This window comes from Aphelocoma coerulescens, chromosome 2 (assembly GCF_041296385.1).
Source record: "Aphelocoma coerulescens isolate FSJ_1873_10779 chromosome 2, UR_Acoe_1.0, whole genome shotgun sequence".
In the NCBI taxonomy this organism is placed as follows: Eukaryota; Metazoa; Chordata; class Aves; order Passeriformes; family Corvidae; genus Aphelocoma; species Aphelocoma coerulescens.
The window spans coordinates 104,312,322-104,422,597 of NC_091015.1; the positions used below are offsets into that span (position 1 = coordinate 104,312,322).

General features: G+C 39.9%; 3 protein-coding genes across 3 annotated transcripts; 1 reads left to right on the forward strand and 2 right to left on the reverse strand.

The window, feature by feature from the left end:
• Window positions 1-24,613: 24,613 nt before the first annotated feature.
• CTNNAL1 (catenin alpha like 1) lies at window positions 24,614-83,184 on the forward strand. The gene is made up of 19 exons (XM_069004232.1): window positions 24,614-24,821; window positions 45,968-46,157; window positions 52,271-52,458; window positions 58,044-58,163; window positions 60,328-60,417; window positions 60,722-60,892; window positions 61,924-62,124; window positions 63,992-64,078; window positions 67,083-67,241; window positions 68,692-68,784; window positions 69,098-69,248; window positions 75,313-75,350; window positions 78,565-78,615; window positions 78,709-78,863; window positions 79,647-79,695; window positions 80,539-80,595; window positions 80,715-80,834; window positions 82,005-82,088; window positions 82,186-83,184. Exons 1-19 carry the CDS (start codon window positions 24,696-24,698, stop codon window positions 82,345-82,347), a joined length of 2,292 nt encoding a protein of 763 aa, XP_068860333.1. The 5' UTR covers window positions 24,614-24,695; the 3' UTR covers window positions 82,348-83,184.
• Window positions 83,185-83,286: 102 nt separating this feature from the next.
• Window positions 83,287-87,384, reverse strand: ABITRAM (actin binding transcription modulator). The gene is made up of 6 exons (XM_069004233.1): window positions 87,284-87,384; window positions 87,156-87,207; window positions 84,734-84,863; window positions 83,951-84,027; window positions 83,810-83,879; window positions 83,287-83,740 (listed from the first exon to the last, which is right to left on the reverse strand). Exons 1-6 carry the CDS (start codon window positions 87,345-87,347, stop codon window positions 83,612-83,614), a joined length of 522 nt encoding a protein of 173 aa, XP_068860334.1. The 5' UTR covers window positions 87,348-87,384; the 3' UTR covers window positions 83,287-83,611.
• A 192-nt stretch (window positions 87,385-87,576) lies between these two features.
• On the reverse strand, window positions 87,577-107,810 carry SLC39A6 (solute carrier family 39 member 6). The gene is made up of 10 exons (XM_069004234.1): window positions 107,626-107,810; window positions 105,518-106,305; window positions 104,142-104,322; window positions 103,700-103,869; window positions 102,204-102,413; window positions 100,484-100,553; window positions 98,859-99,236; window positions 93,439-93,519; window positions 90,847-91,037; window positions 87,577-90,742 (listed from the first exon to the last, which is right to left on the reverse strand). Exons 2-10 carry the CDS (start codon window positions 106,274-106,276, stop codon window positions 90,590-90,592), a joined length of 2,193 nt encoding a protein of 730 aa, XP_068860335.1. The 5' UTR covers window positions 106,277-106,305; window positions 107,626-107,810; the 3' UTR covers window positions 87,577-90,589.
• Between the last annotated feature and the right edge of the window lie 2,466 nt (window positions 107,811-110,276).

Here is a 110,276-nt window from a genome sequence, read left to right on the forward strand (position 1 = left end):
TGGGAGATTCAGTGTGGCCTGCTTTGTTTTCTGAGTGCTGAGAGAAATCTGTTTTGATTGCTCAGACTTCAGAGCAGCTGCTGTAAACATGATGTGTCTGAATGTTTCTTCTGGGCAAATGCTGGCGACAATGCAGCTCACAAATTCTGCTAAAACAGATTATCCTCCATCTTCCTGCTCATCCTTTTTAGGGCTAACTGACAAGTCATTAATCCTCGAAAATTTAAGGCAGCTATGGGTCTCTTTAATTTGCACCTCACTTCCTCTAATCTAAACTGATTTTTCCAGAAGCCAAAAATAACTGCTGCACATATCCAGCTGTTCCTTTATTCTACCAGGGGTGGCCTAAATACCAGTGAGAACAACAGCATGATTTTCTGCTAAATACCTGTGTCCCATCCCATTCCTGCCCCACTGATAAGATTTTCTTGGGGCCCATGACTGGCTTTGAAGCTCCTTGTGGCAAAGGAGAAGCAAAGCCAAATCACAGCAGAAGGGAAAATCAAAATCTCAAGGACACAAGATTGACACTGAACTCAGCTATTTGCATAAAACTTTGCCAAGAAGGGAAATGCAAAGCTGTTAATGATGGTAACATTGCAACCCAGAAGGCAGGTTTTTATCTCATTTCTGGAAGGTCAGCTGTGCTCTAGTTTCCAAGTGAAGACAATGTTTCACAGCAAAATTGAGCAGGTGCAAATATACACCAGCAGTGACCCATTTTATAAAACAAAATTTCAATTTGCAGGTCTTTTATGAGGGCCCAGCATCCAGTCTGAAAGCATGTGCCTGTAGACATCATGACTTAATCACAGCCTCATTAAAGACAAAATCAAGCAGCTTTGGTCTTTTGTCCACCTCAAGGCTGTAGGACTGTCCTCCCAGTTTACTGTGTCCAAAATCCCCTTCTGATTTTCAAAACCTATTATGCAAACGCAGGAAGCATGATAACTAGAACAATGAGCTCTGAACTTAGGGCTTTGCCACCCAAAAGACATTTTCCTGTGACCTCTAAAAAATAAAAGTCTTCCCAGTTCTTTTCTGCCAAGGCAATGTCTGCATTAACAAGTTGTGCAATGCCAGTGGAGCGAATCCAACTTTGCAGCCTGCAATCTGAGGCTGTGGTGATGATCTAGTGTTGACATTCAGTGTGCTTCAGCTTCTCTCTGGTCACCTGGACTGACAGCCCAGTAGTGGCTGGCACACATGGAGAGCAGTCCTGAAGTATGCTGTCTGATGGAGCCAAATGTTTGGTGTACTTCCATGCTAAAGGAAGAGTTTTTCTAGGGACCTTAGGAAGACCTCATCCACCCATGTCAAACACCTCTCTGTGATGCAAATAAAAATGTGGAAGGTGAACATAATCAGAAAAATCACTTAAAAAGCATAATTTTGATCTGAACTACATCATTAATGACAACACATTCTGACTGAGCCAGCATCTGTCTGGGCTTAGCTAACCAGAGGCAGGTTTTAAGGACAATGTCAAAAGAGGGGCAGTTTCTGATGTGCTCAAGTCTGTGAAGGCTGATGAGACCCCCACTAGGGTCAGTACTCCCTGCTGGCAGAAGAATCTTTTTCACCATGGGTGCAATCCATCCTTAATTGTAAGGGACATAGTTTTTTTCATTCACTTCTCCAAAGGATATAGGAAAGGTTGAACCATGCAGTCAAATGCTACAAGCAGGAGTTTTGCCAGGGATCACCAACAGGTCCAATCACTGACTAAAACGTTTTTCAGGCTGTAGTTCAGCCTGAGGAAATTAAATATTTTTTAAAAAAAAATCTAAACACAAAGCCTAAGAAAAATATGATTTTCTGTTATTCTGTGGCTATCCTGAATTACAAACTTGATATATAAAGTCATGGGTGTGGAATTGTATTTGAGCCATTGGGTATTGAAATCTGATGTTTATGCATTTGTAACCCAGTTTGGGAAATGGCGTGCAAAAAAAGGAACCTTTCAAAAGCTTCATGTAGGGCTATGTGAACAGAAAATACTTCATGTTATTTGAGGTCTAGCATGTTTTATTGCACATGTTCAGTGAGTACTGTGGGAAGGGCAGAAACATGAAACAAACCAGCCCATATGGATTCCATAATTTCTTTTTTTTTCTTTTTAAGTAGAAGCTTTGCTAGTGCTTTATGGGAGTTTCATAACAATCTCAGCATCCTGTAAATAAAGGAGACCTTCAGCAACTGGGGGTTTTACTATGTCACTGATGTTTTCATTCCCACAGACTACCACACTGAACAAATAAAAGTTACAACCTTTTGAGGGAACTGGAAGCGAGCTGGGACCCTTCTGATTTTAGGAGAAAGACCATGTGAGCATTCCAGAGACCAGACATCCTCAAAAAACAAACTGACATGGACATTCCTTCTGTTTTCTGAAGACTAGGAACAGTTGAAAGAAGTATGATGAGTGCTCACTCCTAGAAAGACTTCTAAGTAATTGAATTAAATCCTGAACCCCAAACTTCATATCGTCCTTCATAAACTTCATATAGAAAGGATTTCAGCTGCTCCCAAAGTGTAAGATGTTATCATATGAGTCTTCCAGAAAAGCTCTAGCTGATTCCCAAAATCTCTAGCTACAATTACTTTCTATAAAGATTGTGCTGTCCTACCCGTTTAAAATGTCAAACACAGTCAAACATGATGCTTGACTCTGGTCAGGCACTGAAGATGTGAGTAATTGATTGTGGGTTAGGATTGGCTATGGCCCCAGTGAATTACTAATTTATTGAAGTATCTACCTATATACATGATGGCCATGACTTTAAAGATTAAAGTCTAAAATAGACTAATATAAATAGACTAATATAAGACTAAAACAACTCATCTGCAAAACAAGAGGTATGCCTTCACTCTAGAAGAATTCTGCACATATCAAAAAAGCTAAGAGCTTTCCAATTTTTCATGATGGATTGTCAGACATGGGACAGAATGTTGAAAGAGAAAACATAAAAGCAAATTCCAGCATTTCTGCTAAGTAACAACTTATTTTGTTGGTTAGAAAAAGGCTGAAGTGACTGTACCACAAATAATAAAAAGTCTGCCAAGCAAACAAATCATGATTGTGGCAGTAGATTATTTAAACTGAAATGGGTGACTCATCCTCCAATACTTGAAAGGAAAAAAAGTTTAAAGTAGTTTAAAAACTATGATAGCTACTTCTTTTAAAGGAGAAAATAAAGACTGATGAAAAGGACAAATTTTTGTCAGTGGCCCCTGATAAATCTTGATAACTGGAATTAATAGCTACCATAGTATTATTAATATCAGTTTACCAGGGTGATATTCTACTATGAATACAAGAATATTTGCTTCTATCTAACTGCTCAGATCATATGCTGCATATAACAACATGCATAACATAACTCTTGATTTTAAAGGTATATAACAAAACTTTCTTGTGACTCTCATATGTCATTAAAAAGTCTAGGAATTTCAGGAGATGTTAAATTTTGTCAGCAAAATATACAAGTATTCTGAGGTTTATTCACCAACAATACATGTTATCACTAAAAGGCATTTAAAAGTTTTCCAGCTTCTATATGTTGCCTCTGTATGTTAGGTGAAGATTTATCAAATGCAGTCTCTACATTGGTTCAAGATGGTGAAGGTATGGATGACAGCAAACCACTTTTCGTAACTGAAATGCTACTTATATTCTGTTATAGTGAGCTAAAAGTCTTTTAATGGTATAATCTTTGAGAAGTTTCATTTTATATGCTGAGGTTTCTGAAATGATGGGTTCTCTGCAGAGTAATGACAAAGAACCAATGACAAATTCTTTTGTCATAGCAGTAACTTTCATCTAAGAAACACATCAAAACAAAGCACAAGGTGTGAGAAGGGATTAATTCAGTAGCATACCCTGGCTCTCAGAAACCTGACTTACCAGTTTTGTACACATAAACAAATTTTCAGCCACCTCCTATAGAAAAATATCACTTTTCAGCATAAGTCGGACTGAAGGGCTTATGACAAAAGGCTGGAATTGGACTGTTTAATAATAATATGTATGAAGAATAATATGTGTTGAGAGATTCAGTAGAGAATTATTTATCTGAGGGAACTGTGAATGTACACCTAAAGCTTACAGAATTCCTACTTAAAACATTTCCTGATACTTTTACAGTTACCCCCTTTCCTTCCATCTCAAGGTGATCACATAATTTCAGTTGCTCATGTTAAGTCCAGAGTTTTCAACTTTTAACTTTAGCCTGACAGTTCTAACTACACCATCAAATACAGAATCATCAAAGTTGGAAGAGACCTTCAAGGTTATCCAACCATCAACCCAGCACCAGCATAATCACCCTAAAACCATAGCCTCAAGTGCCACATCCAGAAGCCTCTTGAACACTTCCAGAGACCGTGACTCCACCACCTCCCTGGACAACTTACTCCAGTACCTGACTAGTCTTTCAGTGAAAAATTTCTTTTTCTAATATCCAATCTAAACCTCCCCTGGTGCAATTTAAGGTCTTTCCTCAAATACCCATCACAACGAGTTACTGTTGCATTCCTATTACTTTGAGAAGAGATTAGAGGTGGCACACAGAATGGTCATATGGGCTCCATCAGTGTCTCCCTGCAGTCTTCATCAGCATCATCACCTACCAAAGGGCTCTTCAGAAAGTTTAATGACTATTTCTTCCATGTCTTTTCCACAGAAAATGTGTTGTCAGTGGAAGTGCTCTCCAGGCAGGTCATTACAACAAAGCAGGAAATCTTCCTGTCACTCAGGGATGCTCACCCCACCCCCAGATCCGTAAAATTATGTTTGTATTAAGAAACTGTTCTCAAATACCACAAAACCAAAACATGCCTATCCAAGGAAAAGAGCATGAGACAGCTGTAAAAAATAATTCTGCAGCTGTTGGTCTCAGTTACCAGCGCTCTATCATTCCCCCTTCTTCACAACAGCTGTTGCATAGACCTTGTGGGCGATTTCCAAAATCTTTAACAGAAGCTGTTTTGCCCTGTGAGAAAATCACAATTTCATTCCTATTTCCAATTTTAGAAGAAAACCAGCACCGTGTTCTAGGGGATTTAACCCACAGTCTCCTAAATCCTGAGAAAGCTTTCTAAAATCACTTGGAATTTGCCGAGGAGGAGGCTGTGTGTTAAGTTCAGCTCAGCCTCAGTGGGGTAACACAGCAGTGAGGACACAAAAGATAATGCAGCTAAAACTGCTCAGTTGCATAAATACTGCACTTCCCATATTCTCATGGATGGCAGACCTTCAGACTACTCAAGTTGGAGGCAAAATCTGAATACAAGTCAGCAGCAATGAACACGGAGTGGAGGACCATTGGAGTTCTCTCAGCTGAGCACTTCCTGCAGGCATCCTGGTTAACATGCCTCAGGTTTATCAGGATGGGACAAGAGCAGTAGCACTCTCACCAATGATGAGTGATTTCACACTTATTTTTCCTGGTACTTCGAATAGTTCTGTCATCCATTTAACTCTCAGCCGTATAAGTCATCAGGGGAAGGGATTACTTAACTGAATCCATAAATCAGTGAGTGCTTGAAAAACAGCTTCTCCTAAGTGTCCCAGCAACCTATGCCCAGAGACTTGTGTTTGTGTCCTCTCTCTGAATATATTGTCTTTGGATAGTTTATTTACTCTTTAATTCCCCAAGTATAAATTGTTCAAGATGTTTGTGTTTAATGTAAATGAAAACTAGGATTAGGTATTCAGTGTAATAAAACCTCTGGCCCCTTTACATGATGAGTCTTGGCCATCTGACCAGCCAGAGCTATTTTAAAAATAAATATGGACTCATTCTCTGGAAATTTGAAAGATCCAGTGTCATCTCCAGCATATTAATACCAAAAAATATTTTTGGAAAAAAAAAAAGATAGTACCCAACTACCTGCTGTAAGTTCTAATTAATTCATATTCTGTCCCCCCATGCTCTGTTATCCTTTGTTCTGACGGTCTCTTCAAATCCACATAAATATTTACATGGTAAAAATAGAGGGGAATGAAAGCACAGAGAGTGAGTGGAATTTGTTTTGTGGGCTTGGGAAAAATAATCTGCCAGTAGCAAATTATGCTCAGATAAAACACCAGTAAATTTCAAATAATGAAGTGACCAGGTCCAAAATGCCTGGAAAATAAAATGCTACTGAACACTAACAAACAGAAAAATGGCAAAAATAGCCAATGTAAAATTAAACCAATCAACCAATAACCTCCCCAAGCATGCAAATGAAGGCAGATTCTCTGCCCTAACACTGTGCCAGTTCCTAACGTCATGGTTCATTTTAACCTCTCAAATTTTCAGAACAACATACCTGATGAATTGAACTTGGGTTCAGGAGCTCACTAGGTAGTATCACACAGCATAGACATAAAATTCTTCAGAATAGGATTTTACCCATATCTATTAAAGATTTTCTTATTTCATATTGTGAGCTGTGCTCTGTTTTACTGTGAAAAGAAGTGTGCACTATCCCCACACCAAAATGCAAATGCTCGGGACTAACACAGACTCTTGACTATGCCAGAACAGGAAAATGTATAAACTGGGAAGCCTTTGGAGAAAATGACGAAAGAGAAGAAAGCTATATTGCAAAGAAAAGTCCTCTGAACAGAAAAATTATTGTGATGGGATTCTTCTGCTTGTAGCAATGAGAGCACTGCTTTGCCAAGGCACCGATCCTAGATGTTCTGGGCCCCTTGGGGAACTGCTTTATACGGAGCACCGCTAGCTCGTTCCAGCAGACAAGGCATACTGGCTGTCACAGTCACAGATATGAAATTTATCTTTCTGTAAATGAATTACGGGCTAAGGAAGCCAGAAAGCAGCCAAGCCTCGGAAGACAAAACTGGGATTCAGATTGCTTAAATCTTAGTGGACCACTTTGCACAGTGACCTGCCCTTTTATCTCAGACTAAGTTCCTACAACATCCCAGCCCAGCTGCTCAGGACCCAGAACTTTCACAAATCTGAAATAAATCTTCTGAAACAGCACTAGCAATTGAGCGATTCAGAAAGCTATTACTGTTGTGCCCCTGTGACCTGTAAAGCTGAAGTTTCAACGATAGGAAGGTCTTAGGTAGCCATTCCTGGGAGAGGTATTTAAGAGACCCACCATGTATTTTAGTTTCCAGTAGTATTTCTTAAAACTGATAATTTGTAGTTCCTGGGAACTCTACTGTTGAAAAATGGGTGATAACCAAAAACCAAAATATTGATTTATTAATTTTCAATTAGCAAATTTCAGTTGAGAAATGTAAAACCCCTTAATTCTGTCTTGGTTTGAAACTAACTTGTCCCTTTTCCTTCCTTTGGTACCTAATGGTAATCCCATTGTTCTCAGTGGTCTGGGCTTGCCATACAGGTTGTTTGTGCCATTGCCCATGGCCCCCAACTGCACTGCATCCATTTAATGATGGGGCACACTGCCTGACTTAGAGTAATTGGAACTGAAAAAAAAAGGGGCTTCAAACTAAGCTCCTTCAATTCAAGTCAGACACCCTTGAAATCTCCTAATGAAATAATGTTGTTGTTTTTTTTTTTTTTTTTTTGCCTATGTATCTTTTATTAAGAAAAGAAATCGTGTACAATTTTACTATCCTGGCCTACATTGAGAAAGAAATGCATTTCTAGATAGGTGTTTCATTACTGGAGCTTAACGGGAAAGTAAATCTGATAATTTTCCCTTACTCTACTTCCTTTTTTTTCAAAATATATTCAAAGAAATTATAATTTTTATTAAGTGATGGAAATCCAATAATTTAAATGTTATCTTTGGAGAATGAATCTCTTGTTAAACATTAGTGATTTAGAACAACTGTGACATATTTCATATTCATATCCACTGCCTATTAATTTTTCTTTTTCCATTTTTCTGTCATGTATATTACCCAGTGCAGCTGCCAAGTTCAGCTTAGAGTGTGCTCAACTTTCATGAATTTTTCCTTTTATATTCATGCTGAATTTATAAAGCAGTTTATAATGAAAATTCATCATAAGAGAAAAACTTAAAAGATATTTTTATGGAGCAGTCATAAGTTTTACAATTTAAACTGGGAAGCAGTAACTGTGAAGCCATTGCTATACCCATGGTATATTTTAATCATCTGTCTACAATATGCATAAGCTGGAAAAAATTTTTAAAAACTGAAGGAGATTTTCCCCTCCTTGAGGAACAACAGAAACAGGAATAGAATTCTGAGATTTGGAGACCGTCATTGATACCAACACTCTGTAAAGATAACAGCAATGGAATGTTACTGAAAGAATTGATTCACTGTTTGTTGACTCTTTTCGTATGTACACATAGAAAGGAACCATAATCCAAGGATGGAACTAATGACAGTTTCCCCCATGCTTAGAAATTCCCTTCCGAACAGATAACAAAGGCACAGAGAGCACTGCCTTGAGATCCTTCAGCTAAAGTCTCTGACTTGAACATGACAGTAGAGAGGGAGCACAGTACAGGAGAAATAACAGTCTCATGAAATAAGTTATGGGCCAGCTAGAAATTTACATACCTAAAGCAACACTTCTGAATTCCCAAACATAATCCTCAACTAGCTATTGCAAAGCAGAAAGCACTAGTACACTGGTTCACAGGAGAACATCCCAATTAATGAAGCCATCCATCTTGTAACAGCTTTAGTCTGTCAGTGGCTTGGACCCAGTCACAACTGGATTTTGCTGTACTCTAGCTCTGAGGTGCATAGGCAATGTGTAGATATTTGCTGGAGGGGATCACCATCAGCATTTGATCTGTCCCTTGTTTTACTCAGTACCTAAACCAGCAGATAGGTGAGTGGAAATCTCAATCTCACTTGGGAGGACACCTAAAGGAGCAGAGCAGTAGAAGGAGGGAGAAGGGGTAGCCTTTCTTCTGGGTAAGAAGCTGCAGGACAGTTATGTTGTAAGGAGAGTAGTATTCCAGAGAAACACGGGATCTGGATGTACCTGCAGGATTTTTTCCAGTGCTTCACGTTTGAGGAAAACAAGAAGAGAGGGATGCAATTTGCAGAGGTAGAGGTCCAACTTAGAATCGTAGAGTATCTTGAGTTGGAAGGGCCCCATAAAGATCATTGAGTCCAAGTGCCAAAACTTACCAAATGAGGACCAAAGGAAGAGGTCTGCTACAGACCTGAATACAGTTTGTGTGACCTGCAAGGAGGGCTGACAGCAGAGCCTGTGCTGCAAAGGACCAGTACACATCAGTAGCTGAACTCGTGCTTTTCCTGGAACTTAATTGCAGCAGAACTGAGAGTGTGCCCCTCAATTTAACTTCTTCTGTGAGTGGGCAGGAGACCAGTAAGCCAGAACGGAAGGTCTGGTTTGGGAAGGCTAACACGGAACCTTGTCCGCACTCTCGGACTCCACAGCCATATTTAATGCATTTAATCAGTAGTTACACCTTTTTTGGAACCCTTAACAGAGTGTATTTGTGATAAACTAAACAACAGAAGTGCTCACCATGCTGAAATTGCTGGTAATGTGCCAAAAAGTAATAGCAGATTCACTGAAGTATTAGTCATATTAGTAACATTTTATTTTATGAAGTTAAGAATTTATCACCCAAAATGTCAACACTTACAAAAATATTTGAAGCCTTGTGAGCCCTTTTGAATGCCTGTGCAGAACAACAAGTAGCTGCTGTCCTGTACGAGATGTCAAGGAGCTGTTGGTGGATTGACTTATCCTTTTTCTTGGGTGGGCAGAGTACATAAAGCACCGTGGGCTCATGGGTCAGCGGGCTGGGCTGCATCCCGCAGCAGGAGAGGAGGAAATGGGCTGTGCCAGGAAAAAGGGTGGTGCAAACCACTTCCCCTATTCAACAAGGAGGACGCTTGACCCCATGAGTCAGAGTTCCCAGGTCGGTTTAGCTGTGCTTCTCCTTTACATGGCTTGAATTGCTTGGTGGAAAGCCAATGTTCTGGGTTTGTTTTAGAGAGAAACAGTTAAATCCTTTTGTTAAAAGTATCTGCCCTGGGTTTCCTTTGGTTTAGGGTGGTAAAACTTCTTCATTGTCTTATACAAGGATTGGAGTTGTTCCCCATGAGATTCAACAATACCACTGTTTGAAAGATGGTTTTCCATTTAGCACTGTGTTACAAAAAAAGTGTAACTCGTATACGAGTCAACTTTCCAATTTGCCTGACAAATTAAAAACCCTGCCAGAACTCAGCCCCTAAGCTTCTTTCCTTGTTGTTATATGACTCGTCAGAGATCCTCATGTTTTGTAGTTGTGAAACTTTATTAAATGTCTTGGAACTGGTAACTTCTCAAATTTTATGGCTGGTATATTTTCTCACTGCATTAATAGTAACAATAGTAACAAAAATAGTCTGTGTGAAAGTAAACCTGAAGCACATTCAGACTTTATTATAAAAAATACACGTTAAGGAGACATCTGCTATCTTTGTGTGTATGTAGTGTTTGGCATATTTTGCCTCTATAATCGGAATTACACTCTAGATATAAACAAAGTCTAACTGCTTCTCATGTAGCACTCGGGTTCCTAGGTTCACATAAGCAGTAGATTATAATATCTTAAGGGACTTGTGTAAGTAGCAGGGTATACTGCAGAGCAGCTTAGAAATGCTTTCTGGCAGGACTGGAGTAACAGCAAATAGATAGTCTGCAAGAAGTATACAGCCAAACTGATGCTGGGTAGAATGGATGGTGAGATGATGACACCAGTTAAAAATATAATCCACCAATGAGTCAGCTTCTACTTGAGCAGCTTCCTAACTATCCAGAATGCTATCGGTTCAAAACCCATGAGCTATCACATATGTATTGGCAAAAACACACAGTGAGTCTCATGGTTAGAGCAGAGGACAGAAGAACCCATGCATCTGTTTATGACTTAGCTGCAGATTTGCTGTGGAAGTCCAAGTAAATTTTAACTCTATATTCCCCTAACTCAGTCTGCAAACTAGAGAAAGAAAAAAACCAGCTAGTTATGGTGTAAAAAAAAAAGTCTTGTCTTTAAGGAGTTAAAGGAGAAGCAAATATGTCAAAGTTAATCCTAAATCACAAACTCTTTTTGCTGTAGCTACTAGTAAATTCCTCCCAGTAAGAAATGCCAAAACGAATTTAAAGTTCAGTCTCTCCTGGAAGTCTCTTGCTTTTGAGAAAGAGGAGAAAGGAAAGGCACCAGCCACATAAAGGCATTCACTGTAGAACTGCAAATGAGCCTGCACAATGTTCTATCCTTCACCAGTCCTCTTTGTCTCCTCTCTTCTGACTGCATTATTGGAACATCTTGAACAAGACTGACTGCATTATTGGAACATCTTGAACATGAATTTATAAGACTATTTGTTTTATTGTCACATTTTTAACTGCATAGACCACATTGCAGTTTGAGAAATACATTTGAAAAGAATGTAAAACTGTGTTATTTCAGTAAACAACAGTTCTTGCTAAAACCAAAAGCCGTATTTTTCTCACATTAGAATTTAAAAAAAAATACTTTGGCAGAATTAGGACATGAAAGGTACCTGAAAAGTTGAGCTGTGTAAATGCTGAAATGCTATCAAGTAGAGTTTAATTAGAAAGTATGGGATGCAGCATATAAGTATTTATAAGTACTCATGAGTTTTACATATTTAAAATATACAAAAGCCACCTCAGTTTTCTGGCATTAGCAGCTTTTCTAACTTGGTAATAATAACTGAACATAGTGTACCTGTTGATAAACAGAATTAAAATCAGTCATAAGTATTTAGAATTTGAATACTGTTTTTATTAAAACCAAGCTGGAAGCCATAAGCTGTGCCTGGAAGAGTGCATATGGGAATCAGCCCTACACCATGGGTGCAAAAAGCCCTTTGCAGGTAAGATCCCTTCAGGTATCACACTTCAGAAGGCAGCAGGACTGCTCATCTGCTGAAAGTGATGGATGTGCTGCTTTCCTGATTATCAGAGCAGCGGCAGGGGATGGAAGCGCCGCAGACGCTGCTCCTCCAGCCATCTTTTTGCACCAGTTAATCTTTCAGATACCACGGGCAAATTTCATTCCATGGAAAAAGTGACAAATGTCAGCAAACTAATCTGAGAACAGAGGTTTCATATGCAGGCTTTTGGTTACTGCAGAGTGCATTATTGGATGACTGGATCCATGAAGTAAATAACAAAGAGATTACCAAAATTATACATTAAAATGATGACAAAATAGAGTCTGCTTGTTTCGATCATTCAAATTCCCTTGAGATAAATGACACAGACAATGATTACAGAGGAAAATATAGAAAATAATTACAGGGAAGTAATACAGGTTAGATACATTAGCTGATGAAAGAAAACAAGAGGTTTTAAAAAATACATTTAAAAATTAATAGGGAAGGCAAACTTAGAGGCTGCAGGCTTACACTTCATGATGCAAAGACATATTTCTTTAACAACGTCACTCCTAATCCGTAAATTAAAAAATCTGTGGGAATGGCATTTTTTAATGAGAGGATACAAAATCTGATTAAAATAGTATTGGATACAATTTTTTCCCCATAAGTATTTAAAATAATTTGATGAATCAATTTTATGCATTACTTTCTACACTCATTCATTTGAATGGTACCATCTGTGATATGTTTGCATAAAATGAATTTCAGTCTCACTACAAAACATTTGTTGAAAATAATTCTGAATTTACTTTGGAAAATATTCAGTGTAGAAATCTGATGAAAGCTGTGTATTCAGCCAAGTAAAAGAAATTACTAGGGAATCTATAACCAACTATATTAGCCTCATTTTTGGCTTTCAAATAACAAATAAAACAATATAAGAAATTAAAGAATACTTTGGTTTACATTTTCCAGTAAAGCCTACACTGTAAAAGAAATTGAAAGAAATTCTATTCATTGCATCAGGCTGTTACAAATTATATGATGGACTGTCAGAAAATGAGACTAGTGTTCTTTATAGCCTTCTCCAAGAGACCACAGCTGCCTGGAACATATTACTGGTGCACAAGTAGATGCTGCTGCACAAGGACCCTTCCAGTTTTATGTAATTGCTCATTCAGGTTTTCCTTACTATGACTAATATATGGTTCCTGAGCCTTTCAAATGCAAAGGCATTTCCAGGAACTACCAGTTTTATAATAGATATAGTAACTTAATCGAGTATCCCTTTATTTTGTTGAACTAAGATGTGTTACATATCCTTGAATATTAGGGATCCATATTCATAGAGTATCTTCAAGCTTAGTTTTTTATAGGGTTCCAGAGCCCTGTTCTAATCTCAGTTTTGGTGATCAATAGCTTTCTCCAAGTATTTAAGTGTTAGTCAGCAATGGTGATAGCTGAAGGTTCCTAGCTCTGCATTATAGTAGAGCAACAGGTTCCACCTATATTCGACTTAGAGCTTAGCAAAATGTGTTAGAGAAATTATCCTAAAAAGAAAACCATGTCTACTAAGCCTGCTTAGCCTGCCAGCCTTGCCTGCCCTCTGTGCTTTAGTGCTGTGGAACACAGGGGGCTCAATCATCTCCGTTTGCCAACAGGCTTTGACTTTAAAAGTCCCTCTGAAAACATGGAATTCCTCCACGAAGTCATATTAAAGTTGGCTGAAGAATTCCTTCTCTGATCGCATGGTTATGAATGAACTGGTTAGTGCTTAACAGCTGCATGGTTGAAAAGTATGAATTGAAATGTCCATGTTGGATTGTACTGGTATTTTTTTATATGGGGCCTGAACTTCATGACTTAGCACAAAGAGAGGCAGCTATTAACAATAAGAGTTTGACCTCAGATAAAAAATTGAAAAGAGTGGCCTAAACTTAGCCTTTTTGTCCTTGATCATAGTTCCTGGCATTGTCTTCTTCTAATACAGTCCTACTTTCCCACCTAAAAAACTCTTCTAAGTTGCCCTTCAATTAACAGTTTCAAAATTTTTTCTGTCATGCACTGGAAAGGGATAAAAGTATACACAGCAACATGTTTCAACTCATTCATTAGAATCATTAAAACACCTACTCAGCTAAACCACGCAAACCCTATTTTTTTTTCTTAGACTAGTATGAGGTCCTGTGGAACAATAAGACCACTTGTTACTTTTTCTGACTCTCCAAGATGCTCTCCAATATCTATAGAAAGTAAAAGCCAGAGCATTGAATACACCAATTCTCCCAGCAGCTGCACATAAATAATCCAGAAAAGAGAAGACTAACTAAGGCTGGATCAGCTTTCAGTACATTCTTAGGATCAAAGGAAAATCTCTTAAAAAAAAAATCCCCAGTAAATCAGTGACTGATTCTTCTGAAGGAAAATTGCCAAGGAAGGAAAAGAAGAAGGTAGTACCCTCTTACTGGGAACAAATCTAGTTCTGCTCTGTCTGAGTTTGTCATTGATCTTTGACTAGAGAAGTCTGAAAAAGCAGAGGAATAACTAATAATATACATCATTAGAAGTCGAATTCATCATTAGAAGGTGAATTCAACTACTGGGATACTTGATGATCAGTACTGTTCAGGGTCACATAATCAAAGAGCAGGGAAGGGATTCATCTTCCTCCCTCCCTCTCTCCCTCCCTTTCCCCTCCCTTCCCCCTCTCAATTTGCATCCATCACATTAGACAGGAAAAATATGTAAAAAGAGATGAGTAAATAGGGATAAACTGTCTCTCACTATTAACTCTAGGACAGGACAAAAATAGGGTCACAACAACTATAAATATTTTAAGGTTCAATAGGTGCATGTTCCCTGCGCCTAATTCCTTCTAGCAATCTTTCCACATTAGTCTGCCAAAAACTTAGAGCATCCATAGTGCTGAACAGAGGATAAGTAAGAAAAGTTATCAGGTGGTAGGAAGCCAGAACACAGCCTTTTCTGATGACCAGAGCTTGGGCTATGGAAGTGGGAATTCACAAATGTCCTCTGCCTGACCCAGAGGACTCAGGAGATGACAGCTGACTTCCATGGGAACAATTTTAGGCCAGTGTCTGAAGGGTTTTGACTCTCACCAAAGGATTTACTTCAATGAAATCCTAATGGAAGAAGTATAAGGTAACAAAACAATTTGCAGTGGTTTATTCTTCATTGCTAGAGAATTGTGACCAAGTATAACAGAGCCAGCTATAAGCAGGTTTTCTGTATTCAAATGAGGAATATGACAAAATACTGATTCTAATCTTATGAATATTTTGATCTGTAAAAATTGGGAAAAAAATATCCTAAGGGATTACAAACTCAGGATTTTAATGAGCAGAATGTTAACTGGAAAGGAGTTGTGATAAGAGATATAAAAGTAACAGTCTAATTCAAATTGCATGGCTATAGTACATTTTCATCATGCATATTAAGTCTATTGGGATCAGAGTGTATATACAAAATCCCTGTCTGAGGACAGCTGCTCATGCCTTTTATAAAGTGCCCTTGGAACACTAAACTTTCTCTGAAACTTATATTTAATATGTGACTTCTTTTTAAGAAAGTTTTAAGAGGAAGAATGAAAATCAGGCATGATTTAGGAGTCAAAAGTATTAATTCAGTTTCCATTATGAAGGTTTTGGAGGGAAGTGTCTTAAAGCACTTATCTTCAGATACTGAAAAGAATATTAGGAGGAATAAAAGAAAGTTATGTTTAAAACCTCAAGTGGACTCTACTGTTCTTTGTTTGGGATGAAGGGTAAACCTGCAGAAACATTGCTAAATGTGAGTTCCTCCAAGTCACACTTTTAAGTCCCAACTCTATTTTGAAATAAAAAGAACAGTAAATCATAAGTACATTAGTAAAATGTTAAGACTGAAAATATACTATTGAATCTATTTTTTCCCCTAATTTTAGGAAAGAACTAATTTTGGGGAGCACAGCCATTTCTGTTTTGTACCCAGATGAAGATAAAGCCTGACTGAGATTTCTCAAAAAAAAAAAAAAAAACACTCCACCTTGAAACATCCATAGCTAAACATGCAGATGGGAAGTGGGAATTTAGTTTCAAGACCATGATCTGAAGCTGGCTAAGCAGGGATTTAAATCAGGTTATGAAAGCTACATGTGTGACCTGTAGAGCACGCTACACTGATCTAGGTAGATTTTCACTTTATGTCTTGTCTCTGCTGTGCCCATTTTTAAAAAAAATGTGAAACTTAATCATCTGTCTTTCAAAGTCAAGGAGAAGCTCTGCTAGAGCTAAAAGAATATTATCATTTGCTGCATCCCCTCGGCACCCTGATTATAACTTTTGAGAAGGACACAGAGGTAGATAAAATACAGTTGTTGCAGTTTCTGCTGCAAGGGATGAGATTCCCTACCCAATGTGTACCAGTATTTGAGCATGACAGTTAGAGACCAATTCCATCAGGATGTAATAATCAATTGCATATCACTCTGTGATTTTTCAAGTTTCAAAAAATACACTTTTAATGTAGAGTGATATTTTTCTAATTATGCTGCTTGGTAAGATACACAGTATTGTAAGAAATCTAAATGGGTATATAGAGGTATAGACAGTAAATGAGGTCTGAAGAATCCTGAAGCAACTTGCAGGCTAAATAGCTGGCATGAATCCTGGAACTCTGAAAACACAAACTGTCTCCTATAGATTGGTTTCTCTTCAGAGAAGCAGGATTTTTGCCATCCTTTATGGCAGGATCAAAGAAACATCTGATTAAGGAACTATTTTCTCCTTATCCAAAGCCCACAATTACATTTCACATTCTGATTGCTAGAAGAGACCAATTGTGAAGGAAGAAAGCTCAGACTTTGAAGTGCTTTCCACCTGTGATCTGCAAACTTGTTCCTGTAGAATGCCCCAAGCATACCTGAGCATGCAGTCCTCATGTGGCACCACTCCGAAGTACAACAATGGCAGAGTCGCTGGGTCAGGACTACTGTTAGTGAGTACAGCAAAAAACCATTCTGTCAATGTTCTCCTTACACTGCAACACCTCATCTTGCTTTCAAAACTTTTGCCTATTAGAGCCAGTCTACATGATGATATTTTCCAAAAATGGCTGATATTGCAGTGGCAATTCAGTAAAAATAACAGGTTCTAAGAAATGCTTTTAGTACTTTGAGCATGACTGAAAAAGAAATTTTCAGTTATTTATATTTTGCTTTCTGGAACTTTTAATATTTAGTGTAAACTCACTGAATGTACTTATTTCAAAAATCCTTGTGCTCCCTTGGCAATAGCTTGCTGCTTCCCCTTCCATTTCAGCTGCACTTACAATTTTCTGCTCCAATTCTGATACTTCAGCATGTACTCTCCTGCTGCCAGAAACAGAATTGAATCCTACCAGCTGCCTGTAAGGTTTTAGCAACAATATCTTTTAGCATTGGCAGTATTTTGTTAGTAATGTGTACTAGTAAAGTCTTTGTAGGTCTTAAGTTGGTTTGTTAACTGAGAACTACAACGCATGTTTTAAAAAGAACATACACTGAAACAAAGTGGGGTTTAGTACCCTGTTAATAAGGAATTTTAAGTAATGCTATGAACATAAGTCTAGAAGCTGCTCATTTCATTTAGAACAGATCCAGGTTAATTTAACAATGTCACATGGGTGAAATTCCTTAACAAATGACAACGGCTTGGAGGTCAGGGAGGTCTGAAAGATGCGGTATCCTTAGATATCCCCAGGTTCTTTCCTTTAAAGAGATTTAAAAAAAAAAAAAAAAGGAGGAAAACACAGCAACTGGGATAACTGATAGTCAATAAGGTATATTCTTAGATGTTGTGAAGACTTACGCATGACAATCATCTAAATAGGACCCATGTGCATTAGCATCTGTGCAATTTTCCCCTACTATCTCATTAACATCACAAAATGCAGACCAATGGGATTTTGATAGCCAGCCAGCTCATGCATGTTGCAATTACCCTTACTCTCATATAACTCCCATACTTTCCTTGCATATCTGAGCAAACTAATAGAGTACCTGTGGTTTAAATCATTAACATATATAAACAATATCTGTATTATCACACTTTTCAAGGAGTGTGGTATTTATCGCACGACTAAGTTAGCAAATGCACATTTGAAAAGAAAATAGCTTCTAATCTAAGTATTCATTTGCTGATGAATTAAAATCACCAAGTTATTCAGCACAATTCAAAATGAAAAAGCTGACATATCATTTATTGCAAAGGCCACGGCTATAATAGGAACGTCATTGTTTCCCTTTCTGCTGGTCTCACACATTCTTTTTAATCTTGATTATTTGTCACCCTGTTAGGGACTTCTTATGGTAATGAAATCCTTTGTCAGTGATGTAACCAGAGCCTTTTGCTGCATTTTTCCTTCCTACATAAGTTACAATTGCAGTTATAAACACTGTGGAGGTTTTTTCTGAATCACACAATTGCAGATTGTTTGAAGGAAACACATGTTCCTGGCTGTTGCTAGGTGGCAAATGCTCTTAAAGATTTTGCAGGCTAGAGATTTCTTCAAACCTTTAATCCTTCATATTTATTTTATAACCCATAGGAACTGTTAAAAAAAAACCCAACAAAATACCACTAAGTGCTAGGATGATCACAGATTTGAAAGAGATAAAAGATTTGGCATCAAAAGCTTATTCCCAATCCTAGCTATAGGTCAGTTTAAGAATTTCATGAGGGTTGATTACCCTGTATCTGCATATTGCAAGGCTGCTCATGCCTTCTTGTAAAACTGGTGTTAGCTCCTGTTTAGAACAAGGTCCTTGATGTAATGAATAAGCCTCAGCCACAGACCTTTGAAAAATATGTGTGTACGAAAGAAGAACTTCACAGACTACAAGGAAAGGAGGCAAAACTTTTGCTTAACATCTAGGAACTGAACACCTAGGGGATTTTGCCTGGTATGTTACAGCAGCACTGAGTTTCAAAGAATATAGCAGTGCATTGATAAATCCATATACTGTTTGTCTGAAAATAGTCCTGCACTCTACCATTCCTAGGGTATGATTTTACAAAACTGCACATTAATTCCTACTTACAGTTCAAGTTGAAACTTTATTTTTCAGATGTCCTTTTGAAATAAGGCCAAATTCACAGCTGAAGCTAAACTAATGAGACTTTTCACCTCCAAAAGCTGTCACACCAATGTCAGTGTTAGACTCAAGTCTATATACCAGCAATATGTATTAAAAGGAAGCTCTAAATAAAGAAAAAAATACCAGGCTTTATTGCAGAGGAGCTTCAGCTTCTTTAAATCATACCTGTTTTAAAGCTCAGCATATTCATATTCAACCCCAAGCATGGGTCTTACAATGGAAAGTCTTAGTTAACTCCAGCAGTATCCATTATATATTATCCACTACACCTTTCCTTGCCAATAAAGTCTCATCATTAAAAAAGCAAATTTTTACAGGATTGAAAATTGTTCCCTTGCTCTCCCCTACCTCAGAGACACATCTTCTACAACGGCTTTTTCACATCAGTGAAAAAGTGGGATATAATTTTCAGACCCTGACTTTAATGATCTTTCTTTAATTTTGATTGGTTGATTAAAGCTTCTGTGCATTTTGTGTTCAGCACTACAGAGGAAACATTTGTTTTGTGCCTAGATGCATTCTCAAAAACTGCTACTCATTACGGAAGTCTCTTGATGGTGCTGGGATTGATGAAAAATACTTGGTCCTTAGACTTCCTGGAGAACCAGCACAGGTAACTGTATTCTTTTGAGCTCTGTAAAAGAGGCAGTGAAGTCATGATGGGCTATCTGCGTCTGACCATCCAAAGAAGGTTCTTCATTTTCCACAGTCACAGGGGACAGAAGTGTTTTGGAGGTGTATCACCTTTGGTAGCATGGCCCTATAGCTGTTACTTGCTGAAGATTTTGACAGCTACCACCTTGTAAACTCAAAGGGAGAGAGTGCTTGAAATCACCCTCTGGCTCCATGGGCACAGATATTATATATATTGAATATATATATTATTATTATTATTATATCATTGCTCTGGATAAACATTCAGATAAAAATAGACACTAGCTTGTAGTCTTCAGATATGTCTATCCATTACTTTTATAACACCTCTTCTTCATAGTTTCTGTAATAACTGTTGCAATCCCACTGTGAAACTAGTAAATTCACAAAATGACAAATATAGTCACTGTATAGTCACATAAAATGCTCTCTATGTAAAAAAAAAAAGTAATGTAATGTCTTTGTAAAGAGAAATATTTTACTATGGGGCATGAAGCAAACATAAAAGATTGATTGTTTTTATAAAGAAGTAATGTACCTTGGAGTTAATAACCACTAATAATTGGGATTAGACATTTCACGCAATGCTTGTCTCCCATCTTTTGACATTTCTCAAAAGCCTAAAATCTTTAGCTGTCTTTAAAATCACTGATTTCACAAGCTGCCTGCAAAACATCCCCACTGAAAAAAAAAAAGAAATATGACTTTGTCAAATTTTAGAGGAAACTAGAGGCAATTGAGGGAAAAGCTTAATCTTAAAGTGGATTTCTAAATTTCATCTGGAAAGATGATTGATGTGCTTTCCCCTCCCACACTGCTGTAACTTTAATCTCACCTGGAGGAAAGAGAAAAGGAGCAATCCAACACTTAGCCCACTCAGCTCTGCTTTCCAGACTGCAGCTGGGAGATAAGGAAGCAATGGAGGCACTGCTTACTCTCACCCCTGGATATTTGGGATGCTCTCTGTGGGAGGATAAAGACCAATTACCCCTTGGAATTCATCCTCAAAGTGTTATTAATTTAGATAATTCCTATGTTTTATTCATTATAAGCATGTGTGGAAAAGTGCTCATTATCAAAATTGACTAAAAAGCCCTCTGATCCCAGCAGCTGGCCTTTACTAGTATTTCCTTGTTCCCCCTGCAGTTTGTGCTTCCTAGACCAACTGCTCATTGTGGAGAGAAACTGCTAAGCTCCTCTTCACAGCTCACAAGTTCAAACCCGTTTTGACTGGTTAAATGGCATCTGCTTTGCTGCATGTGCCTCAACAGCACATATGGAACAACTATAACGTGCTTCCTAAGGAAGGTTTCTTCATGTGGAAAAGGCTTCTGTCTTCACTGCTGACCTTATGCTAGTCAAAATGACCAGATTACAAAAGCATAATTTAAACTGTTTAAGTGTTACCCATCTCATTTTGCTTTAAACAGACCAGGGAACGCACACATCTTAGCTAGAAGGTAAGAGCAGGTGTCAGCTGCTCCATCAAACTGAGGCTGACTGACAGCTTCTTCAAACAAGCCATGGCACAGGTAGCATAAGATATGTGTGTACGTTTCATATAATTGTCATCAAAGCTAAGAGGTCAGTATCCATGGTGAGGCCTAGCTACACATAAAGGCACAAAACAGCCATCCTTGTCAGAATGGCAGAGTGTGGAGAACAGCACTTTTGTTTGAGAACTTTGGCACAGCACCGTGCTGGGTAATAATGTTGTCTCCCACAAAAGCAACTTCAGATAGGAACAAAAAAAATTAAGAACTAGATGAGGGAAAAATGGCTTACATTCTGTGCAGGAACCTGTCACCAGTCACAGAATCCAAGCTCATGGGAGATCGTGGACAGAGGAGCAGGCATCACCTCTTTGAGTGAAGTCTGGAAACAATACAAGGAGGACCAGATTGACATGTTCATAATGCTATGAGGATATGAATCACTTCCTTCCCCTTGACCACTGACTAAGTTATGAAGTTAGAAATATAGTCCATTAGACATTACTCTTGTCCTCCATACCTCAAATGTTTTTCAGGTTCAATAGCAGAGTTGAGCAGTGGTAACTCAAGTGATAACTCAAGCGGTAACATGAGACTGCCGTGGTCAGTGGGTGGTCCTCACATCCTGCAGCCACGAGGGACGTTCTTTCTGGGGTGATGGGCTACTGCTTTCGTGGGCTGAAGATGATCATATGCAAAATATTCTGCTGCTGTGTATTGTACAGTGTGTTCCCTCAGAGGTATGTGTTGGCATGCCAAAGGTGTGGTTGCAATCTATCACACTGGCTCATTTAAATTGTCTTAACATAATTAAAAAGCACAATTAAGCTCCAGGCTATGATGTTTGAAGATCTCCTCAAGGTGCCTTCAAAGACATTAGTCTGCAGCATGCTAGAGCTTTTCAGCTCTGTTATATTAAAAACATCACAACATGCTTTCTGTTTGCCTAGCAAACAGATTCCAGGAGCAGAGCAGGGGTTCCATGCTTAAACTGGAAGCACCTGAGGAAGAGAATTGGGAGAACTAGACAGTGCTGTCACTAGCACCCCCCACTAATGTTGCTTCTTGAGTGAAAACAACATGCAAGCAGTAAAAGAAAGTGGTAGATTGGGAACAGCACTTCAGTCTGCAGAAAGGCATTGCAAAGTTCACACAATTTGTCCAATAACTGTAAGAAATTATTTTTAAACTATTTTTGCCGCTTTTAAACTCAATTTTTCTTCTTTTTCAAAAAAAAAAGTTACAATCTTCAAAATTAATCATTAACCTCTGTTAGTAACACTGCTTTGAATCAGAAAATGTCATTCCTGTTATGTCTGGTCCATTATTGTGTTGAAGACGACAGGCAGCTGTCTTTGAAATTAAGTAACACAAGTTGTCAAATTATAAACCACGTGTGCATCCAAGTGTTCATGTCCTTCTAGTGCATTTCTAACATGAATCACAGATTTGTATCTGTAGATGTTGATGACAGTTAATTTACATTATGGCAATATTCATAAAATAGCCAATAAGTGGGAATAACAGGGAAGATGGAAAAGGAATGCACTCCCCTCTGATATTACTGACACTTTGTCTGGTGAATGCTTCAGCTCATGATCCAGAAGTGTCCTGTACCAGTGTAGAGTCTTGGGGAGGCTGCAACCATACCTGCCCTCAGTATTCTATCAAGGTGTAAAAGAGAACAATTGTTGCCAAGGCTTAGAATATGATTATTAAAAAGTAAAATAAAAGAAAATTACCTGAAAAAGAACAAAAGATGTTGTAAGAAAATTAAAAGTTTGGGTGAAAAACAAAACAAGAAATCTCAAGTGTGCTCTAAACCACTTTGATCAAGCATGACTAGCATTTATTTCAAGTCTACACCATCATTCAGATGTTATTGTACCATGGCAGGTTTAAGCCTTCAGTTCTCTCCTGAAACACCTGATGTTATGTAAGATGTCATTTTAGAAAATATGAGACCATGTTGGAAACCAATTTCCGGAAGAGCTAGGAATAGGGTCATATTGTTATCTACTGTTATACTTGCAGCTCTGGCAATTTTCTTTTTTAATAAATATGGATAAGTCCATTGGACTCTAAAGGACAACAAATATCGTCCTTTATCTTATGTCTGTGTTTCAAAATTGTGGAAAAGATGCTTTGTGCAAAATGTGTCAGAAATCTTTTTGAAGACACAAAATGATACAAAGTCCCTGATCTAAAACATAAAAAAAGCCAAAGACACTATTACTGAGTTGTGTTGTGTGAGAGCTGAGCAGTCAAACACAACTCATCAGTTCTGACCAGGAAACTAAGCAGTTAAGTTGAAGTGATTTACTGTCCCAGACCCTACACAGGGTTTGCTGGCTCCCGCGCAGCACTGCACTGAGTGGCCCCAGTGCTGGGCTGGAGCTGCTTTGCACCTTGGTAGTTTGGGATCAAAGCCAGAAGCGCTCCGTTCCCTTTCCACAATTTTGGGCAGACAAGCCTGTAGAAGAATCAGCCGTACCAGTTACATATAGCCAAATCAGACCTGTAAGCATTCATGTACTGATACTTTTCAAATACAGGTTACTAAATAACGAGAAGGGAATTTCGCTCATTCCAAACCAGAACAACAAACCGCACAATACAAACCAAACCACTTTTATTTCTTTGAATTACTTTTGCCTTCTTTTGGCTAGATCGGTCACAAATGTTCTTGCTTTAACACCAGGGCTAGGCAAACCCGGATAAGCACGATAGCTGTCCTCCAAGAGCAGCCAGGTATGGAATACAAATCACCCAAAGCCAGAAGCCTTTTTTCCCCTTCGCCGTGAGGCTTCTAAGAGAGAAGCTGATGGCATTTAGTTTGAGACGCCTCATCAACCCCTTGGATGCTAAAAGCAGGCGAACATGACTGCAGCCCTTCCCAAGAAAAGAGCGGCTCCTCGGCTGCCTCTCCCTGGCCCCCACAGGGGCGCCCCACACTTCCCGACCGGGACCACCCTTCCCGGGGTCCGCGCCAGCCGGTGCCGCTGCAGCCCAAGGCCGGCCACCGGCCCGGACTCCCGCCTCCTTGGGGCCAGCCGAGCCCCTCAGCCACCGCCTGGTCCAGCCTCCCCCCTCGGGCAGGGACCTTTCGCCTACCCCCGCCCGAGCGAGACCGGCGGGGAAACTCCCGGTGGGAGCGGTGGTTGCGGGACCAGTCCCGGCTCCCTTCCTCCGCCAGCTGCGGGGTGGGGCGGGGGGCTGCGGGCACGGGAAAGAAGGGGCGCAGGAGAGCAGGCGGCACCCCCGGCGCCGGATCCGCGGCGGGGCGGGAAGCGCGCGAGCGGGAGCTGCCGCTTTAAATCCACCCCGTCCCGAGGGGCGGGGAAGGGGCCGCCAAGGGGGGGGCCGAGCGCGCGCGCGCGGCATCGCCCGGCGCGGCAGCGGAGCCCCGGCGGGCGGGGAGGGCGCGGGGCGGGGGCGGCGGCCCGGGGGCGGAGCGGCGCGAGGGGAGCGGCGTGAGGGGAGCGGCGGGGCACGGGCTGCCCGTGCGGGAGCGCGGCGGCGGCGGCGCGGCTGGAGGGGGGTCCCGGCCCGGCTCGGCTCCCCCGCTATGGCCACGTCCCCGTGCAGCAGCAGCGGCGTCTCCTCGTCGTCCTCGTCGGGGCTGGGCGCGGACGCGGGGCTGGAGATCCGCACGCGCTCCGTGGAGCAGACGCTGGTGCCGCTGGTGTCGCAGGTAGGAATACCGCCGCGGGAGAAGGATTTCCCACCCCCCTCCCCCCGCAGCCTCTGAGAGGCGGGCGGCAGCCCCGGCTCTTGCCGGGAGGCTCTGCCCGCCCGGGACGGAGCTCGGCCGCCGCCGAAGTTTGTTCGCTCGGGTCGCGGCGCTCCGTAGCCCCCTCTGTCCGGCCGCTCCGGCAGGGCCGGCTTTTCTGAGCCGCGCCCCCTCCCGCCCGTCCCGGGGTCCCGCCGGCCGCGGGCGGCTGCCGGAGCCGGCGCCGTGTGGGTGATGCTGCTCGCACGTCTCTCCCCGAGAGACTCCGAAGTTCCCCGCAAGGTCGCGGGGGAGCGTTGCGTAACGCCGGGCGCTGCGGTGCCGCCGGCGGTCCGAGCCCCAGGACGCCGCGGTGGGTGGGGGCCGGAGGGACTGCCCCGCCGCCCGAGCGCTCCCGGCTTCCCGAGCCTCCCGCCTGCTGGCTGTCCGCGTGGGAGCGCGCTCCTTCCCTCCTAGCTCGGCTCTGGAGAGAGCGCTCCTCTTCCAGGGGCTTTGGCGGAGCTTTGTGTTTTCGCGGTCTGGCCTGAGCGTTGCATTGGTTGGAGCTTCTACCGCACCCCAGGGTAGTGCCCGATTTTTAAGAGGTTCGGTAATAGGCGAACTGTCTTGGTGACCTTTTAGCATGTCCCGCACAGTGCTCAATGACCTTAAACCCCCCCAAACTGGGCTTTTTAATGGTCTGCTAAGTAATTATATGGCAGTCATTTTGGCGCTGGTTTTTTGTTGTTGGTGGTGTTGGGTGTTTTTTTCAGGCAGTTACAAAATTGGCGTTTGACATACTCATTAGAATTTTGTTCCTTGAAAAATAATGTCTGAAGATAGCACAGTGTTTGCTATAGAGGATTTTGTACTTTGAGCACTGATCAATAAAGTTAGCAAGTCAAAACCTATCTGCACAAAATTTTTAAACAATATGTAGCAGCTATACAAAAATAACTAGTCCTGGTGAGGTCAAATTGTGTTTCTACCATCATAACGCATCTGGAAACAAGCTGTGGTAAGCCTTGTTCTGCATTTATATGTCTGGGCTTCAGGAAGGGTTTGTGATGGGTAATTGTGCTTCTGTACTTAGCATGGTAATGTGTATTTATTTTTCTATTTGGAGAAATCACAGTTAGTACAGCAAAGCCCTTCAGAGGGATTGAACCACTTGTTCCAAGGCAAAGTAAAGTTAAATGAATTTTCTAGTCCTGAAACAACTGAGATAAAATAGGGAGAGCTCTTTTAGGAAGCTTAAGAGCAATCAAAAACACATCCATATGCAAAAGCTGAATTAAGTTGCATATATTAAATTCGTACTTTTAACAGATTTATATGAATATGTTCTTATTTCTCTGGAGTACTCTCTGATAGCAGTGATCTTATTACGCTTGCAACAAACCCACAGAGAAGTATGTCAAGTATGAGTTTTCATTGTCCACGAAGCCTATGACAGCATCTTCCAGAAGGTCTAAGCAGCTTTCATTTGCCTGTATACAGCGTGTCTGAGCATTTGTGAACACTCAGAGCTCACTGTTTTCCTGCTCAGGCGCTCCAGACTTGAGACAAGCGCATTCCCTTGGAGCATGAGCACTGAGCTCTGTTCAGATTCAGGCTGAAGTTGCTGATGGTGTCAGCAGTAGCTCCCTACACCTGCCTGGGAAAATGCCCCAGTTACTGTAGTGGTTTATTGATTCTGCCTGTGCCATTCTGTCTGGATTGCTCAGCTCAGATCTCACTGGCTGGCTTTGTTTGGAAAGTTATGCAAAATGGTGTTTATAGAGTACTTCTTAGTCTCAGAATTTGCTTTTAAGATTCTGTGTAAGCTGTGCATGCAGTAACCCTCAGGTTCATTTTTCTGCTTGTACAAAATACACTTGCAAAGGGCTTTGTTCCTGCTGTGAAGTTAACTTCACAGTTTTATCCTTTTGTTAAAATCTGAGAAGAGCTATGTGATACTTGTATACTACTGGAAAAAAATAGTCAGAATGTTCCTGCTGCTTTTCACTACTTATTTTAAGCAAAGAGGAAACAAAAGGTGCCTTGTCTGACAAACTCACTTTCAATCTCTCATGTGGGGCTAAATTTTTTCTTTAAGCAAAAAAATAAAAAGCTGCAGTGATTCTTATTTAAATTCATGTACTGTACCGTGCATTGTCCTGATTGTAATATTGTAAACATGTGTTTGCCTGCTTGTTCTTCCTCAGAAAATGTGAGCGTTGGTTTTGTTTGATTTTTTAAATTGCATTTTGCAGCTTGTGTTTTTTATAGACTGTGTTGTAACAGAGTAAATTTGCTATCAGCAGTGGTATAAGATTCCTATTTTTCCAGCAGGAGAAATTACCCTTAGAGCCATTACTGCGTGTACTTATTAAACCAATTAAAATTGGTTTTAAAACTTAGAGTATTTACAGAGTTAAACTAGATCTGTTCAGACCCTGACGTGGCCCATTTTTAAGAGTGCCACAAATGACAGTGACAACGGATTTAAGCCACAGTATTAAGCGTTTTTGCTAACACTCCTTTTTTACTCTCTACATAGCTATACTGTGAAAAGAATCATTGTACAGTATTTTGCAAAGCATGTGGCATGCAGTTCAGAAAATACGGCTTATGGGGTCAAGCACCACAGTTTTCTTTAAAATAAGTAGTATTTCCTTCTCCTGGATAGGTGTCATTAGTTCTGTTTTCCACGCATAATACTATGGCATTCTTTAAAAATCTAGACATCTCCTTCACTGCTGCTACCCATTTCCAGACTAATTATTTTGGGGTTGATTTTTTTAATGGAAAGTTTTTGGCAATACACGTCAGGAAGGGTGTTTGAAGTGGTCAGCGCTGACTCATTTAATAACAAGTCATTTAAACAGTTGAGGAAAAGCAAAGACAGGGAAAAAGCACTTTTCAGGATGTGGCTCCACCAGTGGCTTCCGCAGCTGCCATTCTGTACCTGTTTGCTAGTCTAGCAGCAGTTGGGTACCTTCACAGATGTAGGAGTTTGTCTGTCTAGATCTGTTCCAAGGAAGCATTCTGAGAAATAGCAGAATAGATATTTGTCAACCTTCACAGTTGGGTACTTGGGAAAAAGAGGGAAACTTTGAGATCTGTTTGCCTGGAGAAGAGAAGGCTCTGGAGAGACTAGCTGCAGCCTTCCAGTACCTAAAGAGGACCTAGAAGAAAGCTGGAGAGGGATTTTTTAAAAAGATGTGTAGTGATAGAGCAAGAGGGAATGGCTTTAAGCCGAAAGTAGATATGTTTAGATTAGATGTTAGGAAGAAATTCTTCTCTGTGAGGGTGAGACACTGGAATGGGTTATCCAGAGATGCTGTGGGTGCCCCATCAAGTGTTCAAGGCCAGGTTGGCTGGGGCTCTGAGCAATCTGATCTAGTGGAAGGTGTCCCAGGCCTTGGTAGTGCAGGAGACGAACCACATGACCTTTCCCTTCCATCCCAAATCATCCTATACTTCTATACTCCTGAAAGAACAAAGTCACTTTTCACAGTTGAAGGTGACCTATCCTCCAGCATCCAGAGTAAGACCAATGTGATTATAGCTGCTCAAGCTTCAGAAAGCCCATTTTGTCACAGGCACTTTGGAGAATGATTGTGTGCCGTATGTTACTCAACATGTTTTTCCATTTTTCTTGGTGTAGGAGATCCTGCCAGAGGTTTTGGAATTGACTTGACCTATAGGGTAAAAAATAAGAGCTTTTAAGCTTTTCTTTATTTTAGCTACAAAAAGCCCATGATACCAATGCTTCTGAATGTTGTTGTTGTCAGTCTTAGATTCTACATAAGTTAACAGTGGTACATGTCTTGAGGTGAATGAAACAAACCTGTTCTTTACTAGGGCATTGTTTCCTTGCTTTCTCTGAAGCTAGCTAAAATAATTCCCATTTCAGTAAATGTTATATAACATTACATAATGTTCTGCCAATATTCTGTTTTTCCAGAAGTTTCTGGAGTTGTATATTAGAGCCCAAAAAAGAAGCCACAGCTGACGTTTTCCTAATTATGTGAAAAGCTCACTGATGCAGTTTTCAGACTGAAGGTCTGACTTTAGGATAGCCATTGTGCATCAAGCTAGAGGTCTATACATAATCTATAAACTTTTCTCTGGGCTTTTTTCTGGTTAATCATCGGGGACTGATATGAGGGCCAGTATGGGCCAGTAGTGTTTTAACATCTTTATTAATGATCTGTATGTTGGGGCCAGCACATTCAACAGGCATGTGAACTCCCCTACAGCGAGCTGGGGAGCATCTGACACTGTGGAGGACAGGGCTGCTAGACAGAGGGACAGGCTGGAAAGATGATATGACAGGAAGTTTGTGAAGTCCAAATCGTGCATCTAAGCCAGGGTAACACCATGCAGCAATACAGGCTGGGGTGAGCTGTCTGCAGGAAAACTTTGCATGGGAGTCCCGGTGGCCAAGTTGAATGGGGGTCAGCAGTGATGGCCAGCTGCACCTGGGGTTGGTAGCAGGAATGTAACAATCAGACTGCAGAAGTGATTGTTGTTTGGCACCTGTGAGGCAGCATGGGGTACAGTACTGTGTTCAGTTCTGTGCTTTGCAGTACCAGGGAAAACGCTGACATAGTGGAGTATGTGACATAAAGGGAGAGGTTGAAGGAAGTGGGCTTGTTCCACCTCAAAAAGAGAGGGTTAATGGTCTGTTAGCTTCCGTGTCGAAAGCTAGGATGGTACTTTCCTGTCTGTGTCACTTGAATCTGCAGTGGGTTGTTTTTTTTTTTGTCTGGACAATGGCAGAATTTACCAAGGTCTACAGCTACCCACCTAATGGCAAGTATGGAGAAGACAGAGACAGACTGATCTCTGACATATAGGGTGACAGAACAAGAAGCAATGGACAGAAGTTGGAACATTAGGAAGTCTAATCAGAAACAAGAGAAGGCCTTTTTCAATGTAAGGGAGGCCAAATACTGGATGAGGTGTGCCGAGCTCCTATAGAGTCCGCAATTTTGAAGATGTTCAGAATGGGTAAGACTATAAACAGCACACTCTAAGTGGACTTGGTTTGAGCAGGGAACTGGAATAGATGACTGTGGAAATTGCTTTCATCATAAGCAAGTCAGATTTTTTTCATGGATGTCTGTTTTTTTATCAAAAGATCTTGCTGCCGAGGAGTAATGGTCAGCTCAGACCTAGCTTTCATAAGGAACGCTAGGATTGTACTTTCCTGTCTGTATCACTTTAATCTGCCGTGATTTTTTGGTCTGACATTTTGTTCCCTGGTCAGTGCTGCAATATGTTTCTGCAATTTTGTAGTCAGATTTTATCTTTACTGTCCCAAATAAATTGGGATCACCAACAAATTTTCATCATTTTATTACTTGCTTATCTCTCCTCCCTCTTTATGATTATATATAATAGTTCACGTTGCAGTACAGGTTTCTGTGTAACTCTATTAAAGTAAGTAATCATTTACTTTCTGATATCCTTTATTTTCCTACTCATCATTCTGTCTCTTGATGAGTTTAATATTCATACAAAGGGTCTGCTTCCCTTTCTCTCAGAGACTTGCTTGCTGTCCTTTGAAAACTGTGGTGTGAACTTTGTTTCATAGTTTTCTTTCAGCAGAGTGCCTTCTTACCCATGTAATTGGGCGATGTCTATAGAGAAATCTCGTTGTTTTGGGAGGCAGGAATTCCTTTAACGAACATCTTTGTTAAATCTTTGCCAATGTGTCATATTTATTTGGGTGTCCACTACTTCTTTCTAATGTTTTGTATTGATTTGCCATGTACAAGTGTCAGGGCAACATTCGTACCTTGACTGTTGATCTGGTTTTAAGGAGGAGAGTGCACGAGAAAGTTGACACAATCCATTGTATCTTTGAGCCCCTTGAAATCTTAGTGAATAACATCTAATGTTGGCAAGTTGTTCCAGTTCATTTTATCTAACATTTTCATAGTGTGTTCTGCAGTCACTTTGATTCCACACAGATTTTCCGGGTACCTCACATAGGTATATTCTGGAGTAGGGATTGCTTCACTTTCTTTTGCAGTGGAGCAGAATTATGAATAGCTGCTCTGCTCTGTTCTTATTTTCTGTCAAAAGAAGAGGGCAGAATTGTGGTAAGGAAGTAACTGAGTACATCAGTGTTATAACTCCTGAAGAAATGGACTGAAATAGCTGGTACATTATTGTGTCTTTAGTGGAACTTTTGTTATTCTCCGTGGAACTGAAAAAGCATGTACTGTCCAAGAGAGAGATTTAAGAGAAGTGTAAAACTGTGAACCTGGTGTTCACTATGCTACTGTCAGTTCTACTGACACTGGCCTTTGGATTTTGTCTGTAGGCTAGCAGTGTCTTTGGGGAAGCTGTTTTGTGGATTTGCTGACTTGGAAGTCCTCAGATGGCTTCTTCAAATACATCAATAACAAAAGAAAAACTAAGGGGGATGTGGACTGTTGCTAAATGGAGGGGGGACCCTGATAACAGAGGATGCAGACAAGGCAGAGTTACTGAATGCCTTCTTTGTATCAGTCTTCATTGACAAGACCATCCCTGAGGGATCTCTAACTTGGGAGACCAGAGTAGAGGAATGTTGGAAGGAAGAATTTTCCCTGATCAAGGAAGACTGGGTTAGAGAACACGTAGGCAAACTTCACAAGTCAATGGGCCCTGACAAGATGCATCCATGAGTGCTGAGAGACTGGCAGACACCACAGCGAGGCTGCTCATGGGCATCTTTGAAAGGTCAGGGCGTTTGGGAGAGGTGCCTGAGGACTGGAAGAAATCAAGTGTCACCCTGGCCTACAAAAAGGGTAAGAAAGGGGAGCCAGGGAACTACTGGCCAGTCATCCTCACCTTAATCCTTGGAAAAGTGATGGAGCGCCTCATTCTAGAAGCAGTCTCTATCCACATGGATGACAAGAAGGGGTTCAGGAGTAGTCAGCATGGATTCACTAAAAGTAAATCATGCTTGACCAACCTGATTGACTTCTATGATGAAGCAACTTCCTGAATGGATGAGGGGAGAGCATCAGATCTTTTCTACCTCGACTTCAGCAAGACTTTGGACACTGCTTCTTGCAATGTCCTCATAGGCCAACTCAGGAAGTGTGGGCTGGATGAGTGGACAGTGAGGTGGGTTGAGAACTGACTGAATGGCAGATCCCAGAGGGTCTGTAACCAGTGGCACAGGGTCTAGCTGGAGACCTGTCACAAGTGGTGTCCCCCAAGGTTCAGTACTGGGCCCAGTATTGTTTAACTGGTTCATCAGTGAGTTGCCTGAAAGGACAGGTGCCTCCTCAGTAAGTTCACTGATGACACAAAGCTGGGAGGAGTGGCTGATACCCCAGAGGGCTGTGCAGCCCTTCAGAAGGACCTCCACAGTTTGGAGAGATTGGAAGAGAGGAATCTTCTGAAATTCAATTGTTTTGTTTCTAACAGCTTTAAAGCAGAGTTCTATATTAAAAACACTGTTAGGCTTCTAATTTAGTATCACTAGCTCTTTTTTCTTGAAAGTCTACAAAAATGGGGGGGAAACAACCCACTACATTCTCCATGTCTTTTTTTCCTCTGCATTATGCATCAGTCTTGTATATAAGCTAATGTTTGAATGTCTGTAGTCATAGTATTGCATTGCAGTACAGGCTCATTACATACCAACTTTTGAACTCGTTAATCAAATGTGTTCTCTCTTTCTCATTTAGAGTCTTAAGTAGAAGTGTCTCATATACTCTCTGGACAATATTCAAAATCTTAAGGAATATGCGTAGTCTCGTTCCCTTCCTGCACTTCAGCACTCAGTCCAAACTCAGATCCATTTCAACTTATTTGCATTTCCCATGCAGCAGATGCACTGACAGATTTGTTCCAGCAAATCCCTTGGCTGCCTTGTTTCACTGGGCATTTTTTTGTTACCTCTAGGTCTTTCTCTTTCATATGTCAGAGGTGGTAAAGGGTTCTTACATTGTTGGCTGTTGTTGCTCCAGTATGATGCCAGAGTTTGTGCATCGCCCCTTATGTCTCTTTTTGGAGGATGGGAATTTTTTTTTTTTTTTAAAGTAGGATGATCCATATTTGTCTTCAGCTCATTGCATCTGGGGGGAAAAAAAAGATCTGCATGCACTCCTTTTAAAATGCTTCTTGGGACCTTGTCTTTGTTCTTCAGGACTTTAAAAATCCCAGTAACTTGAAAGCTTTGAGAAACTGGTTTCTCCTCTCTTCCAGAACTTTCTATCTTATGAATTAATTTGGTACTCACTTCAGACTTGAAACTTGGCACTACTGTTGAGTAATAAAATTATGAATTGTGGTGTAAAGGCTTGCGTTGTAACTTGTATGGAGCAAACCTCCTGCTAAACTCTTGTGAGTTTACATCCTGTACGGCAGAGAAGCTCTGCCATGGATCATATGCTCGGACTGCTGTGGGTCCGGAAGCAGATGGTGCTGCCTGGGTACAGAGTTGCGCCTCCGTAGTTCCCGTTAGTCACTAACTCACTGACTCTTCTCCCTGTGCTTCCATAGGTATTGTGGGTTCAGTTGTGAGCTTCTGGCTTGTGTTAAGCATCTCGCGCTCCATGTAAATTCTTTTTCTGGCAGAAGCTCAGCCTGTTACTCAGCCTACACTTGGTGCTCTGTGTCCCTAAAGGAGGCTGATTGTTTCACTTTGATTTATGCAGAAGAGCTTATCTTAGGAGATTGTCATCTGGATGTAGAGAAGGTGATTATTTCAGTCAAAGTATCAATTATATTTCTTGGCTGATGTGATTGCAGGTTTCCTTTTAATGAGACTAGTTTTTAATTGACAGCTTTTAGTCAGTGAAGCTAGGTCATCATGAAACATTGAAAGAGAAATAGATAATCATTTACAGTTGTGGTTTTTAAGGTATGATGGGGAGCCCAGGAGTACCTTAGAATAACTTAGAGGTAAATTATTTTGTTACATTAATAATTAATGATGTTACTGTCACTAATTATATTCTGCTTTACAAGGAAAGTTACACTCGAACATTTTATCACATGAGCAACAGCATTATCATAAAACAGCTGTGGTTTCAGGGGTTTTTTTGTGTGAACCCTTGGACAGTAAAATTGGCTTTGAGTTAATCTTGGCTACTGCTTTGTAACGTTCAATAGCTTAGTCTTTGATGTGATAAATGAGTCAGAGTAACATTTCAAGTGGCTGAAGGAAGATGCTTTTTACTGACATAGCTGAAAATCAATTGCTCTTTTTCGATGGTAACTTATCTTTCATATTTTTGAGATCTGATTAATGACTTTTCTACAGATTAAACAAATTTTTGTAGTTCTCCAGCAGAATGAGTATTAAATCAAAACTGCCACTCTGTGATCCTGCACAAGAAGAATTAGAGCAGCTTTCTTGCTATTCAGCATTGTTAACAGATGGTTTTAGACAGATTAGGTAGGGAAATCCCCAAAGCATGATTTATGAATTAATGATTGCAAACAACTCTGATTATAGTTTAGTAAAACTGTTGTATGGTACTATGAGCCTGTGGCTTTCTTCATGGATTTGTTTTATGTTTCTAATTAATTGGAAAAGTATAACCCTTGCTAGATAGAACCTTAAAGTCTATTTTTTACTCTTTGAGCTGTATTGCATTTCATTAGTAGCCTTGTTTAAAGCTAATGGGGTAAATGAGAAGTGATATAGACTCTAGAGCCAACTTATAACTGTCACTCTGCTTTAGATACTGAATTGGATTGTTTCTCACATATATGCCTAAAATGAATTCTCAAATGGTAAGATAACTCCTAAACACAAATTGCAAAAGTAATGTATGAGCAAATCCTAAAGTTCTTTCAGATGTACATAGAAAAATAAAAAATTGTGCTGTTGTTTTTGTCTTACAGACATGTTTTTGTTAAGCAGAATGAATATAACTATTTAGAACCACACAAATCCTGTCTTTTCAAATAACAATAAAGCAAAATTTAGTATGTAGTAACATAATCTTTTCAACATGGGGGTTGTGATAGTGTTTTTGTTTGTTTGTTTGTTTATTCACAGGTATGAAAAATGTTTAGAAGAGTAATATTGTCCAATATTGCAAGCACTTACCATATAGGAGTGACCAGTGCATGGAGTGTTCCCTTTTAATTATCAAAGATTCTGTGTTGTATCTCCATGTTACATTTAAATATTCTTTAATTTTCCAACTGAATGAGTTTTTATTGCCCTGGAGCTCTTCAATGAAGCAATCAAAAGAACATACAGGAACTTTAGCATAAATAAGATAATAGTTCCTGGATTATATGAAGTTTTTGTTTTGTTTTGCACTCCTGTAGGTGGATAGTGGTTGGATTTGCATAGCCTTTTCCAGATCACACTGTGCTTCTCAGTTAATCCCTAGAGCAAGTATGTGCTTTTCAAAACAGAATACCAGGTGTCGCTCTGAGCTGAAGTGGAATGGCAAAATGCTGCTAATGAAGCCCTCTCTGAAAAAGGCTGCAGGAACTCTTCTGTTGGGAACATGCAAAGCAAGAAGGATTGAATAGCTGGTATTCACGGCAGGGAAGCCACCTGCTTATGGAACTAACAAGGATTATTTTCTGCATCTTCAGGAGCCAATCCTGGTTTGAAGAGAGAGAATTCTCAGTGGCAGGTGGTATAAGTGTGTTGTCCCTGCTACATCCTTTATTACAATGTCTGGATTCTTAGTTCCTCAACAGCGATGTTGTTTTGAATAAGCAGCTCAGAGATGGCTCAGGCATTGTTTGCACAAGCAGTACAAGGTTAGGTACATTTACAACAGCAATTTAGGGGGAAAACCCAGAATTATTGTTTGCCAGTCTCTGGTTTTGAGGTCACCTGATTATGTTAGTAAATTGAGTTATTTCTGAGAGTTGCATCTCTGTGGTGCTGAAAACATGTCTGCATCTGTTTTAACCACATCTGAAAGTACACTTTTAACAATGATCTTCCCTCTGAGTTGGATTTTCTTAGGCTTAATCCTGGCCAGGATTTCTAGGTGTGGAATGAAAAACGGGAATTGTTTTGTTTATGAAATCTAGCTGTTTGAGTAAGAAAATACTGACCTGAAGGGCAACAGGAGGGGAGGAAAATGTACTGCCTTGTATGCCCTGAAACCCAATTATTTGGTTGACTAGCTTAGGCTCACCTCTTCTAGTGTGAGATAGTTGTGCTTTTCAAACTTCAAGACAGCAGTTGAGTTAGAAAGCCAGTTTTACTTCTGGACACATTTTGTAATAGGTAAATGCATATTTTATGATGTCCAGTGTGCTTGTTGATACACATATTGTATAATGAGAAGTTAAGTTGGACCTTGTTTGAAAAACTATCTTTGCCCACTCATGTCAAGTTGCTCAAAGGTACAAATTTTGGTGCCTGCTCAGTCTGTGAACTTGCATACATCTCTTAAAAAAGAGAAGAAAGCTTGAACTTGAATTGTCTGAAAATGACAACCTTTTTCTTGGTCACTCATTCCTACAGAAATTCTGACAATGCCTTTTTTTAGGTGGAAGGTGGGACAGTCCTCTGACTAGTACAGCATGTGGCAGTAAGAGTAAACAAGGTATCTTTGATCAGTGGTCAAGCCTCACTGAGGGTTTTTCAGTGATCTGTCTCCTCTTCCATGTGTGGAAAAAAGAGGAGGGGATAGCAGCAGTACACAGTTTCTGTGTACTTTTCTGCTTCACCTCTGCAGATCAGTGGGGATCCCTGATTTTAAGGAGTCTGTGAAAAGAGAACATTAAAAAGAAATCATATTTCTCCTCTACAGTAGGGTACTTTAATAACATTATTAAAGTAATTCAATCCTCTACATAATATTCAAGAATCCACAGGCTGCAAGAACAGTGAGCTGTGTTCATTCCTTTTTTTTACCCTCTGATGTTCCTTTTCACAACTTAAAAAAAAAAAAAGAAAGAAGAAAGAATTGGAAATAATTTATTCCCATGGGGGAAAAAAAAAGTCCTGAAGTTTTCAGAGTTCTTATTGCTTTGGGGAAAAAAAAAAACAGCACCAAAAAACCCCACCACGCAAAGCCCCAAACCCAAAATAATCCGTGCTGGAGTAAATAAGTTGGTGTCATCAAATTGCTGCACTGCATTTGAACAAGTTAATCTATATCACATTTTGGCTAATCATTTTCACAATGGTGTTTGGTTTGGAACTTGAAATTTTTTTAGTTCCTTGGTTTTCTAGGAATGCATTCAGCACAAAGAGAGGGTATTCACTACTATAGTACAGTCTTGCTCTGAGTTGAATCCTTTCTTTTGATCTCTTAAGAATTCCAAGAATGTCTGACAAGTACATAGCAATAGTACTAATAATCTGAGGTGAGTATTTGAATTTGAAGTTGTGTACTCTTGTCTTTCCCAGTGAACTTTACAAAGAGAAGATTTTGAAGTGTAGATCTAAAAGAGGTGAAGAGGATGGTTTTGACCCCTTTCAGATAACATTTCTATCTTGTGAGAAGTGCACAATTAGGTATTGTAGTGTTTTAAAATTAAATGTAGAGTTTGCAGTTAACGAGCTGGAAATCTGGTTACAACTGCATTATAGCTCGTGTTGGATTTGCTGCTTAAACTCTCGTGATCTTTCCTAGGCAAGCATGCTGAGGACTATGGGATATAAGATACTAGGTTAGGGACCCCAGTGATCCGAGCTAGTAGGGCTGTTTTGTGTTGCTTGGCAGCTCCTACTTGTCACTGCAGGTCACGGATTGTTCCTTCTTCCTTTTCAGAGGTGGCTTGCCAGCTTGTTAGACACTGCATGTGAAAGATTGCCTGAGGCTCCACTAAGCGTGTTCGCATTTGCCCACAGATAAGTGAACCAGCCTACAGGTTGTTAAAGTTGTCTATTTAATTTGCTTCCCTGAAGGTTTTTATGAAAGGTGTGTATAAAACCAGTGAGAAGATACTTTTTTAAAGCCTCCAGGTAAAGGTACAAATAAAACAGTCTCAATGCCACAAGTCTGACAGTACTCAGCAGTCTTGGGTATGCAGTGCATTTGTACTGCTCTTCTAGACACCGGTCTAGAGGAACTATGAGGAAAATTACTAAATAGCGGGTAGCTGGATCACATCACTTCATGGAAGCTGTCTTAAAAGTGTTGACTCAGCGTCCTGAATGATGTGTTAAGGTCTGTGTGACTTCTGTAAGAAGGGGTTGATTGCCCCTTTGAATAATAACTCGTAGAAGAAACTGTTCTGGTTCAATTGTCCATAATTGTTTCAAATAATGTTTTCAGTATAAGTAGAATATTGGTTTTTACAATTAACTAGTGCATTAGTAGTTAGTGCAGTTGAATTTCATTCTGGTTAGTCTTTTCCAGCCTTTGAAAACTTTCAAAATTGAGTTTCTGCAAAGTTTATTTGTTGAATTTTTCTACAAGATTAAATATGAGTAGAAAGATAAGGCTTTCCAAGTCTGAAAATCCACACACTAGCTGAACTTTAAAAAAAAATTCTACAAAATGCTGAAGATTTCCATTAGTGCCTGGACAGGCATCTAATCTTAACAGACTTTTGGTTTTTAGGACAGGTAAGCAAGTAGTCCTTGTTCACTTCCTAAGAAGAGGCTCATCTTGTGATGAGAAGTCTGTATTACAGTTCTCCTTGTAGCCCTTATGGACAGGATGTCAAATGCCAGCTGCTCCTTCTCCACTCTCTCTGATGCATGGTTGTATTCTGTAGCAGGTGTGGGCGTTAGAAGTAAAGGAGTCTGAAGACCTGATCATCTACAAGGAGTACACGAGACCTAATGAGAGATAGTACCTAAAATGTAATATTAGATGTTCCTCTGTGCCCCCAAACTCAAGAAGAATGAAGGAAAGTACAAGTAGTGTGGGAAAGGCCTTTTTGACCAAGATTTCTACATGTTGTATTAAATGCAACTAAATTTACCATACAGCACTCTTCTTGTACGGCCAGTATGTAGTGCTATCACATTTTCCTAGCAAAGACTTTCCATTCCTGGTATTACCTTTTTTTTTTTTCAGAAACAAATTTTCTCCTGTTATAAAGTTAATGGAAGGTAGAAAGCAGAAAATGCACAAAATGGAAGAGGAGCTGTTACTCTAAGGCAGCTAATCCTTATAGCATAGAGATAACATCTTCAGTTTTTTCTAGCAGGAAAACTGATCAATATAAAGAATCAGTGGCCTGAGTTGGAAGGGACCTTAAAGGTCATCTAGTTCCAACTCCCCCTTCCAAGGGCAGGGACACCTTCCATTACATCAGGTTGCTCAGGGCCCCATCCAGTCTAGCCTTGAACACTTCCAGGGACAGGCCATCCACTTCTCCGGGCAACCTGTTCCAGTGCCCCACCGTCCTGAGAGTAAAGATTTTTTTTTCCTAATATTTAATCTAAACAGATTCTCTTTCAGTTTGGAGCCATTCCCCCTTGTTCTGTCACTACATGCCCTTGTAGTAGACCCTCTCCATCTTTCCTGTAGGCTCCCTTCAGGCACTGGAAGGCTGCAATGAGGTCACTCAAAGCCTTCTCTTTTCCAGAATGTGTTCAGTTTGTGTGGCAAGGTTTTGGTAGTGGGGAGGCTGCAGGGGTGGATTGTGAGAAGCTACCAGAAGCTTCCCCCATGTCTGACAGGGCCAATGCCAGATGGCTCCAAGATGGACCTGCTGCTGCCAAGGCCAAGCCGGTCAGCGATGCACAGGATTATCACAGCGCCTCTGTGATAATGTATTTAAGAGGAGGGAAAAGGTATTGTGCAGAAGGAATTGCAGCCAGAGAAGAGAGGAGCGATGAGACAAACAACTCTGCAGACACCAAAGTTGATGCTCCAGTTGCAGGACTAGAGATTCCCCTGCAGCCTGTGGTGCAGACCATGGTGAATGAGCTGTCCCCCTGCAGCCCATGGAGGTTCACAGGGATGCAGGGATCCATGGTGGAGCAAGTAGATCTCTGAAGGAGTCTGTGACCCCATGGGAAGCCTGCGCTGGAGTGGCTCCTTGCAGGAGATGAGGTGATGCTGGACCAGGTTTCCTGACAGGATTTGTGATCCCAAGGAGCATCCATGCTGGAGCAGCCTGTTCCTGAAGGACTGCACTCCATGGGAGGGACCCATGCCAGGGCACTTCATGAAGAACTTCAGCCCATGGGAAGGACTCATGGTGGAGAAGTTCATGGAGGGCTGTTTTCCATGGGAGAGACCTCATGCTGCAGCAGGGGAAGGAAACCTCTTGCTGAGGAGGAAGCAGCGGCAGAAACAGCATATGAGGAACTGACCACAGCCCCCGTTCCCTGTCTTCTTGTGTTGCTGAGGAAAAGGAGGTAGAGAATCACGAATAAAGTTAAGGAGGGAGGGAGGGGTAGAGGGAAGGTATTTTTAAGATTTGTTTTACTTCTCGCAATCCTACTCTGATTTAAAAATTCACTTAATGAAATTAAATTCATTTAATTGGGGAAATTCATTTAATTTCCCCAAGCAGAGGCTATTTAGGCCATGATGGTAAGTGGTGAGTGATCTCTCCCTTCCTTATCTCAGCCCAGAAGCCTTTTATTGTATTTTCTCTCTCCTTTTCCTACTGAGGAGGGGAGTGATAGAGTGTCTTTGGTGAGCACCTGGCATCCAGACAGGGTCAACCCACCACATAAGAGGCAGTAACAAATACTACTCTTGAGAGTCAAAATCATCCTGAGTACAATGTGGGTACTTTCACAGGCAGAGAGGTGGGCAGGGTATCTTCCAACATGACTTGTCAGCTTAACTCTTGTGTTTGTAGCAGGGGCCGTGAAATAACTATGTTTCCTGTGGTTTTATTTATAGATGTCTATAAATACTTCCTGAAACCCAGTCTCTTAAGTATCACTTAATTCTGTCATGCAAGACTTAATTACACTGACAATAAATAGACATTAGAATATTTTTAACTAAGCGTGCTGTCATGATGCTTCCTGAGCATGAAGCGTATGATGACTTAAATGTCAGTATCTGAAGGCCTTCAAAAAGATCTGAAAACAGCTGCTCAGAAATTGCCACAACTGAGCTTGTTTCCTTAAATATGAAGTACATCTTGATACATTATGGCTGTATCTGTTAGCTTTGGTAAAGTACTTGAGAAAAGGCCATTATTTTTCTGGGGCTTCTCATAACAAGTGACAAAGATTGTAGCTGACAGATTCTTGAGACTGTACACTCCTTAAACTGATTGTCTCAAATATCAGATAAACATTCCACGGAAATAGTGTAAGAGCTCACATTAAACAGAGGGTGAGTACCATCAAAAGGACTTTCCTTTCTAAGACCTGATCACTAAATCCTTAAGTAAACAGCATGTAACGTATTGCCCTTGTTCAAAGAGACTTGCAGGTAATCTTTTCAGCTGCTTACTCCTGTCCAAACATCACAGATGTTGGTGACTGGGAAATACATGATCAGAATATAACAGATTAAATATCTGGGAGGTGTTAAGCTTGAGGGAGGTCTTAGATGATGTTCTTGGACTTGCAGGGGTTTCCTTCATTAAAAAAAAGAATTTTAAACGGTGATAGTTCTAGTCTGGTTGCAACTGGATGGACTGCAGGGGAAAAGCAATTTTATGTAATCTGAAATATCTTAAATGCTGCAAGTTTTACTAGTCCAGTTTTGTATAGGCTCTTAGGGTTTCTTTGGCTGGTTATTGGGGAGAAAATTCCTTGTTAAGTTTCTTCTGGGTCTTTCCTTTTCTCCATTTAGCTTGTCCAATTTTTTAGCTTTGTTTTAAATATTGTTTAAAAGTCAGGAGTAAAACCTTTGCTTATTCTTTATTTTAGAAGCCTTTCCTATTGACCTTTTAATGCTCACCGCTGTATTTGTGTTCTGAGGCACAACTCAGAACTGTTTCCTTCACTTAAAAAACTAGTGAAAGTCCTCTCCTTGCTAAGTTAAGATCTTGGGGTTTTTTTTAACCCTGACTGTTAATCACAAGCTTAATTAATTCTTGAAAAGAATCCTAAACTGCAGTTGCTATTACCTCTGCTTTTTCAAAACTTGATTTGAAATGGAGGATGTACCTGTCACTCTTAACACTCTCTGAGGGAATGAGAATGCATAATTCTGAGAAATCTTTCTCCTTGTTTGTACAGCAGTATTTTCTGCAGGTGGCAGGTTATGAGAAGCCCTTCTTGTATCAGAACAGCTTTCCTCGTGGCTTTGACATTATTAAACATTTTACATTTGGTTTATGTGTAACTCACGTTTCTAGAACCAAACCCAACCCTTTTTTTTTAACTGATCTGTATTTCATATCTTTCTTTTGTCATGACCTACCTACTCCTATTTCAGGGCTGTTTGTTACTTAGTTTTTTATAGGAAACATCCTATGCAAATCTGATATCAGTACAGGCTGCATTTGCTACCTAATGTTGATCGCACTTGAAAGAGGTGTTGCATGAAGCTGTTTGCTGTGATGTTTCAAACTTCTTGACCAACTTCTGTTTTAGTTTTCTCACCATGGTTGTTTTTAACTGTCAATCCATACAGTTTTTTGACTTCTCTGAGAAAAAAATTACGGGGCTCAACAAACTTCCATCCATTCCAGTGTTAAGATAGTTACTATACTGGTCCCATGTTAGCCAATCGGAGAAGAAATTCTATTACTCAGCTAAGAGTTCATTATTCCAGGAGATATTTGCAAAGCCTCAGCTGCTATGTATAACCATAGGCTGAGCTTAATGTTCATATACAAGCGGTGTCTAGAGTAGGTCATAGAATCAGAGAATGGTTTGGGTTAAAAGGGACCTTTCAAGACCATCTAGTTCTGCCCCCCCTGCCATTGGCAGGAATTCCGTCCACTAGACCAGGTTACTCAAAGCCCCATCCAAGCCCCAGGTTGTTCAAACTACCTGGCCTTGACCTCTTAAAATGATGGGTCTTCCACGCCTCAGGGAAATTGTTCCAGTGCCTCACCACCCTCATGGTGAAAAATAACCTCTTTAAGTCCAATCAGAATCTACCCTCTTTTAGTTTAAAACTATTGACCTCTCTACTGTCACTACAGGCCTTGGTAAAAAGTCTTTCCTAATCTTCTAAGCTACCTTTATATATTAAAAGGCCACTCACAAAATATGCATTTTATATATTATAAGGTCTCTCTGGAGCCTTCTGCAGGCTGAACCACCCCAAGTCTCTCAGCCTGTCTTCGTAGAAGAGGTGCTCCATCCCTCTGACCATCTTCATGGCCCTCCTCTGAACTGTCTTCAACAGGTCCATGTCCTTCTTCTGTTGGGAACCCCAGAGCTGTACACCCCACCACCAGAGCAGTGTAGAGGGGCAAAATCCCCTCCCTCAGCCTGCTGTCCGCACTGCTTTGGATGCAGCCCAGGATACAAGCACATTGTTGACTCATGTCCAATTTTTCTCGCACCAGTACCCCCAAGTCATTTTCTGCTGGGCTATTCTCAATCCATTCATCCCCCAGCCTGCACTGGTACTGGGGATTGTCCCAGCCCCAGTGCAAGACCTTGTATGTAGCCTTGTTGAACTTCATGAGGTTAAGATGACGCTGGTGATGGACCTGTCAAAACAGCTGCTTGTTCTTGCTTAACTTTGGCAGGGGTAGTAGAGGAGTTTTTTCTGCAAAAACTATGATGCCCTCTGAAGAGAATGCTAAAGAAATGATAGAAATGTAAAAGGCACTCATGTTCCTTAGAGTGTTTTGTAAGACTTACTTTAAAAAAGCAATTTAAGGTGTGATATCTTCATGGTTTTTATTATTTGCATATCTCTGCAGTAACATGGGAATTAAAATAAATGCCCTTGATGGTTTGTACGAGACAGTGGGATTCCTTTCACTCTGCAGTGTTATTTGCATATGCATTTTTTTTTCAGGATTATGCAGAACGTGTTTAAACTTTTACTGGTGTAAAATGCTGTGGGAGGTAAACTTGCAGCCAGTATGTAAACTTGCAGTTTGTTTTAGGCCAGTGTTATTTTATATGTACTTCTGAGAAGTCAATAACTATATGAATGTAATATTAACCCAGCATTGAGTTGCTGTTTGCTTAAAAACCAGTTGAAGAAGCACAGTTGTGACCCTCTGTCAATTTGGTTTTCCTCAGCATTTGGACCAATGCTCTCAGTTGGCTTGCTAGCCATTCCTACTCAAGAATTCACCAGCTGGCACTGTTAGATTAGTTGCTGATGGGTATTTGTTAATTCTGTATACCTGAAGTATCTACAATGCAAGAATTCAGGGGAGCTGCCTAGTGCACTTGTTTTTACTATGAATTTCATGTTGGTCTGGATTTCCACTGAAGTGATGACAGTTGTGTGTTTTGAGGAATGTCATTCCTCATCTAAAATGAATTTGGAGATGCTCAGATGTTTCCTTGGTTTACTTTCTAATAGGATTCTGTCTTCATCGTAAGAAGATATTTTCACTGGAAAGGCATCTGGGGTTTATAGGCATTGGAGTTGAAGTGATTCAGGGGACTCTTGCAGGGACAGATTTGTTGTATGAATTATATAAAGTGGCCTTCCTTTAGACCTTGTGGCTTAGGTACATGTTGGAAAAGTAGGGCGTATATAAGAAGACAGTGGGCAGACAATGCATTTCTGTACTGATGTTTTGTACTAGAACAAAATATTCTTCTATTCTCATAGCAGTTCTTCCATAGGGCAGCACTGTTCTTATTATTTTTGGCTTTTTTATTTTTCTTGTGTGTGCAAAGCCCTCCATGAAGTGTTGACATTTCCCACTGCAAAGGGTTTAATACTGGAAACTTGGCTAAACCAGCTTCTGGGGTTCAAAACCAGCCTCAGCGAGGTGTTAAACAACACCACTCTTTTTTTTTCTCCAGAAAGACGACTCAGTGATATCTGAAGGGTAAACCTTGGGCATTGATCAAATCATGAAGCAGAACAGTTCCTACACTGCTTCCTGCTATGTCCTTGAATCTGAAGTGAGCATTACAGGTACAGCTTGTGTGCTCCTGTCCCACAAGAGGCTTGACTGGTAGGAGACTGTGTGAGTTAATGATGATTTATGTTTTTTTGAGGAGCAGCAAAGACATCTGTGATCAATCTGATAGAGCCAAGATGTTCAGACACTCAAGTAATTCATGCAATTCAACAGACATCTTTGAGTTCCTGGAGATGTGGCTTACAGTGGAGTTCTGTGGGCATTTTGAACTATGCTGCTGCTGAAAGGAGCACTTCTACCCATCTTTCTCTCTCCAGGCTGTACTGTTTCCCACCAAAAATATTCATAAAGCTATGCAGTGATCATGGCTGGGGATCTGGTTATGGGGAAAACTAACAAGCATCACCTTCTCCACAACTGAGATTTAACCGACATCAGATAAATTCATTGCAAACATGAGAGTGGGAGACAAGGACAGTCAGGACTATTTTTGTTGGGTTTTTATGCTGGTTTAGGATGTTTGAAACTACAGTTTTATTTCTGTCCTACTTCTCAGTAGAAAATTGTTGTTGTAGCAGAATGTAAAGCTCATGTTTGTAATGGAGTTTATAGTTAGTTAATTGTGAGTGGCAGGATTCCGTACTATTCTCATGTTTGCCTAATGCCTTGGTTGAGAAGCTGCTTCTGCAATTCTCCCTTTCTACTCTGTGAGGGGAAAGGATCTCTTTGTTTCCTCATGTTGGGTGTTTTGGACAAATCTTCAGTCTCCTGCAGCCCGTGTGCAGCTGATCTCCAGTCTGTGTGATCCAAGAGGGAACATGTATTGCTCTACAGTGGTCGGAAAAGCCAAGTCAGGAGTTCAAAATAGGAATGTCCTCACAAATTGTTTTACTGATAACTTGTATCTAAATGGCAACCTTTTTCTAAATTCTAGGAAACGTGTAATTGAGGGTGTTTAAGTTATGAGTATGGTGGATATTTTAATGGGGGAAGGGCTGTGTCTAGTGTGAAAAAGGCTGTTGAGACCCAGGGCAGCTTATTTTAATACTGCAAATGGGAGGGGAAGAAAAATAAAAATCCCTCTGTTCATTTGAGATAAACTGAGATCACAGCAAATGAGCAACCTTAACTATACTCCAAATTTTTTTTTCATTCTCTGAGAAGTTAAATGATACCTCATGACATAGCACAACACTACATTTTATTAGTGAAGTACTGTAAAAATCTATTACTGAGTTCAATTCAAAACTTGCCTTTAGTATTAAAGTTAAAATGTTCTAATAAATAACTCTTCCTGTTTGCAGATAACTACTCTTATTAATCATAAGGATAAACCAAAGCGTTCAGACAAGACTCTGCAAGCAATTCAGCGAGTGGGCCAAGCTGTTAACCTGGCAGTCGGGAGATTTGTTACTGTGGGTGAAGCCATAGCCAACGAAAACCATGAATTGAAGGAGGAAATGAGTGTTGCTTGCATCGAGGCAAGGAGAGCAGGTATGTAGTTACTCATGAAATTGTGCTTGTGCCATTTTTGGCACACTATTTTTAGTGTCAGGCATAATGTAAGAGCTTTATTATTTAATTGCTTAACCTTCTTCTGCTGGTTCATTCAAGGCCTGATCTGTTACCTGATTTTGTCACTTACTTAAATTACTGTCATCTTACGAATAGGGAATGGAATTGTGTGTTGGCTTTGATTTTTATAGGATCATTTGCCACAAGGAATTACCTGACTGCTCTTTTTTTATGATGTTACTACAGACAAAGAGCTGAGTGTTGGGAATACAACTTTACAGTTTATTGCTGCCAAGTTAAAACAGCAGAGTATTATTTGAGTATTATGCTATTGAGGTCACTGCATTCCAAATCTCAGTGTCTGAATGAAGGTCGGTGTCAACCCATATTTCATCAGGACACTCTGTAAGACGACTCACATCAGTCATCTGATGACTCCTCTCAGTAGAACGAAAATCATATTGTGCTTGCCTTTTTGCTGGATTCAGGTTTTGTTGCAAAGTTGCTGTGTGTGTGAATTGAATGTGAAGTGTGGATAATTGAGTTGCCTGCTGTCACTCTCCTTCTCCCAGAAGACTCTGTCTAGGTGAACAGGGGGTTGCATTCTCTGATGCTGTAAGTGAATGTCTGTGTTGTGCTAGAAACTACTTTCCTAGATACTAAGTACTATTCCTTGCATAATATTTCAGTGGCCCTCAGTAAATGCATGTTCTTAGATCTGCAGTGAACCCTTCAAGATGACATCTAGTAGAATGTTCCTTTTGTTGTTAGTGGGGTGAGGTTTTGTTTTTGCTTTCAAATACTTTTGAATGTTGGGAAATTCTACTTGAAGTTTTCCCAGTTTGAGCAGGTGGATGAACCTGCAAGTGTGACAGACATTCTACTTGCTGCAGCTTCAGGGAGACAATCTTGAACTTCTGTTCTGGAGACAAATAAATGACCCTTCAACAACCCTTCAACACTAATGTCTTGATTACTGCAGGATGGAGCAGTACTCTACTCCAAGACGTGGGTTACTGTACTTAAAACTGATCTGTTAAGTTAAATAGGGGGCTTGGGTGGATGTTTGGTTTCTTGTCTTTGAAATGACCTCAGAGTCCTGAAAAACTTGTCTTTGCTGTCCTAACTGGTGTTACATGTCTTGCTGAATCGCTGTTCTGGCCTCAGACTTCAGGGATGCAGTTCATACTATTATTTGTGATTAAAAGGAAAAAAGAAACTTAGAAATTGGGCATGGTGCTGTAAGAAATCCTCTGAAAATCCCTCAACAATGAGTCACAATGTCTAGAAACATGCTGATGATGAATGATTGTTCTTGTGATTTGAAGGACTGTTCTGGATAAACTTTAGACTGAAAATTCCTATGGCTCCAGTAAATTTGGCTGCAAACAGATATGTCCTAATTTAAAATCATTCCATTTGTTATGTGAAGCATGTGTTTTCTCTTCAGAGATCCAAGTAAAATGCTGACAAGCCTAAATTGCCAAAGTTCACATCGATAATCTCAGCTGCTGGAAGAGCAGTGCAGTCTGAATTTCTCTTTCTTGTCTTGCCAGTTATGCTGTGGTTAAATATTTTTTTCTCCCTATCACTGTATGCAGGAGGAGCTCAGAATCTAAAAATAGTCTGTGGTATTTTATCCCAGCAAAAGACTATAGTTCCTTTGCATTGTAAGTTTTATTTCCTGTTACGCATAATGGTCTCAGTCTAGAGAAGTGAAGATATGGGCTGTTCACATTTCTGTCAGCCCCACATTTACCTTGGCATGGCTCAGCTGTTCCCTGCATTTGAGATCTAACTGAAGACTTACATGGGAAATTCAGTATAGCAAACAATTTTGCTCCTGGTTACTTGTCTGATGGAGGGCTTTTTGTGCCAGTATTACCTCTGTGGACTGTTCAGTGCTGGACAAAGTAACACAATCCTTTGAGCAGATAAATTCTTATGGATAAATGTCCTCTGAACTCAGTTTCTGAACACAGTTGCTCAAGTGCCATTTTTAATAACTTTGGTGTTCCCAAGCAAGCCAAAAAAATTTCCTGGACAATTATAGCCAAGACTGTTGACTTGTATTAAAGAATCTATGTTCTGAGGGTGTAGGCAGCAGAAAGCCTTTGCTCTTTAGGGCAGAGAGTCTGGTAAAGCTGTTCATACTTCTTTTTAGCCAATAAATTAGATTGTGTCTCAGAAATGGAGATTTTGTTAGGCACAGAAGATAGATTTCAACACAAAAGGATTGAGAACATTAAGCATCTCAGTTTCTAAGAAAAGTAGGGAGTCTTTAAATCAACTGCATATCCTTCAGAGGCTTTGAAGGATGACAGATGTTGTATCTGTCTCTTGTGAAGGGTATAATCAGTGATCTGAAGTGTTTCAAACTTGTTATGACTATTTCCTTGTAATAAACCTTGTAATTTGATTGACTCAAAATAGAATCCTAAAACACTGCAGAGGGTCACGTAGCAGATTTTGCCTAACATTCTTGCACTGTGTCAATGTTTACAGTGACAGTATAGTAGTGGAATGTAACTTAAAGAAGCACATTTTAGATGTCCATCTGTGATTTTTTTTATCTTTTTTTTTTTCTCTCTAAAACTAGGGCTAATTTAAAAGTGAAAGCACATGTCAGGAATGAGTGTCATAACATTTCCAGTATTCTCTGCTAGTTGACTATGTAGCCCTAAAGGAAGACATGGAGTAAAATAAAAGCAATAAATAGCTCTCTCCTATTTTTGCCTTGGGTTTTAGTACAGAGAGGGCTAAATTAAGAAGGCTGAAAAACAGAAATTTAAATGCATAAATAAATATTACAGAATAACTGAAGTCATAAGGGCCATTTTAACTCTCAAGAATGGAGATCTTGTGCACTTCTCATTTCTTACTTCTTTTTTGTACCCTTACTTAAGGGTGTTTGGCCACCCTTGCCATGGCAAAAGTATTTTCTTACATCTTGTTCTGTGCTTCTTGTTCGATCGCCGTACATACTGGGGTCGGTCTGTCTGTGTCTCTCCACACCTGCCCACTAGGGGGATAGATGTAGACCACAGAAAGCTCTGCCACTGGCCTTCCCTTCCTGTGGCACAACAAACTCCTTCCCTTCCACCTCTCCCCTTCTGTCACTTGCTCCACTATGTCAGCTGAGGTGCTGAGGAGCCCAGAAGTGGACATGGTACTCCAGATGCTGCCTCATGAGTGCCAAAAGGAAGGGAAGAATTATCTACAGCCTTTCACATGCAGCTGGCCATTATTGCTGGCTCCTGTTCAACTCTTTGTCTTCCAGGCCCTCCATGTCTTTGCCCACAAAAGTTCCCTGTTGACAGCTGATCTCAGCATGTAGGGCTGAGTGGTGTTACCCTGGCCTAGATGTGGTATTACTGCCCTTGTTGGACTTCACAGATTTTCTATCAGATAGGTTTTTTTTCAGCCTGTCCCTCTGTCTAGCAGCGCTGCCCTCCACAGTATCAGACACTCACCCAGTTTGGTATTGTTCACACACTTGCTGAATGTGCTGAGTCATCATCCAGGGAATAGTTTTGATAACTCCTCCCAGTCCCAGAGGGACACTGCTGGAAGCTGACTGCCCATTGAACTTTGTACCCATTATCAGCTTCCCCAAGCCCAACAGTCAGGTTCATTTTCTATCCACCTTTTTGTTCACTTAGTCCGTATCTCTTGATGAAGTTATCAGGACACTATGGGAGATCATGTCAGAGGCTTTGCTGAAGCTGAGATGCACAGCATCCATTACTTTCTCTTTTTAAAAACAGTATCATCTCATCATAGAAGGCATTCAGATCAGTGAGGGACTATTCACCCTGTGCTGGCTCTTCCTGATGGCCTTTTTCTGCTTCATGTGGTAATAACTTCCGAGATTATTTTAGTGATAGTCCTGGAGGCTGATGTGAGGCTGACTAGCCCACAATTGCTTGATTTTTTCTTGTTAGCCATCTTGGAGATGGATGTGACAGTTGTCTTCCTGTCATTGGAAATATCACCCAATGGTCACAATCTCTCAGCCATGATAGGAGAATTACAGTGATGCTGAACTGTTTCTCTGACATGCTCAGATGTGTTTTATGGACTGGTGTATACCCAGCTGGGTGTAGCTTTCCTAGCTCCATCTCTTTACCCTAACAGGTCTTGTTCCTCATAGCTTACTCCCAGGGCTTAATTCCTGTTCCTATAGTTGCAGATCTACAGGCAGAGGAGGAAGCCTTTGTTCTGTTACCAGAAGTCTTGAGTTTCTAGGGCTGACTGGAGCTTTTGACAGGCAGATATTGGAGGTCTTTCAGTATTCCCTGATATCTCTTCATATAGCTGCTTCACCTATGACTTGATTCATCCTCAAGAAGGTGAATCCCATAGCATAAGAAATGGGATAATGATGTACAACCTTTCTTGGTTACCAAATGAACTTTGCATCTGTTTTAATTGTTCTCAGTGTGTTTCTACAGCGTTATGTTGTCACAGATATTGTGAGGTCAAAGAAATTGATTAATCTGCTGACAAAGGTGAACAATTAGAGACTGATGTGAACTGAAATGAATTGGACTGTGGAGAAGGCAATGTCCAATGTGTTTTGCTGGCAAGTGATTTCCTTGCCTGACTGGAGACTTGTCCTACAGCTTCACTGGTAGTGCATCTGGCTGCCCCTCACCCTTTGAATTGTAGCTGTACTTTTATAACTCCTCTTGCTTCTCTTCATTTTCAGGCCCTTCAGCTGTGGAATTCACTGTCTCAGACTGTACTAGAGTACAGTATATTGGAGTGATGCCCTGATTATTTGGAGCATGCCTTTTGTGACCTGGCCTGGTCCCACCAAATGTACTGGAAGTTCCTTGCCATAATGTCATACCTATTTAGGCCACTTAAGAACCCAAGGGATTGCAATTATCAGAGAAATCTATACATAAACATTATGAAATGTGGAGCTCTGTCGTTTGAAGGGCTGTCACGCTTTCCTTGTTCTATAGTGTGTGGTATTTCTGGAGTACCAGAATAGTGCAGGTTCTTCATGTGGGAGCACTGGCTTTATCAGGCTTTTGGAGTATGTTGCCTGCTTAGGTGAATTACTTTAGTTGAGGTTTTGAAGATGAGTCATAGGGAATTTGATCAAATCTCCTAGATTTTATCTTCAAGAATGATCTATAGGTCAGTTGTAGGTTGATCATCTTGTCTTGCACGCTAACAAAAATCATGTCTCTGAGCTTGCCTGAGCTCAGTCTCCCAGCAGCCCTTCCCTGGTTATGGACTAGCAAATTGCTCTGTCTTTCGTCTGTTCTACTATTATCTGGGGTACTCCAGAAGATTTAATTGGATAGGGTCTGTGTTTCTTTCTCAGATAAAGAAATCCCTTAGCTGCATTGGAAGTAGAATTTTTAACTGCCTAAAAAATAAAAGTGGTCAATTGCACATGTTTAACTATTTATTTAACTTAATGCAAGTTAAGTGAAAAGACAGTGATGAACTGAAAATCGGCACTTCTTTGCCTTTTTTTTCCTCTCCTGTCTCTGAGAGTGTCCTGTTTAGTGGCCCTCCTTTGAATGTAAAGTGCAGTAGTCCCACTATAATGCTTCAGTCCTGGAAGTTATGAAGTTACTGTTTGGAATCTCTTTATTATTCATGCCTGGAGACTTCTACAGGAATAGGAAATCCATAAATTATGGGAATGCTGACTGAAATTTGGAAAGTGGAGGGGACTTTGTAGTTCTTTCTTTCTTGCTGCATCCCACTCTTTCAGTGGACTGATCCTGCAAGTGTGGCCACTGGTTTGACTTTTGCTATTAAAATCAGAAAAACGCCACCCATTAATGTTTTCTCCCTCCACACTCCCCAGCTCCACCCATCACTCCCCCCCTCAGATATCTGTAGATTACTTTAAGAAAATTAGTGTATGGTACAGATGAAAGAATAAGGTGGTAGTGAATAGTAATCCACATTTAAATATGGAGAGGGTGCCACCAACAGTCAGTCGAAGGAAGTGAAATGAAATAAAAAGAGTTGTAGGTAGCTCTGAAATTGTCTTATCCCTCAAAGGTTAAAGTTACTTTCTTCTAAGCATGGAAAGTTACTTTTTTTTTTTTTTCTTCTAGGTGAAACAATTGCACAGCTTACAGATGTGGCAAGCTTGGATCATCCTGAATCTGATAGCCACATTACAATCTTTACGGACAAAACGGCTGTGGTAAAAGCCGCAAGATTGTTGCTTTCTTCTGTCACAAAGGTGCTGGTGTTAGCAGACAGGATTGTTATTAAGCAAATTATAACTTCCAGAAACAAGGTATTTGTAGCTTCTTTTCTGTTTTGTTTAACTGATACCTGCAGTCAGTGCAAAAGAGTGGTGGTAAATGATGTGATATTTTCATTGTCTCTCTGGAGGAATTGTAAAATAGATAAAAATGAATGCACATGTTTACCTACCAGGTATCTGAAAGGGGATATCTCTAAGTCAGTAGGATTAAAATAATACTCAGTGACTCTGCATTTTATGTCACCTGTATTGCTTTATTCACTAAGCATGCTGGAGAAGATGCTGTTACTGCTTATTTAACTTCAAATTTGCTGTGAGGTGAAAAATGTGTCTGTTGGTAAAATGGTCAATAAAAGCTTCTACTTGCTAATGACAGGATGTTTATACTGTCAGGATCAAGACAAGAAGAGCATTATGGCATCTAAGCAAAAAGCTGTGAGGAATGCACATAAAATTCTGTGCTAGTGAAGTGAGGCTTACAGACTAAAAGGTTTCTGTGCAGTTTAACTTAGGTCTTGAAACTTAGCATGAAACTTCTTGGTTGGTTTAAATAATGTATGAAGGCCCATTTAACCTCAAATGTAATCTATTTCATGCAGTGCAGACTTCACTGTCTTGCCTGTAGGATACTCTTCCATTTTTTTCTCCACAATGTGCTAAAACAAAAATAGAAAAATCTCATTTTTGAAAAAGGATAACCTGATAAGGCCTGGGGTTTTCCATTGATTTTGAACTGGTAATCCAGAGCAGTGCCCCTCTTTCCACTTTTGACTCCTCATGCTGTCTCTATTCCTTTGTCCCAGTTTACTTTCCAGACTGACTGGTCTCTATTTTGCAGTGCCTAGATCCAAGACAGTTCAGTCCAGGATTCAAAACCAGTGAAATTACCTGCTTTTCTCTGACTTTAGACTTGGCAGCACTGATCTGCTGTCTTTGTGCTCATTTCTTCTCCCAGTGGTTGATTCAGGTGGCAGCAGTTTTATCAATAACAGTTTGCTGAAGTTACTTGCAGCTTTGGTCTTCTTTTGTACTTTTTGGTGCATTTAATACCTTTTGCTGCTTTTCTGCTGTTGTCTGCAGCCATGAAGTAATCCTAATTAATTTACTTTTCCAAAAGTGGTGTGTGGTACCACAGATTTAGGCTATGGAGCAACTGTGCAAATGCATGCATCATGAATGGATAAGGAGGGATATACCCTTACAGGTGCAAGCTAAGTTTCTGATAATTTTAAACATGTATGAAAATGTCATCATATATACACTGATGTGAATATAGTAAGCATAAGTGCAGCATTTAATTTTGAAAGCATTTCAAGCAATCTCATAGTCTGGAGTAAATATATCTGACTCTGACTGCCATAGGCATAGAATCGTAGAATATCCTGAGTTTGAGGGCACCCAGGAGGATCATCAAACTCCAGCTCCTGGCCCTGCACAGGCCACCCCAAGAGTCACACCATGTGTCTGAGAGCATTGTCCCAACACTTCTTGAACTCTGTCAGGCTGGTGCTGTGACCACTTCCCTGGGGAGCCTGTTCCAGTGCCTGAACACCCTCTGGGTGAAGAACCTTTTCCTGATATCCAACCTAAACCTCCCCTGACACAACTTCAGGCCATTCCCTTGGGTCCTGTCGCTGGTCACCACAGAGAAGAGATCAGTCCCTGCCCCTCCTCTTCCCCTCACAAGGAAGTTGTAACTGCAGTGAAGTCTCCCATCAGTCTCCTTTTTTCCCCTCCCTTGCCCCGCTGTCAATGCTGTGCCTGATGCACCTCAGGACACAGCTAGTCTTTGTGGTCTCTTGGGTTTTACTGCATTCTCCTTTTTGTGCATACTGCATGTTTGGGAAAGTCTGCTTCCATCTGTGGTATCAGTAGAGTAATTCACATCTCTAGGACAGATTGAACAAATGATAGTATTTTAATGTGAGGAATGAGACAACTCTTAGTAAAAATTAAAATAATTTATTAAAATGGAAAAATTGAAAAATTACAGAAATTAGAAAAATATAAAAATTTGGGATCCTAGTGGCTCAGGAGGTATGCCCCAGGAGCGCAGGGATTAGAGATCTTCAGGCTTAGACAGCACTGGACCTCTGATGGAAGAACTTGCAGTGCTGGGCTGACTTTTAGCTAATCCAAAATTCAAAGGTAAAAATTATTAAAGGCTCCTTAAAAGGAGTAAGGCTTAAGTACCCAGCACTGGCACCCACTACAGCTGATCTGCAGGGGTCTCAGCTCTGCTCTGAGGGGGCGCATCGTTGTTTTATAGTGCCTTTGCTCCGCCCCAGCCTGCCCACAGCCCGCCCATAGCACACCCCTTTGGTCCAAAGTGATTGGTGCTTTCCTTTTGACAGATCATCTCTGTCTACCAATAGCTCGTCGTTGTCAGGGGGGTGGTAACAGCTGAAGTAAAGGTGGTAACATGCCCTCATTAAGATTCAGGTTGCTACGGAGCTTACTTGCAGAATAACGGCTGTGGGGCTAAAAACCAGCAATTGGCTGTTAGGACTGGGGTTTTGGAGTTAGTCCTGAGACTAAGTGCAAAGCAAAACCCTAAAAACATATTAAAGTACATCTAATACCTCCCAAAACATCCACAAAAGCAGACAATGAACATAGGAGAAACAACTCTTACAGTGTACAAGTGGTTTAAAGTTTGAAAAAAAGATTTTTTTAACTAGGAAACTTTTAACTGGGAATTTTAACTGGGACTAGTGCAAATACACTGTTCTGAACAAGTGAAAACACTAATAATGAAGCTTGATAGTGAAAGCCCTAATAATAATAAGGCTTGATTTTTGTACCTGGGTTGATGGGTTAACTTTATCATTCAATTAAAAGAGCTGTTTAACTCAAATTAACTAATTAAGGCACTTAACATGCAAAGACCAAGGTAATAAGGGATTTCATGTATGACATTAAACAGGCCTAATATTTATATATACCCTAATTTTTATAGAGTACACTCTTGAAAAGTGTGTCAGACACCGCTATGATGGATAGCAAAAAGGTTCTTTCTGTAGGAAATGTTGTGGTAGAGGGATACTATGGGTAGGGACTTAAGAAGTGCACACAAATACACTGAGACAGCATAGTATAATGTGGCAAAGTGGATGGAAAGGTAGGAAGAGGATCATCAGTACTGCCAGCTGGAGAAGATTCTGGCTTCTTGAAAAGGGTAACTGTTCCAGAAGATCTCAGCTCCATTTTTATCTTAGAGACTGAATCCCAAATGCTAAACTTCTCTATTTCCTTTTTTTTTTTTTTTTTTTTGCTGCCTTTCTGACTATCTTTATTTTCATTGTCATCATCTTCCTCATGTGAATAAAGAGTCAGTCAAGGGCAAAGGTTAGAAAAAAAGATGAGCAGTTGGACATCCAATCCCTCAGACAGATGAGGGAAGTGACTGAGGTCTTCCAGAGTGGTGATCTATACCAGAATCCAACCTCTGGCTGATGATCCCCAGTGATCCTGTTCCTGCTACCAAATCCTCTGCATCATATATGCTGTCCTTGTGTTCTTAGATTGCATACATTTTCTTCTGTCCCTGCCCATGTCTTTCCTACCTTACAACATGAGTTTCGTTGTCCATCAGACTTAGTCACTGCATCAGTGAGCTTAAGGTTTTGCTCCACTCACTGTCACCAGTCAGGTTAGGAGAGCCAGAACAATGAGCAGGGAAGTGACAGATAGTGGAGGAGTTGCTGCACTGTTTGTTTTGGATCAAAATATGGATGTGCCCTGAAGTGATATCAGCCTACTACTGCTGACTGCAAGGTGACATTCATCCTGCAGCAGTAGCTGTGCAGTGTCTAGTGCTAATTTAGATATTAATAAGAACTTACAGCCTTGGGTTTTTCACGTGTTTTTAACCTTTTAATTAAAATTGTACATTTTCATTATTATCAGTGTGTTTCTTGTTGAAGAAGTTTTAAAATGAAAAGTTATGAAGACATCACAGGTATTTTGCATTGTAACAGCTTCTTGAATAAGCTTTAGACAAATTTAGATCTGTCTATACAGTTTTTTGGAATGTCAGCTCTGCCTGGGGTGTCTAGAATTATTCAATGTAATGGAAATGCATTGAAATTTTTATTTCACAAGAAATTTGTAATGAGAGAAACACAGAAAACTTTAACAGAGTTGTTTGAAAGCAAGGTCAAACTCATAAAGTGCTACACTTGCTTAAACCAAGAATGGTTGAGCATAATTAATAGTTTTTTTTATCTATTCTTAGAAGAGAAAGTGGAACCTTAGCTTGTATGTTTTCTTCTTTTATCCACATTAACTTTTCTACACCTTCACTTTCCCAGTCCTGTGGTTCTCTCCTTCCACTCTCATACTGCTGTTTTCACATCTTTGTGCATCTTCCTTCCAAGTCCTTCACACTCCAGCCTTTCTCATGCATCAACATCCCAGTCAGGAAAGTCCTTGTTTCTACAGCCTTTGTGGAACTGGCTGCCCAACATAATATACTCAGACAGATGCTGCAGTCTAATATTGCTTGATAAACAGTCAGTTCCACAGCAGTCACAGGGTTTAGTGGAACATTTGCTTTACTTAGTTTACAACTGAGATTGAACAGCTGCTCTATCACAAACAAATGGGTGCTTCTAGGAGAGTTTGCCAAGGTTGCTGGGAAGGGGGAGTTTGTCATAATCAGGTGTGTACACTGCTTTCGTAGTTGAGGGGAAGATATTTTTGGCATAGAAAAGGAAAAATAAGTTGAAGTTTCTCCCTTTCAAGTACAGTCTGTTAAATTTTCATGTGGTGTCTTATCTTCAGTCTGAACGACAATAAAGAACTGCTTTTAGTGTTTTCCCTTCTGAAGACATTTAGTGGATTTGAAAGATCCCTTTGAGATTAGCAAGTATATGTCTAACCTGAAAAAAGCAGATGTTAATCTCTGTTATAATCCATAATTTAGTGACTTCACAGGATACCTTCAGTAATCAGTAATTTATAAGCTCTATGATAGTTTTCTACTTCCCATAACAACCTACTCTAACTCTGGAAATTTTTATTAGTTGCATATAAAACAAAGAACTAAATATACCCAAGTTGTATCAAACTCTTACTCAAGATACATTAAAGCATGTAAAGTCAGCATTTTTTTAAACATTCAGCAAATACTATGTATTAACTTATTTCTAACTTTTGTGTTTAGTTTTGTTTAATTCTTTTGCCTTTTCTTTAATGTGCAGAGCCACTGAAACACCTGTCTGTGCAACAGTGATTTTAGACTTTAAAAGTTATGCATCTGAAATTGAGAGTTACAGCACAGGGATATAATCTGCATTTGTTACTGCCATATTAAATTTAAAACCACATTTTTTCCTGAATCTGGAAACTGAATTCATTAATATTGTTACTCTTAATACTGTAAGGAGCAAGGAAAGAGTTTTTTGAGTGCTGACAACAAATGACTCATTTTGAGTGAAGCATGATAACTTACATTTGATTTCCAGCTGTTACTAATGCTTAAATAGTAACAAAATATATACATTTTAAACTACACAACTTAGAAGTATCTGTAAATAATAGTACTCCTAGTTCAATGATAATGGGGTTTTTTAGCATCTTGATAATCTGCAGTATTTTCTCCTATCTTGCAGGTTCTTGCAACAATGGAACAACTAGAAAAAGTCAGTAGTTTCCAGGAGTTTGTACAAATATTTAGCCAATTTGGAAATGAAATGGTGGAGTTTGCCCATTTAACTGGAGATCGGCAAAATGTAAGTATTAATAAAAGGTTGCGAGAGATGTTGCACAGTATCATCTTCCTCTTATTATCAGGAAGATACAGGTTTTTCTGGGATGATAAAAGAAAACAAAACAGTTGCTGGTATCCTGGCTCTGAAACCTACCCTCTCCTTGCTCCACCCAAAACACATCTTTTGATCTTAAAGCTCAGCCTGAGAAATATCTCTGCATTATTTGACCTGACCTTCCAGAAGCCTGGGTGTGTGTTATTTGCATTCTTCTTTGGCTTCAGACACTGTCTTTTGGCTCTAACTTTTCTGGCTCATTACTCTAGTAGAGAGTTTGTCTGTTGTTACTTGACAGAACTATTTGATGTTTGCACATAAGTGAAAGGACTTCATTATTTCAGAAAGCTCCAAACATGAAATCTTTAGATTCTAATAAAGCATCTGCTTGGTGGCTTGTTAGAGTTTGGTTTATTATTATTATTATTATGGAATATTTTTCTAGGTTTCGGTTGAAACCTTCTTATGTTAGGGCAATGAGTTTTAGTTCTCACATGCAGCTATGATTTCAAAGCCTGTCATTCATACCAAAAGCTTTTTTCCTGCTACCTCCATGTATATTAAAGGATTTGATGAGGCTTAAGACTTCTGCTGTGAACTCTAGTTGCTTTCCCTTGATAATCCAGTCCTCTGTTCAGAGGTAAAGCAGGATTCGATATAAATATACAGAGTCTCTAATATCTAGCACAATTTAGAATTCAGTTTATATAAACAAATTGGCCAACATCCTGTGTTTCCTTTTACTGTTGATGTGTGCGTGCTTGGTGTCAAAGAACCATTACTGGGAAAGCTACTTAAAATTAAAGGAAATACCTGCTTGGAAGTGAACTCTCCTTGTTTTTCCCTGAAGTATTTTTTCCTGAAGCAGTTGTTTCTGTGAAAGGGAAACATGCCTTATTCGGAAGTGGTACTCTTTTCAACTATTTTGGATCTTCAATATTAAGTAGTCTTTTGCTCTCCCTTCCTTGCCTACTTGACTCTTTTGGAAAGAGTGCTACATTGCCACTTTTTCAATTGTCTCAGGACTTTCTTGATATGCTCAGTTTACAGTGTGTAGGCTGCTATGTGGCACCAGTAGTTTTATGGGGAGGAAACATCCCTCATAGGATTTTTAAGTGTGCCATAAATTCTTGAGTGCCATCAGATTTATCAGAGTGTAATGTCAGAATTTCAGAAATTAACTGTTTTCTTGTGTGGTTGTTTTGTTGGCTTGGGGTTTTTTTTAATGTGATTTTGATCTTAAAGATTTTCGGTAGTTGCTAAATACAAACATTATAAAAATGTCAAAGCAGCCAGCTGCTGTGATTTATCTGTGTGTTTTTGTTAATCTAGGGTACATTAGGATTAATTACATCTTGTAAACCTTCAGATGGTCCCATTCAGTTGCCTGTTTAACACTCAGATAGCACTGGGCTGTCTTTGGGAGCAGTGAGAAGATCATAGTTGTAGCTTTCTAAGTTCTTCCTGTTGTTAGACCCCTTGCATGTTGAGGGATTCTCTACACTCTTCTGTTTTGATGAACTTTGCTGGTGGTATAGTTCAGTTTTGCAGGTGTATCCATCTTTCCCTAGAAAGTTCTTCATAAGTTTCTGTACTTAGAGCAGAGAAATACAGAGGAATTGCTTTTTCAGCCTGTTAAGGCTTTCTTTATTACTGGTATGTAGCAAATATAACACTCAAGTAGAAAAAAGGTTTAGTTTACATTTCTTCCACTGCAGTACAATGAAAAGCAGGTGTTCTCTGTCTCTACCTTACCCTCCCCTCCATTTCAGAAAATACTTCTTGTTGGCTGTTCTTTTCACCTCATTTTTCTGTTTTATGAATAATGCTCTGTGATAAAGGTATCAAAATTAGCAACAGTTTACATAACATGCTCTGTATCTTGGAGATCTTCCTTCTTTGAAATCTGAATTGAATAGAGCCAAGAATAAATGCATAAACTAAAATCTTTCTGGAAAGTAAGTTCTAGATCATGAGTTAGGCTGAAAATAGCAATTGTCAGAAGTTAGGAAGCTTTCTCACAACCCATTCACCTGCAAGAGAGTTTCCTTTTTCCGGTCTCACAAGCAGGTAATATTTTAGATACTGTGTAACATTTGGGTCTGGGGTTTTTTTTCCTTTTGGTGTTTAGGATTTGAAGGATGAGAAGAAAAAGGCTAGAATGGCTGCATCTAGGGCTGTTCTTGAGAAGTGCACTATGATGCTCCTGACTGCTTCAAAGGTGAGTGAGTATGTGCACCCCTTCACAACTTGGCTAAATCACAAAGCATGGCATCTGCCAGGAGAGCTGACTCTCCTCTCTCAGCCCCACTTTAGAGTTCATGCTGAAGAAGGGTGTAAGTGTAAAGAATAAGAAAAGAAAATCTTTATATTCTGAGTAATGGTGTGAATTCTGCTTAACAGCAGTTTAACTGAAAGAATTCACCAAATTCTAACACATTCTTTAGACTTGCCTTAGCAGGAAGATTCATTTCAATATACTGCATATACTCTTTCATAATAGTTACTTTACTTTCTTTAAAAAGACTTGTCTGAGGCATCCAGACTGTGAATCTGCTCGTATTAACAAAGATGGAGTTTTTCATCGGATGAGACTGGCTTTGGAACAGGTAATAGAAATTGTAACTGACTCTAGACCAAATGGAGAAAATGAAATGGCCCCCATCAGCATATATTCTGGCATCAAAGAATTCAAGGTAAGAGTAGAAATAGTACTGTTTTCTACAGCCGATAAAGGCCCTCTTAATTAGGATTTTGGAAAAAAAAAAGTGGTTTTAGATTTGAAATCACAGAGCTGCATCTCTTCAGCAGCGTTGACTTAAGTAACTGTCCCAAAGCGTTACAGAATCTGACAAGAGGTGACTATAATTTAATAGTCATTGCCAAAATGCACCTCCTGATGCTTGCCATCTCCTTCTGAATCAGCATGCATTCAGAACTCTAACGTTTTGTTGAGGTGATGCCTTGACATTGAATAAACTGAAGTATCAGGATCTGATTAGAGCTTCAATAAAATAGTTGTTTGAGAATTCTTGCTTTGTAATTGTTAGTGTTTTTAAAACTGCATGCAAAAATATTCACACAAACATTTAAAAGAGCAAACTGTCATTCAAAAGAAATGTTCTGAATTGAAATTGTATCCTGTAGCTCAGTTGACTTTTTTCCCTCATAAAGGCTTCTCTAAATTTCATACTCCATTAAGAACAGTTAATCAGCAACCATGGCTTACTGCTTTTGAGCCTGTCACTTTGATTCAATTTATTTGTTTATCTATTTCCCCCCTTTAAATTTCAACTGAAATTTTCTGAGAATGCCCCAGAGTATTAAATTTGCTACGTACATATTTGTAGAAAACTGCTCAAAATTGATTATATGGATGTGGAAGGATCAAACAAATTTGGAACACTTACTTAATTTCTGAACCTTACTGAACTTAGAAACTTTTTATTGACAGCAACAGAACAATGGTGTTCAGCAATAGAAAAATTTGCTGTTATTCCTGATAAGGGTGGAGTAACCTACTGATTTCATTATCACTTTAAAAAAAAAATGTCCCGTACTGCTGGTCTGGACACAAGCAAATTGTTGGATTACTTGGAAAATAAGAGAATAATTTTAAAAAGCACTAAGGAGAAAAACAAAATGTAAAATGATGGATCTGCTTTCTGCATTTGTGTCACAACCAAATCATATAAATTCTCAAGGAACTGATGTGCTCTTTTTTCAGAACAAGGTGGAAGGTCTCCGTGAGAATCTTTATTTTCTCTCAAAAGAGAACCTTTCAACAATGCTGGAAGTTATCCTGGAACATACAGAAGACTTCACAGACTCTGCCTATACCAGTCATGAGCACAGAGAACACATTTTGGAGCTGTCTAAACAGGCTAAAATGGAACTAGAGCAGCTGGTTTCAGTGTGGATGCAAGCTGTAAGAGCTTTTTAGCAAAGTAAATCTTTTCACCTCTACTTTGAAAAGAAATTTTTAATGCAGTCTTTCTTCTGGAAAGGTCTAGGAAGAGAGAACTGAGTGTATTCCTCACAGTGGGAGCTGATCAAGGAAGCCACAGTTTGTTCTGTGCTTCTGCAGCTTCCATGTGTTCTGTCCTCCCCCTACCCCAGTGGTATTGTTTCATTGATTCTCTGATGGCTAAATTAGGCTGCTGATGGTAGTAGACTAATTTTAATGAAGATGTGAGTGGAAACAAGGCAGTTAACAGAAGTATCATTGCACAGTCTTAAACAGTGAGGTCTTTTGGTGGAGTAATTCAGAGAATTCAATTGTCTTGATCCCATAGCAGGGACCACAGATTTGTTTTTTGTTTTCAACAGAATATTGAAAACAGTTAAACTGTTGGAAAGGGAAGCATTCTGAAAAATTGACTGGTTTTTTAATATTATGGAGAGGGAGAGAAACAATAAGACAGGCTATTTTTGTTTGTCCTTTTTTACATTATTTAAATGATGGTAGCTTTTAGAGAAGAAGCATATTAAGCCTGCCTCTGTCATTTGTCTTACTTTTTCCTTGAAAATGATAGAAGATATATGCAACAGGGGCAGCGAAAGCAGAGATGGAAAATGCTGATTTTGGTTTTGATGCTGACTTGCTTTCAGTCTTGCTCCTGGGGAGATGTATAGCACAAAATCTTATCAACACTCTGAAATACGGCAGATGTGTCCTAGTGTAGGACATTTACTTAACTGAGTGTATTTCTTAGGAGAAAGCATTTTTGTTCCTTTTCCCCTCTTTGAATCAGGTACTGCAGTCAGGTGTTTTTAATGCAGTAGTGCAGTTTGAAGGGCATATAAATCTTCCTGATAACACAGAATATTGTTACAACAAGCAGGACACATATAGAATATTAATTGCATAGACTCCCTTTAGCTGTAGGAAAACTAAACCTTAGCTTGTGTTAGTTTGGTGTTGGTGGTTAGCCCTCATAGTCAGCTAGGTAAACACTGCTCAGCAATAACTAACACCATGTTGTCAGCACTGCTTTTATCACAAATCCAAAGCAGCAGTATGCCAGATTTATAAAGAAAATGAATTCTATCCCAGCCAAAACCAGGACACTTGCGTATTTCCAAGCTCTATTACTGGTGGAAAATAATCACCTCTAAATAATTTACAGGCTACATTTCAAGTGGTAGAAATGAGAGCCTAGTACAAGATTATGCATATATATGATCTGTGAAAATACTTCTGTGTGCACATGCGTGCTTATGCATTAAGTATTTTCATTAATAAATAACCCAGCCTAGCTGTGACTAAAGACACAGCAGCAGATAAAATAGTAAGAGCTCAGTGAGGTGGATTTTTGATTGCAGCTCAACAGCTTCATTGCAAGGTGAATGTTCTGAAGAACAATTCCATAATTCAGTTTGTTAGGTATAACATTTTAGGTACCACTTTATTTTTAAAGGATGTTTATATTAAAAAAAAAAAAAGCCTTAAGTGCTTGTTTTACTTTAGGATGGTCAGGCGGAAGATTTCTGGCAGTTGTCAAGCTGAAGGAAACCCTTTTCCTGAAAAAAGTTCAGTGAGGTTTAGAAATAAGTTCCTGTTGAACAGAAGCAGTCAATTAGATTGCATCGCTATTGGTTTTAGATTTAATTTGGTGATAAAGGAATTTTTCAAGTAGAATATACACAGGCTGCTCAAGTGAAAGCATTTCATCTGGAAAGAAAAGGCTGTCTTCTAAAGCTTTTTGGGCTAATGACACATGATGTGAACATATGTGTGGGGTTTGCTGGGTTATTTGTGTAATGTCTTGTTGGTTTCTTTCTTTGGTTTGTAGCAAAACCAAAAGACAAAGGATCTCATGGAAGACTTGGAAGTAGCCATTTTAAAAACATGCCAGTGCATGAATGAACTTAAAAGAGAGGTAAGTGCAGCTTAAGCAAGATTAACTGAACAACAGTTTGAATTTCTCACTTTTCATACGTGAAGTTGTAAAATGGGATCCTGTGCCCAAGAGGACGAAGGTCTATTTGTAGACAAGAGTAACTGTATCAGAATTACATCAGGGAGCTAGTATCATCTTTGTCCTTACTGATTAGAAATCTGCTAGATGCATAGGCTCATTGCTAACCCACAAAAAAGAGGTGTTTGGAAGTAAGTACTACGTATGTAATCGTTAATTTGGAAGTATGTGATCATTAATTTAAATGTAAAGGCAAACTTCCCTTGGGGATGCATACATCACTGTTTGTAAATACATTTTCTTGTAGTGCGTGCCCAAATTAATAAATTACATTTGTAGTTTATTTGTACTTAACCTGTCCTATTGATTTCCTTAGCAGAAATATGCCATGACAGTGCCTTATACTCAGGATTTTCTTCTCAGCAGTTGGCAGCTGTGTATGTGTCTGTGGTAAATCATTATTCTTTTCCTAAGTGCAAGTATGCTGAGGTCAGCTTGCATACACACATGGAATAGCTGCCTCATTTGATACATGGGATGGACTGCACTTGCTGCTCAGGGTATTCACCCTTCCTATTAAGGATAGCATTGCTGCCTTGTCTGTTCCACAGAATTGACACAAATACAGAATCTGATTTCTGGCAGCTTCCTGAATACTTGCACATTACTCAGCTATCTTTTCAACTGCTTCAAAGTGCTGTTCTTTTAAACAGATGGAAAATGAAGATTAAGAACAGTGAGAGTTTCAACGCAGAGCAGTGCAAAGATGTTAGAGAAGTGTGGTGAACTCGCTTAGGCTGAGCTGTCAGCTGCTGTAACTGGAAAACCTCAACTGCTCAAAAAATCATGCTCCTCTTTTTTACCATGGGAAAATGAGAAATTTTGTCTTCTGGACTATAGTTCCTGCAGCTGTCCTGAAGATTTGAACAGTGCTTTCAATCTGTTTCAGTTCAGTTGCACTTCTGCTTTCAGGCAGAGTGTTCGGCTCCAGAAAGTGGAGGATACACAGTTTTTGGACCTTGATTATGTGCTGGTTTGTAATTTGGTCACCATTATGTAGGAAATGAGTAGCAGAGCTTTTCCAAAGTGGCATTCAGCTGCTTTAACTGTAAGATTATCCCTTTTGAGTAGCATTGTTTCCAGGTGCTGAATGAGGTGGAGGAGTTCCCAGTCAAATTAGGATGTAACTATGTAATTGCATAGACCATAAAGCCCCAGGGGGCTGGAATGTGGTGTGTGAAAGAAAGGATTCATGTTCTTAGAAGTAAGTTCAGAGAATTATGTTGTTTTTGTTGTTCTGTGTAGTGATTGAATTGATCCCAGAGTGGCCATGCCTCCTGTACATGGCTGAGGGCTGTCCTGTCAGTCTGACTTGGGGGGCTGCAGTGTACCAGTCAGCAACGAGGATTTCTACTGGTAAAATTCAGATATGGTGACTCTAATTAAAATTTTTTTGAGAGCCTGAGTGACTGAGAACAAAAGACAGCCTTGTTAAAGTAGTTCTCACCTATCTCTGTCCTTTCATGGAAGAAACAAAAGTTATATTCCTTTCTTGAGACTAATTCCTGCTAATGATCAGAGACAGCATGTAGAAGTATATTTCTGTTTTGGATCAGGATGAAAAGAATCTCTAATGAAAAGGTAATCTCTGTGTAGTCTACATATAAATGAGGATTGCCAGTTCCTGCTCCAACATTACAAGCCTTTCAGATATCCTTTCTTCAGAGCTAACTTCATTTCTGGGATTAGTGATTTGTGCTAATTTTTAATGCCATGTGAGCAACATTATATATATAGTTTGTAAAGGTTGTCGTAGCTGGTTTTTCCCCCTCAAAAACAATTGCAACAAATTTTGAGGCAATAATTCAGTTGTCTTGTCTATTGTGAAATTAAAAAACAAATCCAGAAGAACAGGAAGTACTACCAGAGGACAGGAGTAAAAATGGAGTCCAGTGGAATAAAAACCCAAACATACCATTCCAGTAAACAGTCTTCTCTACAGAGTCAGTTCCAAGCTCATTGCATTCGTAAGAGCTGGAAAAATGCTTTCTCTTGAACACTAAGTTTGTTCTGTGGACAGTGTGTTTCTAGCAAAGTGAGTGCAGTATTACAAGACTCATAATAGTCTTATGAGCATACTCTGCTGTTTCTAAAGGGGTTGTTATTTTGGTTTTACCAATGTTCTTAAGATGGGGCTGATGTCAGGGTGCAGGTAAACCTACTGACTAGTTACTAGAACTAGCGTCAGCTGTCACTGGTAGCTGTTGGCACCCAGAGTCCTTCACAGCACAATGTCTGAGTGTGTGCCTGCATTTAGGGGTGTGTTTAAACAAGAAGCTTCTCCTTGCTTGTTGGGAGTGTAGGGAGACTGAGACTTCTTCAAGACCCATCTCCTTGTAGAAAAGGTGCATTTTACCTTCCTAAGGCTGTGTCACAAGCCAACTATATTCAAGCTTTTCTTTGCATCACTGTTAATTCTAATTTCTAATATATTATAAATTCAGATTTGTGTGGCTTCAGTCTGATTCACACGGTTTAATGTGTGTTCTTAACAAGAAGTGGAGTGGCCATTGTGCTTTGCTTATGCTGAACTTGGTGACCCACAGATTCATGCACCTGGTTTTTCCTCAGCTGTAACATAATCAGAAAGCAGTGGTGTGATAACTTCATGGCCTCATTTTAGCCAGCTGCTCTTTTGTTTCTCTCCATATTTGGTTTTGGAGTTGATTTTTCTTGTTCGTGGGGGCTTTTTGCCTTTTTTTTTTTTTTATACTGTAGTGGATTTTATCTTTATACTTGGAATAGTAATTGAAGAAATAAAACCCCAGATGATAAGCAAGCTCTATATGAGCTTTCATGGCAGTAATTTTTTTGCATCTTGAAAAAAAAAAGCTTGTTTGACTTGGTACTGGATAGATTTTTTTTTTCTTTCTATGGTTTATCTCTCCTTTTAATGCTATTCAAGGTCCACAGTGCAGCAACATCTCTGGCAGCAGATCTTCTAAAATACCATACAGATCATATGGTTCTCAAAGCATTAAAAATCACAGGAGTAGAAGGAAATCTTGAAGCTGTAGCAGAATATACTTGCAAGCTATCAGAGCAGAAAGAACAGCTTGTTGAGGTGAGTTCACAGCTGCTTTCATTGTGTACAACACTTAGAACATGAGTGGCTGGATTTGCATAAATCTGTTCTTTAGGAAGGCTTTGGTCTGTGGCTTTGTAATTTTATTTTATTTTCCATGTATGCTGTTGAATTTTGTATTGTTCTTAGCAGGGTCTGAGCCAGAGGTGTCACTGTGGCATGCAGGCATTGTAGAAAGGATATACATTTGTTCCCAATTCTCATGGATCTAGACTCAATCTGTATGTAGACATTTGGCCTAAAACATGACTAAAAAGTAAAAAGTAAGAAGTTTCTAGATCCAAGAAGAGATGATAACCCTTCTCTTTCAAGTAGCAGGCATCCAGCAGTAGCTGATTCCAGGTGTACAAGAGTGCTGGAGATAGACAGTTAAGTTTCTTAATGCAGTGAGTTTGATTTTTTGAAGACCAGTCAGGGGGGCCACTGAAAATCTTTCTCCTTTGTGAAAAGCAGTGTGGGGGGGATGTCAGCCATGTGTACCTTGTTGCTGTCTCGTCTCACAGACAAGCAGAGGTACCTATGCCAGCAGGAGACATACAAAGATAGATCATGTGAAACATGGTGATGCCAGCAGCTGTACTTGCATGGTGTCCAATACTCATTTCTAAAAAATTACGAGATACAGGCCTCGAGGATTCCTCCCAGAAGTATGAATATTCAGAAGCAACACCCTTGAACTTCCAGGATTGGAAGAGCAATGCTTTGAGTTTTTAATTTCAGCTTTAATGTCCCCTTCATCTGTGACAGTTTCGTGTTCCAGTGAGACACTAATTTTTTTTTCAGGCATAACCACGAGGTTGAATAGTGCTTGCATGTGAGACCTTACAGCATTTCTGATGGTGGACAGTGCAATAAGTTTCATATGTACTGTCTCTGTCTCTCTGTCTTACAAATTCCTTTTGATGTGAAAACTTCCATGTTCCTTCTTGACCCAAGGTTCACTCTTAACCTTACTAAAAAAAAAAAAAGGAAACAGTATTACTTCCCTAAACTAATTAAACTAATTTGACACTGATTTGCTCAAAGATAATTCAGTCCCCTGGATGATGAAAGCCTAAATTTTCCGCATGGTTGCTAATTGCTGAATAAGCCTGTTATGGTGAAGTTACTTATGCTACAATTTTCCCAAGTTCTCTATGTGTTTGTTAACTTTCAGTTTTATTCAGTCCTAAATATGTGAAATTGTTTTTGTTTTACTTTATTTATTAAGATTTTCCTTTCTCTCGGTGATTTTCCACCCCTTCCAAGTCAGGATTTAGCCCCATTTTTATTGTTAATTCTCCCTGAGAAACACCCAGCTGTGCAGTCCCCAGTACATTTCTTAAAGGACTGTCAATAACTTTGTGTGTATTTTTGTATGTACACCTTTTCTCACTAATAATAAAAGCACATTGTTCATGATTCTTTTAATATTTTTAAAATAATTCAGATGTGTCGCTTATTGAGGCATGTTTCTGGAACTGAGCCCCTTGAGATTACTTGCATACATGCAGAAGATACCTTTCAGGTCACTGGCCCACAGGTATGTTCAGCTTCTAACTGGCCTCTTCTACTACACATAAATCAATAAAAATTACTTGTGTGAATTTTTAGGAGACCTAATAATGACCTGTTCAAAGCATTCATTTCTAAGAAGGAATTATGTACTAATGCTGGGTGGTAGCTAAAAGAGCTCAAGAGAAAGATCATCAAGCCTGCAAATGTCAGATGAATACACTACTAAGACATAATGGTAGCAGTTTAATTTTGTATTTTGCCTGTGGAGGCATTTGTGAATTCATGTGGAACACTATGTACTAGGGCTTGCAATAGCAAATGCTTTGTTCTTTGTCCAGATAATTTCTGCTGCAGAAACCCTGGCATTACATCCATCTAGCAAGATTGCAAAAGAAAATCTTGAGGTGTTCTGCGAGGCCTGGGAGTCTCAACTGAGTGACATGTCTTTGTTGTTAAGAGAAATCAATGATGTGTTTGAAGGAAGAAGAGGTAAGAATGCTGTGTAGAAACAGAAAAATTTAAATTCAAGTCTAAGAATTTTAAGTGTGATTCAGGAAATTCTACTTTCCTAAGAGAGGAGTGCAGTAAACAGTTCCACATTCTGTGGGATCTAAGTAGTAACACACAAATGTATTGGGTTTGTATAGATGTCAAATCAGGCTGCTTATTGGATTTATTTCAAATAAAAGCAGCCAAATATTTAAAGGCCTGATTTATGTAAGATTAGCTATGTTTAATTTTCTGCACTGGGATTAGTTCTAGCAAAATCAAATGGAACTGTTCAAAGGACACAAAAGTGTTAGACACAGCTGTTTGCCAGCAGTGTTCACATACAAGGGGTGTAGGACTTTCACCCACCCTTTGTTCTATCTAGGACATACCATCAATTCATGACAGTCAAGATACAACTTGAATTGTGACATGTTTATTTAATGTCCTGTATTTGTGGAAAATACATGTATACATATATATTCTGTACTGTCAGCTTGCCTTGTATTCACTTCATAATGTAGTGAATGTAGTTATTTGATTTTTAAACTGCTGTCCTTTCTCCTGGATGGAATTTCTGACGACTCTGCACAATCTTGGGATATTTTCTCTGGTTGGTAAGTTTATTGGTATTTGTACAACATGTAGGAGAAAAGCTTGGAATCTTAAGGAAAAGAAATTCTGTGTCTACTTTTAGCATAGGGTAATTTACCTTTAAAATGGAAGGCATTTTGGTTTTCATTTTTATACCACGTATTTTTCTTTCAGATTACGTCTTTAGTGTAGCCTGTTATAATTCTTACAGCTATGTGTTTGTTTCAGTTTTTAAGGTATAATTGCTTACAGATAGAATGTAATATATAATCATACTGAATGTCTTGTATTTTTAAGAAAATTGCGCTCAGGTTTAAAAGCTTAGATTTACCTAAATACGGGCACTTAATTTTTTGTATCTAAGATACAGAAAAAGTAAATCCTTATTCAGGTTAGATGACACTTTATCAATGATACAATACTTCATCTTGCTATTGAGACCTTTTTCATTTTTAGACTTTATTTTGTAGTTTAACTTTCTGTTCTTGATTTTTTGTGTAAGCAGTTCTTTACTGCCAGCCTTTCGAGCACAGTAGCAACCAATCACAGGGTGTAATATCTTAAATTATTGTTGCTGGTTGCTAAATGAGTGTGTGCCTGAACCTCAAGGCTTGTAAAAGAAAACCTATGTTGAAATTTTGATTAGGTTTACAATAATTGTGTGTAGAGCAGGTTATTGGGAGTTTAAGACAGTTGAGAAAAACACAGTTGTTATCCCAGCTGTTCTTCCACCTTGGTCTGGGTATATTTGCCACATAAATATTTGCAGCAATCAGAGATCCTGTTTATGGGCCTTTTAACTTCCAGCAGATTTGTTTGTTTGTTTTGGGAGCCAGGGTCACACTCGCTTTCCTTAAAGAGAATATTTTATAAAATGAAACTTAAATTGTGGTATTACTCTACTGTTAATGTGTTAGAATAAATTTGGAATCTTTAGGGCTGATCATGGCAGTATCTGATTTTTTCATATTCATACAATGGTCTAGCAGGGTTGAATGATAACCTTTTTATATTTATATCTATCTGTGCCTGTGTGCATACATACATATATATATATGTATATTACTGTATTTAAAAATATTAGGATGAGAATCATGCAGCCACAGCAAAGCATATACTTGGCTCTCCAAACAAATTGTTCTTGATGTCAGATGCCCAGCCTCGTCTTTAGTTAATAACTTTCTCTTGGGACTGCTGATGGCAGATAACACATTTTCCATAAGTGGTATTTTCCACTTTCTTTAAAACATCATTTCTTAAGGGCAACCCAATGTCCTTGCTTGAAGGAGGGAAAGAGAATGAATGGGTAGGTGTTGCTGAGCAGGTTGGAGGCCATCATGTGTGATTCAGTGAAGACTGCTCTTGTTTGGCATAACCACACAACTGTGTTCTTGTTAGTGTCTCTCATCCTCAGTATTTCTTTCAGCATAAAGTGTTCTGATACCACCACTGACTGGTAAGATATTAAGCATAGCTTGTGTTCTCTCTGTGGCCTTGGGTGCATTAGGTCTTGTATTGCCAAAACAGTGTTAAGAATCTCCATTTTCCTTATCTCATGGCCCAGCCTAGTAAGAGACACTCTTCTGAATCTGGATTGTTTCATAGTAGCAACCAATTATCTCCTTAGAAGTAACTTGGTCTCTTACATCCACCCGTCTTCTACAAAGTTTTCCTTTGTATTGTGGGCTAATCTGTTTTTGTTTGCTTGTTTTCTCTTGTTGGACTTCGGAGTGACTTGTCATTTAAAAAAAGAGGGAGGGGAAAAATCTCCTCCAAGTACCCCACCTTTTTCTACCAGAAAATACCCTGAAGTTACCTTGCCACTTTTAACGTTTTTCTTCTCCGAGAAAACACAACTGGTGAGCCAGTAAATAAATGAAACTAACATATTTATTTGCTAAGAGATTATAGGAGTGGCATTCACAAAACTTTTGCCCTTGCAAACACAAGGAAGTTTCACAATATTTGATAAGACTTTATTCTTCTTGTAATTCATGATACTTGTCTTGAGCTTGGTAAAAGTGTCTTTATTTTACATACTAAAATGTATCAAGTGCTTTATTCCTAGTAAAATTGTGACTGTATGTAACAAGAGATAGAATTACAGTAAGAGGTATATTTTTTTTTTTCTCCTCAGTTTAAAAACTTGTATTTTTGTACTACCAATTTAAATGTTTGGCTTTGTTAGAGAGTTCAGAATACAGCTTAAGATGCAAAGATTGAATGGTGACTAAATGTGCTGGACACATGAAATAAAAGAAGCATTTTTCGGATTACGCTAGATTGACATTGTTTATACTAATTTTTTTATTTTTACGAGCAATTGCATAGCTTCTTATCCAGAGTTTTTTTTCATAATGGCAAATGAGGTATTTCTCATGCTGAGGTTCCAAATGCACATGGGAGGAGCTGCATTTAGCTTGAAAGTGAAGCAATATTTTACTCAATTGTAATGAAATTGTACCAGAACGTACCCAAATTGAAAGGGGCTTGTTTTGGGGGACCAGGAGGCACAGGCACAGTGGGCTGGGGAGGTTGGCGAGCACACCACAGCCTGGTAACCCTCGTGCATTTTGGAAATATTCCTGTGCTGTGCAGAACTGTACAGCAAGGAAGAGTTGTCATTCTTTTGCTCAATCCTAAACCACTTTTTAATCCAGTGGTGAGGAGGCCCATTCTCCACAATGTTGGTGTGTCCAGGCTGGGATAAGGAGAGTGACGGGCTCCTCAAGAGGGTGGCTCCTGCCAGGTATGGGAAGTTTGGTTCTGCCCACAGAGAGATCGTTTGGTTCATTTCCATTTGATGCTTAACTCTGAGGCTCTTGCACTTTGAGATGGACCACCTGATGAAAGTACCTCTCATCAATCCAAGCTGCTGGATGTCAGCCAGTCTCTATTTTCTAATGTTTTGGTTTGAACATGCTGGAGAACAATGTAAATAAATAATCCTCTGATTTGCTCCCTTGTAACTTGGGTCAGAAGTGAGAGAATGGTTTCTGAAGATAACATACCTTTCTGCCCTCCTCTTTCGTTTTGCCCACATGATTTGCAAGGAGTTAAATGACCATGAGGTTTTTGAAGGGCTGTAGTTGATGAATAGGTGATAAAGTCAGGATTTCAGAATTAGGACACTTGAATTCTAGAAAGAAGAGTGAAGCAGGCATGCTGCCATACTCTCAGAGAAGTGACATCAAAAACAGGACTTAAAAGTTGAAATAGGGGCATTATGGAAGGAAAAACATGATTGGAACTAGTAGAAAGCATAAAATTGGAAGACAAAGAGAGTGAAAGCATAAAATTGGAAGACAAAGAGAGTGAAATAATGAAAATTAATTTTAAGTGAAAAAATTGAAAAAGGAAAAGCATGTTAAAGAAAATGCATTAGGGAAAAACAAAGGCAGTCAAATAAAAAGATGACCATAATGTGGTGAAAAATATATATTTTTCAAAAATATAAATTTGATATATTAACAAAGATGTGATACACAAAGGAAATCAAATACCTAAAAAATTATATATGTATATTCTATTAATGGAATAAAATAAAAGTTCTGTGATTACACTGATGAAATTAAGTATTTTCTGATTAAGTAGGATTATCTTTGACATGAGTTATCTGCTCTTTTAAAAGGTCTGGTATCTATGGGTCTGCTGAAGTGTGGTTTTTGTGTGTGTATTTTGTGGTCTTCGGGGTTTTTTTAAATGTTCCACAAAATAAATAGTTAGATCTTTCTTCTTTCTGAATATGGTGAGCAACTAAACCATGTAAAGCCAAATAATGGGAATTACTAGAAGAGCAAAGGAAACTTTTTTTCTTCTGTTTACCACCACTTTCCATTTGGTTTCCATAATTCTGAATGCCTGCCTTGTGTGTGTAAGTACTGTGTCATTGCAGTAAATGCTTGTATTCCATTTGTTATGTCAAAGCTTTTTGTGTTTGAACTTTTTAACAAGGCACAACAAGTTTTTACGTAGCTCCAAGGAGATCCTTTAATCTGCAGCATTTTAAAATTGCAAGTTAGCTTTTGTTCTTGGTATGTCTTACATGTTTTCTTACATGCCCTTTAGCTGATGTTTTGATGTGTAGGATGTTGTAAATGACTTTTCATAATTTGTATCAGTCTTTAGGGAGAAATCTTGCTTGAATACATGTTTGGGCAATTAATATCCGAATAACTCTGCATTCTGAAAAAAAATACTTACTCGGGTTGTGCCCTGTTAGCTCATTCATCTTTTGCAAAACTGGGTAGGGGAAGGAAGAGGTGATCTTAGAAAGGAAGGTCACATTTTTTGTACTTTTCAAGAGGGTTGAAGGACACTGGTTGCATCCTAAAATTTTAGGAGTCAGTTGCCTAGACACGGAGATTATCTCCTGACATGACAGGAAAATCATAAAGGGCATGCTTTCAAAAAATCCTGAATGCACAGAAGAACTGTCTTCTGAGGACTCAGAATGGAATTTCTCTAGGAGCGGATAAAAGAGGAGGAATTAGCAATTGTAGAGGGGTTTTTTGCTTATCCTTTGCTGTGATGTATGTAAACATCTCTATGCAAATCTGTACTGACATCCATTGTAGTAGTCCTTGGGGTTTGGTTGAAAGGGTGGGGTTTTTTTTGATTGTTTCTGGGGTTTTTTGGTAATACCAATTTCTTACTAGCTCTTAAGGTCTTTACTTATTTTAATTTGGTTTAGCAGACTTTCCTCTCCTGAACCTATTGTAATAAATGCAAGTCTTCATAGACCATTATGTCTTCTGGTAATTGAAGCTGTAATCCTAGGCTGTTAGCCCAGGCACTGTTTCTTCTTGAAAATAAAGTTGTCTTACCAACTTTTAGGTAACACCCAAAAAAGGATTTTTTCTTTCTTAATTTGTTTTGCTCAAACTTGGAATATTGTGGGCTCCTGGCAATACAACAAACAATTCAATAAGTGTGTAAAATGCTGTAGAACTTTCTTCTTGATAAAATACAGCACACATGGGATATGTATAGTACAGTAGAACATGAGAGTTTTACTTGCATTACTTAGGAAAACCTGCCTAGGTATTTCTCACTAGTGGTGCTGTCTACTCCAAATTTCAGACCATCCAACCCATGCCAAGAAAAGCCATACATGAAGCTGCAATTTTATGTTATTTTGAGACAAAATGAGTGCACATAGCTAGTGAGTCATTCGAGAGAGTTGCTTTACTTCCTTGTGAAATACATGCAGGGGACTACAAATATTACTGAAAGAAATTGTTCATAGGTTTCTTAATTGCCAGTTGCTGGGAGCTAAAATCTGAGCAGTACAGGGCTCTTGGCCTGTCTCTGAACACGAGACAGATCTTCTGCAGTATTCAGAGAGGAGGAATGGCAGGTAAGTAGTTTGCTTTTATAGTACTGCAATTTAAGTGAAGATGAAGGCATTTGATCCAACTGATTAAAATCTGCATACAAATTTTGGTATAAACCTGTGTGTTCTTCATAGGAGAGAAGCGTGTCTACCTATCACTGCCCAGACCAGGGGTAAGTTGCTTTTGGGTTTGTTGTGTTTATTTTGTATCTGCTGTTCTCTGTTTGACTTCTTTCCCTGTCACAATTTGATGGGGACATGGCAATATCTTGGTAACATGCATCCTGACTGGATGGCTGACAGTAAAATATCAAAGTTTGTCAGTTTATTAAATGAATAATAAACAGACTGAAGACTAAGGTAACTAGTTATGTAATGTGCTTTAATCACTTAGATTGTACATAAACTTTAACTCCTGTTCATTAATTTTTTACCATGTACTCTACTGTCATGCCATATAATAAAAAACTGCATTGTTGCTATTAAAACAGTAGGAATATGCTGCAATATACTGAAAACTAAAAGAAAAAATAAATCATATTACCAAGACTTAACATTGTAGACTGAGTTAACCTATTTGAACAAAAGGTCATGTTTGAGCCTGTTGAAGGCTCTTTAAGTAATGGGTTCTTGTTTCCTTCTTTGATCTTAAGTGTGTTTAATGTAGAGAAAAAAGTTACACTAAATACCCAGTTTTTAGGTGTGAGGTATTTAATATCCTTAGCTGATTATAATTGATATTACACTGTTTCTGAGAGTGTCTGTGTGTTAGGAAGCCTCTTAAACCTTGTTAGTGTCATGTAATCAGTCATTTAATTCACTTGCTATGAACTGAATCTTTTCACGGGTAGGAAAAAGGGAAGAAATTATCTCAAATGCTACAGTAAGCTCTAGCTTGTTTCTTTCTCTCCTTGCTTTCTTTCCTTAACCTGTACTGTTGAGGAATTTGGGTTTGAAATGGTACCCTGTCTCCACGTCTTCTGTTGTGCTGTTCTACGGCTTCAAACACAATACAACTTCTTACCCTAAATGAAAAGAGAAAAGCTTTATAAATGCAATCTTTATAAAAAAGCTTTATAAATCCAATCTACAGATTTAAATAGAATATGTTAGGCTACATGAGAATGGGTGAATTTCACAGTTATGAAACTAAATATTTGAAACTTTTGATAGGGTTTCTGTCCCTTACCAGTTTGACTAAGACCCATAGATTCTGGACTTTGTAATTTAGATGTTTGAAGTCAGAGTCCCACTTACGGATCTGTATGTTTTTTAAAATACTTCAATAAAACGTTGTGCCCAGCATTTAAACAGTTCTGTTTTGTTATTGTTTGAAAGGTTGCTGCCTTTTTGAGTTTTGCAAGATACTTACCATCGTGAAGAGTTACACAGTTTGAAAGTAGATGGGAAATGTAGATTGCATCCACAGGACACCAGAGTTTCTTCACAGAGTAATTTCTTTGCCTAACTGATCCTCTGAGCTTTGGAACTGCCTCTCTTCCCGGTGCTGTTCCTCTCAGCAAAGCCTTTCCTCCCCCTACTGTCACCACAGATCTGCTGTGCCTGGCTGACGCCCACGCTGTCCCTGCACAGAGGCCACACTGTTCCTGCTGATCTAATTAGATTACATATTTTGTTACATCTGCTTAATTGCCACTGTGCTGTGTGCTGGTAATGAGTGGCACCCTAGACCATGCTGTAGATGAGGACCAGAGCAGCAGTGATGATTCACGTGTGAGCTTAATGCATGGGTATTTTTTTTCTCTGTAGAATTAAGTGTCAAAGCATGTTCTTAAAGCAGAATAACCTGTCTACTGATCTGACTTTTAACAATAGTACTATTGAAATAATGCAAGTGAACACTAGAGTGGAGAAAACTGCAAAAACATTTGGAGCTTTCTTTAGTTATTTGTGAATCTAAAAACTTATTTGTTGTAACCAGTGCTGGTTTTCTTGAATACCCTTCACTCTGCAGTTCAAATAATTACCATACCTTCTAGACCAAAGTTTGTGTTTACAAGCAAATCTAGTTTGGTTTTGTCTTCCTTTCTTCTTTTAAGGCACTGTCTTAAAAACAGCATTTCTTAAATTGCATCTCTAATATGCAATATAGTCTAACTTAAATCATAATTAGGAGTATCAGTTCTTACCCTTTGTGCTGAATCTTTCAATATGAGATCAGCATTTCTAATACAGTTTTACAATTCTAATGCAGAATTACAGTGTCTAATCTGGGTAGACATTCATAAGATTCAGAATATTTAAACATTTTGGGATGGGAAAAGAAAAATGGCATGAAAGCTAAACTGAGCACCAAATTGCACTAGGAAATTCAGTATGAGTACTTTTGCTCAGACTCTTGAAGTGAGAGATGGAGATGGTACCTGAATCTCCTTGCTGATGCTGTTCACAATGAACAGTGTTGCTTCTTGTTTATTTTTTCCCCTGCAGGCATTACTGAGCCTAATTCGCCCAAGTACTTCCACTAATGAATAGCAGCAGCTTTTTTCAGAGTCTCAGACAAGGCTCTCAGTCAGGCACTGAGATCATCCAGCTTCCTCCTGTGCCTCACACCTCTCCAAGTTATGACACCAACTTTGTGCTTGCCATTCCAGTGGTTTGTGAATGTGGACTGTGCCTCCCACATCTGGTGATCGTGCTGTCTTTGCACAGTGACAGCACTAGTACATGAAATTAAAGCCAAGAATGGCAAATTAATGTGAAATAAGTGATGTATTACTGCATAAGTGTCATGCAGTTGGCAAGTACTGCCTTACCAGGTACTCCACTCACATCAGTACCACTAATTATTGTTTCATGTGAGCCAATATTTGGCTTGCAGCCAGACTGGTATCTTGGATAGTTCATGATTTAAATAAAAGAAGGAAACACGTGAAAAGATCAAAGTGTCAATATTTGTTTACAGCTGCCTCTACAAAGTGACACAGCACCATGGGCTGCCTCCTCACAGCAGCATTTGTATGGGTTGTAGCCCACATCAGCTTGCTGTTAGCCAAATCAGCATCCTTCTTATATCAGTATCATCAGTGATAGAAAAATCAGTGCAGGACTACTTGGTTAAGACAGTTTAGTCCTGACTGTTACTGAGGATTTACAGGGTAAAGGGAAGAGACTGTACTGCATTAGGAAGTTGAGCCTGAGAACTGTGGAAGAGGTCTTGTCTTTGAAATTTTGGGGCATCTGCACCTGCCATTTCAGGACAGACAGATCAGAAGAGGTTCTCAGTTTCTGCTGAGAAGTTCATTTGAACCTCTGGAACTCTCCTGCAAAGTCTTTCTCTGAATATAGAGCTACCTCTTTAAGATTTACTAGTAAAATGATTATCAATTCCTGTTATTTAAAAATATTATTTTTTGTTTGAAACAGAAGCATAATGCAAATCTGAAAGCATTAAAGCCAGTCAAACTAGATACTGAGGTAAGATACTGTCATTTTAGTAAAAAAACTCATTTTTTTATCTTATCAGAAGAATGTGTTTTTAAGTGCCATAAATATGGTTACCATTTACAGGAACAGGCGAAAATTGCAAAACTTGGATTAGAATTGCATCTGCTAACATCTGATGTGGATTCTGAGACTGAGAAATGGGAGGATCAGGAGAATGAGATTGTGCAACATGGGCAAGGCATGTCAAGTATGGCCTACTCCATGTATTTATTTACCAGGTAATTACACTGCACACGGCAAATTTTGGTGGGAAAAAGACATTAACAGTGTTTGCTAGAAAAAACAAATTTTCATTTAAAGAATGTAATAGTTGGAACCCATTTAGAAAGGAACTTGATTCTGTCCTTAGGCTTTATAAATTTTTGTAAAATTCTAAGCTGTTTAAAAATCCCCTAGTTTAAAACCCCCTTTATTTTTAAAGGGCTTAACACTTGTTTTGTTGGAGGGCATCTATTTAAATATCTCTTGGGTACAGAAAACATTTTAAGAAGTATGTTCATAAATACTTTGAAAATTAGGGGAATTAAAGCACAAGGATGTACCTGTAGGTGAGATATAACTGTAGATGAGAATTACTGATCCTTGCTGTACTGGAAAGTGTTGTTCTGAAACTTGTCTGTGCAATGTCAGCTTTCTTACTTGAAGAATTTAGGTTTGCTTGGGTTTTTTTACCAGAGTTGAGGTTTTTTTTGTTACCTGCTAGTCCAGTAATACTCAGTACGCCAGAGACGTGGATTTCTATTCTTGTTCAGCTTGAGACCTGAACCATTGTTAATTCCCCAAGAATGCTGTAGCTACTGAGGTGTTTGTGCAATATTTTTTAATGCAGTTCCTGTAGGTAGTTATTGTTGTGTCTAGTATCTTCTAAAAGTCTGATGTTTACAGTTCGGGGCTGTGAACTATAAAATGTTCAGTGGTGAGACTATAAGTTTCATAAGTAGCAGGCAAAATAATCTGCAGTCTATAAATGTCATATCTTCTGCTTTTGTTATTTCCCACAGAGGAGAAGGACTTCTGAAAACTACTCAAGATTTATTTCATCAGGCAGAGGTAATGTATTTTTAACAAAACAGGACATAGACACTCCAAGTGAAGCCAAATTGGAACTTCAGTGTCTGATTCCTTACACATAAGTACAGTGTACCATGAATTGACTGGCAGCTGTAGATTTTGAGCAGCCTAACTCTGGTACACATTCTGAAAGTGAACTTTACAGTGTTCCAGTAGTAGCTTCAGACAGAATTCATTACATGGATAGATTCCAGCTAGGAGGAGGGATAGCAAACTGGCATTATGGCAAATACAGTGGACTTCAACACATTTGTAGTGTTTGTCGTGTCATTTGACTCGGTCCCTGGTAGTGTTAACAGATACTAAATCCTAGTCTGAGCAGCAGGATTTTCATGGGAAAGAAAGAAGATATAAAAATTTGCACAATGCAAACAAAAGACAAGGATCCAAGTGAAGGAATGTGGGATGCTACTTCCAGGATGCATGCCTGTGTGTAACCTTTGAAAGGCCAGTGGTAACCTGTGGTTACCTTTGAAAGGCCAATAAACAAGCAGGGCAGGTGTCATCCACCCACAAAACATTTGTGAGTTGCCACAGTGAAAAAAAAAAATTGGAAGTTGGGGGGTTTTTTATATGTAAAGGGAAAGCCTTTAAACTCTGCTTATCTGCGAGGACGGCAGTTTGTAGTGAAGCTTGTTATTTCAGAAGTCACTGCAAACTGCTGACTTGCGAGTTATAGATTTATATAATTTTTATAATTGTACAATTATTACAAGTATTTCCTGCTACCTTTTTACTTAAAAGTACAATATTAAAACAGGAGGGGAAAAGCCTCATCTTCTGTTGTGGTTCATTTTGTTACATGATTTCTCTCCCTTTCAGATTTTTGCCACAGAGGGCACAAAGCTTGCTTCAGCTCTTCATGCTCTTTCTGATCAGGTGATATATCTTATTACTCCAGTGATACTGCTTAACAGTTGGTTGATGCTGTCTTTGCCCTTAACCTAATGCTGAAGTCTTTAACACAGAGTTGTGTTGTCTTCTGAACCACGTTCCAGGTGCACAATGATGACAAGCCTTTCCTTCTGTTGGAGGCTGAAAAACTCATCTCTATGTGCAAGCAGCTCCAGATAACAGCTAAAACTTCTGCTCAGGGTAAAAGTGCTACATTTACAAAGGTAAGGTAAAAATTATTTATATTTCTCAAAGTAACACCTAACTTGTTTTGAAATAAAGTAATATACTAATTTATGCTCCAGTTAAAATATGGGGCTAGTTTGCAGTAGTACTGTAATCCACTAGAATTCCATTCGGATAAACGGGAACTGTAATTAGGTGTACCTCAACATGGACTTCAGGGATCAGAATTTTAATGGAGGTAATATGTATTTCCACCACTGTAATAATTACTGTTATTATTGTTACTGATGCTTAACATAAATGTAACAAATTCCAAACCCCCAACTCCACTACTGAAGCACATTTGCCTCTCAGTAGGTAGCATCTACCCTGGACTGCCCAGATTTTTTTCTGATACTCATATTTGCCATAAATAACTACATAGACAGCTGCCATGGAAGTTTCCACACTGTTAACACAAGAAGTAGATGTGCAATGATCAGCGGGGATCAGTATCCCTGAGCCAACAGTGATCAGTTGTGAGCAAGACCATTTCTGTGCACGTGGATGTTTGTTTCCAGTTGGCTGTGGAAAAGGTGTTTCAGTTTTACAGCAGGGTCTGAAACTGGCTAAAGCATGCAAGCAAAACTGAGCCCCTTGGGGCTACTGCGTGGTTTGTTTCACCCTCTCAATTAAATGGGAACTCCACTCTGTTTACACAGTGATGTATCAGTACATAGCAATTACAGCTTCTCAAATTAATGTTCGAGGACTCAGGCTTGTTACCTGGGCTGAGTGTTAAGATTTAAGATAACTTTTAGTGTAACATTGAACTAAGGCTTAGATGATGCATGGCTTTCTAAATCATACTGGCTAGACATAAAACATAAGGAAAACCATGAGGAATTGGGATGATTCATACTTAGATGGTAAGAACTCCTTTCCAAGAGACTTCTATTACTATTTAATATGGTAGTACTAGTAGTTCATTCTCTTGGGATGTGTCTGCATCATAGCTCAAGTTGTGCTTAAAAGAAGGGATGCTCTTGTTTTACATGTACTATACAGAGAAGCTAAGAAAAAAATGTAGGCAAACCCATTTGATTAGGAGATATTTCAGAAGGACGAGTATTACTTAACCCAGCTCGAAGCAGATCACCATCTCATGCCAAAAACAACTGCCTAACACAAGAATTGAGTGGTATTACTCTATTAAATGTCTTGTTTAGGTTGATGCATGCATTCTGAAAACAAGGAATGTGATGACTCTGCTATGCCAACTTCTTCCACTTTGCTGCAAATTACTGAGAAAGGTGAGTACTTGGTTTATCCGGACTATTTTAAAGTTTGGGGGTTTGCTTGGTTGGGTTGAGTTTTTTTAAGACATCTTTTATATATATATATACACAGAATAAAGCAGGAAATGGTTGTCTTAAGCCTGCTCCACCATGGAAAGAAGACAGATTACGAACTGGTACAAATGCACGTACTCCAGAAAGAAGAGTGGACACATTTGGCATCAAGTCTTTAGAAAATCATGTAACAAACATGACGTTTTTAGAGAGCAAGTAATCATAGCACTGAGAAATGCAGGAATTCCCATTTGAAAATAACACTTGCTGAAGTTTCAATATTGCTTTCATTTGTGGAAAGTCAAGGCAGGTTAATTTGATATACAACTGTTGACCTTTTGTCACATCTAATAGATGTCCCGTGACTTAGCCATTAAAACACCAGCTAGTCTAAATGTTCTGTATTTTTATAATGTGAATGCCTTTCCTATGCTCACTATTGATACCCATTTTGTAATTAATGCTTATGAATGTCTTAATGGATGTGTCAACCCAAAGATGCTGCTAATAGACATTTTATGTAAAGACCCCTGTGCTGCATACGCTATATGTAACACTACTGCTGAAGTCTGTAAACTCATCTCTGGCCTATTTCGGTCTATATATTTGATAAAGTGGAATCAGGAATATAGTCTGAAAGGCTGTGGCCTGAAGCACTGAATTGTTACCTTAGTTACAAGTTATGCCTGCAAATGAAGTAGTCCTAGGAAAAAAAAAAAAACCTCTTTAAATAGCTGCACCCCTGAATTTTAATCTTGATGACATGATTCATCTCTACAAAAGTGTATTTCTAAGTGATTAATAGTCTTGACTCAAACCCTTTCTCTTTTACCCTATTTGTAGATGGCAGTTGTTGCTTTCTTCTTTATTAAAACTTACTGAGCAGAATTTGAGTTGCCTGTAGAACCACTGAAGTATTATGCAGAGTTGATACTATGCCATTTAAAATTGAAGAACGTAGATACTGATTATTACAAAATTCTGTACAAAGGGCATTATTTGACTTCAGGATACCATGAAAATACAACTTTGTGTGAAATACATATTTTCAAGTTTATCTGCTCTTTGTACAGAGGCTTTTGTTGCAGTTTTCTTTTCCATTCACCTGTGTCAAACTCCATATTGTATTAGTTAAGCTAAATTACATGATAGCCAAATGCTATGATTTTTCTATATATACTATGCTAGCATTAAGCAGAAGCAAAGCTGATTGTGGAACATAAATAATCTCCAACATGTCATTCTGAGCTTATTTAAAAACCCGTAGAGCTAGAATTCAGAGAAAAAGAAAAATTTTACGTCAAGTTTTTACAGAAATTTTAATATACAAACTATTTAAACTAGTTTATTCTTTTATGAATCAAGCAGTTTAGTTCCACTTTTAAAAACTGGCACTGGGTCCTTTTCAATACTACAAAACTCACAGTGTACAATAGAAGTCACTTATTTAGTATTAAATACAGACAGGGAGTGTAGAATTGATTTCATGAAGCAGAACTGCGGCGTTGCAACAAAACTTCCTCGTACTCCTTCTGCGTCAGAAGTCCCTGAGTTATACTCTTGCTTTCTTCAAATTTGGGTAGAACCACTGCAATGTACCCCTCAGTTGATGGCTAAAAAACCAAGACTGAAGTTAGCAGTGAAATAAAAGCTGGAAAATAAAGAACAAGAAAGTGTCTTACCTTTTCTTGCAGAAGAGCAGGATTACTAAGAATGTTCTCATTCACTTCGATCAGCCGCCCTCGTATGCAACTGCAAAAGTGTTTAGATTCAGTAGATGTGTGTGGTATGTCAAGCTAAGAAGAAAAATGGAAAAACCTTACCTGTAAATGGTGTATTCCTCTCCATCTGATGAAGATATCCTGCACAGAGGGGCAAGTTCTGTTAAAAACTGAGCTCCCTGCATTTGGAAAATAAATAAATGTGTATGTAGTTTTAATTACACAGGGCTTGTGAAAGTATTACCATCAGTAATGTCCAAAAGGAAGGATGTGTGATAGTTACAGGTCAGTGCAAGTTCCAGAGCTGTGCTTCCCTACAGAAGGGGAGATGCCAACTTAGTTATGTGCACAAATCAAACAGAAGCTTGCTACAAGCTTACAGATTTAGTAATAATTAAGTTTACTGCAGACTAGCAGACTCGAATTTTGATGAGACTAAAATCAGGGGCGAGAGGAGAGGAACAGCACCACGGATTTCGGTGTAAGCAAGTTAAACGGCACTTTCAAAAACCCAGCACACTGAACTGGCCCATCTGCTATCTGGATCTGCTTGAAAAAAACAGTAGTCTCCAAATCCTTTGCAGCTTCTTGGAAACAACTTTTTATCATTTCAGGGATGTTTATGTCCCTCTGTACACTACCAAAAAAATTACTGGAAGTGAGTGGGTTTGAGCAACACTGGAAACCAGCAGTGCTGTAGGAGCACTGCAAGACCCTGGCTGGGACAGGGAGACAGACACCTCTTGAGGAAGTCTAAATTCTTCAGCTGCAGAGGGACTGGTTTAAAAAATACAAAAGTAACCTGCTGGGTTTCTATCCAAGAAAGGAAAGAAAGATCTCAGACACAGTGAGAGATTAAAATAAAAACAAAGCAAAAAGCCATACCCTTTTTGACTTCCCAGAGACTTTATTCTGAAGTCTGCTACAGTTTGCACTGATTTGGTAATTAATGTTTTTAATTGTTTTCCCACTTTGAAGAAGAGGGTGGGCTTCTGCCAAGGTGATGACACAGATTCTGCAAAAGAAAAAAAAAGTCAGTTATTCCACTGTACTTTTAAGAAGCCACAGTCCTTTGTGCTCTAAGCAAGTTCCACAACCTTCTCTGCCTATCTTACTTGACACCTGCTGTACCAAACTGAAGGGAAATGGCTTTCTGACCAAAAGCTGCTGCCATAGAAAACACTTGATTTTGAGATACCAGACTGGATTGTTAAAAGCCCTACACTTCTTACTGAAACAGAACCATTGAATTTTAATAAGCCAGTGCTGTTTTATCTGTTGTTGTACCCCATGGGAGCATGGTTGGTTCATTTCAGCCAATAGCTGAAGTAGGTACTCATCTTAGGACAAACAAGTAAAGCACAGAGCACTTGCCACAAAATGTAACACAAAGCAGTGTTTCTCAACAGCTAAAGGCCTTTTGTGGTGAACAGTTACAGCTGATGAATCCTTCAGTGATCTGGGCCTTAGTTAACTTGCTGCTTGCATTTCATTTTTTTCTAAAGGAGGGTTATTTCTTGCCGTGGAACTGGACAGTTTGAGACAGGCCCAGCTGAAGAGACTAGGCCTACCTGGCCTAGAACTATGCCTAATGCACAAGCATGAACTTGCAAGTAAGTGAAGAGAAAGGAATCTATTTTGTTTGAGAGTATAAAACCTAGAGCAAGGACCAAAACTAACAACAGTGACTGCACTAAAAAACAGGGTATGGAACCAAATCTCTTCCTGTGGATGCTGTATCCATCTCCCCACACTCCTGGGGAGTTCTGGCTGCGCAGCTCCCACAAGAGGGAGCTGGATCCTGGTGAATGTATCATCCAGCGTGTCCTAGCAGCAAAGCTACCTCCCTTCACCCCTGCCTCCTTCTAAGGGGAAGATGACAAATTATCTGTTGGAGCTGTCATCTAATGGAGCTGAGACCTGGCAAAACAAAAAAATCAAGAAACAACTTTATACTGCCTAGAAACAGCAAACTGAGCCACAGCCCCATACATAACAATGGTAAAATACTTCATAGAACATCTGGCTAAGCTGCTGTGGAATCCAAGGGTCCTGGTATTTCAGAATTCAAAGGTGCAAAACAGTCTTCATACACAACTGAACAAATCAACAGCATTTAAACTATTGTTTCTATCAGACACCTGAGATTAGTAACCTCATATTTAGCATTCAGTACAAATGCAAGGGTGTCCTTTCTTGCTGTTACTGTCATACCTGTTATTTGCAGGTACTCTGGTTTCCCTTTTGAAAGAGTGAGGAATAACTGCAGGGGACAGCCACAGAGGAGCTCCAGCTCCAAGGCTGCAGCAAGGTGATGCTTCTGCCCTGTGCCAAGCACGCCCTGCTTTTTATGATGAATTCTTAGAGCAGGCAACTCACTGGGAACACAAATGCCGCCTCACCTTCCCTCAACACGTGAACCACCGGCCCTGCCAGTTTTTGTGCGGACAGTAATTAGGCTCTTCTTCCCTCTGGGACCAAACACCCCAGAAAGGCTCCCAAATGCCCAAACAGGCTGCCAGAGGGGGAGGTAAGGTATGGAATGAGACTCCACATCGGGTACAGGTTGAATTTACTCCAAATAACTGGATACATCCAAGCAGAAGCAAGACATTTTCCTATCTTGCCTTCATCATCCATTAGTGCACAAATATACAAGGAAAAACAATTACATTTTATCGAGAAAAAGCTAAATGTTCGTTCAAACTGAAGGAGTTAGAAATCAAGTTAAACAGACTCCTTCAAAATGTTATTAGGGAAAAGCCTTTTGGAACTTTGCTCTTCTGCTACTGATGATCACAGAATCAAATAGGTTGGAAAAGACCTCTGAGATCGAGTCCAGCCTCTGCCCGAACACCACCGTGTCAACTAGAGCATGGCACTGAGCGCCACGTCCAGTCTTTCCATCAACAGCCCTAGGGAGGCTGCACGTGGCCCTTCCAGCAGGCGAGGGTGCAGGGAGCGAGGGCAGCACTCCGGACACTGCTGAGCAGTACGGGGGGTGAGGGAGGGTGTCGGGGTAAGAGTCCAAGCCCCACTGTTTCTCACTGGAGCAATAATTAAAGGATGGGGACGCCGATCTGTCTCTCTCCCACCCTCCCACCTTCCCGGACAACGCAGGCTCGCCTGGCGCTGTGTCCCAGCCCAGCCCTGTCCATGTCCCGGCCGCTGCAGCCACCGCCGCTCCCTCCGGGTGCGGGGCGAGGGCCGGGGCTGCCGCAGCGCCCTGGCCGAAGGCAGCGCGAGGCTTCCCGAGCGCCGGCGCCCAGCAGGCAGCGGCGGACCCCGATCCCCGCCGGCCACTCGCCTGTTGGAGTGCTGCAGCACGCAGAAGTCCTCGCACGGCCGCCCCTTCACGTCTACAAGAAAGGCACAAAGAGGAGTCAGGGCCCCGCCGCCGATCCGGCCCGGCCCGGCCCCGGCCCCCCGCGGTACCTGGCTTGTACCAGCGTGTGAAGTACCGCTCGGCGCCGCCCGGCCCCGCCGCCCCCTCAGCCATGCCCGGCCCGGCCCGCCGGCGCGGAGCGATGACGGCGGCAGGGCGGCTCTGGAGGGGCGGCCCCAGCCCGGCCCTCGCCCCGCCCCGGGAAACCCTACGGAAATAAAGTATTACCTTTTTTTTTTACTCTCCCTCGAGAAGGTAAACGAAAGCTGTAACATCTTCCGCCGTATCTCCAGCAGTGAGGAAAACGCTCCCTCACTGAGAAAAAACGCTCAAACGCCTGCGGTTTGGTTCAGTGGTTTATTTTCTCTAGCACACAGCAATACAGTAACAGCTACAGTGACCATATATATACATAGCAAAACGTACTTTAAATTTAAAAAAAAAAAACCCAACAACCCACATTTCATTAAAACATCTTTTTGTTTGCTGGAAAACAGAACGCCCCAGTTTTTCCATAAAGATTTTAACTGCACTGATGTCTCAGTTCAGGCAGCAGGAGAACCTCCCTGAATTCCACTTCAGCCTTTGAATTCCGTTTCAGCCTGGGCTGTGTTTTATACAAATATAAACGAGCTGCATTCCCACAACACACGTGACATCGCATTTAGGCACAAAGGATGCAGAGAAACCGTACCAGCACCTGATCCCCACAGGCCAGGCAGGTGAGAACTTGAGAACCTCCACACCTTTTTGCTCTGACTCCTGCTGCACAGAGTAACTACACATGACACCTTTTCTGTACAAATTCAGGCCCAAATCATTAGAAGAATATGGTACCAAAAAAAAAAAAAAAACAAACAAACCACCCCAAACAAAATTGATTCCAGCACTGTTTGCCTATTCAGTTTACCTGCATCTAGCACAGGCAATAAAGGCAGCTGTAACAGCATACAAAATTAAGGTCTGTACTACACTACAGACGGATACACCAAGCAGACACTTCCATTTATTATCCAGAGTAGCCAGCCACATTAAAAACTGCTGCAGAAAAATATACACATAAAAATAAAGGGCTATTCAGAGGCTCTGCCCCACTGGCTTGCCAAACCATGAGTATTTCCAACATGAATGCATTGCAACAGATGCAGATTCAACTTCGTAAGGCTGACAGAAAAAAAACAACAAAACAAACAAACCAACTCAAAACAAAAAAAACAACCAACCTTTTGTCATCCTGCTGATACAAAACTACAGCAAGTTTCAGTCCATAGTCTTCTCAGTTATTAGTCTGGACAACTGCCTGTCATGGACATTTCTCCATCAATGACTGAAGAGCACTGAATGGGTAGAATATGCTTGTCTACAGGACAGACATTTCTGCTCACATGCTATAAAGGCAATTCATTTTTCATATTGTTTAATTAGTTAGGGTTAGGGTTGAGGTTACGCTAACCCTAACCCAACCCTGAAATCCCCCAGGACTAGAGGGATGCCTGATTATGGTAGCAGTCAGGGGTGTGGTGCAGAAGGTGGAAGCCCCATGGGCTGAAGTGCACTGCATTTATGGTGTTTTCCCACACCATGGGCAAACACCATGCCCAAGCCCTACAATGCCTGCTAGGACACAGGGATGCATTAGGAGAGCTGAAGGAAGTACACCTTTCTCAACCCCTGGCTGCAAAGAAGGTGCAGAACAGGATTTCACCACTGTGAGCAGAAGAGTAAATATCAGTCCTGCTAACCTGAGGAAAGGCTGAAGGAGGAGAAGCTAATATTGCACTGGCTGCAAAAACTCCTGTGGTACCCATTTCTCAACTCCTAAAACCCTCCCAAATCTCTCAATTAATTGAGAACATCTATTTCTGAGGTGATAGAATGGTTCCTGGCTTCCACTGTATGACAGACCCACAAACTGTTTTAACCTGTCATACACAGTATTATCAAACATTTCTCTGTTGTTCCAGCTTTTTATTCAGGTGATGATTTGAAGCAGTTGATCAGAAATAGGTTCTAATTGTTTTATTTCTGGGATTTTTAAAGCTAGCTAGTAAGATAGCATAATTCTGTTATTTATTCATCATTAAACAACTTTTACATGTTCACCTTCCCTGCAAATGCAGAATTTATTTATTTGGCTATTGGTTTTTTCAACCTTCATCCTTCAGTTACATTCAGGGTGGTTAAACACATTAAGACTGTAGGCTCAAACTGCATACTTATACACTTATTATCCTTAACTCACTGCTTCCCTTGATAGGCTACCAAAGAAATTTTGCTGGTTTGGATTTCTCAGCTTTAGTTCTTGCAAATAACTAAACAGCACAGGTTTGTGTGCAATCACACTGAACTAGAAGTAGGCAGCTCTTCCACTCAGCTCATTTTCCCAGAGTAAATCAACACCTTACTTCAGGAAGCTGTTGTAGGATATGACTGTTTATCTCAGCCTGTAGCACTCCACCCCTTGATATCAAACAGGCTTTAATACATCTTTGTCACTTCAGGCAGTGTAAGTGGGATACAGCACTGCTTTTAAAGTCTTTTTGATGGAATTCACATATCTTAAAGCTTTTACAATTTAAGAGCTGGACTTTTGTTGCTGATTTGAGAAATCAGTGAAGAGCAACTCATATCAGAAGGGATGAAACAAGTAAAACATTTGATGTAAACACATAGAACATGGTTTCACATTAAGTTGTTTGGAGTAGAAACCAACTGGAATAAGACACAGGAATCTACAACCTATTGAGAGAAAGCAACACCACAAAGGATAGAGTGGACTCATCTGCCTTTACATATATATCAGGTGGAAGCAGAAGAAATTGGTTTTCACCAATAAACACGTTACCCATTACATGTCTTGTTCTTGTTTTACTTTGTTCACTGTGCTTTGTACCCACTGATTTTAATTGTGCTAAAATAAAAACCACTGTTGTTTTACCTCTTTAAAACAACAAAACTACTGAAGTAAAAAACATTACATATAATTACATACAGTAAATAAATTCAGTAAAAAAACAACCTAACCCCCAAACAATACAGACAATATAAACAAAACAGATTTGGCACTTCAGCCGTGTTTTACTAAGTACCACTTTCCACAGTACCATAAGCAATGCTAAATCCCAAGTAAAAAAAAAAGACACAACCAAAAAAGAACCAAACAAAAAAACCCAATAAATCCCAAACTTTACAGTGTTCCTTTCTATCAGGCAAGAAGGGAGGGAAGCACACAACAACAAAGCACACCAATAAAAATATCTACTCTTTATCAAACGTACCTTTCCAACAAGGAAATTAGTAGAAAAAAACCCTACCACTTATAATTTAACACCAAGCTGTCTTCCTGGCAACCAAGATCACAGGTTTATGCTGAATACAATCTTATGTTCAAACACTGAGATAAGCAGCATTATCCCAAAACCCAAGAGAATCCCAGCATTCTGTAACAGGAAGTATCCCCACCGGCTACATCCATGGTCACTGGCATCATTGTGGAGCATTTCAGGTACCTAAACAAACACAGAAGTGTTAAATGCCTTCAAAATAAAAGTTACTTCAAAGCATTAATTCTTAAGCTGTGTTAAACAAAATTCAGATAGGTGTAGTCACTTACCATATCCACAAGAGCCACGTACATGAACAAGCCAGCAGTAAGTGCAAATATCCACATTGAAACGTTGTCTGCATAATGACCAATAAGGATCCCAGTTGCCATTCCAAGATAGGCCAGCATAGCTGACAGAGCGTTATAAAGCACAGCTTGCTTGACAGTCATACCAGCTTTGAGAAGTACAGCAAAATCTCCTAAAATGGGGAAAAAAAAAAAACAAACAAATTTTCATTCTTGGGTAAGCATTGCAGCGTTTTCTCACTTACAGTTTTCTTACTTACAAAATTACTATGCTATTTTTATGTTGGCTTTTGCCTTATATTTTTTCCTTCATAAAATCAGAAATCAGTGAGGGACCAAAAATTAAAGGGTGTAAATGAACAACAACACAGCAGCAAATACTCTAAATTTATAACCTTAAAGTCATAGCAATTTTGAAAAAAGCAGCTTTTTGCTGAATCACAGAACATCCTGATTTGGAAGGGACCCACAAGGATCATCAGGTCCAACTCCTGGCCCTGCATAGGACACCCCAAGAGTCACACCATGTGCCTGAGAGCATTGTCCAAACACTCCTCGAACTCTCAAGGCTTGGTGCAGTGACCACTTCCCTGGGGAGCCTGTTCCAGTAGCCAGACACCCGCTGGGTGAAGAACCTTTTCCTGATATCCAACCTAAATCTCCCCTGACACAACTTCAGGCCATTCCCTTGGGTCCTGTCACAAGTCACAGGACAGAAGAGATCAGTGCCTGCCTCTCCTCTTCCTCTCAGGAGGAAGTTGCAGACACTGCAATGAGGTCTGTCCTCAGTCTCCTCTCCTCCAGGCTGAACAGACCCAGTGACCTCAGCCACTCCTCACACAGCTTCCCCTCAAGGCCCTTCACCGTCTTTGTACCCCTCCTTTGGATGCTCTCTAAGGGCTTCAGATCCTCAAGTAGTGTGCATTTAAACCACCTCTGTAAAATGCTGCAGTACCTGATACGCATGAGTGTTTCTAAAATAAAATATTCCCACTCAATTGCATATTCAATTTATTATCCTGTAACTACTCTTTGTACCTTTAATTTGTTTTATAAATTTAAAATAATTTCTTTATTAATTTCTGTAAATGATCCTTAATGTCTTATTTTTACTCAAAGGAATAACAGACCACCAGCCAGAAACAGATTTTCTGTAATTCAGAACATATTTTTGTCTAAACAAGAGTAATATAAGCTTACTATTTGAAAATTAAATGGATTCTTTATAAGTTATCCTCAGTTAAGGTAAACAAAAGTGATTTTCAAAGCTGAGTTGAGTAATTTGTTACAACAGCTTTTCCTACAAGCTATTGCAATTGAGATGAACTGGTATATTATGAACATTGTTTAGCATTAACAATGATACAATTTTTATCCCAGCTAACCTCAACTAGTCCCAATTGTTCCAATACTCCTATGCCACTTCATGTCCTCTGTTAAAGAAGGTATTTCCTATCAAGTTTTCTATTCTGATTAAAGATGTATGATTTAAATTTTAAAATATTTTTCTTATTTCACAAACCAACAGAACAGTTGCATCTAAAATTACCAGATTCGTAACATTAATTTACTTTGTATATCTGAACTAACAACACTTAGTACATGTAACTAATACAAGTTCCACGACTAATACGAACAAGACTCAATTCCTCCCAACCCATAAAATCAGGTATGTTTTCTCCACCATAATGTATTTCTGTATAACATTACTGTACAAATATATCAAACTGTTTATATAGAGACAGTTCAATGTTTACATATACTGGTTTACAAGCTCCATTAAATGAAACTGAACGTTCTACCCTCTGGGGAACTAAACCTTAAAAAAGGTGAAAGCAAACTGTTCTTTCTTCTTTCTATACACCAAGTATGACTGTGACCATGACAGCTAAGAAATAAACACCAGTTGCACATCTGAAATGATCTGACAACTGGAAAGATCAGCTTCATCTCGAGTTCAGCTGAGCAGATCCATCCTGTTCTCACCAGCTGCCCTTCAGAAGGGCCAAATACCGAGCTCGGATTGTAAGACACGACAATAACGTCTCATGGGACTGCACACGAATTTAAATCACTTGAGCTTGAAAGACAAACTGTTTTCAGAAAGATTTCTAAGTAGTTTCAAGTTTAATTTAGAGCTACAGCAAGTCTTTGCAAGACTTAATGAAAAAGCGGCAAATGTTATGCAGAACATACTTTGACTAATCGTGACCTTGCTTTTAGCAGCACAAGCACGAGAATAAAATTAAGGGGAGATGTGAGAAAAATAAATTCTGTCATGCATTCTTCTGTAATTCACAACTTACGTTATATACAAAGAATAACAACTACAACTAAAGGGGACAGAAAAAGCTGCAAGTAACTGCAAGAGACAGTTTTAAACAAAGTAGCTGAAATATTTCAATTTTTAAAAGATTACTTCAATTAAGAAATGGTTAAACAGTCTTTAAGCAAATCAGAAGTATCCTTGAATAGACAACCTGTCAAGGATGAAGTTTTTTGATCAAATTTTGTTCTCCCACATGCACCTGTAAGTATATACACATGCAGCATATGGAAATGCTGGGTTCTTACCTAGCTCATGAGGTAATTCATGGCAAAATACAGCCACAGAAGTGCTTAAACCACTAGATAACCCTTCAGTAAAGGCTGCTCCTATGAAGAGACAGGGAAAAAAAGCAAACAAAACATTACTGCATATTCAGACATCAAGTGCAGAAGCATTGTTGCACATGCTTGTGTCATATTAGGACATACATTTCACTAAAATTATTTTTGTGGAAGCATTTCAAGTTTAACTGAACAGTTGTTTGCGATTCTGAAGAAGAATTTTGAAACTTAAGAATCCTACTGTTAAAGAAACCACATTTCACTGCGTTATTTCTGAACGAAGCCAAATACGTTCCAACAACACAACCCTTCCCAAAAATGTAATAAATGGAAATACTGTCAGAAAATAATTTTTTTTTAAATATACAAAGGGAAGAAAGCAGCTCAACTGCACCTGACAGTCAGACACTTTAAGAAAGGAAAGTCAAGCCAACAATAAGAGAGGCTATGAAATCAACAGTGACAGACCAACTTTTGGCAGCTTGCTTTTAAGTTACTACCACACTTTAAGTGGAGAAAAAAAAACCCCAAACCCACAAAAACCCCTTAAACTAGTCCAAAAATCCTCATCTTCCATGTCTTCTCTGGTCCTCCTGTTGCCTGCCATTTTTCTTGTTTGGCAGCAGCTCAGGAGAACACAGCACACTGCAGGGCTGCAGAGCTGAACCACAGCTCACACACAGCATGTCAGGTCCCCAGCTGCATAGAGAGCCTCTCCAAGGGTGCAGAGCCTCATCCAGCTTCCTCTTCAGCTGCTACCAGGAGCCTGCCAGCAAACAAGGTGCTGCCAACAAGCAGCCAAAGAGGCATGAGGCCATGTCACAGTGGCTGGCACACATGGGACCCAGAAGTACTGTTCCCAGAGGAAGCACTACAAGGGCAATGACTCCACTGGAGACAATACCTTCTTGTCACTGGGGAAACTACAGGCTGACCTAACTCTTGAGGGAGACACTGCTACCCAGGTCTTAATATGCAGGAAGTGACTGATACTCCTCCCTGAAGTGATGACAATAGCAGCAACATTATGTCTGGGATGTGTGCTGTGGCATCCACGGAAGAGGATGAGTGGCAGGAAGTGGTGAGCAGGCATCTTTGGATGAGTGATAACAGCGTAAGAGGGTCTCCAGGAGAGGCTGTACAGAGGCAAGAGCTCAAGCCTCTCAGATTAAAGAGGAAGGCAGGACCAAAGCAGCACTGGAACAGGAACCATGAACTCTCAGATGGGTAACATCTGAAAAAAGTGAGGTCTGGCAACAGGAAGAACCTTCTGTGCCCACTTGCAGCTACTGATCTGAAGAACATGGTCATGACCCTGGCAGCAGTGAGAGGATAAATGAGTCCTGCCTTGCCCAGCAGTTCAGTACATCACATTAGGGCCAGCAGTACAAAAAGAAAGATTTTTTTTTTTACAGATAGGAGATGCCCTCCTGTGCAGGACAGAGACAGACCTGCTGACCTATTGCCCAAGGAAGTTCACTGGCTGCCCAGAGACTGCCTGAATGATGCTGTGAAGAAACCACCAAAGCTTCTCTGGTGTATCACAGATAGATACCAACTGCCTACAAAGAGACAATACAATTGACTTTGGGGATTTTTCTGCCTACCTACATAAAGGGGTTCCTTGACCACAGCGAGCTCCAGTACAAATGTACAAACTGCAGTTCCATGTATCTATTTAGTCTCTTGGCCAAGATCAAAATAACACTAGGAATAAGGTCACAAATCATCTAACCAAGAAAAGGTGGTGGATAAGCCTACCTATGAACACAGGACATCACCATTCACACAAGAGTTTTCAGCTGTGGAGGTAACAATACTGGACACACAAACCAGGATGTTCCTTAATTGTATTGGTAATGGTTTCCTACTATAAATGACAAAAAAGCCAGCCAGGATTAGCATTGTAATTGACCTGCTGCTCAAAAACAAGGGAAAACTGATGGCAATACAGCAAAAGATGCCATCTTGTGAGCATGAGGTAACTGAGTTCAGGACACAGGAGGAGGCTGGAAGAGGAAGAAACAAAATTAGGACTCTAGGCTTTAACAAAGCAGACTTCAACTTATTTGAGGAATTGCAATGTAGAATGCCCAAGGAATCAGTCAAAAAGGATAATGTGCCCCAAAAGGGGTGGCCAGTTTGTAAAGCACAGAGATGCACAAACAAACAAGCCTATTTGTGTGGGAACACTCGCAGAAGAGGTGCCCAGCTAAGCAATGTGTCCTAATAAATTAGAATTCAAAAAGGAAGCACACAAGAAATAGGAACAAAGACTGGCAACAAGGAAGTTAAAAGCAGTGGAACAAAAGGGAGGAAGATCAAAGCCCAGCTAGATCTAGAGCAAGACAAAAAGGATAACGAGAAACAGTTCTACAAGAATGTTAGCTGAGAAACAGAGTTCATGAAAAATTTGGGTCTGCTGATAGATGAGGAAGGGAAATAAGCAGTAGACATAACAAGAGGCAAAGCACCAGCACAAACTTCATCTCAGTCTTTGTCAACAAAGCCAGATCCCAGCTCCACTCCAGAAAGAAAGAGACAGCAAACCACAGAAGCAATAGTTCAGAGAAATGCAGAAAAAACTGGAAATGCTCAGGTGCATCCCAGGTTGGGACTCACCTAAGGGTACTGACAGAGTTACTAGTGTGACTAAAAAGCTGCTGTTGTCATCACTTCAGGGAGGAGCATCAGTGGAACTCTGGGAAAAGGATAACATTATTCCCATCTTTAAGAAAGGCAAAGAACAGGACTCAGGAATGGTCATTGTCATTTCAATTCCTGAAAAGATCACGTTGAGTACCCTCTTAAAATCCCTCTGCAAAAGCTGAATCCAGCTTGAGGAGGTAACTGACAATAAAGATGGTGAATGTAACAGAACTGCAGTAGGATTAACTTTAGCAGGATTTCTGACACTATCTCCTACATCAGTCTCATCTGGGCAAAGAGGAAATGCAGGCTTGCACACTGACTGGACTGCTGGGCTACCAGGGACTGGTGGCTGGTGAGTAAGAAGCAGAGTTCACCAGGACAAAGACTGCAACCCATTTTCTTCAATATCTTCACTAATGATCTGGATAAAACAGACAGCACCAACAGCAAATTTGGGGGAAAGTGGGGAGAGAATAAGGGCTGAGGTGACACACAGAGCACTAGAGCTTTAGACAAGACCATGGCAAACTTAATTCTCATGAAGTTCAGAGAGGAAAAGTAAGAAGTAATCAAAATACAAGCTTAAATAGCAAGAATATCTCTTTTTATTTTTTCACTGCTAAAAAGAAATCCTGAAATGTTAACAAACTGAAGATGAAATTAATATATCTGGCATTATCCCCTCTCAAGACACTGATTTAATAGCATCACTGGTATCTTAAAATAAACTTTTAAGACATGACTTCTCTCAAAAGCTAAAGAAAAAAATACATATGCAAGACCAATGTAAAAATAGTGTTCTGCATTTTACTTATTTAGTTGTAATTACACATAAAAGTTCAAATCACAGATGATCCTTTTGCACAAGTGAGTCAGATGCAACTGTTCCACGTCTTAATAAAAAAATAAGCACTTTTAAATCTTGTTCCTACATAATTAGCACAACAGATTTGAGGGAAAAAGTAACTGATGAAACTTATGAATAACGAATCACATGGAGTAAATGAACTTAAATGAAGGGTTATGCTGGCTAAATCTATCTTTACAGAAGCTTCACATCTTCTTTAAAATACAGATGAACTACTACACAAGTAGCATTGCCATTTTCACACCACCATCAAATTGATGTTTTCCCATAATACTTTTAAGCACATACAGAACTGAAAGAAACCCATATTTCCATTAGCCTGAACAAGCTGCACAGCAGGACTTCTGAAAGCTATTGCTCACACTTGTTCAATAAGCCTTTATTAACCTTTCTCATACTTTTCCCTTCATAACTATAAAGTCATAGCTCCTTCCCAAATCTCCCTAATGCCAAGAGGTAATTGATTCTGTGTGTCATTTGTATGCAAATCTTCCTTCTACCACATTTTCACTACTGATCTGCTCAAAAATTTACATTTCATGCTTCAACTTTCATCAAAAATGAGATTAAATCAGGGAGTCTCTTTTCACATTATACTTTGAATTGACTGAATCTTAACAACTGCAAATATTGCTGTGAGAAAATAGTTATTATTGTGTTTCCTCTTCAAACACCAATGAACTTTTTCCTACAATAAAATTTACAGAAAGACTGATAGTGCTGAACTGCCTCCAGTATGCTAAACAACCTGGAAATAAATCCAATACCTGTAAAGATTAGTCTTAGATACAATAGTCAAGATCAGGAAAGATTAGCATAAGTACTGAAGGTTATTGATTTGTCTTCACTTTCTGTAACTTACTTTGACCTTTTAAATTCCAAATATCTGTAGTCTAATTCTCCTCCTAGGAAAAACATGAGAGAGTTGCCAAACCTGACCTCCCAGACAGAAGTCTGAAACAAAATAACCAATCTACTATTTTCGTGATGAAGAAGTATTTTCACTGAAGCATTATCAAAAAATGACTGAGCAACTACACACATTAAGGAAAAAACAGGGGCATGAACTAATCAAGAACAAAAAGATATATGTTTTGTTTATGAGTAAAATAACTGTTTATACCTATTCAAATTTTTAAAAAATGGACTATTACGCTCAACTTTAGGATCAAGGTTTTGAGTATATATGACCACTGTAACAGAAAATAAAATTTGAAGGCTAAAACAGATTGAAGCCAGGGCCCCATCTCCCTATCCACCAGTGCTCTGGAGGAACACTGATGTGTAACCAGGGCCCAGTATAGGCAGGCAGGCAGATATGCCAAGTATAGAACCTGATATGCCAAGTATAGAACCTGACCTTGCTGCATAACAAGAGAAGATGAAAGAGAAAAAGAAGTAAAGAAGTCAATGATACCAGTGGCCTGATTGAAGTGAAAAAACCCAGTTACTTTGTATGTGATGAAAAAGACAAGCTTTCCATAAAAATAATTAAAATTTTAAAAATTGCTGAGCACTTGCAGGCACTGAAATACAAAGCCAATCTTAAATACTTTTTATAACCCTAGCTTTAGTTTTGAGAAATGTTAGCTCTAGCTCTTCAAAAGTAGGAAATGAAGCCCAGTTTATAGATGATCTAAAGAAATACAGCTGCAAACATATAATTTCTGTTTCATTTATCACTGATCTCCAGGTTGTTAAGCTGGAGATTTTTCTTACTCATTAAGGTGATGCTCTGAGGAAAAAGTTTAGGCTTCAAAGGTCCTCTGCTAATTAGCTACATCCCTAGCAGAGGTAAGAGGCAGCTAGAAGACTTCACTGCTTTCACATCCAGGAAAGCTGCAGCATCCAAGTTAGCACTTACCAATTGCTAGTCCATCACTAAAATTGTGCAGTCCATCTCCCATGATCACCATCCATGCCAGAGTTGCTATCCCCGCGTCCTTCAGTTCTTCGCGTGAGTAGCGCTGACTGTGGCTGTGGGGATGATGGTTCTGATGATGATGATGATGCAGAATGTGATGGTAGTCATGGTGATGGTGACTAAGATGATCTGTCTGTCCTAGAGTATCGTGCAAGTGAGAATGGCATTTGTTTCTACAGCCCCTGGACACATATTCATTGTCAACCTCCTCTCGATGAGAATGAGCTATCATCACTTCTTCTTCCTCTTGTACAGCTGGCTGCTGAGAAATGAAGGTTGATGGATCTTGAGAGTCTGTCCCTAGATAGCCCTCAGGCCCTGTTACAAAAACCCAGAGTAAAATGTTACACATTTTAAAAATCACCTAGGAAGCAAAGATTCAATAAACAGTTTGAATATGTGAAGCAGTAAAGAAGTTTAGAAGTTGAGACTGATAATCCAACTTTTTCCACCAGAAGATTTTTTTGAAGGGTTTCCACAACTTATTCAGATTTCAGTGATACTTCCCAATAGATCAAAATAAGGAAAACTTCTAGCTTCTGTCCCCTACTGCTGAAGCAGCCCTTACATTATGGCCACAAATGCTTTCCAAAAGGCAAAAAATCTTTTAATCTAAGACCCATTGCAATTTAAACACAACAGCAAAAGGCTCCAAGTCTCAGTTTCACAGCATGAAGACTGTTAATTCAATTGCTTCAGAAAAACCAACTATAAGTAAATGTGCCATTTACTTATCTCAGGGCTGAAGAAAAAGGATACAGAAGATTGTGTTACAGATAATTTCAAAATACATCTGGAAAATAAACACTAAAAAATAAAGTCATCAATACAGACTATGAAATACCTTCATATAAACATTGCTGGCACAGTACAGTTGGTTTATTTTAACTAATTTCTGAAACTTGATAAATTCTTCCCCTGCAATTAAATGAATAAATACAATTCTTTTTTTTTCTACATTACAGACAAGCATTTCATTAGTTATAAAATTACTCTGAAAAACTGAGCATCTCTTTTAGCAACAAGAGCTAGCAAGTAACTAGTCAATCAGTTTTGGCTTAAAGCATGATCTTGGGGACACATGGTCATTTGCACTCTGTATGTTGAACTTCAAGTATTGTCTAGAATTTTATATTATTACCCTTATAAATAAATAATCAATCAAACTAACAAAATCCAGACTTAGGGTACCCAGAAATCTAAATAATGAGTCATGCATATAACATCTAGCAGTCTAAAGAGAAGTGTAGAAGTCAGTAGGCACAGCTGTATTGCAACCTTCACGGAATGACTTCAACTTCTGCTGCTAAATCCAGAATTAAAAGGCTTAAGGTTCCAAAACTGTGCATTCACTACTTCTACTCCACTGATCCTTTTTAAAGGAAAGCAGCAAATAGAGCTAGTGCTCTACATATCAGCACAGACAGGTTCTGTTTTGAAAACAATTCAAACAGGCAGTGATCCAACCTACAGTAAGAGGCAGATCTATGAGCTGCCATCAATCAGGTGTTTTTTAAACAGTGCTGCCACAAAATAACAACTGTGTGATAATTAATGGGACTCACGATCATCTGTATCCAACTTTTCTTCATTCGCTGAAAACTTCTTACTTTCTCCATCATCTTCATTTTTTTTCTTATTCCAAAAGAAAACACTGCAGTTATGAATATTTTACTTATTTTTCAGGATATACATGAGCAACATTACATTCACATTTATGCAGCCTGCACAGAAAGAGGACAACACAGAAGCCGTACAAAGAGTGTAGAAGAGAAATACTAAAAACTGAGCTAAGAAGAGTAGGATGACAAAGGTTTGTCAGTCTCCGTAGGAGGGAAGAAAAAACAAAACAAAAAATCGCCACAAACAAACAAACCAACCCACACACATAAATGCCCCACATTTTTCACAAGAAATAAGCAGGTTTTCATCTGAGAAGCGAAACACATCAAATGCTGAGTAACTTATTCTGCTGATTCTTTTCTATCATAACGTCAATATAATGGTTTTTTATAATGTACAGAAGGAAAACCAAACAAAATCCCTACTCCTAACAAAAGTCTGTATCACAACAATTTATGATCAGTTTTTAGGAGGGCATAACTAGCCTAACAGGAAATCCATTCCTTGTGGCTGTGAGGAGACAAAATTCGTGCTTTGCTTGAAACTCTTCATGTTCCTTCCTGTCAAACAAACTTAACTAGAGATAGGGAAGGCTCACTGTTAGTTTAGCTTCTGTATAAACCACACCAACACAACCTCCCATAATCAAAGAGCTTACATGGCATCTGCTCTGTGACTACTGCCTTAATGACCAATTAAACAAGAAAACTAAACAGAGATTATCAGTCTTTGAGGCAGCCTAGCAATTAGCTGGTTTTAAACTAAGTAATTAGTATTTACTACCTTTCTTCAAGCAAAGCTTAGGATTGATTGGAACCAGATGACCTTTAAGATACCTTTCAATCATACCACTCTATGATTCTATTATATCACCAGCTTCTGCTTCATCTTTCTCACTGAGTAAACTTTGCTATTATGCTTTATTCCTGGCTATACTGGTCTTTAAAAAACTGTTACCAGTAAGTGGCAAGTTATCAACACTTACGACCTGCAAAATTCAGTTAACTCATCCTCCACATAAAACCCAGCATAACAATCTGAGAGCTGCACTGCTGGTTTTGGGGGAGAGAAGGGAAAGCAGCAAGGGGCTTGACAGACTGCATTTCCACATGGAATGCTATTCCATGACATCACTTTCTACTGCATACTTGGATGCTTATTTATGTAAGCACTTACTGCCAACCCTTATCTGTCTGTACAAGTGCCCTCCTCAACAGCAGTACAATAACTGTACAATGCAATCTTATTGCACCCAGAATTGGAATTAAAATAATAATAAAACCAGTTCAGATAGTTATAATTCTCTCAAGATGTCAGAAGGAAGTCAGTAATGAAGTGAATTCTTAAATCATAAATCACTCTGAAACTAAAGATGCAATTGGACATTTGCTTATTGCACAATTCACTGCGATGTCAAAGCCCATACTATATTGCCTGGTTATGGAAATAGTTATGAGCCGTTAATAAAAGGGCCACACAAAAATGTTATCACATATTTTAGAAGTGTATGTGTCCCCAATATGAATGAAATTCTAACACTAATCCAGTCTGCCATTGCTATTAAATCGAAAGACATATGATATTCATGAAAGGTTTTTTAATAATGTGTTTTCAGAAATAAGCATGCAATACAATAGAGCTTTAAAGTAATAGTCCCCCTACCTTTTTCTTCTTGTCTTTAAATTGCTTTATTAAAGTGATCAAATGCTCCACTAGAAACATGAAGTACAAGCCTCCAAGAGCTGTAAGCCCTTTCCATGTAGAATCCAGGTAAGCGCTCTCCTCTGTACTTTGAGAAACAAGGTGTTTGTACACAGAGCCTTTTTGATCAATTAGAGGGTTTTCCTGGTGATGGTGATGGTTTCCATGAGACTAAGGGGAGAACCAAAAGGGGAAAGTCATTATATTCAAAAGAACTGTAACATAAGAAACACAGAAAGTATTTTCACATCATTTTCCTCATGCCTGAAGTCCAGACTTGACAATTTTCACGGGGCAAAGGCTCTGCTTACAGACTCAAACAATTACAAAGAAATCCATTGACTGGAAATTTGTTGATAGGAAGAAACATTTCAAGGACTGAGAACAGGCCTGGCACTGACACACACACTGAAGCAGCATGGACACTGCTTAATCCAAGGTGTACAGCTGCCCCCACACAAACTCCTGACACTGTCAAGAAAACCACATTTTAAGCAGTGGTCACAGCCAGCACACCAGTTATTTTCCCACCTAAGAAAACTCACAGTTGTCAAACAACTTCTTTTACAAGGAGGTTGGCTGTAATTTCCTTCTTTAAAGAAAATCTGACATTTTTCCCATCCTTGCTAGATACTGGTACGTTCAGAAATAAAAAAACTTTTTGCAGATCTCATTCACACAGTTCGATTTACATAACCTCACACAGCAAATGCAAAATTAACTGAAAGGAAAAAGAACCACCTGATGGATTACAGGCAGGACTGGGAAAGCACCACAGAATCTGCAGTCACTTTTATGTATCTTATTTGAAAGCTGGAACAAGTTACTTTTGGGAGGGGAAGAATGCCTGTTTAAGAACTTCAAGAAAGGTAAAAATTTAGCAACCATATTCCCATTTCATTATCCCTATTACATAACAGCCATTCCAAAATCAATCAAGTAGTATTTTCCCCAGGACTTCAGAAATGCTGGATTCTGGTAAAATAAAAAAAATCACAGTGGGTAAGCCATCAACATGAGTGGCTTATAACAAAAAATAGTTGATTATCCATTTCACATTTAAAGTGTTCAGTGAGCAATTTCCACTATCTCTAAAGTCCATTAAACTGGGGGGGGAGGAAGAAAAAAAAAGAGGAAGCACTACAATAAACCTAAGAAAATTTATGCAAAATTCTTGCATGCAAGGAACAATAAAGGGACATGGCAGCACATATGACTAAGAACAGGAAATAGAAAGAGGGATAATGCTGTGAAATTCTTGCACTTTTAAGGACTGTGAAATGAGTAATACAGATGTTCCAAATGGAAAACCCTGCCACCAAACAACCTGCATAACAGCATTGAGAAACGACTCACCAAATGGGTATTAACTAATAGGGACTGAATTTATCACTAATACATACAGCTGTCAAGTTCTCTGCTTTGAGATAATGAATGAAACAGTAACTAATACTTACATGTGGAAGGAGGTGTAAGAATGCATCTCCACTCAAGGTCCCTACAGCCAATGCCACAAGAAAACTCAGAAGAAATTTGAAAAATACTCGATTCATCAGTGGTACCAAAATAACACCCAGTAAGGAAAGAAAGCTGATGATGGAGATGGATATAAAGCCACCAATCCAAGCTGGTAAAAAAAAAAAAAAAAAAAAGTAACAACAGAAATTAACAGCAGTACATGATTTTGTTTGTTTAACATTTCTGTTATCAAGCACACCTGACCACTCAATTAATCAGATGTTAACAAAAGGTATGCCACACAGATTTCTCTCTTAGTCTTGGTGAAGTGCCAAAAGAAAATGACACTTCTTACAACCATGAAATAGGTTTCTATGATTTATAACCAACATAAACATTTTTCCATTAAGCTTCGACGTTACGAAAAAAATCCCAGCCTACCTATTTCCAGAGAGTAACTTTTTGGAGGAGTTTCAGCTTTTTCACTAGTAGCATGGACTATGCAGTATCTGCCATCGATCTGATTAATAAGAGCTGGACAGAGATAACTAAATTCTGTAGCAGTCAACAATACTTGAGTGCCTATTCCATGTGACTGCATCAGTTTGGACGCATTGGAACACTGTGGAAAGAGATATGTTAAAGATTAACCAGAACCAAAACACCATGGTATATCTTAAAAGGACTGCAACATCCCATCTTAATTGAGATGCAGTGGCACCACATGAAAACAGCTATATCAACACAACTCAAAAACTGGTAACAAATCCATTTAGGAAAAAATGTACTTCCACCCAAATCCTGTCCCAGAAAGCTGGTTTGGGAGTCTAGGTAGATGATACGTAATTATTAACTGATTCTCAGCACAAATGGGTCAGACGTTTTGCTGTACAAATAGAAAAAGCCTAACACTCTTCAGTCAGTTTTAAAGGCCACCTAAGGAAGCATTAACAAGGTCAAATACCTTTTTGTAGCAGTGACTACTGCAGAAAAGTCTTGTACAGAGCATGTTGTACATACACTTCTGCCAGTAAATAGCTCCCCACTGTGCAACCTACACTTAGTCTCAGTGGGTTTAAAGAGCAGCAGTACTTCTGCTCTGACAGTACAGAGCATAGCACCAACTTGTGAATTCAGCACCCACCATCACATGCCACCCCCACCCACTCGGAATTACCTGGCACGGCTGCAAACATTAAGACCTCGCATGCTTTTTTAAAGCCTTTAATGGAAAAGGATCTGACTGTTTAAGAACAATGTCTATAACACAACTATACTCTTTATCAGTGCTAATTTTTACTATTTTAAAGTAACACGTGACATTTTGCCACAATCTTTTGTAGAGTTGTTTTCTACATACAATCATAAGATGGGGAGAGGAAGGTGTAAGAGGAGGACAGTTCTACACTATCACAGTGTGAGACAGCTTGGATAAGAATCACAGTACCTTAACTAGATTCCTTACTTTCATCCGTTAATAGGAAAACAAGAGATTCCTGATTTAAGGCAAGTTTAAAATTGTAAATGTTTTTCAGTTTTAGTAACAGTTTAATATTTAGTAACATTTAAATATATAAATCATAAATGTATTAAACCAAGTGTACATTTATACTTAATTTTCCTCTGAGCTTGTGAACATAACACCATATTCCCTCAAAATATTAAGTTCCAAGGAAAACTGTTTCCATGTGTTTGGCTATGGGTATTGTTACACCAGAAAACTTGCACCCAGGCAAATAATAAGCACCTGAAAAATAAGCCATGACAACATTCCTGGCGGATCTGGATTCCTGAGAATACAACAGAATCGGCCTCACCTCTTGAGCATTTTGTTTTTTCAGTTTGGAATAGAGGTAACTCCCTCTTTCCAATTCCTTGGGAGAAGTCCGAGATTCGTTTGCCTTGCTGGCACCAAGCCAGGTGGCATTGCGGCCCCCTGTGACATTAACAGCACCAGGGCCAGCCGGACCCACACGAACAACCGTCTTGACTTCTCCAGGCTGCACGTTCTGGAACTCGGCGTGGCCGCCCGTGGAAGCGGCGATGACGGACGCCGTGATCTCATGAACCGTGTTCTTACTGCGCACAAAGTTCTGCTGGCGCTCCACGCTCTCGGCTTTGTGAGGCTCCTTCGCATGGCTGCTCCTGTGCTCTTTGCTGGCATCAGATTCATGGTTTGGGCAAGCAGTCTTCTCAGAGCTTTTACTCAACGAGATGTGATTATGATGAGAGTGATGATCATGGTCATGGTCATGGTCGTGATGGTCATGACTGTGGTCATGATCGTGATCGTGGCTTATTTTAATCCTTTTCATTCTATCTATTCCGATGTTCTGGAGCAGTTTTCTAAACCCATCAATTGACAGAGAATTGTTTTCTCCATAACGATTAAAAAGTTCTTGAAGGTGCAACTTCTGTATTAGCCCTGCCAAGTCAGTATTAACACCCACTGTCTTTTCTGGAAAAGCTCGCTCTGATGTATGCACAACAGTAGCTGTTTCCACTCCATGGTGATAACTTTTACACAGCAGTATGGAAAACGATACAAAGAAAATAACTGATACTGTACTCTCCATTGCAGTTCCTTTTCAGTAGTGAAAATGATCTGGAGAAAGAGGAAAATTTAAACAGTTTGCATAAAACCAATCACATCATCCTCTGTAACGTACATTCATAATTTGCTTAAACAAGAACACGACAACCAACAAAACCAAGCCCTGCTCAAAGTATCAATGCAGCAAGAGACATTTAAATTTCTTTCGCATTCAGCACTTCTCCTAGATGTGTTGCCTCAGGCAACAGAGGAAGCTGAATACCACAGTGAGGTCACTGGCCATGAACACCTCCCCAGGTGCCAGCCTGCCTTTGTTTAGCTCTGCCTAAGTCACTACCACTACAGGCTAAACAAGGAGAGCCCTCAAGGGTGCAGCAACTAAGTTCTAAGCGTTCTCGTGCTTAAAAGAAGTCCTATAATTTCTCTCTTAGCAATGAATAAGTAGCATAAATTACATGTTTCTGGTTAAAAATCGAAATTCCCAGCCTTTCATTACTGGATTTCCCGGAGGTTTTGGCAAACCAGCTGGGCGAGTGTTTCCAGCACTTCACAAAAATTTGGGGTTTTATCCTGTCACGTTCTGTCTTTGTTTTAACGTTAGTGTCGCACGGCTCCTGTCACCAGGCAGACACACCATAGCTGTGGACCAGATGCTCACAAGTGTGAACGTTTGTGTGTTTCCTTCCATAAATACTCCAGCAGGGCTGCGAGTTAACTCCTATGGAGACTGTGCGCACGACTATGCTGCCTCAGCCCTTTTCCAGGCACGGAGAACCTCCGTTTCCAAAAACACTACAGTCAGCCTGAAAAACCTCACACCGCCGCTGGAAAGAGACGGCTGCGAGGGGACCTCGTCAGTATGCGCAAGTATCTGAAGGAGAAGTGCCAAGAGGATGGATCCAGGCTCTTCTCGGCGGTGCCCAGCAACGGGACAAGAGGCAACGCACAGAAACTGATGCACAGGGAGTGTCCCCAGAATATGAGGAAGAGCTTTTACTGTGCGGGTAACCGAACTCTGGAAGAGACTGTCCAGAGAGGGTGTGGAGTCTCCCTCACGGGAGATATTCAAGAACCATCCGGACGCAGTCCTGTGCCACGTGCTCTGGGATGATCCTGCTGGAGCAGGGCGGCTGGACCAGACGCCCCACCGTGGTCCCTCCCAACCTGTCCCACTCTGTGGCTGTGACCCGCGGGAGCCGCTCAGCGCCCACGGCCCCCACTGCGACCCCGCACCGGCGGAGGCGGCCCCGGCCACCCGCGCTGCCCTGAGCGCCGCGGCTGCGGCGGGGCCCAGGCCCGGCACACACCGCGCCACGAGAGGCCGCCGGGGAAGGGGATGGGGACGAAGAGGAAAAAAAACCTCGAGGTTACCTCTCCCGCCGCCGGGACGGGCTGAGCCACACCACCGCCACTGCCCGCCCGCGCCGGCCGCGCCGCGCCCCTTCGCTTCCCTTTCCTTTTCCGGGTACGGCGGCCGCCGCGCCAGCGCCGCCTGCTCCAGCGGGAGGCGGGGCGGCCTCACGTGGGGCCGGGCAAACGCGGCCTCGACGGCGCCCAGGAACATCCCCGGCGCCTGCCAGGAGAGGCCCACCACGACTATCTACGGCCAGGGGCGGGGCAAAGCCAGCAGCAAGGAGGAGGGGCCGCGGGAGGAAGGCTGGGTCCCGAGGGGCTTCGTGTTTCAGTAAACACTGAAGTTTGGATTTAGTGTTTCGTGGGAGGTGCGAAATAGTCCCCGGAGAGTTAAAAGGATGAGAGTCAGATCCCAGAAACCACGAGTTATTCAGCGGTGGCTTGGATGATGGCGCTGGGTGTGGTAGCATTCCTTGGAGGCTTGGAGAGGGTTTTGTACGAGGACTCCCAGTCGTAAAAAGAGTGCGTGTGTGGGCAAGCAAGGGCCGGAACTGGGCTGGCTAGTTGTAAGCAAGGAGTGTGGGCAAATGGCAAGGGATGTCGGGTTTCCACGGCCTTTACAAGGCCTTTGTGGTGGGCGCTGTTTGGTCCAAGCTGTCATTATAGTTAATGATCGGGCAGAAGAACCACTCTGTGCCCGAGCAGACAAGGGACAGTAAGAAAGGACTGAGATCACCATAGAGAAAGGCTTGAAACTTGCTAAAAGCATGTTGCTTTCTGGAAAAACATGCTGTATTTTTGAAATGTTGCTTTGCTGTACCCCTTAACCAGTCATGAACCCTTCACCACTGTGAGTCCCAGGCACAGGCTCTTTCACGTTTCCTTTTTATTCCTCCACCAGTTCCAGAGGTTTTTTTTCTCTACCATCACATGATTAATATTGCTGGTAAAGTGGGTGCAGTTGTGCTTACCCATCCCCGCTGCCTCTGGAATTTGGCCTCTCTTGTGTGATCAGTTGCCAAGGTTTTTCAGCTTGCTAGAGTGTGAAGACAGCACTGAATCCTGCCCTTGTATCTGACTTTACTGATGACTTCTGAATGTTATGACAGTGACTTAAACTTAACATCCAAACGATTTTCAGCCATCTTTCTCCTGCTGCCTGCACTCCTGACAGTGCCACCTTGCTCGCCAGTCAGGAGGTGACAGATGTCTCTTCTTTATGTCTAATACCTCCCACTCTCTGACTGAATTAAAGCTCTTTGTTTATGAGTTCAGCTGACTGAAGGACAGAAGGGAAGTATGCATTGTGAACAACTCCAACAGAGAGCAACACATCAGAAGGTTATGGAACAGAAGTGTTCCATGCACTCGCTTTTGAAGTATTGGAAAAATTCTTTGTTATTCAACCTTACTCTTTTTTTTCCCTTTTTTCCTTTTCCCCTGGAGGAAGAGAGGGAGGCTATAAATGCAGGAGTGGGTGGGGTTTGGTTGGTTGGGTTTTTTTGTTTGTTTAATACTAATTCATTTTGCATTAATACTGTTTACCAGGTGCCTTTCTGTTATTTCAGTAACACAACAATTATGCCTAAGATGCTAATGTCAGGTGTTTGCTTGTGGAATTTTTTTTTAATCTTTTGAAATTACAGCTGCTACATGATGCAGCCTCTTTTTCTAGCCTCTTGCATGCATCCACTGTCTCTGTTTCATTCTGTCAAATCTGGAGTTTACCCTCCTGTCTTGTCAAGGTCATTTACAAACTGAGTGTTGGAGCTTAGGTCACACAGAGCTGGTCTTCAAGTGCTCTCTTTTTTTATTTAATTTGAGTAGTTAAAACACATCAGCAAGGAAAAAGAATCCGTTCCAGTAAAAACAATTCACCTAAAACACTTATTTGGAGTAAAACTTGAGGTCAGGTCTGTTTTAACTGAAATGATCTCAGTATGTTTATCTTATGGTAAAATTACAGCACTTTAGTAATTTTTTTCCCATTCTGCTATTTAGTGTCTTAGTCTGAATACATATCCATCCATGGGCTCTGGAGGAGCTGTGATTGAATAAAACAAAGGTCTTGGTGGCCCTTGTGGATGGCTTAATGAATGTATAAAAATCTCTCAGCCTGTGGACAAGTGGGAAGCATTAATTAGAGTCAGTGAGAGCAAACCAGGAAGCAGTTTGATTGCTGTCTTAGTCCATCATGGAACTGCATCTTAACTGTAGCCTGTAGCTCCAGGCCCCTGTTACAAAAAGGGCATGTTTGGAATTGAAAAGATCATCTTTGTTGGGATTTGAGGGGAGGGTTGTTTGTTTGTTTGCTTTCAGGAGGTGACAGCCTTTTCAGCATGGAAAATAGATGGATCAGGAAGAAGAGGATGAAAGTGGAAAAGCTTGTGAAATAATACTGTGTGCTTAACTGATGTGATTGGTGTTGCCCAAAAATTTCTTGACTGCTGTGCTGAGTGTGTGCCAGTGCAAATGCCTCACAACTTACCATTTTGGAACCAGTAAGGAGCTGGCTGCTGGTGCAGTTCCTGTCTCTTTGCAAGGCTTTATCACAGCTGTGTTGTGTGAGCTCAACATTATGCATTTAATGGAGGTGATGATAGGGAAGTGGCCCCGAGCATGATGCTGAGAACCACTCTTCTGTGGTCCTTCTAAGCTTCTACCCCTAA

Excerpts from the sequence above, each read along its gene's own strand:
- CTNNAL1 (XM_069004232.1), top strand. The coding sequence starts at position 24,696 with ATGGCCACGTCCCCGTGCAGCAGCAGCGGCGTCTCCTCGTCGTCCTCG. Across the intron at positions 64,079-67,082 it reads TGAATGAACTTAAAAGAGAG|GTCCACAGTGCAGCAACATC; the intron begins GTAAGTGCAGCT and ends ATGCTATTCAAG. Across the intron at positions 80,596-80,714 it reads TTCATGCTCTTTCTGATCAG|GTGCACAATGATGACAAGCC; the intron begins GTGATATATCTT and ends ACCACGTTCCAG.
- ABITRAM (XM_069004233.1), bottom strand. The coding sequence starts at position 87,347 with ATGGCTGAGGGGGCGGCGGGGCCGGGCGGCGCCGAGCGGTACTTCACA. Across the intron at positions 87,208-87,283 it reads CACACGCTGGTACAAGCCAG|ACGTGAAGGGGCGGCCGTGC; the intron begins GTACCGCGGGGG and ends CCTTTCTTGTAG. Across the intron at positions 84,028-84,733 it reads TCTCTGGGAAGTCAAAAAGG|GGAGCTCAGTTTTTAACAGA; the intron begins GTATGGCTTTTT and ends TTCCAAATGCAG.
- SLC39A6 (XM_069004234.1), bottom strand. The coding sequence starts at position 106,276 with ATGGAGAGTACAGTATCAGTTATTTTCTTTGTATCGTTTTCCATACTG. Across the intron at positions 100,554-102,203 it reads TTAAAGACAAGAAGAAAAAG|AAAAAAAATGAAGATGATGG; the intron begins GTAGGGGGACTA and ends TTTTGGAATAAG. Across the intron at positions 90,743-90,846 it reads ACGTGGCTCTTGTGGATATG|GTACCTGAAATGCTCCACAA; the intron begins GTAAGTGACTAC and ends GTGTTTGTTTAG.